We start from the raw sequence: 121896 nt of genomic DNA on the forward strand, positions 1-121896 counted from the left end.
ATGGAGCAGGATGAGGCTGAGGCGGAGACGGAGAAGGAGTAACCTATCTGGGACATTCATTACACAGCAGATTCTTCCAGATTCCGAGCAGATAAATTGCTCATCATTTCACATCGGATTTTGGCTTTCTGACAACAGCCAGCAGCGCAGCCAGATTCCGCCATCAAAAATGCTGCAGAATCTCCCCGGCAGCTTTGCGGCGAAAATTTCTGAGTAAGTGCTTCGCGGAAAATATAAATGAATATGAATGGCATTTCATTGGAGACAAACATGAATTAATAATGAGCCTTATCGAGGCAATAGCTGCGCCAATGTTATTATTAGGAACGATTTTGTTCGATTATGGGGCCAAACAGACCCTTTTTTTTAGGATATTAGGAAATTGAAAATGACACAAAGTGCTTCAACTTTCCAGCTCATTGCTTTTGTTGGCCCAGTAATTTATGTAATTATTTTCCCATTTCAAGCTCCTTGAATCAATACCCTCCTCGGCTCGCTGTGTCATCGAGCACTTAAGTGAGACACGGCGAAAACATAAATTAAATGTCAAAAACATAAATATTTTTGGCCCGGAACAAGCACAGATACAAAGGCACCATCGTACATACCAAGTCGAAACCAAAACCGTCTGCACTGCTTCCCCTTCCTGGGCACAGGCGAGCCGCCATCCTGCGGCGGTGTCCTCTCGCACAGAAATGGCGGTGGCCCAGAACTTCCGCCAGAAGTTGCCAAAAGAAAAGGAACCACCAAACCACTGAACACATCAGTGGCAGCGACACCAAAGAGGTGGGGGGAATGGGCGGCGAGCAAAGTGCCAGCAGTGCGAAAACTTTTAACATGCAAATGCGTCGCTGCGGCTGCCTTTCCTTCATTGTTTTTCTTTTTTTCTCCTCTCCCAGTGTCCCTTTTTATTTTAATTTTATTTCGTTTTTAATTTTCAACAAAAGAGCGGCAAGTTGGGGCGACCAGAAGCGAACGTGATATCGAAGTTGGCTGAGATAAGTGCAGACAGCTATCTGCCACACTGCCACACGGCCACGCCCCCACTCCCATGTACAGCCCATATCCCCGCGGGCATGCCCAGCATGGTCGGTCGTCAAGGAAAAGTTTTAATTTCAGTTTCAGGCACAGAAATTTTTAACGGCCAAACGCGCTCCGCATGCATCTGCATCTGTGAGTTTCGAGCACCCGTATCTGTATCTGCATTTTGCATTTTAATTGCAAATGGAAACAGTTATCTAAATTGGTCGAAATATTAAAACGACGCATCGAGCTGGTTTCCAGATACTTCCTCTTTTTTTTTTTGCGGGGTGTGGCCACCAGATGCGGCCCAACCGACAGGCGGGGACACAAAAAACATTCCGCTGAATGCAAACGCTGGCGAAATGCGTTACACATTTTTGGCACAAGGCCAGCATGGAAATCCGTAAAAAGCGGATCCCATTTAAGCCGCTCTGCAGTGGTTTTCAGTCCGACTACTTGTCCCCATTCCGCTCGAAGTGTTTTCCCAATGTAATTTGTTTAAAAGTAAACAAATGTTTGACATAACTCTTTCTCAAGACACCCAGAAAGCCGCAACAATTTACTAACAACAAGTTTAGATAATAGTTAGTTAAGTTGGCTTACCCCCTCCTGACCTGGGCAACTTAATAAACTTTATCTGAGCAAATCAATATAGAATGCATAATCCCCTACTTGGCTAAATACCGAACTCGTTCCTCCATGAATCATTGAAAGTAGTCTGCCTAATCCCCGAGTTAAGCCCAAGGAAAACTCTTCCAATCCATTTTCCACTCCCGCCTGACATTGACATCGGCCACGCCCCCTGTTCGAAAGTTTTCGGGACAAGAGCAAAACAGAAGTTATCCTGCAGAAGATTAGAGACTGCCGAAGCGATATGCATATCCTTTTGCCAATGAAAATCGCAATTTCTGTCTCTGGTCCTTTTGTTTGCCTGGCCGGGCCAAATGTGCTTGGCCAATCGCTCTGGCAATTAGTTAAATTTATTATTTGAACACGCACCACAACCGCAGCAGCAGCAGGCGGGTGTGGGCGGACTGGGCCACCAGCAGTTTGCATTTGTCTCCACATGAAGGGATTAATGACAGGCAACAAACAAGCGACCGAAATCCCAGCAACCCTATCCGTAGGGACTCGAATGTCATGCAATCTTGTCACTCACACCCACAAGCACTGAGAAAAATGGCACAATTTTCGTACAAAAATTTGTTTAGTTTATAGATTATAAAACTTTAAGGAAGTAATATTAAATAATGAAATAATAAAAGAACAAAACTTGAATAATTATGTCCCTAGAACGTATAAGTTCTCTCTGCCAACAGTATCCTACCAACCACTACCCAACCTCGTAAATATTTGGCTTTAAGGCAACAACGAGGCTAATTCGTTTTTATGCCCGGCCCATGAAAAATTTAAATTATTATTTATTGCAGAGTTTTTCCCCATTTGCATTTGCCGTTTGCCATTTTCCATTTTTCCACTCGTGCATCTCTGTCGGTAGCCGGCAGTCGGCAGTCAGCAGTCGGTCGTCGGACGTCGCCCGTTAACGGATATTGGTAAAATGGTTATGCATTCGTCCATAAATTGCCCGCGAGTCATAAATCAAGCGCGCGAGACTTCAATTAATGCCCCACTATTGCCCGCGATAATTCATTTACTAATTTATCTTTACAAACAGAGAGCGGCGTGCCAGCATTAATTACATTGCAATTACTTATGGCCGTGCAACAGCGTACATGCTCATAATTATCTGATTGTGGGCGTGGCACTCATTCATTTGCATCTGTTCTGGCCGCATCCTCGTCGAAAAGCCCGCCAGCCCACAGAATAATTATAATAAGACGTCAATAATTGACATAATGGAATAAGAAGGAAAATGCGACTCTTAAGCCGTGTCAAGGGAAAGCAGTGCGCGCACTGCTTGACGAGGATCCTCTGAAGGGAATTTTTATGGACATTATTGGTACACAATATTGCAAGATCTTGCTATAAAAAGGATATATTATTATTTTATTTAGACTATTTGGATAAATGAAGATTTTAAGCAGCTTTTGTGCAAATATTTTAAATATCTTGCTTAGAAGTTTTGAAAATGTGTACAGATTAGAAAAAATGGTTGATTGAAGTAAGTAAAAAGATGGTGGGGAATAATTATTATAATTTTTATTGTAATCATGACAGTTTAATAAACTCTAAATAAATAAGGATATTAAAACAAAACTATTTATTATTGAATACCCATAAACTTTTTTATGAATTTACTTTTATGTTTGAATAGTCAACATCATTATTTTAACTCAAGAAAACTTTAAAATTAAAATAATATCAATTTCATATTCTAGTCCTGGATTTATCATGAATCTTGATTATAGATTATTCATGGTTAATCCTTGTGACTTTATATATTTTGTTAAACAGGTATTAAGTTGTTCTAATCAAGTCTAGTTATCGTACTTAATTCTTCGCCTTATTTATTTAATTTTCCCAACTACGTAGCTGGTTCTTGGCAATTTGCCCTTGGAAAAATGCCAACTATTCACTTGCCAAATCTTCGCAAATGGTCTTGGCATTTAGTCAATATTAAAAACACTTTAACACATTTAATTAATTGCTATGATTACCTGGGTAATTAGTCGAAAATCAATGAATATGTCTCACTGCACATTACTGCTGATAACATTTTAATATTGTTAATAGTGCGCCAATCCAAACTACAAGCAAGTACACATCGTCAGCAGGACATTAAAGCCAGCAAATGTTCACTTCACATCAGGACACACTTTGGGGGGGTCGTTCTATCAAATCTTCAGACGAGATACTCACCCAATCAAATTTCACGTCCCGCTGGCCGCGTTTTATTGTGATGACAGTTCTTGGTTCTTCATTGCATCTCCTCCAGCATCCAGCATCCAGCAGTCACAACACAGAGCATCATCATCAGCCATCATCAACTCGTAAAACCAACACCACTGCCTTTGTTTACAACCGATGACCGTTCGTCGGCAAGGCGATGGAAAATAGTGGGAAAACAGGTCCATGAGCCGCCGGCTCCGGGCCCCAGCATCCTGGCCAAAAGGTCCCAGTCGAATGAGCGCTTGCCTGTGGAGGCGGCTCGTTTTGGAAGCCAACAATTGTTGGCGGAATCGTTTTCCAGGTTCCAACGCTCAGCATCCAACAAAAGTGCAAGCCCAAGGCAGTGATGTCGGAAAAGTGTTTCCAAACAAGGGTAGCTTTGGAGTAATGGTTGTATATGAAATTAAGAATAAAACTGTTGATTAAAGAATACAATTTTATGTTTTTAATTAATCTATGTAATGTTTTTGTAGTTTATATTTTTTAAATAAATATGTTACTTTTGAAAAGGTTTTAAAACCGACAGCACTGGTCGAAAGGTAAACAAAAAAACCTTTTGCGCAGGCGCCAAAATGAATGAAGCTCCATCCTCCTGGAAATTGCATACGAAGTAGCAACTCAGTCCACCGTCTGCTCTTGAGTACTGCCCGTGGCTCTTTAGCCAGGTCTTACTGTTGCCATTTTATGAGGCAAGGTGGTGGCAAGGTCCATGTGTGCTGCACGATTTCCACCCTTAAACCTCACGGAGATTTCGGTGCTCGCAGCTTGCGTTCCAATCGACTTTTGCCGCTCTCTCTCTCAGGGGTGTTTCTGGCCGAAAATCAATAAAAGTCACGTCGACGTCCATGTTGGGTCGCAGCAGCCTCATCCTCCGGCTCCGGGGGCAGACAATGAAATGATGTTCTTGCCAAAGGATCCCCAGGATGATGGGACTGGGCTGGGAGAAACGGACGAGGACGCACGTGTTGTCCCTGGACTTCGGGCTCGAATGCGTGCGACCGGCAGCAACAATACCAATTACAATAAAGACAGACATTTAGCCAGGATTTCGTTTAGTTAGAGTATGATGGGCTAGGGACGGGCTGAGGGGGACCAGGGGAGCGGACCAGGACATGTGCAAAAAATAAAGGAGATGAAAAATTTGCCAAATGTATTCTAGCAACGAGTTTCTAATGGAAACAATTAAGTCATTAGCAAGTGTTGATTTTAGTGAGCGATGAGTCGGCCTGGGGTTTAGCTAAACTAATGTGTCCTGGCCATAATGGAGTCCTGCGTCCTTCGGGACATGCCACCCACTCAAAACCGCACCCACACACACACACTTAAATAGTTGTTGTGTCAGTGGCAGACCCAACTCGTTGGGCCGCCTTACAAATGCCTCGCATTTTTCTCAATTACAATGAACAACTTACTTTCGGGTTCACTTTTCGAAAGGGCGCACTCCCCCCTTGGGCCAGCACTGGCACCCATGTCAGCCCAAGGATCAGCCCTGGCATGGAGCCCCCTGACATGTGAGTGTGTGTTTGCGACAAGAGGTGAACTGACTGCCATTTTTTAACCATGATTGAAGAGTTAAATGTTGTGGCAGTTTGAGCGGGCTCAGTTAACTTTTTGGCACATGACTTTAGCCAGTAGAAGTATTAACTGTTTGGATACAAACTTTGGCATAAATGGCAATTTGGGGGTCAAGGTAAGGCATTACAAGATTAGATGGAAGACTTAAAGTTTACCTTTAGCTTGGGTGTTTAAAGTGTTGCTAGACTAGTACTTGTCTAGGATCTATATCTTAATAGACTTTAATATATGTTTGTATAACCTTTACTGTATATAGTTATAAAGCTTTAATGTTGATCCCTTAAACATTGATACATATGTCTTGCCTCAGCTTCAGCAGCTTGTCCAATCTCCTCCTGAAATGTTCAACCCACCATATAGGAAAAGTCCGATTATACTTTATCAGAGAACATTATTTACTTAGGCATATAAAATATAAAATCTGTGTTGTACATTGTCCGACGGATGCAGAGCAAAATTCTTAAGGCACAAGCAGTCGCTCGATCTCGAGTGTCTCCGAAAATAAGAGAGTCTGAATGGGAGCTAATTGAATGAATCATTAATAATATAAACACAGGCCGCATCCGGGCCGGGTAATTGCCGAAAATGCGAAAACGAGATGCTAAAGTAAGAGTTCAAGTCTTGTTGCGTGGGAATGGGAATGGGAATGGGAATGGGAATGGGAATGGGGACTGAATTGGAGAATCTTAACTACGAAAATGACGGCACGGGGATGACGGTCTGGAAGAGATGCAGCCGGGCATCGGCGTGGCCCAATTTATTGGTGGCGTTGCAGTAATAGTCTCCGAAGTCCTCCTCCGACACGCTGGCGATCCGGAGCACCGATGTGGTGGTCTCCGAGGTGGAGGCGGTGTTGGCAACCTCGTGCTGCCGGCTAGATTGGATTTGCGATCCGTTGCGGTGCCACACGACTATCGGAGCCGGATGACCCTGCACGGAGCACTCCAGTTCCACGGAGTGGGACAGCATCTGTGCCACCTTGGGTCTCTGCACGCCGATCTGAGGCCGGAACTCCACCTCCACCCGCACCAGCCTCTTATCCGGCTGGCCCTCTCCGTTCTCGGCGATGCAGTAGTATCCGCCACGGTCCAAACGATGCACCGACTTGATCCGCAGCGTGGGCTCCGACAAGAGATGTCCACCGGCCGGCATCACGCCGTTGTGTTCCCGGGCCCAGGAGATGGTGGGCTTGGGAAAGCCATTGGCATGACAGGTCAGCTCCAGATTCTGTCCCTCCGTGACCAGGGTGCTCTTCGGAGTGGTCTCCGCTATGATGGGCGGCGTCTTGATCTGGAGGTTTAGCTTCTTGGTCACCTTCTCGTTGACCGAAACAATCACCTGGCACTCGTACGGTCCCCCGTCGTTCGCCTCCACCTTTTGGATACGCAACGTGTAGGTGGCACTTCCGGCAGCCGGGCCCTCGGTCACGGTGAGATTGTATCGCTCATCCAAAAGACTCAGTACATTCCGCAAGGAGAGTGCCATGGGCGCTTGGTCTTTTGGTCCGGAAGGGAGCTTGTACCAACTAACCGCGAGCTGACCTACCTGCTCCACGGTGCAGTTGAACTCCACGGTGTCGTTCACGCTGGCCACCACATCTTTGCTGATATGGCTGATGACAGGTGTTCCCAGGGCCGGCTCCAGGCTGATCGCCAGGGCCAGGATGAGGCCGATAATGAGCCGCAGATTCGCCATAGGGGCTTTACTAAAGGAAGAGAGTGAAAAGATTTGTAATTAAATTATCGCTATTATTTGAAAGTAATGCTTGAAATTAACTAAAAATATAAACAAAGTAGTCACTGCTCTTATAATTACAGGATAAGGTGTCGATGGCCCTTGTTCTCTCTTCTGATTATCTTCCCAGGGGGTCTCCTCTGTGTTGCAAGTCTCTGTGGCAGGTTCAATGCGCTTCACTCCGCGTTCCGAGCTCGACTGAGAGCTGGGCTCAGAAGTCCGTCCCTCTGCCGGCACAACGCTGCCGCTGGCTCTGCTGGCGCGCCGACGTCGACCGCTCGTTATCGCTCGAAGACGAAACCCAAGAAGAGCCCCGAAAATTCTACACTTCGAAAAGTGGGAGATAGCGATCGGTATGATCGATCGACCTGTCTAGACCAGTGATGTTTTCTCTCAGGTATACAGAGAAAAAGGATCTACTTCCATGGCAAATCGTGGATATCTTTACTTACCTTGTATATAATAGAACATCCTCGCATTTCTCTCAGTGTAGCTGGCAGGGGCGAAGTCATCGACGTTTTGGATCTTATCGCCCCTCGCTTATTTACTTTGTCGCCTGGGCCTGGGCCTGGGCCCCGGCATCAGTATCATTATGTTTGCATTTAAATCGTTCACTTGTGCGTGAGTCTGACTTCGGCTTCTTCTCACTTATCAATGCACTCGTCTTATCCTCTTTAATTGATTTGTTTTGCTCGCAGTCCCCCATCCCCCGTCCTCTCTGATGACCCCCCCGGATGATCCCTCCCTCCTCCCACACGATAAGCGCTCCGGTACAAAAACAAAGCACTGGCGAATGCGGCCGCCGGACAACTGAAAGTCCGTGCGCGAAATTCAAATTCAAATTTGTGCCGCCATTCGGCCATAAAACGTTTAAGGGTTCGTGGAAGGTCGCCGGGGTGAGGAGGCGAAATTCGAAGCGAATGATTTATGGCATGGCGCGCTGCCAGGAAACAAAAGCAACAACCACGACGGACCTGGTTCCCGGTTTTTTCCCGACTCCGGACTCCGGGCTCTGGACTCTGGACTCTGGAATAACCTATGCTCGCTCTGGAAATCCAGCCTCGATCCAAGGACGAGCTGGCCATCTCCTTTCATCGCACGAACAGGGGCGCGTGCGTGAAAACCACACCGAAAAGGGGGTTGCAAAGCCAGACGGGTGAGAATTCAGCCATGCTGGGATATTTTTATGGGGAGAATGTCAGGGACTTTAAAGGACTTTAAGCTGAAAAGGACACACTTTAAGCTGCAGCGAGAGGTCATAGGGCATCATAATTTAATGGAAGGTCTATTTGGATTTCGAATCTCTCTTCGACAAAAAGAATTATTTGAAATCTTTATACTCCACCCTCGAATATTAGTTTCTACATTTTTAAAACTTGACTTCTGATCTGTCCTGGCCAAGTCTCTCACCCTCGGCCCATTGAGGTTAACCCCAGCTTAGCTGCGGGAAATGATTGATGACAATGGTTACTGTCTGGCAGTGCGATTCCCCTTAAAAGCAACGAAAACTATTCCACAGTTTTTGGGAAAATTAAATCACATCTTAAACCGACTCGGTCTCGGTGACTTCTGCTGAAATGAGGCATTTCCCATGGGAGGCAGCTGCATCTGTCTCCCATCCTGCCGAGTCGCCTCCTCTCCGCCGCCTCTCCATCTGGGTCTCCGAGTGCACATTCGAATCAGATAATTGTAAATTGTGTAAAATAATAAATTTCCAGTTAACTATCTACGGACCTCATAGGGCGCTTCTATTCGGAGTCTCGCTCCTGCTGTCTCTCTTCCGCCGTCAGTGGGTTATCCTTGCGTTAGTTGCATCCCAGCACAATCATCATCATCATCATCATCATCACCATCATTATCCTCGTTGCGTCGAAGCCTTTTTGGGTCTGGGTCTGGGTCCAGTTTTTGGTCCTAGTCCTGGCCCTGGTCCTGGCTGCTTTATGCACTCGAACGCAACGGTCGACTTGGCCCGGCTGGGCCAAACTGGACACACACCGACCGAAAGAGATGGATATAAAGTGTGCGATAGAGAGCGATAGTGTGAGAGCTGCTGCTCACATTCAGGAGCAAGCGGATCCAAAACAGAAAATGTCAAATTTTGTAATTTATTACCCGAATCCTGTTTCTGTCAGTGACTCTTTGGGTGTTTCGCTTCGGCAGCGGCACACAGAGCGCCCGAGGAGTGTGGAGGGGGGGAAGCAGCAGCAGCAGGACCAGGACCGAGGCGAGTGAAACGAAGTCCTTTGTCACACACTGCGTGTGAATTTGTGGCCCAGTATGCTTGTATGTGCCTACTGGGTGTTTGTATGCTTACAGTGGACTCTCAAAAGGATAAGGAATTCAAAAAAAGGATATTTTAAATTTCAGAATTTTAATAAAGTATTATAATAAATATATTTAGGATAGTCCTTAAAGAAAGAATGATTTTTTTATCTTTAAAACTTTAGATCTTCAGAGCGCTCACTGTATCCTTTTGTGTATCCTTTGGCTTTAGATATGTACGAGTATTTTTGTTTGCCTTTTGGCTGGATGCCTGGCCCGATGACTCTGCTCCTTGCCCAGTTCTGGAGTATCTGAATTGACTTTTGTTGCCAGTTGGCAGCAACAGCGGACACCAGATCCCAAGAGTCAACACGACAATTATTCGGTAAATGTCATTAAAATATTTCACTTATGTTAGTTCAAAAAATTAATTGATAGAGGTGGGCTAGGGTGGCATTTTATTACATAAATGGGATGGATATTTTCAACACAACCTATGCAATGGATTCTGAAACGAAAAGATCAACGAGATCTTAGTCTGTTTTTTTTAGAAAATTTACAATCTAGTTGCTTAGGTAGCTCACGCTAGAAAAAATTGTTAAAAATTAGGTCGAATTCTTACAGCTTTTTATTGAATAGATATTTTTGAAGTTTGGGACATACATTTATGGTGTATGGACAAAAGATATATCAAAATAAAACACATTTTAAAAAACAGCGCCTCTTTTATTTTTGCCATTTGATGGGCAGCACTGGAAAACATAACCGGAGCGCCACAAAACAGTTTTGGCCATTTTGTGCCAGAGGGCGCTTTCTCAGTGTGGCGCCACCTGTTATTAGAGTTTATAATAATATTTTCAAAAGACATTTTGTAAATATTAAGGACTGTTGGCTGCTGGAAACGTGTTTTCCGTGAATTTTAGGCAAATAATTTCATTTAACGAGAGTTCACAAGTCTGGCAGCTCCTTTCTTACAGTGTTGAAGGTCGACGTTGAAATTTCAATGTTGGTCAACGAAAATTTTCAAAATACATATCCGTTATATTGAGCCTGGCTTACAAGCAAAATAAGGTAATAATGTGTTCCACAAAATATTTAATTTATAAAATCTTTCAATTATTTTATATCATTTTAATGTTATTTATAAAATTTTAAACATGTCAACTTTAACAATTTTTGTATGGTAATTATTTTCTAGTCATCTTTGGCGCCAATTTAAATGAGCTCTGTAAGTTGTTTTTTAAAACTACAATAAGCATAATTATTTAAATTCTTTAATAAATTGCGGCTAGAATACAATGTCTATCTTGATAACTGGTTTACGCGCATTAGAGCTAAGATAATAACTTCCCAAGTCAAATGAATCCCGTGAAAGTCAATTACGGGCCTATAACCCAAGTTTTACTTAAGCTTGGTTAAAAAACTGCTAATGTACCGTGTATTACAATAATATTAAATGTTATATTAGTAGTTAGTTAAACCTTATCGATCTCCGTCGATCTTTGGGTTTTCGACTCATCTCTACAATTAATTAGTCAGCCCTAAAAATAACGGCACCATGAAGATGCACAGCAAGAGGAACGCAAAATGTTGGCGAAATAGGTTCGCGAGCTCCTCTAACGTAACCGGTTACAAAAATCAAACTAAAAGCAACGTGTTGCCCCTGGCTACTTCCCCGAGCGAGGCTCTGACTGAAAAGTGCTGAGAAAGAGCGGCGGGCGGAGCTTTACGGGGAAAATGGCGCAACCGCCACCTGATCAAAACTTTTACCATCACCCGCTGCCGCACACACATACACACCCGCACTCGCACCCGCATCCTCACTCGCATCCACATCCGCACCCTCATCCGCATCCGCATCCGCATCCACATCCGCACCAGCATCCGCAACTACAGTTGCCGCCCCAATTCCGGAATCCCTTCGATCTGGTGAGTTCATCCTTGGGTTTCAGCGGTGCGAGTGTAACCTATGATCCTCCGAAGCTTTTCGATGAGCGGACGGGTGCCATCAACTACAACTACATACGTCCCTATCTGCCCAACCAGATGGCCAAGCCAGGTGAGATCGTAACGCATCCAGAATCCTATATCCCATTCATCAGACATGTACCCCGCAGAGGAACTGCCCGACTCCCTGGTGATGCGGCGGCCACGACGTACCCGCACCACCTTTACCAGCTCCCAGATCGCTGAGCTGGAGCAGCACTTCCTGCAGGGACGCTATCTCACCGCCCCCCGGCTGGCTGACCTGTCGGCCAAGTTGGCCCTCGGCACGGCCCAAGTGAAGATCTGGTTCAAGAACAGACGGCGCCGTCACAAAATCCAATCGGATCAGCACAAGGACCAGTCCTACGAGGGCATGCCCCTCTCGCCGGGCATGAAGCAGGCGGACGGAGATCCGCCCAGCTTACAGACACTTAGTTTAGGCGGTGGAGCCACGCCCAACGCCTTGACACCCTCACCCACCCCCTCAACGCCCACGGCGAACATGGTGGAGCATTACAGCGAGTCGTTCAACGCCTACTACAACTACAATGGAACGCATGTGCATGGACAGGGCCAGGCCAGTGGGCATCGCCACATGCACGCCCAGTATCAGAACGCTGCGAACGGTGGAGCACCCAATGGGGGCCAGTTCTTTTCGCAGCAGCATCAACATCAAGCACAGCAACAGCAGCACCATCTCCACCAGCAACAGTTGCACCATCACACCAACCATGGACCGCTCCACATGCAACAGCAGCAGCAGCAACAACAACAGCAGCAGCAACAACAGACGGCGGCACAGCAACAACAGTACCAACATTTTGACTTTCCTCAAAAGCCAGCCAGCGCCTGTCGCGTCCTGGTGAAGGACGAACCGGACGCCGATTACAACTTCAACAGCTCGTACTACATGCGCTCGGCTCTGTCTGGCGCCACTGCCGTTGCCGTAGCTCGCGGCGCTGCCTCGCCCGGCTCTGGCTCCGAGGTCTACGAGCCATTAACACCCAAGAATGACGAGAGTCCCAGTCTGTGTGGCATCGGTATCGGCGGACCGTGCGCCACTGCCGTTGGCGAGACGGAGGCGGCCGACGACATGGACGATGGAACGAGCAAAAAGACGACGCTTCAGGTGAGGATATGCATATATTGTGGCTAAAACTTTGAAATGATTTCCATGTTGCTAGATCTTGGAGCCTTTGAAGGGTCTGGACAAGAGCTGCGACGATGGCAGCAGCGACGAACTGAGCCCCGGACTAAGAGCTTTGTCAGGAACCGGAATTCGTGGCACAGCCTTTGCCAAGTTTGGCAAACTTTCGCCCGCGCAAGCGCCACCGCCACCACCGCTGGGTATGGGTATGGGCGTGACCATGTCCGAATCGAATCAATACCAATGCACGATGGATACGATAATGCAAGCGTATAATCCGCATCGTAACGCCGCAGGCAACTCGCAGTTCGCCTACTGCTTCAACTAGGCCTGGACGAGCGGCTGTCCCAGAGAGTTATGCTAGCCCTAAGTTAATCCTGATTGTACAAAGAACCAAGTGATTGTAGATATCTACGCGTAGTAAGTTAGAACTAGCCGTAAGAAAATTGTATATTGTCCTTAGTGATGTTCTATGTGCTAGCATATCAGCCAAGCTGTCTGGGTTTCAAAGCATCCTTTTAGTGATGACTTTTTATATTAAAATTTTCCCTGCAACACGTTCATCGCCTCCACCGCTTCTGGCTGGGTGTTCCATTAAAGCCCAGGAATACTCAGTCAGACATAGTGGAGGCTTAAATGGGCTTGAACGTATTCCAGGGAAAATGATTTTAGAATTTTGAATTTCAAGCCAGCAAGTAAGTCTTGGCTGGAACAACTTGGCATAGCTAAAAACTGTACTAATCGAAATGGAAAATGTTTCTCTTGGCGGTAATCAGACACCCGATTACCTCCTAAAGATCGAACATTTAAAAAACAATATTCGATAAGATATTTTCAATTTCTATGCTATGCCAAGGAGTCTGGCACAATCCAACATTGGCACATTCTTGAATCGAGAATTGTGATCAAATAGTTGATTATTAAAGTGCCGACCACTTGTTTTAGCTTCAGTGACTTATTTGCCTGTGGAAGAAATTAAATTAATTTTATATCTACTTTAGTTGCTTTGAAATCTATTCAAGCTTCATATTTTAAAAGTGCACTATTTAATGTTATAACGAATAAGTTTTATGTAAATCATGAAATACAACACTACTTGAATATATGCTTTCCAAAATAGTCAGCCTCGGTTTTCGTCCTGGTACAGGATGAAAGAAAACTGTAGCTGGTTTTCCCGAAAATCTTATGAATTTAAAAACTCACTTTATGGCACATACTCACACATGCCGGCCATAAAATATGATTCGCCATATTTCCGCGAATTGCCGCGAATCGCCAGCTGCCTGTGTTTGTATAAGTACCTGGTCCTGCCGACCCTATCGCTGTCTCGTCCTGGGCCGCACTACTTAGGTAGGCACTGTACGGGCGGCTAACGCTCCGCGTCCGCAGGCAACTTGTTGCCTCTATTTTCTTTGATATAAATTATGGAAAATCCAGAAAACCAAAACGTACTCTACATGAACGAATGTCGATTGGGTTTCTCCCATATCGGAAACTTTTATTGATCTTGCTCCTTGGCGCGAACAAATGGGCGCGTTTTAAGAGGTGGATTATCGATGGGTTGGGTTTTGGGAAAAACCAAATCAAACCATTCTTACACTTCATATGATTTTTTTTAGCTGAATACCTGTATAATTAAATTTAATATTTTAACTATATTTAATACCTATAATTAATAACTATATCATAATATAATCTTATAAACAATTTCCAATCTCTATACATTTTATATTTATCCTTTTAATTTAAAACAAAAATACATATTTTCCCCTAAATAAATTCCAATGTAATCTACAGAATATTTTAAGTTTATTTAAATTTATCTCCTCACAACTGTACCACAGATATTCGGAAAAATTCCATTAGATTTCCCTTCCCTGACTTTTCCTTTGTTCCAGCTTATTTTTAGCGGATTCCCAGAAGGAGCAAATCCGATAGCGCCAGTAATAAAATTTGCGAACAATTTCGTAGTCCTGGGACTGAGCACAAAAGGACAAAGGGTCTGAGGCACTGAAGGACCGCGACGGTTTTGCATTCGCCGCGACGGAGACTGTAGCTCCTACGAGGTATCCTGGCTGCTGGTGCTGTGCGACAACAAACAAAAGTCATAAACGGTCCAAATCGAGCATAAAACCCAGCAGAAGAGTATCCTTTTTCGCAGCGTTGCTTTCATTGCATTATGAGGATAATTGCGGACGTCGAGCGACCAAAAGCCGCGACAACAGCCTCGCTGGTCGGTTTCACTTTCAGCGCCGCCACCACTGTGTCTCCCGGCAACAGGTGCTACAAGTTGGACAACAATCGGTGCGGATCTCCGATCATCATCCGCCTGTCTACCTGGCGAGACTCTTTCTCCGCCAGGACCCCGGGAACTGTCTCACGTAACGCCAAATCCTGGCAGGGATTGCGATCGAACCAGCCTCTAGATTGCCCATTGCCTTGGCCGGAGTCCTGGCTAGTCGTCGCGGTGCCAGTCGGCTAGTCGCCAGCTACGATGGGATTTATGGCTCGCGGGTTTAGGCAAATTTTTTTCGCAACCGAACCACTGACCTGACCTGCGGGGCTTGGCCTCTACCTAACGGACACGTATATAAAGGTCCGTGTTTGCTTAGGACAGCAGATCATTCCAATTTTGACAGCTCAGTGGACAGCATCAGTAGATCAGGAAGTGAACGATATGTCATCCGTAATGCATTACTATCCAGTGCACCAGCCCAAGGTGGCCCAGTACCCGACAGCTCCATCCATGGCCAAATACAACGATGTAAGTACTAAAAACCTTGGATAAATTGAACAGCCAATTAATTTTATTTTGACCTTTTTTATAGTTGCTCTATGGCCACCATCATCACGCCGCAAATCCCATCACCCTGGCGCCCACCTACAGCCAGATAAACACCAATCCCACCACCATAAACGATCACTCCTCACAGCAGCAGCTCCTTCAGCATCAACAGCAGCAGCAGCAAGTGTCCTCCGACGAGAACTTGCCCTCTCAGCCCAGCCAGGACTCTCAGCGGGTGAAGCTGAAGCGTTCCCGCACTGCCTTCACCAGTGTCCAGTTGGTGGAGCTCGAGAATGAGTTCAAGAGCAACATGTATCTGTACAGGACTAGGAGGATCGAGATTGCCCAGCGACTGTCTCTGTGCGAGCGCCAGGTGAAGATCTGGTTCCAGAACAGGCGCATGAAGTTCAAGAAGGACATCCAGGGACACCGGGAGCCCAAGGCGAGTGCCAAGCTGGCGCAGCCCCAAGCGGAGCAGAGTGCCCATCGTGGAATAGTACAGCGACTGATGTCCTATTCCCAGGACCCCAGGGAGGCAGCCGCAGCTGAGAAGCGCCCGGCAGTGGCTGTTCCTCCAGTGAATTCTCAGCCAGCTTATGTGCCGGCCAAGATCAAGGCTCCAGCTATGCCCACCAGCGTGTCAAACAACAATAACAGCATGTGCTCCAGCTCCGACCTGAGCGAGATTTTGGAGCATCTGGCTCAGACAACAACTGCACCCACCACTAGCCTGGCCAATCCCGGTATCACCGCCAATTCCGGAGCGAGTTCGGGCCATTACTCCTACAACGTGGATCTGGTGCTGCAGAGCATCAAGCAGGACCTGGAAGCAGCCGCCCAGGCTTGGTCCAAGTCCACCACGGCCACCCAATCCTGGCCTGCCAGTGCCCAGAACCAAATCCCCTCAAGCGCTGTTCACACGGCTCCTTCTATGAATCTTTCATGGGGCGAACCAACCGCCAAGTCCAGGAAGCTGAGCATCTCGCATGTGAATCCCTGTGCCACAGGCTACAATTATACAAATTAATTTTTATACTTACCTTTCTATATTTTTTTAAAATTAAGTTTATAAGTTTAATCTCAGTTAGAGCTAAGCGAACGTCTCTGGCATTTGGACGCAAAAATTCCCTTTAATCTCAGTGACTTAAACTCATGAAGATAATCAAATAATTGATAAAAATACGATTTTTTTTTAAATATAACTATGCATGTTATAAACTAATATTATAAAATAAACGAAAAAAAACTAAAAAAATATTTTGAAAAATTCAATAAGAAAAGAAAAATATCTAGTTAAAAGTTTAGCAACAGACTGTAAACTTCTCTGGGAGTCCTTGCTGCCAACTTTCTGCTCTGGCAGACTCAACTTTTGTAACAGTTTCTCCCGTCATCAATCCTTTCCAGATCCTTTTTTCCACTCCCCTGCAAAGTGGACACTTGGCTGGGCAAATAACGAAACCAAAGGGATGGGGTGGAATAGGGAAAATAGCAAGAGAGAGAGTTAATTTTTACCATTTAGCCAGTGTGTCCCAGTTGTCTTCGGTTTCACTTTTGCATTTAATGTCCCATTGCGGGCGACTTGAGGTCAAGTCGAGGAATTTCCATTGCATTGTTGCCCATCTATTAGGGCCCGAGAAAAGTGTCAACCGCATTAACTCGGACAGGTCCAGCCCCATTCTTTTCTGCTCCGGATGCGGATACGTGGCCAGGCCCAGTTTCTCGGTCTGGGTCCAGGTTGGGTTGGTCATCTTGAGCGGTGGAGTGTTAGGATTTGATTTATGGACATTTAACCGCACACATTACTTGCTGCTGGCTGCGGTGGCTGGCTAGCGTCTTGCTGCGCGGAAATGCGACACTCAGCTCCAAGGAATTTCCACCAGCCATCCGAGATCCATCCCCTCGCTCCATGCCGGCCCAGTGGTGTGGTCGGATGGTGTGGATGTGTGGCAAATTGCTTCCCTTGGGAGGAAATTGTCGCTCGCACTTGCCACAGCCAAAGGACTTGCTGAATGTGCACTGCAAGAAATATTATTGTAATTTGGACAATAGATATATTTTATTTTTTAAGCCAAAAATCTCTCAAAACTTGTTTAATTCTTCAATTAATATTTTATATTCACTTTTCCAACTAGATTTACATTATAATAGATTTCTCCAAGTGCAACCATATGAAAGTCTCAGGGCCTAGGGGGAGGTCCTTTCTTAAGGGGTGGATCCTTGGAATTTTCATGCGCATTGTTGACATTTCCGGACATGTGGTCCGGTTCGCTTCGGATCTGGTTTGCTTGGAGCATGTCCTCCACATGTTCCGCGTGTTTCGGCTGCTGCCATAATGAATATAGATGCCCGATTCGGGAAGCGTGGGCGTGGCTAATCGCCGGGCAATCAGAGGCAGCTAATCAAAGTCGCATAAAAAGCAAACAGCAGGGGCAAGTATCGTAAGGAACTCTCCGCAGGCCAGCTTCAATTACGCGAAATGCCAATGTAATAAACATGTCCAACAGCACACAGATTGTTCCCATTGTTCGGCATCCAGTTATCCAGATTCCCATGCTCAATCATTCGCTCGGCGGCAACATTGCGATTTTATTAGCCGCAGTTTCGGATTCCGGAGCTACGGTTGCCGGAGGCGGAAAGCTGGATACTGTTGCCTTGCCTTGATGACACTGACATTGCCGCAGTCTTGGCCTGGTCATAACAATAAATTCCGCAGCCGCAACGGAGGCTGGGCTGCAAAAACATTTCAAATTGTTTCTTGTTAATTAAATTATATATTCACTTGGCTGTCGCCCTTCCAACTACTCCCACACCCCCGGTGCCAACCGCAGCGCTTTGTAATTAGATTGAATCTATAATTTTTATAGCTAATCGCCTTTTGGGCGCTTTTGGCTTACAACCCACAATCCCACAGCCCGTGCCATTTGCAATGAATTTTGAATTCGCGGCCAGGACGCCAGGACACCCAAGTGCTCGGAAATCCTTGCGACAGCCGAGCGAAATGTATTTTGTGTGCAAATGAAATGGCTTGCCAGGACAATCCGCTCGGCGTTTGCCGGGTAACAGTACGAGTTAATTAACAGTTTTTATACCCTTGCAAGAATATTCTGAATTTTGTCAAAGTGGCCATAGGATATGCGTTTTTCGAGCACCCGCTAATATTATATCTTTGTCATTATTTATCATATTCTTTTTACTGATTTATCTATATGGTTTCTACTATCTAAAAATCTGCATCTTTGCCAAAACTTATCCGATTCTCAATCGAAGTATCTTAATCGATTGGTACATGGATTCCCCACCAATCTGCATCAAAATCTAGGAACGAAATATTTTTTAGATTTTTTGGTCCCATTTTCTGTAGGATCCCCTTAAAAACGTCAGTTTACACATGGAACGAACAATGAAACGAACCACTGCGAACGCAATATATCTTTTGGGCTTTGAAATAGCATGACTCGTGAAATAAATTTAGTTTACTTCTTATTTGTTTACCAATTTTAAAGCAGTAAAATTCTCAGTATAAGAACAATATATTTAACATCAGATCATGAAATGTTTTCGGCCAAGCTCCATTTTCCGCTGCTAGTTCACCACCCTCAGCTCTGATTTTGGAGCTCAATTTGGATATTTTTGGCACGTTTAAACGTTATGACATTTCACAGACGTGTTAGTCCCTCAACGCCACCAATATGGCCAACACCTGTCGTATAAACAAATCGTGCAGCGCCAGAAAAACTTTCCGTTCATTCTACATATGCCTGGCTTGGGGTTGTCCTGTTTTTGGTCCGCAAAAAATATGCATATATAGTGAACAGCAGACACAGGAAGCTCTTCTTATTTTGTATTCCATGGAAGATTGTGAATGCGTGAAAAAAATCACTTCAAAATTTGAATGCCAATTGCGAAGAAGAGGGGAGTGGGTGGTGTAACATCCCAGCCCCAAAATAGAATTCTTGGGCGTACAATGAAATTTTTGTTGTACCTTTCGAAGTCAGGGGCTTTTAGAGATTGGGGTCGTGGTCCGTAATGTTTTTCAAGCATCTGTTGCTTGATTTTTGCATTTATTTTACCCCTGTTTAAGGTGGAATAATTTAGAAAGAAAAGGTTTGTAGTTCCGGATTGTTAATATTTATCTGTGGAAAAAATTTACAATTGTATAGTAATGAAATTTGGCGCTTAAATCCTTTTTATCCACATATGAATACGTTTTATTGGCAACTCCCTCACCCCGGAAAGGGTTCGCATTTCATGGGTAATTCGATGAGGTCCTCAACCCTCTCCAACAGCTGATGGGCAGCATATGCAAGTGACCTCCCATCTGTAGGGTTGGGCCGTATATATGGCCCGTTGGCTGGTATATTTTTCATCGGTCTAAAACCCATAATTAAATTACGTGAAATTCATTTATAACAATTACGTCGAAATGGCAATCTATGCTGATGATGCCGCCAGGCGGCAAGGAGCTGCTGCCACAAGGAGCGTTACCGGCTTTAGCCTAACCAACGGAAACCCAAACGAATTTCGTGCGGAATAAAAAATGCGGTGCGTCATGTGAGCAATTTGGTGTCGTTGTCGTTTGTCCATTTGCTGGCAGGAATGGTGCTACAACCAGTTCAGGCTCCTTTTGCCGCACTGCAATTATTTATTCCCGTGCACTTTGTTTCCTCCCCTGACCGCCGATACCCGCTCTTCTTGTGCAACCGAACCTGGCGCTTAAGCATGTCCATGTCCGGTTGGGGATAGTGTGTGTAAAGGAGTGTGTGTGTGTTGGCTCCTAAATGCTTGGCACACACGGCACAGACACATATCCGCCACCCAGCTCTCACCAACCAGCTATCCTGCCTCCCTGTCTCTCTCTCCTTTCCTGTCCTACTCCTGCGAATGCAGGTAATGTGCCAGCGACATGCACTTCCAGGTGAGGCACAGGAGTCAGAGAGATGGAGTAGAAGGTTCCACTTACAAAAAGATTTTTCAAAGAGATTTATATTTTATAAGGTCAAAAAAATATTTAAACATATTATTTTACAATTTCAAGACATCAGAACAACTTAAAATTAATATAAAAAGTAACTTAAAATAAGAGAAACCAAGAAACCTCCATTTTTCCATGTGTTTGGTTAATGTTTTGATGGACAGGGGCTTTGAGGGTAGCGGTTGAGATTGCGACTCTACTATTATTAGATGCCATTATGTTTTATAGTCTATAATTGATCCTTTGAGCCACGCTGAGCTTGGCATGCATTTGTGCATTTCTTTATCTTACAAATTATATGAGATTAAATGAAAAGTAATGTGAACGTGAGTATGAATATGGCTATCAGCGAGTGTTAGTGCCAGTGCCATAGCCAGTGCCAGCCAGCGTGTGTTTGTCTACACCCGTAATCATGTAAACGATTCAACGCAAATGACTGGCAAAAAAAAAAAAGAAAACCTCTATCACGATAAACATTTTTGATGAAAACAAAAAATCCAGCAAAAAATGCCATTATTTTTTCAAATCATAAACCGCCAATCTATCGATATGTTTTAAATGTTTCTTTAAATACACTTGCCGAATCGCTAGGCAACCAGTTGGTTGGAGCCAATAAACAATCCAACCCCAAGTTGCCACGCGAATTGTTTGCCCAGCTGGTAAACATTTTGAATAAACAAACCGAACAAACGGCAAATCGAAAACAAACACTAGCTTGAATCCTTTTTGATCCTTTTGATTTCTAACTGAAATCATGTATTCATTGCAACACCCACAAATTGATGAAAGCTTCTTGAGTTCCGAGTCTGCAGTGGAGGAAGTTGTCAAAATACTTGAAAGTCTTCAAAAGAAGAAAGAGTAAGTATTTAATTAGCTTTTAAAACATTTATATTTAAACTTTAATTTAGAGGTGAAGAAGAGGAGGAAGAACTAGTTGAAAAGAAGTTTATTCCAAAGGTTATAACTGAAGATAACTTCATAATTACCGAGCGTTCCAATGGAACGAATCATTCGGCGCCAAAGGAACCCTTACAGAAGGATAAATCAAAGCGTCCCACCTTCACTCCAGCGGATAGACAAAAGGATAGATATCCTTTCATGCGACAGGTGGAAATGAATCTCGAGGAACGCTCCAAGGCCCGCTTGGAAAGGGAGCGAGTGGCTCAGAACTTTCGCAGGTAAGTAACTTATTCTATTTATTAATCGTATTGATTGATTTTTATTTTAAGATTGGGAAACGCCGAGTATCGTCGCGGAAATTATGAAACTGCTAAGCAGATGTACTCTGAAGCCATTGAAAATATCCGGGATAGTCATATCCTTTATATAAATAGAGCTCTCTGTTATATCAAGTAAGCAAGACACTTTTTAATTAAATATATTTGAAATATATTTAATATTAATATTATGAATCATCAGATTGGGTAAATTCAAGCGAGGCATCGTGGATTGCGATTTCGTTCTAAACAAGCTGGATGAGAAGAATCTAAGAGCTTGGCTGTATCGAGCCATGGCCTACAAAGGCCTAAACGACGAGGCCAACTTTGAGACCTGCGTGAAATATGCCCGAAAATTTAATTCCAAGCAGATGGAGTTTATTGATGAGTTCCTGGAAAAGCTGAATTCAGAAATGTGACTTTGAAATAAAAGTATTGAAGGTGAACACCTCTACAGAACTCTCTTTTTTAATAAAAACAAAAGGATAATTTATATACTCTATATAATATAGGATTATATAAACTACATTTGATATTATAATACTCTCCTTAATCTCAGTGAGCCACACATTTTCAGCTTTAAACAAAAGCTTCGCATTTCTGTTTTAAAATTTAACCCTTCGCCACAATAACTTCAAGTATTGTTTACATATGACAGCCGGAGTATCGTGTTTGGTAGCTCAACTCTTTCGATTCCGTTCCAATGCCATTCAATCGAAGTCAGACACCCAGGGCACATCCTCTGCTCGGCTGTCAGGCTGCTCTCCCCTCCTCCAGCCGGCGCTCTCCGCAACCACCATCGGATGAAGGCAAACAATTCGATGGCGGTAATCAATCTTCCTTCACTCTCTGCCAGCTGACAGCTCCGTGGTGTAGAGTCAAATTGCGATCTTTGTTTGTGCCGGGTCCGGGTTACGGGCCAGGACAGCGGTCCGTAGACGGGAGACCGTATAGGAAAGAGCTGGCACTCAGCATTGGCATGTCCGAACACTCAAAATAATGCCATAGATTAAGTTTTTGGATCTTATTTAAAAACTTAAACAAACACACCTAGTGCAGTACAGACCGCATATTCAGTACATTTAAGATGAAATTATTTTTTCAAGTGCATGAGAGATTGGGTAGATATGGGACGCAGTGGAGTGGAGCGGGTGGGGGCTAGCTGTTCCATTTATGCGTGTCAAAGGTTGCGTGGCACAGGCGGAGGGCGACAGATTGAAGCCGAGGCAGGCGACACAAATGTTGTACTTGTCACGGTTGTTGCGGTAGTTGCATCTTGTACTTGGGCGGGTTGAGGTTGTGGGTGGATGGGCTGGGTGCTGGGTGTTGGGGCGGGAACTCCAAATGAGTCTTTGTCCCTCTGAGTCGGCACAAAATTCTTATCCACTCATTAATCCTTTCCATTTAACACAATTATCTGACAGTTGGGTCTCCATTTTATTGCATCTGAACAATAGGAAAAGGCCAAATATAGTATATAGACATGTATCGCATCAATCAATTGTTTTTCAGCAATTCATGGATGTTTTTACATCCTATTTTGGGTTTTTAGTCGAACCAATCAAGTGAAAATATATCAATTAGAAAAACATTAAGCCAAAGCTGATCAGGATAAGATCAATATAATTGTCCATTTCGGATGGGGGTAATGTTCAAATAAGCGTAAACATGAATAATATTATTTAAAAAAAAAAAGGTCATACTTATGAATTCATTTCTCATTCGTAACCTTATCCATTTGTTGAACAATTTATTTATGAAATATTTCCACTCACACACTTGGGAGGAAAACTTTATCGATAATGAAATTCTACAAGTTTCTATTATTGGCATAATCAAATAACTAATAAAAAGAGACGACTCTGTGACAGCTGACGATGAAATATTGTTCACAAAACATGGAAAATCTAATATGATCCAAGCGTCCTCATCCTGCTCCATTTTCCTGTGTCACACACGACACGCTGGCCGAGATGGAAGAGTCGGAGAAAATTTCAATATGCTGGAAATTACTTTATGATGTGATGACACCAATTTATCTGAGCCAACATTGAGCTGGAGCCTGGCATGTTGTCCACGAAATTGTCCTGGCCAAATGGTGCTCATTTTGGCTTTGTATTTTAACCAGTATAGTAGAGTATAAGTTTATCAATTCACGTGAACCGAATTTTAAAGAGCACTATGCTTAAACTACAAGTATAGCTTATGACCATTTCCCTCAAGGATAGGGGAATCTTCTCGACAGCTTGCTATACTGGATTATTGGGTAGCCTAAAACTCAGATCAGATCATCTCCTCAGCGATTCGTCTCTAAGTTGGACTCCGCATCCCAAGAAAACGCCAGATCCAAGTAGCGTGTTATTTTGAATAAGCCTGTACGCTCATAAATCTATGCCGCGTAGCACGTAGCCCGGGTCCGCGAATATATCCCATTTTATAGCGGGTGATTGGATTAGCATGAAGTAACGGTGACACTCTTTTTATGGCCAGGGATCAGGGTCAGGACAGCCATGATCCCCTTCGGTTGCTAAGCAGGTAGTTCAACCCCTAGATATTCATAACTGGCTTGGAAAACCCCGGGGAAAACCAACAGAATTCCGTTCATACTAGTTATCTACCTGATTATCAGGATTGGGGTTTCGTAAGCCTGCTTTTAAGCTATAACAATCTTGAAAGGTTCAGGAGAGGGAATATGTGATGGAGGGTCTTCTAGGTGATTCTTACGAAGGGGGTGGCAGTCTCACAATCGCAGGTAACTTCCCAATACTTTGTTATTTTGAATATTTTTACTAATTTATATTATAGTTAATAATAAAAGATAATAATAAAAGATCAATAAAAATATTTTAACATTACTAATGTAGTGTACTCATAAAGCAGTTAAGACATAGCTCAAGGACCTCTATTACTGTCTAGATAAATCGGAAAGAGTCTAGAGACTTCATAAGATCATAATTAAATAAACAAAACGCAATCAGGACTCACGCCACCGTGTCGCTATGGAGAAACTTCTGACACATCCTGGACTCTTAGCTCTTAGCCTGGCCTAAGGAGACGCGCCAGCTACCAGGTCAGGCCAGACTAGCCGGCTGCCAGCTCTGAAGTCTCGCCGGCGGGACAGGTAGGAACCAATACGATCCGATTCGGTACCTAAAGCATCGGTATATAAGCATATGATGGGACTTCAGTGACATCTAGTTAAAAAATACACCTCTTAGAGAACAGAAGCCACACAGAGTACTTCCATCAACAACCATGTTCTTTATTGAAAACGAAAACGTTTTTGTTGACAATTCTTTGATCAGTGACTTTGTGGTAGGTTTCTAAGAATTATGCATTTTTAGCTTAAATATTAATAATAAATTAATTTATTACAGATGCAACCTTGTGCTGATTTAAACATGGAAGCTATTCCATTGGCCCCCACCAAGTCCACTGAAAAGTGCAAGAGATCTCGGACCGCCTTTACGAGCCACCAACTTATTGAGCTCGAAAGGGAATTCCATGTCAACAAGTATTTGGCCCGAACTCGTCGCATCGAGATAGCCCAGCGTTTGAAGCTGACGGAGAGACAAGTCAAGATCTGGTTCCAAAATCGTCGCATGAAGTCCAAGAAATTGGCTAATAAGCAGGTGACCAAGGGAATGGTTACCATGTCGCCTGCCCCACCAAGCCTATCAATCGAAGATGTGTTTGATGATGGATTAATTGTGGAACGACTCCTCCAATATGCAAATACAAATACCGAAGCTGTCCCCCTGCCCCAAGATGTCCCTCCGATGCTGGAACAGGGTCAGATCACACCACCATATCAAGAGTATGACTACCTCAACGAGTTCTGTTCCGCTCCCATGGACTTTTCCCAACTGCCCATCAACGGAATGGAAGCTAATTGGACGAGTAATTGGTTTGATATTGAGCCCACCATTCCAGTTCCCCAAAACTCAGCAGAGCTTATTCCCAACGCTTATGAATTGGACCAATACACCAAGCCATTTGTGCCAAACTTGTGTTGGGAAACGAATAGTTCGGCCTCGGTATCCACTACGTCGGAAGAGTACCTTGAAGTAGACTACGATTTTATTCAGAACTTGTTAGATTTCTAAAGCTGCTGAGACACTATTTTCTAAATCTGTAAATAAGAAATTGTATTATAAACTGTAATTATGAAATATAACAATATAAAAATCTAAAATTCCGAAATCAGTTGGTAGAATTGGCCTAGAGGGAAAGCCAGAACTGGACAGGGGCTGCCTGAACCTACATATTGGCGAAACCAATCTCACCTGCGCGCATGTGGCAATATATGTATATGTATAGCAACATTTTTACACCTATAGTGACATTCGGGTGCATTAATATCCGCACATAATTACACGCTTTTGCCGTGGACTGCATCGAGTGGATTCGAGAATGCAAAAAACGGCCAAAAGCAGGGCGAGTGCGAGAGTGAGCTCTGGGGATGTGGGGGCTAAAAAAGTGGCTAAAAAGCAATGCCACCAAGATTGACAACGTGATGGTTAGACAAGAGAAGAGACGCTCAAAACAAAAACTGCGATGAGCAAAGCAAAATGTCAAAAATACCCAAAAGCCAAAAAACACCATCCAGAGAGAGAAGAAACTCTGTGGAGCTTGGACTTTTTATTTTCTTGTTGTTTCGGTTTCTGTTTTTTTTTCTGGTACTGCTGCTTGAGCTGGGGCTGTCGCTGCTGCGGAATGTGTAAATAACAAAAACCAAATAAATTCCGTCACAAGCAACACGTTCGCTTTGGAAATGGAAAAAAAGCGAGTGAGGCAAGAGCAGCACCAGCAGTGGCAAAAGAAACCGCTGCGGAAATGACAGCCAAAGATACAAAAGCCACGCAGCGACACGACCGCAAAGATACAAAACGCTGGCCCGTTTGGCCAATCAGCGGCTCGGAGAGTTGTGCGCCTGTGTGCGTGAACTCCACCCTCCTGAATGGCCAGGAGTAATGGCCATAGTAACCAGTTTCCAGCCGCCTACGGCGCATGTGTCGGCCGGGCGGCAAAAAAAAAAATAACATGTGATGGATGCGGTGGCTGTCGCTTTGGCCACTCCTTGCGAACGGGTCCAAAATCCCAGAGGCAGCGCGTTCAGTGCGTTCGGTGCTATTGGATGGAATGGTTGTTGGTTGGTCTCCAGCTCTCGGGCCCGCACGAAGCTCTCAAGAAGCTCTCCGTCTCGCTCTTCCCAAAAATCGCTACTCGTTGGCAAAACACTAAGAATATTTAACAAAATAATATAAAATTCTATGAAATAATATTTGAATATAAAACTTAAAAATTGTCCAAGCTGGAACTCAAAGTGCAACAACAATAATTGGTGCAATCGAATAAAAACACCTCAAGAAAAACCGGTTCTGCGCACCTCCAGCTAGCAGAGGGCCAGAAAGAGACAGCTGGCGCCTAAGTGACTGTGCGTGTGTGTATGTGTGTGTGTGAGTGGAGAAAACTATCTCGGACAAATTGCAATAGCGGTGTAGGTGTAGGTGTATGCGTGTGTGGCCATTGCAACGATCGCAGCAACTCTACAAACTCTACACATTACGCATACGCACCGTGGTACAGCGCGTACTTGTGACTGGCATTATCGCCACATTGTAGTTGCCGCCTCTGGTGGTTGTAAGTGCAGCGCATTTCTGCCATTCTACCATTCTGCCACTTTGCCGCTCTGACGTTCTGTTTTGGCCTTTCCGCGTCGCCATGGCTGCCAAAAGGTGTGTGTTGAACTGAAAAGAGCAACGCGAACCCCAAACTGTCGTCGCTCGCAGCACTTGATGGTTGAGTAAACACAACGGTGGCCATATTTGTGTTCATATCTGTGCGGAGCTGCCTGGTTGCCGTCGCGGTTGTCGCCTCTTTACGCGGCCCAGAGATAACCCGTGACACACTAAAGTTCTACGCAAAGCCCGCATCGCGAAAGTTGTGCCGGTTAAAAGCCAACAACAAAAAATACAAATACGAAGGGTTAAGCCACCTCATTAATTGTGACCAAGTGCAGACAATAGTGAAAATTGTGACCAAGTGCTGACAATAGTTCTCAATTCTCCACAAAAAAACAAACAAACAAAAACTAAAACTTTGAACGTGTAAACTTCTCGATCAAGAGAAAATGGTAGGCAATGATTTTAGTTTATTAAAAAAATATAACAAATAGTTTCTTCCCAAAATATTATAGTATATTGGTTCCATTTGTTGGTTCCATTTTATGATTATAAATCCGAAATAAAAAATGTTACTTCATAAATTAAACTTAATAGTTTTTCTATACTTTGTAATGTGAATTAAATAAAAGATCTTCAAAGAAAGTTATTGGTTTTAGAAGGTTATATTTAATACCTGTTGTACCTGTTATATTTTCTGTAATCGCACCTGTCAAGATCATTTAAAAATCAAGTTAATATACAATAATTCGAATATCCCGTGCTTTGTTTTAAACTTTTTGATTGACTTATAACCCACAAGTTTTTAAAACTAGTGTTTTTTTCATTAAATATATATTTTGTAGAACATATAATATTACAGTCCAAGTAAAACCGTTCAAGAAATCCTCAGAAAAAGCTTTTTAAATTAAGTTTTTCAAGTCTGCTATTGATAATAGCTTCTTCTTTATTGCAGGTCGCCAAATTCCTTAATATTTAAAATAACTTAAAATCAACAAACCAAAACAAAAAAACCTAAAAAAAAAGTTACAAAAGTAAGAAAGCCATGCAGGAGGTTTGCACCACTCTGGACACAAGCGCGATGGGTACGCAAATTAAGTCGGAGTCGCCCCTCAATCCGCTGCAGGTGCAAACAGGCCAGACCTCGCTGCCGGTGGGTGGTGGTTGCGGTGTTGTCGGTGGCGGTGCTGCCGTCGTGGGTGGTGTGGTGGGTGTGGGCCAGCCCGGGGTCGGCCAGCAGGGGGCACCACCAGTGCCGGCGGTGATGCTGGTCAACAAGATGGCTCCGAACTGTGATAAACGGGCCGCGGACACGGCCTATTGGATGGCCGCCACCGAGGGCGGATTCATCAATTCGCAGCCGTCGATGGCCGAGTTCCTCAATCATTTGAGCCCGGAGAGTCCCAAAATCGGAACACCTGTTGGCTCCGGCGCCATCGGCGGAGTGGGCGTCAATGTTAATGTCAATGTCGGGGTCGGATATCCGGTTGGCGTTGTCCCTCAAACGCCGGACGGCATGGACTCGGTGCCTGAGTATCCTTGGATGAAAGAAAAGAAGACATCCCGCAAGAGCAGCAACAACAACAATCAGAGTAAGTTCATAACGATATAGTACACTAAGAAAAAAATAGTTAAACATGATTATAAGATTAAGAAAAGAAAGATAAGGAATATTTTTTGTGGAAGTATTTTTTATAATTTCTCTAGCATTTGTTTTTAAATCGTAACTCTTAGAATCTAAAATTGATGTAAAATCAAACTTTTTTTTGCTGTGCACACAATGATATACGAAACTGTCATTAATCAAGAAATCAATGCAATTTACCTTGCATCAAATGAGGCGCAGCATGGCGGCGCCTTCGCAACTTCCCGTCCGGAGGAGAACCCAGAACGCTATCCCCGACCGCCCGAACACCCATCCCTTTCCCACTCGATCACGCACTTGGGAAGGTTCGGCTCCTTTGATGGACAGCTCGGTCTGGTGCCGGCAAAGATCTGTTATTTGCGATCATTTGTAACAATTTTCGAGAGCAGAGCGGACCCAGCCAGACCAGACCCACTCTCTGGAAATGTTTCATTTATTTCCCTTCGCTGGCTCGGCTCGAATGTGTCGATTTCATTTGCGCAAGAAATAAGAAATACGAAAAGCCACGAGAAAAGTAAAAAAAAAATAATAATAAATAAAATAAAAGTAAGAAAACTACAGCTGGGCCAGGGATCGAGGCAGCCGCATTTAAAATAAATGAGGTATCAAGGTTGTCCGGCCATACGTTTTCCTGTCCAGGTTGCAGGGCCCGGTATTCCAGTTCCCCTTCGAAAACCAAACCCCTTTCCTTTCGCCCCTCTGAGCGATTGCAACCTGTTATTTGGGTTCATTTGTCAAAATATTTTTTCCTGTCCCCCTTTTTTTCTGTGCCTTCGATTGAGGGGGGAGTGCACGCAGACGAGGGAATGCCGTGTTGCACGTTGCAATTGCAAGCCTGCAGGGCCTAAAGTGATGTTGTGGCACAGCAAATACGTTCATATTTCGTGTCTGTAGCTGGTGCACCATTTTAAAGCAGTGTCCTCCCGTTCGCCATTTCTCCATTCACTCGCCCAGGGATATCATAAAAATTCAGGGGCCTTGAGAGGAGCTAGCCTGCAAGGGGGAGGATGGTTTTCAATTAATCACTTCCTTATCTGACACATGGAGAGCAGTAGTCCTTTCTGCTGAGGCTTAAAAATATTTCAGATATCTCAAAGATTTCTATACCTATTCCAGCTGAAATATCACCTTCTCCAGCACTTCTTAAATGCAAATGCTTGTGGGATTCTCAGCACTGACTTAAACTAATACAATGCCAATTAATATTGACCACACACTCCTCCACCACACATCCTGCTGACAAATGAGCAGCACTAATCCCCTGAAAACAGTGTGTAAGTGTGTGTTTAACCGCCAAATCCCAACACGTGGCCAGTGCTGGCCCAGGAATTCCCCCGAGGGGAGAGAGCAGAAAAGTCCTCCTCCGGGTGTCCGGGTCTGGTCTCCGGTTCGCCGGATCCCTGGTCTCCCAGAGAGAAAGTGAGCCAATAAATAGCGTGAAGCATTCCGAAGTGCCGACACTGTATCCCATTGAAGGGTCAATACATCTTTCTCGCCCATATAGGATATACACACACTGGGTTCCCTGGGATCTGGACTGCGCCGAGCTGAGTGGGTGGGGAAGGGAAAGGGAAAGGCAACGACGGAAGGGACGACGACATGCTGAGCGATATGGATTACAAATGATGTTGTAAACGTCTGTCCAGGCGACCGTTTGTTTATCTCGGTGTGTGCGAAGTGGCTGTGGGTCTGTGTTGGTTTAACAGTTTAATTTGTTAATGTTGTCAAATTAATTCCTTGTCAAGTGGTAGCCGATCTAAATGATTCTCCGGCTGGCTCTTTTCAACGAGCTCCCCAGAGAGAGAAAAAATAAAGATCGCATCGTGGGAGTCAACAAATGCCAGTTGTATCAAAATGAAAATGATTATTTTAATCCTCCGCTATGGAGCTCCATTATTAAATACTTTCTCTATCCAGTAATCATAATCAAAGCCCAGATTTCTTGGAAACACTCGTCCTCTGCCGCAAATTGTTTGCAACGCATTCTGAATTTTAATACGTTGCACGGAGCTTCATGTGGATTGGAGTTAAATGGTCCATGGGAATGGGGGTTTTGCTCCGAAATTGTTTTGTTAGGCTGGTTGTAATAAACACACAGAACGGAGGCAATAAAATTTCCGCTGGGAAACAAGAAGTGATAATTAGGCGTAATGAACTGCAAGAAAAGTTTTTAATTGTCGTGCAACATGTTTGCGGAAAGTATCTGCGAGATACTTGCAAGGATCTCAGCAGGAAGAGTGAAGTGCTTTAAGTGAGTGGAGATTTCCCCCAAAAACCGGCTGGGGGGTAAACCAATAAAAAACAATTTGACTTTGTTGGCCCCGTCTATTGAAAGGCGGCAATCCATTGGCAGCGCCATCTGTATCATCCACTCCAGTCCAATCCAATCCAGTCCCCACCCTCCCCACGCGACCATATGTTGCTCCATTGAGGACCAACGCAGTTCATCCTGCTCCTGGCTGGCGATTGTGGGTCGCGGAGGGGGTGGAAGGGTGGAAAGGCATAAAAAATGCGTGCGGCACGACTCGAAACTTACCCCCCGAGGATTACGATTATAACAAACCATTTATCATAATATTTATGTTGATGCGTTGTACTTTTTCTCAATGAAGGTCCCAGGTCCGCAGTCTGCCGGGGTCAGAGCAACGCGGAGGATGGGGCCAGGTTCGCGGTGCCTTTTATTAATTTTATTTATGATGAGTCATTTGCACATTTATAATTTTAACCTTTACAGTTGAATTCATTCAAAACGAATCCAAAGCGAGTGCCAAAGCCAGGGGAGAGCACAGGATAATCAGAAAGCTAGGACCAGATTCCCAGGCATATCAAATGGATCAAGCATTAGATTATTGATTTATCGTCATGGTGTGCTTGACATTAATAGACTTGTCATATGATCACTTATGGATATAGTTATAAGACCTGAAAAAGTCTTAACCCCAATCAAAAATATATCATTGAAAATAATTACCTTGCAGATAAGAAACCCTTACCCAAATCCTGTTAAAACTTTTTTAAAGCCCACTTAACCAGAAAAACTCCTTCGCCCAAGTGCCTCTGAAAAGGTAAATCGCGAATGCGATGAACTTGAAATCATGTCGCTGAGCATTAAATTAATTGGCGGTCGTCAAATAATTTTTTAGCACTAATTGCGCGTCAAACGATGAAAAATTTCCAGGGCCAGCGTCAAGTCAGGACTTGGCCAAATAGGTAGCCCTTTTTTTGGGGCTTCTCAATTAATTGTTACGACTTTTTTATGGAGATAAGTGCGTCTTGGCGTCTTGGGCCTGGCTAACAAAGGGTTCTAATTGGCAGGCCGCAGCCAGGATAATGCCAAGCAGACGTTTACGCCCCGAAGGGTTTTCCATATTTTTCTTTCATTTTTTTTTGGTGGAACCTTCCTTCTGCCTTTCCAACATGACTGTGAAAAAATCTGTTACGATTAGTTAAGCTTGAGCCAGCGGCTGGGCAAAGTAAATTTTAAGATTATTATTTTCTACCACATTTTTTTGGGTGGCTTTTTTCGGTTTCTTTATCTGCGAACTTATTTGTCATTATATTTAAAGCGAAAAGGGGATTAAATCGTTAATGTTTGAGGTTACTTTCCTACGGTAAATAAAATAGAAATTCTGGGAAAATAAAAAGCTTTAAAATAAGCGAAGACTGTCCATGTATTTTTATTAAAAATCAATGGCGTTTGTTGTAAAGTTTGGTAATTTAATACATTCAAAGAGGAAATAATCATTTAAGCAAATCAAGTCTCTTCATTAGGATATTCCCCCTCTACTTGGTTCTCCTTTGACTTTCCCCAATTGGTCATTTTGGGGTTTCCCTTAAAAAGTTTGAAGTTAACCAATATCGATTTAATTTTATTTCCACTCATTTAGCTAAAAGCGTTTCAGTAAAAATGAAAATATTTGTCCGCGATTAAATTAAAAAAAAAACTGGAATGAAAAAAAGTGGAAACTGGGGAAAAGTGGAAGAGCGAAAAGCATTTTATGAAATGAATGCACTGACACTCTGGCCTCGCCTTGGAAAAATTTGAATACATTACAGGACTTTAGAGGGAGGACTCCCCCTGCAAATAAACTGCCATGGCCACCCACCCCCTTCTGGCGCTTCACCCCCACCCCTTGTGGCCAGGACGACGGCATGACAATGACACAAAAGCCGCGCACTTAATCGCCGCGGATCACATTCCGTAAAAACCGCGACGATAAAAATTTTTTACGCTCCATTCTTGTGTACTTAGTGGAATGGAAGGGACTCCATTCCATTCTCCTCCCACTGACACGACCACCACCCCCCGTTGTGGTTGACCCGCCTGTCCGCAATTTCGACGAAGACATCTCTGTCCAGTTTCTCTCTCATAGTCGTCCTCGTCCTCGTCCTCGTACCAGAATAAAATCAGATCTGAAATTATTTTCAATTTGTACGCGATTTATTTTTATGTCTTTTTTTAAGAGGCCCTCCTTCTCATCAGCCCTGGGAGCCCAGTTTAAGCGATTTGTAAACATTTGAATTGGATTTTCGGTCATAAAAATAGCTTGTTATCTCAAAGACCGGGCTAAGTTGTTGGCATTAGTGCTATCATAAGTAGGGGAAGTACACCTATTTCATCCCGTACCCCAATCGTACTCCTCCTCCAACTGAATAACTCGCCGTTAATCGCATTGCATTCCGTTTCAGTGAAAACGCAGTTGGACCTGAGGGCTTGTGGTGGCGGGGGATGCACCCTAACCACTATAATAAATTAATAAATTACCAAGTTTTTGCATAAAATACAGTTTTACTTATCAATGAGCCAGGCGAACTGCCGTAATTACTGGCCAGGTTCAGACGAGGGTGTTGCCAAAGACAAATGACTGTAAAAATGTAAAAAAATAGGCCCAGACGGTGGAGAATGCCATAAATTATCATCACGCATGCACCGATTGCGGGTTACGGATTCTGGTTCCGGACTACTGGGTTATATCATGGAGTTTCCTTGGTCTAATAGGGCTTTAATAACAGAAGGGTTCTTGAGACTCTTTAAGAAGGAAAGGCTGGAAAAAGGCATATTGGATTAAATATTGGTTTGCATAAAATACAATGTGTTGTAAGTACCTTAACCCTCAACACCCTTAACACTATTAGAACCATTTACATGAATATGTAAAACAACAATGTTTAAATGTGATTAATGTTACCAATAGCTTCAAGAGGTTTCAGCAACAAGCCATAACGTTAAAATATTTAACGGCATTTAAAAGAGCGTGAAAAGTCAACAAGGACATGCAAGGAGGAAGTCACACACACACACTCACTCTCCGAGTCACAGGCTCACATGATAACCCAACCCTCGGTTAACCCCGATAACCCCGGGATGTGTGTGCGTTTGTGTGTGATTTAAATAAAACTAATGTTTGTGTGAAAATGGATTTTCTGTTTGTCATCGACTGTTGACTTCCCTCGGGTTTTTATATTCAAATAGCGAACCGCCGGGGCCAAAGGATTTCTTTGGCCCGTTCGGTCCTTTTATTCAAATTCGGTGGCAGAGGCAAAAAGATTTAAATTCGCATACGCTTAGCACGTGAATCCTTAAGGACGAAGGGCAGGAACACCGGCAACGACACCGCTTTCCGCCGAGTCATGCATCATATCTACAGCTGCGGAAACTCCACCTCGTCCTAGTCCCCGTCCCGGTGCTCGGCAGTCAGGATCTCTTTGGGATGGGTTTGGTTCCATCGCAGAGGGAGAGGTGCGATGAGAGTTGGCTGGGGTTGGATGAAACTGAAACTGAAACTGAAGCCGAGAACGCGCGTGGTTGACACGTGATTCCGGTGCTCGTAAATTTTCAAGAATTTTCCCATCTTGTTTTTTAGTGCTTCTTGTAGTTTTTAATTTGCGGCTTGTTGAGCATTGCCTGGCAGTTATTATTTATGCGATGAGTGGCCAGATAATGAAGCGGTTTGACAAGCGGGAGCGTTATTCTGCAGCGGATATTACGTTAGCTACCTGTGATAAGGACTGCAAGTATCGGAAAGTATTATGGCCTTGCAACCCCAAAAAGGTCCCGACCGGGGCGGAAAGCGAGAGAGATGTCACTTGGGGATGCTGCTGCTGCTTGGGATATGAGAGAGTGAGTGCTAAGACATCATCCATCATTTTGGACTTGACCTTTTTCGGGCTAAGCTTCCGTTTAATAGCAGACAGACCGAGGGAGAATCTTTAATTTTGTATCTGTGCTATCCATCAGACAGAGAGATACAGCCACTAGGTTCACATGTTATATCGGCAGGATACTGGCCCAGGACGAGGGGGAGGTCACAGTCAAATGTCGGACAGACCACATAAGCGCCTCTCTGGGAAAACTGCCATGCAATGTCTCATTGTGAGCTTTTCGATGATTATATACCAGGGACTTCTGTACATAAACATATCTCCCTTCCCCTATTCGGTTTTCACTTTTGTGTCGTGTTAAAAATGAATTTGTCATCTGTAAACGGTGTGACATGTTTGCCAAAAAAGCAAATCTCATTCACTCTCCACCTTTTTGATCATCTCATGCCCGACCAGGTCCACTGGGCAATACATCAATTGTTGTTTGGTGGTTGACTTCACTGCTTAGCGTATCCGAGCCAAAGTCCAAAAGTCCTTGATTGATTTGCATTGAAAATCGTGATTTTAATTGACATGCGATGAGCTGAGCAATCCAAAGAGCAATAATTATGTCAATCTGCTTGGCTTGTTGATCGATTGGTTCTACATCTGATAGATCCCCCATTTAAAGAAGGCTACTCCAGCACTTTACCTATTTATTTAAAAAATATCCACGTTCTATTGAACCAGGTGTTTAATTCCTATATCCCTGAAATACTACGCATCATTTGGCAATTACAACTCTTTTATTCAAGTCACATAAATGGAACAGAACGGGGCTGAACGGGTTTGGTGTAATATGCCACAAAAATAGCAATAAGTGGCACAATTATGAACCAATAGAGCCCCATAACATGAAGAGGTAAAACGGGGCCAGAGCGTATGTGGCAACATGGTTCCCTGCTTCCCGGCTTTATAATAGGCCCAAATCGTATGGCTTTAATTCGAAATTGGTGGCTCAAGGTGAGGGCCAACGGAGAGTGGCAGGCAGGTGGGTGGTGATTATTATAAACGCATCGTTCAGATCATTGGCCAAATGATTTTCCGAACAATTTGTTGCTTCGCTGCTGATTGAAAGGAGGTGTGGAGTGTGGAGCGTTCTGGGTCGTGTTGTGAAGGCAAAAGAGCGTGAAATTGATATGCAATTAAAATAATATTTTTCCAGCCGGGTGAAAGCTCTCATGATTATTGCCCAGCGCATATATAGAATAATTATTGATATCTCTATATCACGTATAGATTTTTATAGCCACCAGCTGTCAGCGAAATGTGCGCAAAATAATAATTTCCTTTGATGGCAAAATATTTCTGAATTTGACTTCCTATTAAAGCTGAGTTCAAGGACTCAGCCGTTAGCTCTATATTCTTTGGTGATTTTTTGAGAATTCTTTAGAAAAAGAATGGGGGATAGCAGGCTGAGTGACTGCTGCGGTTAATGGCTTTCGAATGCAAATTCAATTTTATCGCACTCTGTTCACTTTTTAATAAGATTTCCGCGGCTCCAACCCGCCAACTCCTCTGAGAGGCCGGGCCTTCCAGCCGACAGTCTGCCGGCGAAAGGTGCACTCTGTTGGAAATGAAAATTAGTTGCAAGAGCCGAGAAACAAAAAAACAGAAAAATGTTGAGAGAAATGAAATGAAAGCCCAGAGACACGCGACTTGCGACCTGCGAGAAATGCTTTTTGGCGCCACAAGCAAACCTGTATCCCCTTTAAAAGTGGTGGTTACAGTACACTGACAAAACCGCTCGACAAATCTCTTTTTTTTAGAAATCTAAAAATGTATTGAAAGTTACTAAAACCTTGTTTTCATCCAAGTGTATTCATACCTCTGCTGCTCGAGGGGCACTGCCCACAATCCAACAAATTGCGTTTCGTGTGCGAGAGTGGGTGGGAAAACTGTCAGAATGAATGAGTAGCCCGGTCACACCTACTCCCTGTCAGTCAGGGCCGAGTCTGCCCCTGAGCAGCCCCCAAATGGAAATGGCAATACGGAGTGGTATTGCTCCGAAAACTGTCCAAGGCGTTGCCTTGAATCGAACTTGAGATCGGAGCTCCACCAAAAAGAAACTTTAAACTGAAATACTTTTGGGAGATGGGTGGATAGCACACAACAATCAATCCAATTAGGTGAATGGTTTTAAAATTAAATAGAAAGTGTCTGTCTAGAATGCAAAGACTGCTAGACTTCAATACAAAATATTGAATGAATAAATCCAACAAGGAGCAATCTTTAACCGGATGTAGCATCAACTCCATCGGCTAAAGCCAGTTCCATCTTTAATTGAAAAATATTCGAAATGGCCAGCAAAGTGCTCAGTCATATTCATGAGCTTGGCTACAGCAGCTGCATGTAGAAATGGGAATGTTCGCTGATTATCAAACAAAAATATTTGCTAATCACGCAGATGCTGCTGCTGAACGGAAAGTATCAAATATTGCTTATGAAACTGCATAAACTTGGCTTGCAAGTTGCGAGTGGATCGGGTGGCCGGGGAGCAGTCTGTATCTTAACCCTGTAGGAATTAAGTTCGAGGCTAGACGCTATTATTTCCGACAGCATGATTTTATTTGCCTTTACCCAACATCATCGTCGTAATCCAACCCCTTTGCTTCTCGGGCCCCACCCTTTTTCGCATAATAGACTGCGGAGGGAAGTCCTGCACTTCCTTGAGACATGCCGGGCTGGGTCCTTCCTTATTGTGAGCCATCGAAACTTCTCAATTACGAAGTTGCCGTCCAGGACAAGATTGGGGCCAAACAAAAAGATGGCTGGATGGTCGCCACTTGACCGCTCGTTACGTGCTCCATGTGCTGGCCAAGTCCAAACGCCTGGGAAACTTCCGCTTACCAAACTTTGGGGTTAATTATTTTCCACTCTCGATACAAGCCAACTTCAAGAAAGAAAGTTTCTTGGCCGTACTTGGCAGTGTGCATATACTCTTGGCCATACATTAGGGCTTAAAAGACTTCGTATAAGTTTGTTAACAAAAAATCATAAAGCAACACGATGCTGCAATATTTTGACAGAGTGCATCGACTTGCCGGCAACCAAGTATGTTCCTTCCAGGTGAATGGAGATTATGGGGTGCTCTGTCTTAAATATTTACACACCTCAATAGGCACTTTATGGGTTGACTGTTTAATGTCAGTATTAAAGGGTGTTAAGAGCTTTTAGCTTATATTAAATACATTTAGTATACAATCTCTCTTTAGTTTCCTACAATTTAATGTAAAATTGTCATTTGTTTTCTCATTGCAGGTGATAACTCCATAAGTAAGTAGTGCCAGCCGAATAATTATTCTTCACTCATTGCGCAACCACAACCCATAACATTCTCCAATTGGCCTAAAACTACAATAAATCGAGGCACAGTTTGCATTCGTTATGAGGGATTCTTCGAGGTAATTAATTATTTAAAGCCGAAAACCGCATCGCAGCAGCCTGATTAAATCGTATTATACAAATTTCGGTCCAGCCTACCAAAGAAAAAAAATAATAATTTATTTTGTGCCAAACCGCAAAACGAATGATGGGAATGGGGTTTTTAATAATTATTGTATAACAATTTCCCTTGAAAATTTGCTTAGCCAAATAATTATTGGGCTTCTGCGGAAAAGATCTGCCAGAGATCTGTGACGACCATTTTGTGGATCGAAATCATCTAGAGTAGACCCTGAAATCGAGCATAAAACCCGACAAACAAAATAAAAAACCGAGCCAATCAAGCGGCGACCATTTTGGAGACGGTTTCAGCGGAAACGTCGCTTTTTCGTGTTCGTGACCAAAGTTTAGGTTTGTTTTGTGTTTTTCGGGTTTTGTGGGCAAGGGAAGACATCAGCGAGCAGCGTTGAAAAGAAACACGGCCGCAGAAATACAAAAAAAAAAATACAAATTTTACCTGAATTAAATTGAGTAACAAAACACGAACAGTTTTTTATACCGTCAGGTATGAGGTGTGAGTGTGTGTGTGCGTTTTTGTGTACATATAATTTAAGAAATATATATAGACCAATCTTGCTTGTGTTTTTTGTTTTTTGTTGGTTGTTTACTGAAAAGGGAGAGAGTACGAAACACGCTACCAGTTTAAGTTTGACCCTCACACACACACACACCAGCACACACTCTGGCACACCACCCTCCTCTTTCTCTTTTACTCCCTTTGTGCTTTGTGGGCTGCGGAGGAAATAATTACATGATTGAGGTACTCCACACACACACACACACACTGGCACACTCGGACAACACTTGCACGAATACCCACAATGACAAACACTGGCCACCTTTCCTTCCCCACCTTGTATTTTCATTTTTTTTTCGCTTTTTGGTGGTGGTCGTTGTCTGATCGAAAAGAACATGTCAGGTTCCCGACCTGACCATTGCATGACTTGTTCGTCCTATCGGTGTATCGCTGTATAGGAGTGTGTGTGGGCCTTACTGGTGGGGTATAAGTATGTGTGTGCGTGTGTGTGTGTGTGTGCTTGCAAAGCACCGGCCATATGCACGAGTATGAATGAATGACCGCCATGGCGGCTTTTTTAGAGAGTGCTTCTTGTGGCTCTTGCCTTTTCTTCGTTCTTTTTTTTTTCACATTTTTACACTGAAAAAATACTGGCTAAAAATATTCATGTATCAAGTATTACTTCTTTTTTTAATTCATATCTAATATTATGAGGGATAAGGAATGGTCATATTCATTTTTTCAATAAAAACTAAAGCTTTTATAGAAGGCCTTCCTAACCAAGACCAAAATTAAATGATAAAGGTTTAAGGTTTTAATATATTTTTATTAATAAGCTTTTTATTAACAATTGAATTTGAGGAAAGTTTCAACGTGTTACTCGGAATATTTTGGGAAATATAAGCCATTAGAACTGAGTCTTAAAACTACAGTAGTAAAGCGCCTTCTGAAACAAATTTTCTGCAAAAAAGTTTTAAGAAAACTATTTCTTCAAGTGTACATAATTCCCATAGAGTCGCAACAATGACGGCTGAGGACTGGCGGCGGTCGGCGGTCGGCGGTCGGTGGCCCTGGCCCAGGGCAATTATTGTATCGCTTGCTCAACCCACCCTGCCCCCACCCACCAGCAACCCTCTCAGAGCTCCTGCCGAGCCACAAAACGGTAACCACTATGTTGTGAGTGGTGTGTGTGCCAGTGTGGGTCTTTTTGGAGAAAAGTGGAGGTCAGGGCATTGTCGCTTTGTAATTGGCCAGCCATTGGTGGGCCACAGGACACAACCAACACCCACACGCTGCAAGGACATGTGTCACGCAGGGTCTGTTCTCCTCGGGGCTTATCAGCCAAATCGGTAACTAACTAAACATGCCATAAAATGCATATCCTTCATTTTTAAAAATGCACACTAAAAATTATGATTTATTTGGATAATGGTAGGAGGACTTTGTTCTTTTGTTATTTTTTTGAGGGAGTTAGTTAGGATTTTCAGCTTTGAGTTCAATGATTTTGATAAGACTATCCATTTCCTTTGTTTAATGATTTTTATCCTTCTTGCAATATAATTTGGGACTTCCTCGATTGCTCTTCTCCACCGAATAGATCATCTACGACATGTCTATGCGCTATTACTCCAACTTGTCAGTCATGAGGATTTCCCATTAATTTTGCCTGACCTCTAAAGTTCCGCCTCCAAAAAAAAGTAAGAGAAAAAAAAAACACTCCCCACACAAAGACCTTCGGACACAGACCCCGAAACACCCTCTGCCCTGGGAAGTATCTCCATCTGTGGTGCAGTGGCAGGATTAATTTCTAATTTCGCCTAATGTCCAAGTGTTGCCCAGTTCGATGTTTACATTTTGGGTGTCTCGTCTTCTAATTTACCTTGATAAAATGTTACCATTCCCGGTCTCAGTCCCCATCCCAGTCTCAGTCCCATTCTCATTCTCATTCCAAGTCCCATTCTCGTTCCCAAGCCCTGCCCTATCCCCGGGCTGTTTTTGTCTCTGCCCTCTAAACGCATTCAAGCCGTAGACGTAGCCGGACTCGAGGCCGGATTGGGAATCGTGGTCGGAGTCGGAGACGGGCCCACATGTTTGCATCATTAATCATGACGTTTCAGCTCTGACACATTTGGCCGATCGGCGGCAGCGGCTGCGGCTGCAGCAGAAGCAGCGCCAAGCGGCAAGCGGCGGATTGTAATGAACACGTTTTGTAAGCCAGACATCAGAAGAAAAACGCAGGGACACATAGATACAAAGATACATAGATACAGATACAGACGCAGACAGAGACAGCCAAGATATGGCCAGCAAGCGGATGGCCAGCAAGACGTCGAGCGAAAGACAGACGCATGTCAGCGATGGGCGACGGATGCGTGTGCACTGAACAAAAATACCATCAACTTTATTATAATTATAAGAATAGACTTGTGTTTCTAAACACAACTCTACCTAGATATTTTTCCAAGTGCCCTCCCCGCAGGGCAGGCAAGATGAGCGGCCAGAGACAATGGCCCATTTGAAGACAAATATTTTCACAATGAAACCAAAAGACAAAAGGAACAAAACCAACACGCAGCCGCGTCAGAAGGCAACTCATGTAAATATTGGCCAAAACTATTTACGAAACTATTAGCTGCAGTTACGGCCAAGACTAATTGTGACGCACCGGGGTGGGCGCGTTTATGAGGCGGGATAATCCAGCGATAAAAGGGTCATTATCTGAAGAAGAGTCTCGTAAGGATTGCATTAGGAGTGGGCTTGTACAGAGGGTTAAATGGTGATAACTCCTACAACTACATAGCTCGGGAAATTTAAGAAATATATTCACATTAAAGAGGACTTCTATTTCTATGCTTAACAGCTACACATTTTACATGATCTTCCCACCTTCTTAAATCCAACCTACTTCTAGAAGTTTAAATTATGCACTCCTTAAAGCGTTTACCTCCAGCTTTCGACAAGTTTCTGACTGAAAGGCCATTTGTCCTTGGTATCAGCATAACTGCTACTAAACCAAATCTAGGTTGACTTATATACTTCCGTTTCCGGCAGCGAACATACGCTCCAACTCAGTGTGGAACACTCCCCTGTGTGGTGAGGACTTTTTTTTATGGCCAACTTGGTTGGAGGGTGTGTGGATGGATGCGGAGGGCTGGGCTGGGTGGCTGTGTACTTGGCGCAGAAACAGAATTTTATGCAAATATCCTAATCAAATTCACATTTTGAAGTTCAACTGTTTTATCCAAAAGTTTTACCTTCCAAAAAGCCGAAAGCCAAGCCGACAGCGTCGTCGACGACGCGTGTGGCAGACGCGGTCGAGACTCGGAGCCAGGACGATGCCACCCATTTTTAATTTATTTCCACTTAAAAAAAAGGAGCCACACCCCCACCCAGTTCCGCAGACCCGCCCACACCTTCATCCGCAGCCCGTATCCGGTGCGTGCGTCCGGCGGAGTTCTCCGGGGTTTGGGGTTGGTGCTGTATCGGGCCAAGCTCGCTCTGGATGTTGCACTCAAAAAAGGGTGAATAGTGTTTGAAGTTTCAAAAAATTTTAACATGTTTTTAGTTCTATCTCTGTTAATCATTCTTATGAGATTCAAAAATAAAACTGAAAGAGCAGAAAGGAATAGAAAATATATTTTTTGAGCTCTAAGTTCAGGGTATGTTTTTCTGAGTGTGTCTGCAGGATCATCCGCCCAACCTGGCACGGTGGTTGTCGCCCATATTTTCACTTATCAAAACGCCTATCCTCCCCCTACCCTCCTCCATTTTTCCCATCATCCCATTTTCCAGCCCAGAGAAAACTTAAATCTGCATGTCGAAAGCGATTAAACGGCTACCACAACTTTTGCTCCACCGGTTTGCTACAAATTAAAACAAAGACTCTGGGCTTCTGGCTAAAAAGTAAAGGATAAAAATTAGTCACTGCGGTGACAGTAATTCAGGCATGGAATCCACACTCATCCCCCTGCCCCATGGTGGGCATCCCTCTACTCCCCCACCTCCGGCGGCTGTGGGGAATTCGCTGCGCCACTCGGCAACAACTGTGCAACATTCGTGCCGTCCTCGCCGCCGGGTGATTAATTGCAATTTAAACGGTTTCAATTAAGGAAATGCGCATCCTTCGCATCCAGTGCACTGTGGCATGCCTTCAAATGTTGTATCTTCTCCTTTTTTTCCACCTTTTGTTTCATCTCTCCCAGATTTATCGAATGGCATTGACAGACATATTTTTCAGGAGGACAGATATTTGATGTTGAGATGTTGAGTAATTCGAATAGAATAGAAAATTATTGTAATAGATATTTTGTTTATTGTTTTTTGGCCTGCCAAGGATCTTAGCTCTATAATTGTTCAATTAAACGATCCAGGACACATTGCCAATTAAACTGCACTCGCTGGAATAATTTAATAATCGCTTCCAATCATTCTCATAATCTTGTCATCAATAAGTTGTAACTGGCATGATGTATGCCCCATCTAAATTGACTTGCACCCCCCTGGAATAAAGTCCGGGCTTTGCATAAATAATCCAAACGAATATGTCTGTATGTCATGCATACGTAAATACGTTTATGTTTGCCCCAAGGAACTATGTGACATTTAGCATGTGTCGCCACCTGAATGTAATGCCCCATCCGGAGCTACCCATCCGAGGCTACAGCTACACATGCATTTGACACAACCCACGTAGGGAGAAGACCCCAACCGCTGGCAAACTGGAAAAGTGGAGGGTGCGGGAAAACTTTGACGGGTGGCAAGACAAAATGCAAAACTTTGGCAAAAACGGAGTTGCTTAGGCAAATTCGTATGTGAAACATTTGGCAGCAGGCGATTTATTTAATGTCTTTGCCATAGAACAAGGTCCCGGGGCTTCGGGGCGAGCCAAACTCAGGCAGGCCAGGCAGATGCATGTTCCAGTGATTTAAATGATTTATGTCTCAAGATTTCGGCTCGAGGGTTAATATCGGCCAGGAACATAGCAAAGAGCAGAGCCAACCAAACGGCAGCAGTAACCACTAACTTGTACAACCTGAACAGCAGCAGCCACAACAACATAAACATATTGTAGGGGACAAATTTACACACTGCTGGCGGGGAAAATATGCGTATTTTTACTGCCATTGCGATCCACCGGGTCCAATGGCCATAACTCATTTCGAGAAGGCGGCGCTCGTGGCAAATTGAAGGCTACACCACCACCAGATCCACCAGCTCCACTAGCTCTACCAGCTCCACCAGGAACTCCATCTCCACCATCCTGCTCTCCACCAGCTGCAACTCAACGTTTTCAAGTTGAACGCATGCGAACGCCGATGAAATTCAATTATCGGGCAGCGGCATCACGCATACGCCATGTTGTCGGAACGGCAATTAAAGCGGCCGCTGCGGCTGTCGTTAATTAATTTGCATTTGCGACAGGCCCGGCAGCCTAAACACGGACAGAGTGGAAAACACAGTGGCAGCCACTAACTAAAACTAAATAGAAACTAAAACTTGTTGATTACCCAACAAGCCTGAGCTCCAACTACAAGGAAGTACTAAACAAATACACTTTTCTGATAAATTATACAAAATCTTATATGAAATTATGATATATAAAGTAATACTCCAGATAATTTTTGCATGTTTTTAACTACCAACTACCAAAAATGTTTTGTTCTATTGATCAAAAACGTAGTATACTTTCCTACAGTTAGGGTATAAATTGCTTAGCCATTATCAATTAACCAATTTGTGTTCAGTGGCAACAAAGTTGCCGGCCATTTCATCGACCAAAGATTTATAGCATTTTTAAATAGTTTTCTGGTGTTGTTGTTTGTTTTAAATGAAGTGGTTTGCGTCAAGAGCTATGAAACTTGTAGAATAAAACACACAAGTTAATTGGTGAGAAGCTATTAAAATGGGAATCAGACTACGTAATTATAAAGTAGGAAGTATTTAGAGGAACTTGTACATTTTCTAAGTGCTGTAATCAAGCTGGCTAATGCAATAATCAGGAAAGATTATGTGATCTGCCATATGGATATTATATCATTCCTTATATGCTGACTGAAATATACTACATTTTCTTTTTAAGAATGAATTAAAACTTCTTCAACTTTGGACCAGTAGTGTTTCCCCATTTTATTCCCCAAGTCCCATACTCTTTTTTCAGTGCCAGTAGACTTTTCGCGTTTTTCTTTTGGCATACCGGAAGTGACTTTTGCTTTTTCTCTTTTTCCAATCTTTTTTTTCCACAATGAATATAATTTTTTTCGCCGCCGGTTGTTGTTGCTCTCGGAGTTGGTTGTTGCTGTTCGTGTTTAAAATAAGCAGAACTTGCCAAGCGATAAAAATGCCGCTTCAAGAAGTGAAAAACAAGAAAACGGCGACGATGAAGGAGAGACGAACCTAGAACAGGAAAAATTGCAAAAGGGCCCGAGAAGAAAATAACAACGGCGGAACGCAACTTGAGCTTGGCGTGTAAACGGTTTTTATTTTTATTTTTTTTCTAGATTTTTACTTTTTTTTTCCTTCATAAAACTCCCCATTGCCTGGTGGTGTACCTTCTGATGTGGCCAGCCAACTGGGTGGCCGGCCAGAACAGAACCCCGGACAGCCCCCTTCCACCAAAGTGACGCGGCCACTCTGAAGTTGGCTAAAGGCGATTCACTTGCGAGACAAATGGAAATGAAGCGTTTATTCAGCTTTATTGCGGCGATAAGAAAAAATGAGGCATTATTTCGTTGTTTCAAGCGCAGTTTCATCCCGTGTCGCCCCCTGCCCCACTATAAGTATTATTTATTCGTATTTGTAAGATTTCCATTTGTGCCTGGAGGCGGCGAGAGACGGCCTGACCACAGGTCGGGTTTTCCTGGGTTTTCCTGGGTTTCCCTGGGTCTTGCTGGCCCGGGGAATGCCGCAATTTCCTCGGCCGTCTCCGGTTCTGTTTTCTGGTGGTTGACCAGCCGTGAGTTAGCGGTTTTCTTATCCGCCCCTTCCGGGAATCAGAAGCCCCGTCCGAAGGGGGTGGCATCCCGGAGCCGGAATTACTTGCATTTAAATGCGACTCAAATCGAGCGGAAAGGAATCAAAGAATTTTCCAAGTTTTCTTGGTTGGATACAGGAAATAAAAGGTATTTTTAAGCACCGCAATAATGGCGGTTCTGGCAGTTTTGAATTATATTTTTAAGAAAAACAACCACTGGAAGTAAAATCCTTCTTAGATTATGCTCTCATTAAAATCGTTTCCCATAACCACTCACCACTCATCACTGATTATCCCCCTTTCAGGCTCATCACGCCGCAAATAATCCCAATTATTATCCGACTACTGTGACTTATGTTTTGGTTTCGATTTTCAATAACTCATCAGCAATAAACCGTGAAAACGAACAGTAGCCAGATCAATCAAAGGCCAGAACTCCGCTCGGAACGGCCAAGATCGCAATCGATCCCAGTATATGAGTATTTATAGTATAGGAATCCGAAATGGGCAGAATGGCGTGAAACCAATGCGATCGGACAATGAAACTCCATTGCCAGCGCAAAATTCAAAAGCGCCCAAAGGCGAGCATCATTAATAATGCTCAGGCCCGGTCCCAGTCCCCAGTACCAGTCCCAGGTATTGCCTAACAACAACGGCAGCCAAGGAAGATCATGTACACAAAAGCTGTCAGCACACGTTGATCTGTCAAATGCGGCAACCGAAAAGAAATGCCCGAAATGTCAGTTCGTCAGTTTCTCAGTCAGTCTGATTTTGAGCCGTCGGTATTGCCACTTGGCTGCCAGGCAACGCGACGCTTTTGTTGCAACTCAAACAAAAATATTGATTAATCATAACGAAACCAGAAAGATATTTTTTAAGAAGTCGGCCATTGCTAAAGGTGTTGCTGGTCTAGAATCATTATTAGAGATGTGATCGTGTCATAAAGATAAATATTAATCTTAAAATTAATATATCTTAACCACGGACTTTGAAAAATTTGTATTTGTGGGCTTCCCAGATCTCAGCAGTTTTGAAATTTTACAATTTCATTTAGATATTCTTGTTCCAATTAAAGATATAGGCTTTATAGATACAGTATATGAAAACATTTTTGAAACTCTTCTTCAAATATTATGGAAAAATAAGCTCTATTTCAAGCCCTACAGTATAACTTGTGTTTGAATTATAAACCAACTATACACAATTACAATTCCCTTCATATAAGCCATGTATTTTTAGGTTCATTCATGATTCGTGAGCCCCCAAAAAAAATCCGTAAAAAACGTACAATCACTCAACCATCTCTAACTGGCACCGTTCATTCATGGTGGAGTGAAGCCGGAGTTTTGAAGTTTCTGTTCGCTTCGGGAGGTGTCAAGACTCCAAACGATCGTAAGCTGATTTTTGGCCTTCAGCTTCAGTATTTGTCTTTGTCTGGCCAGCACGAGGGGCCGAGGGGAGTCTCTTGACTCGTTAAATAATTTTTCATGCAACTGAGACTGCGGCGACTAATCATTCTCGTTTCTATGGCTCGATGTCGGCACGCTTTCTTGTCCATTGTTTGCGAAAACCAAGAGAGCTTTCCACGGCTCATTGTCTAGGGTCTGGAGGATTGCAGCTTCTGTCCGGGGATTCCAATGACGACTGGAGATCGGAGATCGGGTGGAACTAAGTATGGTCTGGGGCGAGTATCAAAGTGAGCAGCTGAAAAGGCGATTTCCAACGTAATCGCATTGGAGTCGAGCTTTGGTTTAGTTTTGGTTTTTTGTTTCATTTTTATGAAAATCAATTTCCAATGGGGGAAACTCTTAAATCGACATTAATTTTCCATTGACTGAGATGAGGCTTTAAGCAGTTTTTTTCCACGTTCAGGGGCTCGGTGGTTCTCCCATTTTTAATTCGCTTTCAATCTGGCAGACATGCAAAAACATAATCCACCCCACCGCCCGGGAAATGTAAATTTTCTATATGGGAACGAAAGAGAGGGCGAGTTGGAAAAAAGTTTCCCTCGCTGATTTTGATTGACAGCTCTTAGCATCCCTGATGGATTTCATATTTTGAGCCCCGGCTGAATGGGGACGGGCCGAAGGATGTGCCAGGACAGGAGGCGGAAGACCGAAACGGAGACCGAAGAAACACCACCAGGCCAGAATGACAGCCAGCCAGGACGAGGACATGGCTCTGAAGAGGAGGCAACCTGGCTTAAGCGTTGGCAAAAGTTTCTACCAAACAGCTTTCATTTTTTCCATGGCGGAAAAGAAATATATTTTCAGGCTCTTCTCCCCCTCACTTTTCTGCTCCCGTTTGCCAACACATGGGCCTTTGTATTCAAAGACACTGTGCCTATATATAATACGAATATCGGGTATATATTTACAATCTGCTGGGCTACTGCCATGATGAAAGTTTTTCAATTTATGCCGCTTTAAAGTATTTATCTACCTACCATTTCCCATGGTTTCATCTTCCATCTATGTCATTCAATTCAGAAAACAAAAAGTGAATGAAAATTGCGAGAAAATCTGTTTAAAAACATGAAACATTTTAAAAGAGACTGGAGATTTTCTTCATTGTTTTCCAGTTTGATTTGAACTATTTTCCTCTTCGGACTAATGACATTTTGATAAGGCCACAAAAACTGAGAGAAATGCAGTAATATTAAGCATTGTGCAAGTCAAATTCAAAATATTTCCAAACATTGCTGGACTGAAATATATTCTGTAAAATATTTAAACATTAATCAAAAATTTTCACACCTCCAGCGAAGCGACACTCAGACTGCTCTGCTCCTCCTATCCTGATCACAGTCCTGAGGGCTTAGTTTCGTTGTGCTGTTTGTTTGGGTAAATGTTTCGTATTGTTGACATTTGCTGGTCATGAAAAGTCATTAAATATATTTCTCTAATTTATCTTTCGACTGTGGCAGCCTCGGTCCGATGGTGGTAATGGCATTAAAGTAAAGTTGGGCAAACTGAAAAGAAAGCGGAAATGTTTGTCTGGCCACCAACAGTGTGGCTTGAGGGTCCTGCGGTTTGATCTCCTGCCACTTGCCACCCAATCACCCATCTCTCAACCCATCAACCCTTTTCCTTTTCCTGCTCGCTAATTAAAACTAATTCCTAGCAGAAGAACCCGGCCATTCAGGATGTTGTTATACTTTTCGCATAACTGTCAATCAGGCCCACAATTAAATGATTGAAGACATCCCACTCGGTCTTTGTTTCTCTCCTCTGGTTCTGAGTGTAAGATCTTGGCCAATAAAATAGTATAGTATATCTATAAGTTCTCCCTTTAGTTGGCCTGAGCTGGTTTAGTTTGAATGCATATCAAGTGGATGCAGATACAAAATGTTTTCATGAGAAATTGACTTTTTCCATAGCTGTAGCTCCAACGACATCGTCGTCGTAGTCGTCGTCAGATGTCTGTTGGCTGTTGTCTTCCTTTGGCTGGAATGATTAATGGTTCTGCTCTTTGCGCATTCGTGGCCAACAACAACAACAACAACAAGCTACACACAAGCTTCAGTATTTGTATCTGTAGCTGTTGCTCCGACTGTTGCCGTATCTGTATCTTTTTGTGTTGCTGAATGAGAATTTCTACTGCATCGCGCATCAGTGTTTGGCATTTTCAGCTACCGAGTCAACGTCAACCTCCCTCGCTATTGTCGCCCACTTTTTATTGTCTTTCCCCTTTTTTGATTGAATTTGCCATGGCACTTGCAGATACTTAAGCTTATCGCCCTGGCCTTTAAAGTTCCAGCCAACCGCAAAGCTCGCACATAATTTAAGGCCAAGTCAAGGCAAGTTGGCTCTCCTCCTCCCCCGGGGGCTAGACCCACAAAAAACCTACAAGATAAATTGAGGTCATTTTTTGCCAGTGGCCAGTGGCAAGTGGCCACCTTTGGTCAGGCCATGCCAGTCCGATCCCTGTCCGGGTCCACCTTGTTGACCGCTGTCCTCTGCCCGGCCACAAATGTCCTTAATGTGCATCCTTATGGACTGTGGTCATGTGCAAGTGGTCGAGATGGTCGAGCCCAAAAAAAGCCAGTCCCCCACATCCATCCACCAAAGATATTTGTAGAAAGTGGGAACGAGTAGTTAGGCAAACAGCCACGAGAGTACTATTTATTCTTGGGGCATGCGTGGGGTGTGTGGCAAGTACACATAGCTGAGTTTGACCCTGCTACGAGTAGTACCCTGATTATGAAAGCACATTTTCTAAAAAACAAGGTCTCTCTCTCAGCCATTTATGCAATTGTTGCAAAATTTACGCTTATTTTAATTCCAGCCCAAAAGCGGCAAATGCGTTAAATGTCTCACCTCCGCTCCGGCTGATCCTTTTGTTCCTTGTGTTTTTTAGTTGGTCAGCTCGCCCCAAAATAGAAACATAAATTTTCCACTGCCACCGAAGGGGGAGAGGTGGAATAAGGTCCTGTTAGTGGACAACGAGTGTGTTTAAGTGTTAACATGTAAATGATGCTGTTGAAGCAGTTAATAAGTACATGCCGAGGACTGTAAATCATTGTTGGCGCTTCCGAGCTGTCGGCTCTGCCTTTAAAATAATTTCATTTGCAGGCCACTCTTCCTCCCAAAAACTAAACATTTCCCGGATGAGATTTACGAGCAAATAATAACCAAGTGATGATTTCGAATATTCAACTTGATAGTTTATTTCCCAGGTCTTCCTTTCTTCCCAAAAATCGTTATCCCTGGCATGTCCTTCCCTCTTGGACTAATCCAGAAGCTCCGGCAAAGTATCCTCCTTGGTCGGTAGTTTGCTGATAAGTTTCCATTTTGACTTTTCCGGCATTTCATCCATGCTGATGACATTTCCAATGCCCCGGCTCCACACCCTCGCCCTCGCCCTTGCCCCTCGGGCCATGACAAAACAAAATTCATTTCGTAATTTCGCCAGCCGCCCAGAAAGGCCAGCCACGGCAGCTGTCATTTGCTTTAGGGTTTCTGGTGGGTGGGCTTCGTATTCCATTCTGACCAGGCTGCAGAAATTGCACTCAACTTGGCTTTGGCTGCCTACAATCTTCCACCCACTCGGCCCACTTAACCCACTCCCCCTCGGCACTCTCGGCAGTCTCCGCAGCCTTCCCTGGATGCCTCTGGCACGCCCTTCGGTTCGGGTTTAGAAAATTATCTTTTTGCTCGTCGTCGCCAAAAAGGAAATCATATTTTCTGCTTTTGTGCACTTTACTTTTCAGTTTTCGTTGGCTGCCGTTGGCTGCTGCCTCCAGTTAGCTCGTAAACAGTTTTCGGGTGCAACTTTTGTGCGAAATTTATGCTTTCATTCCGTATCTGTATCTGGGCACTTTTCGCACAAGTACACAAGTACATGGGCCACTTCGGGCTAAGGGAAAATGGGACTTGTATGTGGCACTGTGTGCCATGCCATGCCATACCGTGCCGTGCCGTGCCCCACCAGGTGGTGTTTATGGCATCCGCTTTGCGAGTATTGATGAAGGAACTCTCGGGCCCGCATCTGTAATTCAATCAGTGTCTATGTCTGGCTCCCTTAACCTCCGCCCTCCCACTGGATCCTTTTCCTTTTGCCATTTTTGCCATTTTGCCGCTTGTCGCTATTGAGACTCCGTTTACGCAGCTCGTTCAGCTGGAAATTTGTGTGTTGTTGCCAAAATCGAAGTGAAGCAGCAGGAAAAAAAATAAAAAACACTTTTATATATATTTTGCAATCGCATCAATGCAAATAAGGTGGCAGAAGTTTGCTCGACAGAAGGCGGCGAAATGTTCAGTTTCCTAAAATGATATGCGCATTTCTTTACTACTCAATGCGATTTTTATTTGACGAAATTTATTTTTGTCGAGTTTATGCCCAGGTCGTTGGAGCAGAAACAACTTTTCCTGATCCCCATCATTAGAAGTTGTTTAAGTTTACCAAAGTAGTTCTATTATTTGATGATGAATGAATCTATTTTTGGATTGCCAAGCTAAAGAAGCTCTGAAGATCTTTCACCCTTAAAAATTTGTCTTAAAAACAAAAAATTAATTTCGTGTTTGTTATTTAAATTAAGTTTTCCATTTCCCCCCCTGGGGCAGATTCATTTCTGCTGGCTGTGGCTTCTGTTCGGTAACCGATCTACTTGAGACGACTCTCAGGGCTGTGGGCCCGTCTCTTCACTGATTGATTGATTAGATTTTTGTTAATTACTTAACGCTCTGCGAGCTGCGAGTGTCGCGAAGGAAAACGCTTACGGAGAACTTGCCACGCCGCGACAGTATCAGCTGCACTTTTCGGCTGGCTGGCTCTCTGGCTTGCTGGAAGTACCCGAAAGTTTGCCGGTTTAGTTGGAAGGATTTCTTTGAATTAGTTATGCCCGCTGATAGACGAGCTGATAGATTGATTACGGGTAGAGATAGGGATTCCCAGACCCCTTGAGCCTCACAACGAATGCAATCTGTTGGCGTATGTACCGTGGCCACGCCCACACGGGGACATGTTGCAAGCACAACGACAACCAACAACCGACAACGACCAGGAAGAAAAATACAACAAAAAAAAATTCACATTCACTCCGCAAGTCTCAAACGAACAAAATGCAATTTCTCAATTGCAGCTGAATTCGTTCCAGAAAACGGCCTGCCCCGACGTCTTCGCACCGCGTACACCAACACCCAGCTGCTGGAGCTGGAAAAGGAATTCCATTTCAATAAATATTTATGCCGCCCAAGGAGAATCGAAATAGCAGCCAGCCTGGATCTGACCGAGCGACAGGTGAGTGTGTTCCTCTGCACCTCTGCAAATGCAATTTATTCCTCAGCACACGGCTGAGAAATTCCATTACTCCGCTGACAAATAGCCCGGTGCCAGGGCTGACAGCCGGGTTTCTTCGCTTTCTACCGTTTTTTTTATTTGCCATTCTACCAGTTTTAATTGCGAACACCTCGGCGTTACTAGTCGGAACTAATCGAATCTTGGTGTTGCAGGTAAAGGTTTGGTTCCAGAACCGCCGCATGAAGCACAAGAGGCAGACGCTCTCCAAAACGGACGACGAGGACAACAAGGACAGTCTCAAAGGTGACGATGATCAGTCCGATAGCAGTAAGTGCCATTAAATATTCTATAAAAATTAAGCCAAAAGATAGAAGAACTGTACCAAATATTAAACTCGCTTTTTTGGAGTTTGCCAACAAGTTGTTCCACTTTTACTTTTTCGGTTTTGCATGATTTCGTTTTGAGGCTTTTACTCAGAAGTAAGAGACGGTGTAGCTTATCAATCATTGTCAGTGGATGGGATGGGTCGGAACAACTTTTTGGCAGGGCGGCCCTCGACGCGCTTACCCCTTTCGCGTGAGAGTTTCGTCTTTGGTTCTTCGGTCTACCACCTCCTCCTTCTCCCGGTCCAACTCCTGTCTCGGGGACTCGTCTCAATCCTCCACTGATGAGAACAAATCATCAATATTCCTGGTCATATACCTACTGATTTGTTTTCATCTTACCTTCCCGTGAAATCCCGCAGACTCCAATTCGAAGAAATCGTGTCAAGGCTGCGAGCTGCCCTCCGATGATATTCCGGATTCAACGTCCAATTCCCGGGGACACAACAACAACACCCCGAGCGCCACCAACAACAATCCCAGTGCAGGAAGCCGTAAGATTTGATATTTTATTTAGAAACTGAAGTTACATAACTAATATGAACTCCCATTTCCCGTAGTGACACCCAATTCCTCCTTGGAAACGGGCATTTCGTCCAATCTTCTGGGCAGCACCACCGTATCCGCCTCGAATGTGATCAGTGCCGACTCCAGTGTGGCGTCTAGTGTTAGTCTGGACGAGGACATCGAGGAGAGTCCCATCAAGGTGAAAAAGAAAGAGGAGGGGCAGGTGAGACTTCTAGAGGTTCTATTATGGTATTAGTCTTAAGCTTTTATTTTCTGTGACAGATAATCAAAAAGGAGGCCGTTTCCACCTCGTCCAAAGCCTCGCCTTTTGGCTACGAGAACTCCACACCCAGTCTGGTCAATTTTCGGCGGGATTCGGACTCATCCGCCGCCGGGAATACACCCGCTGCCAAGGTTGGTGGCAAGAAGCGTTTCCAGAGCGTAACGAATGCCATTGCCGCGCCCACGCCACTCGGCGACAGCAATGGTGGCAATGGTGCAGCTGGCGGCTACTTCCCTGGTTACTATCCTAGTCCCAAGCAGCAGCAGCAGCAACATCAGATGCAGCAACAGCAGCAGCAATTGCACCCGCAGCAACAGCAACAACAGCAGCAGCAGCAACCGCAGGACTATTACGGCAAATACGATATTGAATTCGCCAACTCACCACACCACAAGCAGGCGCTGCACGGCGAATATCTAAGTCCCAAACCAAATTCTGCCAGTTTTCACCAAAACAGTCAACAACAGCAGCAACAGCAGCAGCAACATGAGCAGCAGTTCTACTACAACTACAACGACTCCAACGGTAGTGCGTACATGAACCACCAGCAACACCCACACCAGCAGCAACACCATCATGTTAACGACTTCGAGGGGCCTCCGGTGAACGGGCCGAACATCTTTAACAATGGCTCTTACTATGATAACATGAATTTCCAGCACCAGCACCAATCCGTTGTGTTTCAACAGCAACAACAGCAGCAGCAGCAGCAACACCAGCAAGCGGCAATCAATCATCAGCAGTGAGTGGAAACTTTATCTTTAATGCTATTTTCAAAGTTGTTGCATCTTATCGTACATTTTATCGTAAATGGGGTCGCTGTCTCCGCTAAGACAGATGTTTGGTTTTTATCAACACTGTTTCTTAGCGTGTGTTTAAACCTTGATTTCGCACCTGATTTTACATACTTTTATAACTTTTTTTCAAATCATTTAAGGCGTTTTTTCGTTTGGGAGGTAGATGGCGCCATTTAAAATTATCTCGTATTAATTTTATTTAAGAATATATTATATTAAATGTGTACTTTGTATCCTCTGGACCTGATATACTTATTAATTCCTCCATTTCTCAGGCACATGCATCACCTGGGAGCTGGAGAGACCTACAGTGCATTGGGATTGCAAATGGAGAATTGCGAGGGCTACAACAACTTTGGAAGCGGTGGGGGAGGCACAGCCGGCGGCTACTACGAGGCGGGTCAACAACCCCCCGGCCCAGCCGCCCACTCCCATGGCCATCACCCCCACACACATCATCACGCTCACACACACCCGCACCACGTGCAGGTCCAGGCGCAGACGCATGCCCACCTCCATGCCCACCACAATCCGGCAGCAGCCCAGGCGACCGGGGTGGGCGTTGGTCCTCCGCCACCGCCGCCATCGCACATCCATGGCTTCGCATTGAACGGAGGAGGTCCTGCGGCCCAGGGATTCGGGAATGGCGCCAACAACGCGGCAGGAGCTGCCATCGGGGGCCTGGAGAACTCGAACAGCTCCTCGGACTTTAACTTCCTGAGCAACCTGGCCAACGATTTTGCGCCGGAGTACTACCAACTCAGTTAGTTCATGTAGGATGCAGTCGGCAGTCAACCAGAGGCCCCTGTAAATAGCTCTTAGCCCAATTCGAGCCCAGTGTGCGAGAGTCGTGTGTAGTTCCCGTCAGTGTTGTTGTAGGCACATAGCACTTTCCGTAGCACATATCTGTAAATACCTACGCTCTAGCCCCCAATCAAGAGTTCTATTCCATTCGTATTTAGGCTAAAAAGGAATATTCAATGTCTATAAGTTTACTTTTGGCTCCAAGTCAAACGGAAACTCTGCCGCGACGATTCCATTCAGAAATAAAAGATAATTGTACATAGTTAGAGAATTGTAATAACTTTTCCACAAGTCACTTAAAGAGCCTTTAATTAATTGTGTTTTGTAAATATCTAATGTAGCTTAAATCAAAAGATAAAACTGTCATTAAACTTAATGAACTTGAAATCAAAATTTGAATCCCTCCCGATTCGAGTGCAATTTCGAAATGAAAAACTATGATTTAGAATCCTAAGAATCTCTCAATTATTTCAATGTTTGTAATGTTTGTATGTTGCTCTAAATTTTTCCGTAAAACAAAAACTAAACAAATACATAATATAAATATGATAATGAATATTGGCTTAGATATCTTTGTAAGGAGAAATAATAAAAACTAATTAAGATATAAATATGAAGCAACATCTTTGTGAATCTTGTGCAATATCCCAATATCCGATTATTGACATTCGATGATGGATGAGATTCTTTCGCTTTTCTCCAGGAAGGGATGTTCAGGCATATTTTCGCAATCCAAAAGTAAACAAACGCAACATTGTCTTAAATTTAAAACTAAAATGTTTCTGTATTCTTTAAGCGCTTGCTGATTTTTTTTTTAATATTATTTGTTTAGAAAACGTGTCGACATTCATGCTTCATTTACAGAGTTTTTCATATGCAGGCACCCCGAATTTTCACAGCTCGGAGGAAGTTTCCCCAGAGGAAACCCACTGGCCCCGGCCCGGGCCATTCGTCAACCAGCATTTTGGGTTTTGCCTGTCAACGTTTTAAGGTATTCGTCGGGTAAGAGGTTCTGGGCACTGGACCAGGAACTAAGCCACATGATGCCGATGTCGTCCCATGTCGTCGGCTACGCACATTTCTGACAGAAGCGGTGAAAATTTAAGATTGATCACCGGGCCGAGTGTTTGCTGGAAATTGGTTGAGCTGTTTTGCTGTTCGTGTGTCAATGTCGAGTGCCGAGTGCTGGCTAAAACCCAAATAATGTCGGGAAAATGTCTGCCATCCGTATTCCCCAAAGGATAGTGCAAAAAAGGGAGTAGAAGCCAGGTTGAATTAATTTAATTAGCAATGAACGGACAACACCCCTGACCGACCATCTGGGAGGTCAATGCTGCTGCGTGGAATTAAAAAATTCCAACGAAACAAATTCGTATTGAAAATAATAAAAATAATCACTTCAGTAGCCAACAGCCGACCGTCAACAGTAAGACATTTGTTGAAAAAAAAAAACCTTTGTTAATTACAATTTAGTTTGCTTAATTTCTGAAGGAAACACACTCAAAGCACTCGACCACTGACATTTGTTTGGGTTAATCGTCATCGGCGAGCGCAATCTACCAAAAACGGTTAAGCTGAAAATAGTTTATGGGAATTACAATACGAAGTAAACGCTGTCCAGTCGGACAGTCCAGCCAGCCAACTCGAATAATGCCAATTAAACTTGCACACAAAACCAGTTCACTTACCATTTTCTTTATGGCTTATTTTTGGCAGTAGCACCATCGCCATCACCATCACCATCACCGGTACTGCCTGCCACCTGTGAGCACCTTAAACCTTAAAAATATGCTGACTGTACGGTGGATACTCACATACGTTGATATAGTTATAGTTATATAGGCTTTGCTGCCGGGCCTGACCTTGGTACACATAAATTATTGTTCGCATTGCGACCTTTCTTGTAAGTAATCATAACGAAATATTTTTATCATTTCATGCAGCTGTTTCTATGATCACTGCGAAGAAAAGTAAAAGTCACAGGAGGTGGCAGATATTATGGGAGGGTCTAGAGATTGATTACAAATATTTTTAATAGCCTTGTTAAGTAATCCAATAATAATCTCTCGAGGGACCCAGTTAGCTTGGCAATGTTTACGAGAGTAACCCCCAAGAACTATACTCGAAAGTTCATTGAACTAATAGATCACTGGCTTATAAGCTTCTGGAAAGATTTTTAATTCTGTAAATCGGATCAATCGATCCCAACTACTCGATAAGAGTACCCCTGGAAGTTCTAGAAAAATAAACAAACGTTTGGGTGGATTTTTTTTCGCTTTTTACTTTTTTTTGGTAGCCTATTGTTGTTTTTTGTTTATTGTTTACACCTAAACTTAAACTCAAATGTAAATTTTGTCCAAAGGGCCGAGACAACGTTTGGTGGTGATGGATGGATGGTTGGATGGATGGTGGATGGCTGTGGTGCGGTGTTCGGCGGCCTTCCAACGATTCAATGTTCCATGATGAGTGCCAATAGGTGTTCTGGCCAGGTGCTAGCCCTGATTGGGCCCCAGCTGCACAGGTGTTAAGAAGGGTCCGGTTTCGCCAGCCTCATCAAGAAGAGGCCGGAAATATGCTGGGCTGACTGCGGTGGGTGAGTGTGCTTGGACCGAAATAACGATTATTTTTGTTGCATTATTTTGAGAGGGCAGCTGCTGGCGGATACATGGAAGACAGATCTATAAAATAAAATAAAATCGTTATATCCAGACCATTGCAAAATTTTGTCTTTTTGGGTACCTCCACATATCTGCCACTCGGTTGACTGGGCGCAGCTGATATCCAGAGAAACGTTATCCAAAGATGGGCTTTAGCTTTTTTTGTTGGGTCTCAGTGACCCCAAGGCGCGATCGCAAGCTGCTCCTGATCCTGAACCTCTCGGACTCAACACAAAACACTGAATGAGGCTGCCGGGAGAGGCCTCCTCGTATTTATACGCCAGCCAGGGATCGAAAGCCTGTTTACCCCTTCGATAGGGCTTGGGCCAAAGTGAGGTTCGACGATCCTTCAGCTCACTTGATCGGGCTTGTTTTCGCTTTTTTACCCAATTCCCTTTGTTTCTTCCCGGGCTCGGGCTTTCTGTGTTTTTTGTTCGGTTGCATTGTCAGTTTGCATTGTTGTTGGCTGCTCGCTGGATGATAATGATGATGATGAAGTTGAGAAGGGTTTTGGCTCCGTATCGACGAAGAGCACAGCACCCAAAATCAGAAATCTTCCACTTGATTAGTCGGACCTGGGCATCGCAAAAAGGCCAAAAGGGTGAGATCGAGGGAAGCAGTTGGCTAGCTGAAATTACTCACATATAGGTAGACACTCATGTCTGACCTTGGAGAGCCCCTCCAGAAATCTCCAGAGGACAGCATTCGGGCATCTCCAGAACAGAACAGTTCTTTGGCCAATAACAACAGCAGGTGTTCAGAACAATCTAGTCGCACATAAATACATCTAGCCTCAGTGGTCTCGGTGTGGGAAAATAGAATCCCGAACTGCCAGTAAACTGCATTTTAATTATCTGCTCCAGCTCCCCCGATGAGTTGTAAGACTATTTATCACTCTGCAAGTAATGTCATGACCCCATAATTTCCGTTTTATATTACAAACGGCAACAACAATAAAGGACCTTTCTTTGCATTGCGGTAGCCGAGTCCTTCTTATCCTCATTCAAATGGAAATGACCGACACAAAGCCCAGGAATTTGTCTGCCCCTTCAGACAGACACACGGCAAGGGGAACAGGGATCAAAATCAGGATCTGCTTCAAGCAGGCCAATACAGTTCGTTGCCCTCGCCACTAAGGGCATCCTTAAAGGATCGCGGATCATGGATCACGGATCTGGAAACAAAAGTCCAGACTGCACCACCACCGACAGCACCACAGGAATTGCATTGCTCTAAGACTGCAAAACTTCTCTTATTTTCGAGGTCCTATGATGTCTGTGAACTTTTTCGCACAAAAAATAAAATTATAAAAAAAAAACACGTTATGAAAACAGGCACATAAATAATACAAAGCCAAACAGGATAATGTGAACGAACTTTCTGAGTCCTCGGAAAGGACACAGAGAAAAATATTTGATGGCTAGTTTGGTATTAATCTTAGGAGTTATCTTTTCTATAAATTTCAACGGCACTTCTATCTAGTTTAAAAGAGTATTAATATTTAAGCGACTTGAATAATAAAAACTTGTATAAATTTATTTTTGTGCCTATACTTCTGTGTCCAAGTGTACCCCCAAATAAGCATATCAGAAAGCTCTTTGTGTTCATGATATATCTACATACTCGTATGCATTTTTTTATTGGTGCTGTCAATAAATAAATGTACAGTAATAATAAAGCCAACAATTCTATATACAACTCAGAGTCCTCGATTCAGAGTCCTACGAGCCTAGGTATGTCTCCGTGTCCTTCGATCTTAGTGATGGTAGCTGACGGCGGGAGCCGAGTAGGAGGTGTAGGCGGCAGCAGGGGCGGCATAGTGGGCCACGGGGGCAACAGTCTTGACCACGGCAGGGGCGGCGTAGTGGGCAGGAGCAGCATAGGTGGCAACGGGGGCGACAGTCTTCACGACAGCAGGAGCGGCGTAGTGGGCAACTGGAGCGACGGTCTTGACCACAGCAGGGGCGGCGTAATGGGCAGGAGCGGCATAGGTGGCCACGGGAGCGATGGTCTTGACAACGGGGGCAACGGCGACGGCCTTGACGAGGGGTTCACGGTTCACGACGGCGTTGAATCCGTTGATGGGGTCGGCGGTGTACTGGACGGTCCTCTTGTAGCCATCAGCGTCGATCAGGGAGTACTCGCCGCGGACCACATCGCCATCACGCTCCTCCACCTGTCCCTTGTTGTCGCCGGTCAGCTTGTCGTCCACTCCATAGGAGAAACGGTACTGGGGATGAGGATCGTACTCCTCGGCGGCCTTGACGACGACCTTCTGGGCCACGGCCACGGGAGCGGCGTAGGCGGCCACAGCAGGGGCGGCATGGTAGACCTGGGGGGCGGCAATGGGGGCGTATCCGGCGCTGGCAACGGCCACGAAGGCAAGAGCGAAGACAAACTGAAAGGTAAAATTTGGGTTGGCTCCACATCCTTTATCCGTCTATGTCCCGAAAACTCACCTTGAAGGCCATTTTGTTCTGAGAGCTGATTGGGTTCTTTACAGAAGTGAACTTGGTCAGTGAATGATACTTTTCTGGGCCCAGTCGTCAACTTTTATAGTAAATCAAGCTGCCAGCTCTGCCCAGATCAAATCCGCTCTGCTTCCATTCAGTTCACTGGCGGCGAGCGCTATTTTCGCGGTGACAGCGAAATATATTTAATGTTTCTCGACTCTCGATTGTTGGCGGGGCAATAACTCGTACTTCCTGTTCGTGGCGCTAAGCTCTGTGGGTGTGCAAAATGCTAACGCTTTTGGCCAAAGATTCTGAAAGTCGTTAAGACAGCATAAGAGGTGAAAGATCTCCGGCGAAAGGTTTGGCTCCGAAACAAAAGGGTTGGTCAGACTTAATGGCAGCCTAATTATTTCAATAGATTACTGTGCAAAAAATTGAATACGCCAAAGTATTGTCCGGTTTATTATTTCGCATTCTCATTTTTTATTTGTTTTATTTATATCGTTTCCAGATTCTGATCTTAAGCTCTATTAATCTTCTCAAGCTCACGGTGTGCTGTAATTCGTTCTAGATGATTAGATTATTTTTGAAACGGTTTTGGTAATCTTAAGAATGTTATGTAACTTTAAAAAGATATTTGAGGACATTCAACTATTGCTTAGAGATTATAAGAGTGAGAGCTAGGGAACCTATAGATGAAGAATTTTTCCAATTTCTACAATAGTTTTGAAGAGAATTTAAAAAATATATTATATAAAAATATTTCCTTAATAAGCCTTAATGGGTTTGAGAAAAACATCCTTGATAGAATTATATATTGTTAGTATTTTCTGCAACATCACTGCCCAATTTAGATTGCATAAGACACTTATCCCCAATTTTGAACAATCAAAGGAATCAAGGCCACCCAAGGGAATCCCTTCTGGAGATCAGCGATTAATTCGGATTGCTATTAGCAGATGCAATCATTTCACAACGACCAATTTGTACGTGGGCATACGGCAGAAGGGAAATCCCGCCGAATCCTTTCTAAATAATTGGACTGCACTTGGCCGCCTCGCATTCGACAATCTCTTCTCTTGGCCCTCTGCCGGCCTGCTGCTGGCGTCGCCGGCGACGTAAGCGTCAAGCGGTGACTTCGCGCTAATTCGTAGCATGATATGCAGAAGGCCAGGCCAAAAGTAAGCACCTGGCCCACCAGCAACCAGCGCGAACTTGGCCAGCAGGAAAGTGCATGCGAGGGCTATAAAACCAGTGGCCAGGCCAGAAGCGACATCATTCAGCTTCCACAGTTTCTGCAAAGAACAACCCAACAACCAAACTAAACTAAAATGGCATTCAAGGTAGGTTCACAGGGTGCGACATCAGGGACCTAGGACTCACGGTCTAATACAATGTTTTATCCTTGCAGTTCGTGTTCGCTCTTGCTTTCGTGGCCGTCGCCAGCGCTGGTTACGCCCCCATTGCCGCCCCCCAGGTCTACCACGCCGCCCCTGCTGTGGCCGCCTATGCCGCTCCCGTGGCCGTGGCCCAGAAGGTCGTCGTCAAGGCCGCTGAGGAGTACGATCCTCATCCCCAGTACCGTTTCTCCTATGGAGTCGACGACAAGCTGACCGGCGACAACAAGGGACAGGTGGAGGAGCGTGATGGCGATGTGGTCCGCGGAGAGTACTCCCTGATCGATGCCGATGGCTACAAGAGGACCGTCCAGTACACCGCCGACCCCATCAACGGATTCAACGCCGTCGTGAACCGTGAACCCCTCGTCAAGGCTGTCGCCGTTGCCCCCGTTGTCAAGACCATCGCCCCCGTGGCCACCTATGCCGCCCCTGCCCATTACGCCGCTCCTGCCATCGTCAAGACTGTGGCTCCAGTTGCCCACTACGCCGCTCCTGCTGTCGTGAAGACCGTTGCCCCCGTGGCCCACTACGCCGCTCCTGCCGTGGTCAAGACCGTGGCCCCCGTTGCCCACTATGCTGCCCCCGCTGCCTATACCTCGTACGCTGCCCCCGCCGTTGCCTACCACCACTAAGCACAATAAGCCATCCACCAAACCCCTAAAATCCTAATTGTTATAGTTATACGAAAGCCCCCAAGATAAAATAAACAAATATTTTTCATATAACAAAAATGTTTCCTCTGCAACCGCATCCGCCTCAAAAATAAGGATCTACTTTGCCGAGGGCGAACTTAAAATATAAAACTTAATTATATTTGGTTCATTAGGGCCCGATTGGAGCTGCTGTGTGGCCGGCCAATTAATTGAATTGGACTGCGACATTGAAATTCCAGAGTCTCAGAGTTCCAAAGTCAAATTGAGTTTTTTCTTTCAATCATTCCATTCCATTTAGTGCTCCATTTGCTACACCCGCTACGATTCGATACAAGTCTGGAAGTTGACCAATCCTATCAGCGAATAATAAATCATAATCGGATCGGTCTTGAGTGTGTTCGAGTGTGTATGTTTACGTAACTGTGTCACGGATATGAAGTTCTGGCGTTCTGAGAGAGTTCACTGAGATAGCACGTGGTCAGCTGGCTTCCGGTTGGTCTTTTGGCCGTTCCCGCCTTTTATCTAACGGATCTAATTTTGCCGGCTTTTCCCCGGAGCTCCTACAGAGACTCCATTCATGTGTTCCTACGATGACGTGGCGGATTGGAGGTGACCAGGAACTGGTTTGACGCGCCGCCAGACGCACGTCAGACAAGATCTCGGATCTCGAGAGCGTTCTTGCAGTCTCAGCACTCATTGTTCGCTTGGCGGGTAATGAGTTTGGGGAACAAATTTGTTAATTAAAGCGTTTGATTGAAAGTGAATTAGGCATAAACTAACTTAAACTTAATTGAAGTGAAGTGAATTGAAATCGAAAACGAATTGGTCATTAAACTGGCCTTAAACGGTCATTGGTACCTGGATCGATTCTTTTGATTGGATATATTTTTATGGTTTGAGGGAAAAAGTATAAAAACAATTATAGCTGTTGATGGCTAATATAATAAAGCTATACTACCTTATATTGAACCAGAAATAGATTACTTACAACAAGCTATTAGAAACTCCCTCCCACACAAATGACCTTCAAATGAAATTCTTTCGCTTTCGGCTCGTAATGAATATTTTATTACATCACTTGGCGGCGAGTTGAGTCACTTTTCTGGCCATTCCGGCTGCGGCCGTGATTGAGCACTTACCATGCCACAATAATAGCTGTAAATCGGAGAGCAAAAAGCTTCAACCAGAAAGCTCAAACATTGTTTGCCGGTTTATCCATGTGAGGTGATCCGATGCCTTTTTTTTTGGGTCACTTACCATTTGAGAGGGGCTACATGAGTGGGAGGAGAAGGAGGAGGGGTGTGTCTCATACCGTCTTTCTCTACCTTTTTGAGTATTGTGTCAAGTGCAATGCTGTTCATCGATCAAGCTGCGATTTATTGGGTTACTTACATGACTCGAGTGAGCAGCAAAACCACGAAAACCCAAAAGCCCCGCCACCCTCCGAATCGAGTTGCTCGCCTAAGTCTTTTGTTTGTAACGACTTTTGTTACTTTGGCCGTTTTTTGTTTTTGTTGGTTTTTTGTTTCGACCGTCCGTCTCCCATTCATAACAATAGCGAAATGGGTGTGACTCGTGGGTGCAAATCGGTTTGGGTAAATCTATCGCTCCAAGGAGAGGATGGAGGCATGCAAATGAATTACGATCGATGTGATTTCTTCAAGCAACCAAGTCAAAAAAAAAAAAAAAGTGAAAGAAAGGCCACGGCAGCTCCACGAAAATTTTCGTCTATAAATACAAATGCAGCGGCCGTTGAAATTATTATTCAAACCACGCACTCCACAGAAGGAGGACAAAGTCTCGGCTTCTTTTCGCTCCGTAATTTACGCACTAACCTCAAGCATTTGCCAAATGGCTTTCAAGGTAAGCTGATGTAATCCCCGCCACTTGGCAACAGCTAATTGAGTTTATTTCCCCAGCTGATTGCTGTAGTCTCCTGCCTCCTGGCCGCCGCCTCCGCGGGTCTCATCCCCCTGGAGCAGCACGAGCAGTACCAGGCCCACCAGCCGCAGCACGTGATCTACCAGAAGCCCCACGACATCCATGGCCACGCTCATGCCCACGAGGTGTACCCCGATGACCCGCATCCCAAGTACAACTTCGCCTACGATGTCCAGGATGCCCTCTCCGGCGATTCCAAGAGCCAGGTGGAGTCCCGTGATGGGGATGTCGTCCAGGGCGAGTACTCTCTGGATGATGCCGATGGTTTCCGCAGGACTGTGAAGTACACGGCCGATTCCGTCAACGGATTCAACGCCGTCGTCCACCGTGAGCCACTGGCCCATGTGCACCACAAAGTGGTGGCAGCTGCCCCGGTACAGTACCATCATGCTCCTGCTCCCGCTCCCGCTGTGATCAAGACCTACGCCGCTCCCGCTCATGCTCCTGCTTATGTGGCTCCTGCCTATACCGCCGCCACCCCAGCTTACACTGCTCCTGCCTACACCGCCCACCACGAGCACCAGCTGGAGCAGCACCAGCCAGAGCCTGAGCACCAGCAGCACCACTACGCCAGCTACGAGTCTCCCGCCCACTCCCAGGCCGCCCATGAAGGTCACGAGTACTACCACCACCAGTAATTACCATCCAGGGATTCTCCACGCTCCAGATCTTCAGACAAGCGAAAGTATTAGCCGCATCCACTCCATCCTGAAAATTAATTCAGAACATCTTTCTACATTTAAGTTTTGTTAAGTTTTATCTTTAATGTAAATATTTCTAATAAACTTTCTACACGTCTATTATATGAAATTTAGATGTCTTTTAAATAGTTTTAAGTAACTTATAATTGCGAATCTAAAATTCAAATAATTGGACTTCTTATGCAAATAAATGGTACACTTCCAAGGCAATGACATTGGAAAATTATAACTGAATGACTCGTCTAATTCCATATCGGATACTGCAAAGCTAACCTGATTAGGAATATAAAAACACATCGCCTCGTGTTCTTCGAGGATTACAGATGCAAACACCAATATCCATCTTAAGCAAGCTTAACAATTGAAGTTGTTAGTAAAACTAGAAGAGTGATAAGTGCGTAACGCGAGAACAATTGACATTAATTTTATAGAGTGTGAGATTTACATTCAAAGTGCCTGGGCAGTGTTTCCCGATTGGTCATGATTAGCGTAAATGCGAGCTGTGGCCCATGCTCGATTTTTGCACTGAGGAGGCGAAAAACGAGACCGGTTTCGGGCTTGCCAAAATATCCGGCAGCAACAATCACACTTTTTGCAATTTTAATGTCGCACACAAATTGAATGTCAAATAACTTGGGACATACTCGAATCTGTTCGTATCAATTTCGGTGGCGGCCAGGTCCGGCAATGCCAAAGAGGCTCTTGGCTGGGCTGCTGACTCGAACCTGAAATATGTGTGTCCAATTGCCGGGCAAGAAATAATTTGCTCCACATTTCCTACACAAAGGTCTAACGCAACCACATTAGCCACTGCCAAAGCTCTTGGCCTTTCGCTTCTCTATTGTGGGCCGGGTTAGACTCGGCTTTTTGTTCGGCTTGGCCATTTTCGAGGGCTGGCACCTGGGGGTAATAATCAGCAACCTCGACTTTAATAAAGTACAACAAATTGCATACACATCAAGGAAGACAACAAACTGGAGAATCCGGGTATTCATTACCCGTGAAATCAGTGTGTTTTTACGCTAAGGTATTTTAATTAAACTCTTTTCAGCTTTTCAGAGCCCAACTCCATATTCAGGACCTCTCCCCATAAACATAAATTTGCAAATTCTGCTCATATCAATAAATGTTATACCTTCCAGTTCTTGTCTCTTTGAGTACTATCTTTTGGCATTAAAAACTGTTAATGAAATTTTTGACCCGATTTTCTAAAAAATTTCCAAGAGGTAACATCACAAAAAATTCAAAAAAATCGATAAAATTTTTGCCAAGCCATTTTTGTTACCAATAACAGAAGCAAGAAAAAGATCAAATTTTTACTTTCCGTATTTTTATACAGAATGATGCAGATTAAATCTCTGATTCATAAATAGTATTCTGTTTAGAAATTGGTCGCTGAATGGTTTTGGCCATAACTTGGCTAATTCATTTCTTATGCTTACCCACTCCATAAAGTCTTCACGGTTTCAAAATGCAAGCGATAATTGTTTAAGTAAGTTTAAATTTTTATTAGAATTACAATTTGTTTTTATTTTCAATGTAGGGGTTGGAAAAGGTGGCAAGGATGTCGTTCTCCTCCGCCTTCGATCCTGATTTAGTTTACTCCATTCCTGGCGTCTTCGTACTCCTACCTGAAAGCATCCTTTTCAAGAAAAACTTGTTTAATACCTTAACTACGGGAATCAAGTGAAGTCACTATAAACGCTAATGAAATATTAAGAACCCCATGTTATTAATATATCCCTCTAGAAATTAAACAGTAAAGATTATATGAAAAACATTTGTTTATTTTTTAGGGGGATGTTCGTATAACTATAACAAAAGGGGGGGTTTTTTTGGGAAAATATCAGTTCTTAGTGGTGGTAGGCAACAGCGGGGGCGGCGTACGAGGTGTAGGCAGCGGGGGCAGCATAGTGGGCAACGGGGGCCACGGTCTTGACCACAGCAGGAGCGGCGTAGTGGGCCACGGGGGCAACGGTCTTCACGACAGCAGGAGCGGCGTAGTGGGCAACTGGAGCCACAGTCTTGACGATGGCAGGAGCGGCGTAATGGGCAGGGGCGGCATAGGTGGCCACGGGGGCGATGGTCTTGACAACGGGGGCAACGGCGACGGCCTTGACGAGGGGCTCACGGTTCACAACAGCGTTGAATCCGTTGATGGGGTCAGCGGTGTACTGGACAGTGCGCTTGAAGCCATCAGAGTCGATAAGAGAGTACTCGCCGCGGACAACATCGCCATCACGCTCCTCCACCTGGCTCTTGGAGTCTCCGGAGAGGGAGTCCTGGACATCGTAAGCATATTTGTACTGGGGATGGGGATCGTACTCCTCGGTGGCCTTGGTCAGCACCGGGGCGTGGGCCACAGTCTTGACCACAGCAGCGGGAGCGGCGTAGGCGGCCACAGCAGGAGCGGCATAGGTGGCCACGGCGGGGGCGGCGTGGTAGACCTGGGCGGCGGGCAGGACGCCAGCGTTGGCGGCGGCGATCAGGGCGAAGAGGGCGATGAACTGTAAAGGATTAATCCAAGTTAGTATTTGATGTTGTGGCATGGCTGGGCTGATTCTCCGGAGCATACCTTGAAAGCCATTTTTAGTGGTTTGGTAGCTGTGGTTGCTGCTGAGAAGGCGAAGTCAACTGTGATAGCTACTGGTCCGGCAGTCAGCTTATATACAGAAACCGAGCTATTTGCAGCGATGGAGTTGCTGTTGCTTTGCTGTTGCCAGTTGGCCACGCTCTTGGCGTAATTAGTGCAATTCATTTATGCTAAACCTGCGCGGAGAGGGGGCACAGAGCGTAGCATTGAGTCGATCTGTGGTCGATCTTTGTATCTCCAAATAAATTCAATTTATCCAAGAGTTAGCTACGTGAAGCGTGCCCCGTGCGTTTCTTTTCGCCATTAGCCTAAACCAGTTTCGATTCATGAAACAGTTAATGAATAAATGAACTTGTTTAAAATTAAATTAAGTCCAAAAATGTAAAAGTGCAAGCACGATATATCTTAAGATAAGGTCTTAATGCAGTTTTTATTTGTGTTTTAAAAGTCTATTTAATATTTTTAAAACTATTTGTGTATATTAATAATGGTACATTTTATAGCAAACTATTTCAATGATTTAATAATAATTATCCTTGGATAGATAGATGATGACTCCTTCCCGTGATCATAACTTTGTCAATTGAAGTCAGATCAATAAATATTATACCTTCCAGTTCATAGCTCCTCAAGTAGTATCAAGTAGTAGTGCTAGACACTTTAAACTGGCTAAGAAATTTTTGACCCAATTTTCGAAAATTTTCAAAGGGGTAACATCACAAAAATAAAAAAAACCAATTAAATTTTAGTTTTCCCGATTTTAAAGAAGATCAATGTCTATTGAGACCCTGATTCAGAAATGATAATCCCTTTTGAAAACGGTTGCCAAATGCTAAAGTTATTCACTAAATAGTGTTGAAAACTTTTCAGATGGGACAATATGTATTTTCCTAAGGACTTAACTTCCTTTTTTCTTTCCTATTCCTTTTTTAATGCACAGCAAATGATCCTCATAAGCATTACATCGAAAATTATATTAACATTAGGTCCTATACCCTTATCAATGTAAAACCAATTTGTAATCTTTGAGAGCCTCTAAATATATTGTCCAGTATCATTCGTTTTCATCCATTATAACATTAAACTTATTTAGTCTTCAACCCCTAGAATATATATACAAATTAAAATTGAATCAGTGTAACCAATTAAGTGCAGCTGGGGATTTCAATTGAAGACTTCCAAATTGGCAGAACTGAAGAAGGTGCGTGACTATTTTTACAAGCCCCACTGCCGTTCGAGGTGAGGCGCCAAAAGCGAATTCCAATTAGGTGTCATCAATGTCAGCTCATCGCATATAAAATCCCATGGGCCACCACAGGTCAGACATTCAGTGTTTGGCTTTAGACCAAGTCAGCAGCATTAAACCAACTTTAAAACAATGGCGTTTAAGGTAAGTTACAGAACCAGAGGGATCAACAAAAAGGATTATCAGTGAATGGAAAAAATCAAATGGCTTTATTTTGCAACGAAAATACATTTCTTGAAATGTATCTTGCAGATTGTGATCGCTTTGGCTCTGTTCGCCGTGGCTCAAGGAGCCGTTCTTAGAACCGCTGCTCCCGTGGCAGTGGCTCCTGCTCCGGTTCCCGTCCTGGCCAAGACCGTCGAGCTGGAGGAGGTCGATCCCCATCCCCAGTACTCGTATAGCTACGACGTTCAGGACACCCTCTCCGGCGACAACAAGGGACACGTGGAGGAGCGCGACGGAGACCTGGTCCGCGGCGAGTACTCCCTGATCGATGCCGATGGCTTCAAGCGCACTGTCACCTACACCGCCGATCCCGTCAACGGATTCAACGCCGTGGTCCGCCGTGAGCCCATTGCCGCCATTGTGGAAGCCGAACCATTGGTGAAGGTCGCTGCCCCACTTGTCAAGGCCGCCGCCCCCGTTGCCGTGGCTGCCCCCGCCATCGCCGCTCCAATTGTGCGCTCTGCTCCCTTGGCCGTGTCTGCTCCTCTGATCAAGTCCGCTCCTTTGGCTGTAGCTGCTCCAGTCATCAAGTCGGCTCCTCTGATCGCCTCGCCGTTTGTTCGCTCCGCTCCCCTCGCGGTGGCAGCTCCAGCCCCCATTCTGCGCACTGCTGCTTATGCCACGCCCCTGCGGTACACCGCTCCCGCCTACACCGTCGCCAACTTGTAAATTCTGTTACCTTGTTTCTATGAATAAAATGTGATTTGTTATGTTAATTTTTGGTTTGTTTATTTATTGAAACTTTTGTTTTAAGATTCTGTTGAAGATTCCAGATCCAGGATCAGATATATATTGACTAGGATATAGCCTTTAAAGAAGAACATGTGTTCTCCAATTCATTTAAGAAAAAGACGTAGTAGTTAAGACTGCTTATAAAAGTGTTTTTTGCAATCATGCTCGTGTAGGTCAGTTCTACGTTTTGCGATGTCTCCTTTGGCGCTTTAAGCCCTCTGATCTCCCTGTCTGCACCCAAAAGACTGATCATGTAACACAATATCGCACTCAAGGCAGCAGAATAGTGAAAGCGGTGTATTGGCGAGTCGAAATTGGCCCTGGAGGGTGGAGAGGAAAGCACCACTGAGGGTCTCGCCTATGACACTAAGCCGCACCACATTTGCATGCCTCGGGATATTGCATAAATGTGTATCGGGCCCGTGGCGTGGGCAGTTGTAATTGCCTCGTTTCCAGTCGATAAATTAATAAGGTAAATAGCGTACAATAATACCTTAATAAATGTAAAAAAAAAAGTAATGTGAAAAGTGACAAAACTGATTTTGCCCAGCAGCGAATTAATCAATTTCAATTTTATTTCGCTATTCGCATTTCGCAGTTTTTGAGTATAAAAAGCAGAGTTTGTGGGCCAGTAAATCATTCCACAGCTTCACTGTCTTCGCAGCAGTTACCGGATAACCAAACCAGTCCACAACCCAAACTTAGAGCCATGGCCTTCAAGGTGAGTGCTCCTGGAGGATCAATTTTGAAAAGGATTTTCAAAGAAGGAGCTATAATTGCATTCGTTTTTTTCAGTTCTTCGCTGTTCTCGCCCTCGTTGCGGCCGCCAGTGCTGGTGTCCTTCCCGTCCAGCCTGTCTATCACGCCCCAGCTCCCGCGGTGGCCTACGCCCACGCCCCTGTGGCTGTTGCCCATGCCCAGCCGGTTCTGGCCAAGGCCACCGACGAGTACGATCCCCATCCCCAGTACAAGTACGCCTACGATGTCCAGGATGCCATCTCCGGGGACTCCAAGAGCCAGGTGGAGGAGCGTGACGGCGACGTGGTCCATGGCGAGTACTCCCTGATCGATGCCGATGGCTTCAAGCGCATCGTCCAGTACACCTCCGACCCCGTCAACGGATTCAACGCCGTCGTCAACCGTGTGCCCCTCGAGCATGTGAAGACCGTGGTCAAGACCGTGGCTCCAGTGGCTGTGCCCGTGGCTGCTGCCCCCATCCCGGTGGCCTACCACCAACACCACTAAGCCCCTCTTATTGCTGATCTGTGGAATCCGATTTAGATCAATAAATTGTTGAATATTTCTAAGCAAAAAAACACATACTACTTGTCTTTTTGGAAGGAACTAAGATCATGGAGGATCTGTGGACTTTAAATCGGTTGAGCCTTGAAATCAGAAGCAGAAACAAGTCCCCAAGAAACAGTAAAGTGATTGGCAGAAGGGAGTTTCCCTAATCCTATCCAATAAACGTCAATGTAAGTGATTATTTGGCCTTACCTTGGCTCTTCTTTACGGCCTCTTAACCATATGGATTTTGTAATCAATTTTCTGGCAGTAATAACTCATTAAAGGGCCAAATTGAGCAGGCGGTCGCGTCCGACCCATTTTACACCAATCAACGAAAATTGAGGCAGACATCCGATCGGAAAGAAAACGCATCGATCGGAACATTTCAATAAAAACATCTGCGCCGAAGGCTTATTGAATTTAATGCATGTAATGCGGTGCTGTGTGGCGTTGTTTTTGGGAAACCAGTTAAGGTCAGTCGTGTTGCAGCTTTGGCCGGCTTGGCCAGAAACCTTTCCCCCAAGTATCGCGTTTTTGTTTTGTGCACTTCAGAATGATTTACGCGACATTATTGGGCTGGAATCGTTTTCCTTATCTGCCAGATACGTGGTCGCCTTTCCAACTCGGACAAGTGCAAATATGCCAAGGTACTTTATGCCGGACAGTGGCCACGGTGGCGGACATCGAATGGCGAGGGTTAAGGTCAAAGTCGGCTGGCATTGTTAATTACCGTTGGAGCTCTTTGGTAAACGGACTTGGCTACCCGTTCCCATGTTTAGCATGTAAGTACACAGGCCGAGAGCTTTTAATGCCAATGCGCATGCGCAACTCGCGGCGAGGCCCATAAAGTTAACCAGGCGAATTACAACAATGCTCGTGTCGCATTGAAAACCAGACCGGCAGACGATCACCACACCAGTCTGGGGGCATACAGCACTCAGCACTCAGCACCGTTTGCCCCAGCTCCATGAATGAGGTAGCATATTTTGGGGTTTCCCCCATAAGATTTATATGCGCTGGCCACTATTTTATGGACATTACGCTGTCCGGTGTAAACGCTACTGACATTACTCTGCTTTTTTGTCGCGCATTTCGTGCGTTCTTGGACGTGTTGGATTGCGGTTTTGTTGTCCATTTAAGCCAAGATTGTCGTATTGTCTGCTGGTTGTAGCATTAAGTGTTATTTTGTCAGTTACGTGGATTCTTTCTTAGGGAACGGCCTTGAAGAGTGGCGGGCGAGAGTGAAAGTGAAATAAACTTTCTGCCTTGTCATAAATCAAGACACAAAGGCTCGAAAGAGAAGGGCTGTCAGTGAGAAGTCTTCCTGGTCTACATTAAATTATATCAATTAACTTTATGCCTAAACTTTAAAATTAATACTTTTCGAGAAAACAAAGAGGCAAGTCAGCAATGCCAAATAAACTAGTTACTGGACACTTACAAGGAATATAGATTCTCAAAAGATCTTTATTTATTCCGAAAACATAAAGTAAAATATAAAGTTGATTCAATGAACATTAGTCCTTCAATTTATGTAAATCTATTTAGAGCACACTAATGACCTCCATATTTGAGTAGAATTTTAAGAAGCCTAATGATTCTTTTTAAGCATAATTATTTTTAGGAACTATCATTAAAAAACTGAACCAATTTTAAAAAAAGAATACAAATTAATTTTTAAGAATGGCAATTAGTAACATAAAAGTTTTCTAAAATCCTTCTTCAAAAACATATCGAAAGAGCCTTCTCTTCCCGAAAATTCTCTACTCTTAAAGATCCTTTTTTCCTAAAAATTACCTTTTCAAAAAAGATCCTCTATCCCAAATCATATAAAAACATAATGTATTTCATTCATTTAAATCACATCCTTTTATTCAATAACAACTAACGGCAATTATCGGGTCGTGGTCACCTATTTTACGGGATTTTAATAGGCGTACGAGATAAGAGGCGAAGCGAACTGGGTCTTGACGATAGCGGGGCCGGCGGCGACCAGAGGAGCGGCGACGGCGGCTTTGACGACGGGCGCTGGGGCAGCATAAGCCAGGGGAGCGGGGGCAGCGGCGTAGGCAGCAGCCAGGGGAGCTGGGGCAGCGGCGTAAGCAGCGGCCAGAGGAGCGGCACGGACAATGGGAGCGGCCACTGGGGCAGCAACGGCAACGGGGGCAGCAGCACGGACTACTGGAGCGGGGGCAGCAGCAACGGGAGCGGCGGCAACAGCGGCAACGAGGGGTTCACGGCGGACAACAGCGTTGAATCCGTTGATGGGGTCGGCGGTGTAGTCCACAATGCGGCGGTAACCATCGGCGTCGTTCAGCGAGTACTGGCCCTGGACAATGTCGCCGTCACGGCTCTCCACCTGGGTCTTCGAGTCGCCGGAGATGGCGTCCTTGACGTCATAGCCGTAGGTGTACTGGGGATGGGGGTCGTACTCCTCCACCTGGGCGACGGCAGCCAAGGGAGCGGCGGCGGGGATGAGGCCAGCGCTGGCCACAGCGATGCAGGCGGCGAACAGAAGGGTGAACTGCAAATTAAACAGGGTTTAATTATAAGCCAAGGAAGTCGATAGGTCCTCGATAGGTAAGTTGTGAAGACTAGAAATGCTTCCGAATATCCTCTGAATCGTTTCGATTTCGTTTTTATTTTAAACCTTCACTCATCACTTTTTGCACTTGAAGAATTAGTCCTTACTTTGAATGCCATTTTAGATTGGTTGGATTGGGTTGCTCTAGATACCGTAATTGGCGGTGAACTGATTTGAACAGCGTCCAACTGGGGCTTATATACCGCCTTGATGGCAATATGCCCGAATTCGATGTCAGCGGCGTGCACTTGCGTCACAAAACAACGTCGACCATATCAAAATGCGAGACGCTCAAGACTAGAAGCGGCTGTTATTGGAGAGCGTATGGTCAGCAGTGGTGTGGGGGGTGGAGTGGGGGTGGTGGTTGGGTAGGACGGCGGCAGGTAGTGGGCGGTTGGCGGTTGGAACTGCCAAGGCCTGAGCGGTGACAAAGCCGCGGTGAGCATAATGCCTTCTTGATTGAATTGGACTTGAACGGGGCAACCGAATTAATATTGGCCCCAGAAGTCGCATTTTCGAACGTGCACTCTACGGTACCCCATCCCCATCCCCTCGCCATCGCCCTCACCCTTTTAAACAATAATGATGATCGCTGGCATTTGTTTTCGCTTTCGAAAAATACTCGAACACTAATATCGACAATATCGTATGCAGCGCATGCGCAAATGCATAACAACGGTTTTTCAAATTGACTCTGCACTTGCAAGCTCACCCATTCCGATTCCCATTAACCACAACTGTTAGCCACTAGTTGGTGTTGGCCACCAGCCGCACCCCACCCCCAGCAACGACCTTAAGTGTATTTGTCTTTCGGTGTCTGGCCGCCGCTCCAGTTGAACGCTAATTGGATTTCAAGCTTAAGTTATTGTGGCCACCTCACTTCCGAGTGCCCACCCAACAAAGCCATGTTGACGCTTGTTTTGTTAACTTTGAGACATTCTGTCCGATATGCCAAATCGAAATCTAAGCAAAGACCTTAGAGTTCTTGATTGTCTATCCAGGATATTCAACATAAAAGCAGTAAAGCTACTGCTGTATTAAAATATTAATCTCTTTATTTAAAATCATTGTCTTCTTTATACTCTGACTAGAACACATATGAAATGGGCTGGAGGTGATGACTATGATGCAGGGAGGTCTTCAGGAGAGGAACATGATGGGAGATGACGGCATGAGTTGGTGGGGCATGGATCAGATGAGCCACTGGGGCGTGGTGGATGACAGCGGGCGTCTGAGCAAAGGACCTATGCACCACAGCCGAGGCCTGGGGAAGCGGCTTCAGGGCTGGGAGTTTCCTAAGTGGTTGCAACTGGACTTTTGAGACCACTGGCTTGACAATCACCGCTGCACTGGAAAGGGGCTCACGGCGCACCACCGCATTGAAGCCTCGGACGTCATCGGCAGTGTACTCCACAATCCGGCGATAGCCATCGGCGTCGTTGACGGAATATTGACCCTGGACCACATCTCCGTCCCGGGACTCCGACTGTGACTTTACATCTCCGGTTTCTGAGTCCTGAACTTCGTAGCCGAAGGAGTAGCGAGGGTGAGCCTCGAAAGTGTCCTCGCTCCCGGAGGACTTTACAGGCAGCAGGGCAGCTTGGGTCACCGCTACAAGGGCCACCAACAAGGCAATCTGTGAATATCGGTTGAGGTTTTGATCTCCTTTAAGATTCTCTTACATCGAAGCTTACTCTGTTTAACATGATTTCTTGAAGTTGAAGGTTTGTTCCTGTCGGTAGTCGAATTAACACAACTCTGCCTCGTTACGGGCATTGGCTTTTATAGGGAGACTGTCTGCCAATTGACCCAATGCCACAGTGCCCTGCATCTGCCGCAGGGTCTGGATATTGGCAAGGTCACCGAAGGGACCTCCAGTCCAGTCGCTGCCTAATTGGGCCTGAGATGCCCCAACTAGTTTATCAGGCAATCGACAGGTTTTCGGGTCGTTTGCACTCCTTCCATAATTTCTGTCTGTCCTCTTGAGCAAAGATTCGTTAATGCTTGGAGGGAATTCTGATTAACAGCGGTGCTGTCGGTGCACTTTGAAAGTTTTTAATAAATTAAAATTTAAATAAATAAAAAAGCTAAATCAAATAAGACAAAAATTATCAGAAAAATTAATTTATTTTTTATTAATTTTATTGTAATATTTAAAATTAATTTTGTAGTTTTTTTAAATTAATAAAACTTAATGCCCTCCGAAAAGTATGCACCGCACTTTTCATGCAATATGAATAACAGATGGCGCCACTAAATTGCGACGGGTGGATAAAAGAAATGAAGGTTTATTTAACACCTACATTTTCGTATGCAGATTTTTAACAATAACACAAAAAACAAATCATATACATAAGTGATAATAAAAGTATTCATGTTGTTAATTAAATAATAATTTTCTTTTTTACAAAATTAAGGTAGGTAATTCTTACATGTTAGGTAGAAATATACTTTTGATATTTTTATAGATTCTAGGTTTTACTTTTAAATTTATTTAGTTTTTGCTGGACAATTAAACAAATCTTTAGTCATTGTAGTATAATTTAACCAAAACTCCATGCACCATTTATAGCCTCTTTAAAGATATATTTAAATCCGATAATAAATGTTAAAATACAAAAATGGCTACAATTGTTGAAATTTAAAAACAGTTTAAATTAATTTATACTTCAAGTTTGAAAAAGTAAAGACTACAATACTTTATGCTAATTTTTATAGACTCATATTTATGTTATGATTTCACTCACACCTCGAATAATGTCTCAAGTGGAAAGCAGTTTCCTTTTCCCGGTAGCCTGCCAATCAACAATAAAATCCAAAGTCACAAAAAATGTTTCTATATTCTGTGCAGCTGTCTTGTATAGAATTTGTGTTTTGCTAAAAAGAAACAAGGGTTGGGATTGTAATTTTATTTAAACGGGGGCTGAACGGCCAGAGTCTCCTCTGATTGGCTCGTTTCCCCAGTGAACGGATAAAGTGCGCGAAAATATGGTTGTACTGCTCTAACATTATCCGGGAAATGGATGTCCATTGAATTGTGGGATTTAAGTTAATGCCGGTACTTATCTTTGACGAGAAGTTTTTGCATAATTCTACATCTTAAGTAGTCAAGGTCAATGTCTAAGACAACTGCCATGTTTACATTGGTTTAAATTACCAGAAGTTGTAAGGTGATTGAGTGAAATGAAATGTAAGCCATGAAAACAGAGCAGGGATTGCCACAAAATATTAAAACTTTAAAGCAGTTTTTAAAAAGGATAAAACAAGTATCGTTATTTACAACTACATAATTTTTATTCTATCTAACTATCTAACTAACTATCCACAGTTTCTTTTGAATTTGTCCCTATATTTACGCTTTAAGTTTTGATTTTTTACCGACCAAAGGCGAAGAATTTAATTCCCAAAAATGTAGGACGTCGCCAATTACACATATCAATCACAAAAAAAATGGAGATCCCCTAGGGAGGAATTTAGAAGTTGGCCGAAAAATGGGCATGTGATGAATTCGGCAACTAATCGCTCCCGGAGAAGCTTAAAATCATATTAATAAACGTAATGAGCTTGTCTGGCCAAATTATATATTCAGTGGGAGAGGCGACAGTCGACGGACCAGTTAACAAAACTCTTGGCCATCATGCAACAGGCAGAAGTTGGCGTCGCCCTAAGTACATTCAATTAATTAATCATTACAGAATGAGGCAACAAAAGTGTAGAACCAAAAGCTGCACATACCCGAAAACCCAGAAAACCAATACGAAAAAAATGGCACAAATATCGATTTACCCACAAACAAAAAAAATTACAAAGAAAACCCGAAAAATACCGCCAAGTTTTGTTCTTGCAGCGGTGACAGTCGGCGCCGGGCAATCCATCAATTTGTGCAGCGCCAATTACGCCAGTTACTCGTCACGTCACGTCTCGGGGCCCGGCGGACAATGGACACCGGACACTGGACAACAGACACCTAACACCGGACAGATACGAGCTGCCGTGTGGAGACACCGAAGCTTTGTAACAAATTTCGAATCGAATCAACGCGAATCGCCAGTTTTTGGGGCTGTAACAGCGGCGCCCCATCAACTTGGCGTCAGCTTGTGGCTACTTGGTAGTCGACGCCTCCGTATTGGGGCTACTTGGTAGTCGACGCCTACGGGGTGCTCAAGATGTCATCTAGGCCATATATCTTACTTCCGACGTTTTCAAGGCGCTAGGCAGACATTAATGGCGCGACTAACATCAGCAATTGGTGCACTGTCTTCGGACACTTATTTTTAATCAGTTCGTGGGATTATGTTCAAAAAATGCTGTCATTACAAAATATATGAACTTCCTTAAGCCCTCTTGATTTGTAATCCATCATGGGGGAATAGCTGTAGAAACTACTCACTTAATCGTATTACGAGTGCTTTAAAACAAATATAATCAATATAATCTTTGATTTGTTAAATTAATTTTGTCTTTAAAGAACAATAAAGATACATATTTTTTGAATACGAAAATAACAAATCAAATGTTAGTCAATTGTTTAAAGTACTTGTAAGATATCGAAACTGTCTTGTTAAAGTTTTATAAAGTAAAGTAAACAAATCAAATGTTAGTCAATTGTTTAAAGACCTTGTAAGATATCGAAACTGTCTTGTTAAAGTTTTATAAAGTTTGGAAATATTTTTAAAGGATTTTTTAATATTTGGCTTAGCTTGTCAAAAAATAAAAAACACAACTGGGAAGGGAAAATATCTGGTATGTATTCCCAACTGCGCAACTATTTTCAGGCAAGTTAGCCACCCCATTCCATGGCCGAAACAAGGATACCTATGGCTTATATAACTGTCTGCCTAAACCATGTGGGACAGTTTCTGTTTTGGGATTGGGACTGGGATTGGACCGAGGTAAGATGGCTAAATACATTTTCGGGGTGTGTGCGAGTGTGTGCTGAAAAGACACTCGCACACATCCTGTTACTATTAATTGCTGCTGTCCGAAAAATATAACAAATCACCTTGGAGCGTTGGGCACAAAATCCTCCTTCCTCCGAAAGGACGAAACGAATGGCCACTCCACAGCCCCCTACCCCCCGGCAACTCTACGAGTATAGAGACAAAAACTTGTGAAAATGTCAATCAAGTTGTACAAAAAGAGGAAAAAAGTAACCATCACAAAAAAAAGTGTCCAATCCGAAAATCCAAAAAGGAAGGAGCGAACAACGAAGTTTTCCAGACAGACAGCCAAAGATGATGCATTGTGCGTGAAAGGTGCATGAAGATATCTGAGCGTTGTATCTCTATCTGAGGCCAAGTGACAGAGACGGACACCGGATAACTCGTAGGGGGCGCCTACGAATTGCATCCCACTGAGTCAGACTTCGACTCCGAGACCGATTCCGAGACAGAGTCCAAAATGCCTCAGCAGTCGGGGAAGTCGTTCGACGTCGATTTAAATTCCTCGGTTGCTGCCATAGATGAGCTGTCATATGTGCAAATGACGATTGACAGCTGCCACAGTCAGCATCCGTTTGCCACAGCTCCTCATAGTCGCAATTCCCATTCTGACCCCTGTTTACCGGTTACCCCCTCCTAGTTTGAAGCTCCTCAGTGTTACCTGCCCCTCTATTCAGTTGGGAATTTCTGGATAGGTGCTAAAACGTGCCAAAACCACAAAACAAATACAAAACACAGGGTTTCCAGTTAAAACAAGACGTCGACATGAGCATGGGTAGGGGCGTAACTTTTAATACTATCAGCAGGAGGCAGGAGCGGATTAACCAGGAAACCATAAAGGCCCAGACGTAAAATATGGAAAGTGTGGAAAATTATGTGTTGCTATTTTATTATAGATTTTTGATTGATGAATATTTAGATTTTATTTTATAATCGTATGCGGTGTTGAGGGTAACTATAATTACTAAATTAGTAAGGTCATAATTAGTATTTTTACTAGAGAGTTTTCGGGTGGAAGTCTTTCTTGTGCTTTGTGTCAAGACTGTTGAAAATGTTACTCTTGTCTTAAGGAACCAGTGGCAATTAAAACATAAAAAAACTTAATTTTTTGCCCATATTTGAAACTAACTTGAATTAAGTCTACTTCGTATTACGTATGTTTCAGAATTATAAAAGTCTACGAGACATAAGATCTATTAGGCCAAGTCTATGGATTGAACCACTAACTCCCCAATCATAGGTGCCCCATTTGAAGCCCTTGACAATCCGCTCCTGGTATGGCGACTGGCAAAAAGTAAAAACGACATGGACAAACACAAAACTCGAAAATCTAAATGGAAACGGCAACTGCCAAAAACCGGTAGTGAATATATGTATGACTAACCCCCCGGTGGCAGGCCGCCTATAGGGGTAGACAAGTGTGGCCGGAATGGAAACCCGTACGAGCGAGTGGCACGACCCGACTCCGAAGGCGAGACAACAGCATGCCAGGCGAGTGGGTGTGGCCTAAACGGGCGACGAGCGAGTGGATGGCCTGAATTGGCCCGGGTGCGGACCGCCAGTAATCAGTCACGACTTGGTAAGCGGGCAGGCAGCACGTCGTCGTCGCCATCGTATCGTCATCGGTTCGTGTTTGTATTTTGATAAAGATAGAGGGCCACCGACCGTCGCGTACTTTCCGTATTTTCCCCATTAACTGTGTTCAAGTGGCCCAAATACAGAGGAATAGTGAAGTGAATATTCAGAGAGTGCTTGAAGCTTGAGGCAAGTGCGGTTCCGGCTGGACAATATGATGGACGTAAGCAGCATGTACGGCAACCACCCGCACCACCACCACCCACACGCCAATGCCTACGACGGTTACGGAGGCAGCACCACCCCAGGCACCGCTGGCAATGCCGCCAGCTACTTTGGCCAGCAGCAGCTGCAGAACCAGACGCACCATCACCTGCAGCAGCAACACCACCAGTTGGTGCAACAGCAACACCAGCAGCAGCAGCACCAGCAACATCTTACCTACAGTGGCTACGAGAGCAGCTCGCCCGGCAGCTACTATCCCCAGCAGCAGGCGCAGTTGACACCACCGCCGCAAGGCAACCTCCAGGTGGTGCAGCAGCAGCAGCAACAACTCTACCCCCACTCGCACCTCTTCAGCCCCAGTGCAGCGGAGTACGGGATTACCACCAGTACGGGCATGGGCAATCCGGGAACTCCTCTCCATCCCACCAGCCACTCGCCGGCGGACTCCTACTACGAGAGCGACTCCTCTTACTATGCCACCGCGGCAGTGGCGACAGTGCCACCGCCCGCCAACAATTCGCCCGTGACTGCCACAAACGCCAGCAATCCGCAGCAGCAGCAGCAACAGGGAGCAATCATAAGCTCCGAGAACGGGATGATGTACACCAACCTGGACTGCACTTATCCCACGGCTCAGGCCCAGGCTCCGGGCCATGGATACGCCGGGCCGATTGAGGAGAAGTATCCCGCCGTATTGCACGCCAGCTACGCCCCCGGTCTAATCCTAGACGAGCCGGATGCCATGATGCAGCAGGCCACGCAGTCGCAGATGTGGCACCACCAGCAGCATTACACTCTGGACGCCATGGACACGCTAGGCATGCATGCCCACATGCATCATGGCCTGGCCCACGGGCATTTGGCCAATTTGGCCGGCAACCCGCAGCAGCAAAATGCCCAGCTCCAGCAGCAGGCGGCGCACCAGCAGGCACAGCACCCACAGAATCAGTCGCCAGCGGCACACCAGCAGCAGCAGCACCAGAACTCGGTGTCACCAAATGGAGGAATGTCCCGCCAGCAACGCGGCGGAGTGATCTCGCCCGGCAGCTCCACCTCCTCCTCCACTGCCTCCGCCTCGAATGGGGCACATTCTGCGAGCACACAATCAAAATCGCCAAATCACACTAGCAACCTGCCCACCTACAAGTGGATGCAGCTCAAGAGGAACGTTCCCAAGCCACAAGGTGAGTGTTTAACAAATAATTTGTAAGATTTTTAAGAAATCAATTGAATAGATATTGCGGAAGTGATTCTTATTGTATGCTTGCTTGGATTAAGAAACTTTTAAGGATACCTTTAATGCATAAATATGCTGTTATTAGATACATTTGCAAAACAATCCAATTACCGCAACGAGGTATCTGAAACCAATTTATTTTCCCTGATTTCAACCAGTTTAAGGTTGTTAACATTTCTACACGTTGGCACCACCTTCGACTATGCACACGGACCTGTAATGAATGACAACCTCCCATTAGGCAGCCCCAGAGGAAACTATAGAACCTCCTATTAAGCTAATAGCCACATTTCAGCTTTTCAGTCAGCTCGACAGAATTGTCAACTCAAATGGTTCTCCCAATAGATCACAGATTAGCTCAAAGAATAAATTAAGATTTAATCAGATAGTGGATATGCAAAAACACAAATGAAATAAAAGTAAACAAGAGGATTGACGTCAAAATAAAATATTAGAAAGGAATAATAGATTTAGCAACCATATTAACAATTAGCACTTGTTTAAAAAAAAAAATTAAAACATCAGACAAATACAAGTTGATGCGACAGACAGAAAGTCAAGAGAGACGTCCAACCGAGGGCATGTCACCTAAAAATAAGAATGTCTTTTCAAATGCCAAAGATTCTGCACCCCTCTCCGGCTGCCAATCTCAATTCTTCCGATCCCCAAGACCCCCATCCCGATTCCGATCCACCGCTCATAGCTTTCGCCGTTCTCGGGGACTCTCCTTTGGCATATTTCTTGCATATTTCAGATAAGTTTGTCAATGCCTGTGCAGTCAGTCAGGTTGTCACTTGTCACATTGCCGAGTGGAGTTTTGTATCTCAGAATTAGCCAGCTAAGAAAATACATTTTTGGCTGATAAATAAAAGTAAGCGATAAATAAAAAACGTATAAAATATTCATAAATGATAAATGAAATGTTGATTATCCAAAAAATACAAGCGAGCAGGCTATCACAAAAAACAAGTCTTTTCGAATTAATATTTCATGAATTGCACGAAACAAGTTCCTAGCCTAAGCTTATAATTGCCATTTTTAAAAAACTTTGAGGTCAGATGAATAAAATTTACGCAAACTTTTACGACTCACCCTGAAACCTAGTATAATTGTTAGTAGTTGAATGAATATGGAATTCCGAAAGTCGCATTTTCGAATCGTAATTCAGGTTTCATTTATTTCTTAGTCTGTTTTGTTGGACATAATTCGTCATTGTAGACTTGGTCCTAGATTTTGATTTTGGAACAAAAAAATAGTCCTACCTACATGGGAGTACTCTGAGCCACCTTCCAAACCTGTTGACCAATTTTGATTGGTTTCTGGCCCGGTTCATAATGCACTTAACCTGTTCAAGTCGCCAGTTGCACAACTGACGCTGATCGGTGATCGGTGATATCGGAGCATCGAGCGTCCAACCACTTACAGTTCAAACGTTAATCCCTTGGCTACACCAATAATCATACAAATATTTGCTTATTAATGCTGAAAAGTGTCATTTACATGCATCGTTTTCAATTAAACGACGCCACAGAGACCGGCCGAACCGAAATGCAGCCGACCCGATCTGAGATCCCAGATCCCCGATCCAAGATCCGAGATCCCCACGCGCCGCACCCAAAAACGAAACGCTCCGAGACCCAAATACAATCCCAAAAGCCCCTCGAATGACGCGTGCAAGTGGAACCAGGCGCTAAGGAGAGTGGCAGGGTGGGGCCCAAGAGGTGTAATGTGCACGGTTAAAAAAATGATATCAACTTTAATAATAAATAAAAAAGGAAGGCAGTGAATAAAACAATTATTTTTGACATTTATAGACTTTTTCTCAAAATGTTTTTAGTAAACTATGATATGATAAGGCTGATTTTTTAAGTGCGTTTCAAATAGATCCTTAAATATTATTTGTATTGAATATTTCTCACTGTGGAGTGCAGGGGCGACCGCAAGTCAAACAAACAATTAAAGCGTGCAGCCTGCGGCCGGGAGATGCAGCTCGAATCAAGAATGAAACTTGCAGCCAAGGAATGGGTGGCTGTTGGGGGGAATGGGGGACAAAGGCGGCTCCTCGGCATGCCGAACTGGAAGTCAAGTTGGCTGTCAGAAAAAATGATTATTTAAATAAGAGTCTCTCGTTTGAGCCTCACTGCAACCGAACTGTCACTGAGCAATGATCTGGCTGCCTCGTGACTCCGGCGGCTCCCCTGGAATCTTTGGATACTGGATTCCCGATGCCCCAAGCCTGATGCCCGATGCCCGATGCTCGGGCTTCTCGCTGTGAGCGCACATGCTTGGGTCCATCTGTCATGTCATCCATTTTCAGGCAGGGAAACAGCATAATCAGCAATCATGGTTATAAATGGTAGCATTCGACATATTGGCATCCGCGGGCACACCAGCCCATACAGTCCAAATCCCGTACTCCAACCAAACCTGACCAGTCTTCGATTCAAAGAGTTCTCTAATGTGTTAATCAGCATTTTTCAATAACCAGACCAAGCACAGGAGTTGGCAGATGGCAGGAAAGAAAGATTTTTCGAGTCGGGAAGTCGCTCCCATTGCCATAAAGATTAATGCACATTTTTACAGGGATTTGTCACTGACTAGGAATCGGTTTAAGATATTCGAAAAGCACGCACAGAACTTTCTATTTTTTCAGTAACCAATATCAATCAATGTGCGAAATCTCGAAAATGCTTATGACAAGATTATGATGACACCTAGATAAAACTAAAATTAGCTAAAGTTGAAAAAACGAACAGAAAGCAAACAGAAAACCAAGCGTAAACCTCAAAAACGTATCCATCATCCAAATGTCAGGGTTAAAGTATTTAGAACTCTTCCAAGTTTATAAATGAATTAGCAGAGTATCTTTTTTAGAAAGAATGCCGCATAGTTTGGATGTTTGGATCTCTCCTAACTCATTTTGATAAACTAGAGATTTAGGCTGCTAACTCACCTTTTACCATTGAATTAGGCCTATATCTCTGGCAACATCTATCCCCTATTAGCACCCAACTAGGTATGCCCTCGGCTGGTGATAATTTTGTTTACTTTTATTGGCCTTTTGATGGGCCATAACATAATTGAAAAGTTCCCATCGGGGCGGGTCAGTCTTGTTGTGGTAGAACAGTTTAATTAATGCCTGGCAACTGGAGGTGCTCTGCTTCTGTTACTGTTACTGTTCGTGTTTTATTGTTTTTTAAACGATCTACCACTTTGTTTCGAGAGCTTCAGCCCACTCCCCAGTGAGGCGGGGTGGGAGTTTCCACACGCAAAGCCAAAACGGGGAAAATATGAAATATGAAAAAGTCTGACAAAAGTGAAGGAAACCCGAATTAACATAAATGTTAGTCGACATCGAAAAAGAGACTGAAAAAAACCAAATACAGAACTTTTGGCCAAAAGGTTGCAAAAGGTGTTAGTTTTATGGGCCACTGCCGAGGAGGTCGAAGGGGCGGTGCACGGACAATGGATGGGGGGGACATTCGCTTGGGGTATTCAACATTTATTTGATGTGATGTTTTGATATTTCTTGACACCAACACGCGACGCGAACCGAAGAGCGACGAATGTGCCACAATGAAAACGAAATGAATTAATTACGTGCATTTCAAAACAAAAATTGGTAAGAAATATAAGCCAACGGCAGCGAACAAGAACCCAAAAACAAAAAAGGAAACCCTTCGAAAAAAATGAGGCAGACTATTTAAATGAAATGATATTGTGGATAGAAAAGTGACCACCAGGAATGCGAGATAACATCAAACGCTTGCCCAAACCGAGCCGAACCGAGCTCACAGCTCAGAGGTCCGGGGTCTGGAGTTTGGAGTAGAGAGACCCGCCCGCCTGTCTGTCACCGTCATCGTTCCGACCCCGTCAGTGGCTGGGGTCCGTCACCGAGGTTAGTTGGCTTAGAGATGGTCTCGTGAAGTAGTTCTGGAAAGAGTTTTAACCTCTTTGTAGAAGAATCTAACAATTTTCCAACCTTAAGATGAAAAAGGTACAACATCTAGTACATTTTTCAACTAAGTTTTCTAAATTATAATAACCTATTAGGATACTTACTTACCTTGCCACCTCTAGTAACCAAAACTTCTAAGCCACCAACAACCAAAAAGTAAAAAACAAAACAAAAAACACCAAACCGGGACCAAAATATGTATGGCATGTGTCGTGACAAATTTTGTCCGCTGGCGCGCGCTGAGTTAACATTTTTGAAAGCGTATTATTAAATTTCTTTCCCCTCTGGAAGGGGCTGGAGCTCCAATCGCAGAACCTGAAGAAGCCCAGCCTTTGGCCTCTGACCCTTTTGTTTTTGGCCCGATCAACGAATCGATTTGTTAGGCGATAAGCCCTTGGCGGTACTTACAATAATTACCACTTAAGTGGGATAGGGACTGCTTGATGGCGGACCTCCAAACAGAACCCTATCTCATACCAGACTACCTCTCCTGTTAGCCGAACTGGGCCTGCACTGCCTCAGTGACATTTACACACCTAAAATGTCAGTTTTCATAAAGTTTGGCTCTGGAGTCCGGACTCCGGGCGGAGACAACATGAGAAGCACATTAGTCCAGTCTGGCTGACAGCCAGCGAGGGGTGAGGGATATCAGGAGAGGAATGACTGCTCCCAAAAATTAAACAAATGAAGGTGGAATGAATATTCTTAAAGTAAACCATATCAGTGCTTTAAGATATAATTGGAATGTTTCTATGCCTGAACAATAAGCCCATCATTCCCTTCCAACTGCAGGGTATGCTTTAGAAAAACGAAATCCATTTTTGTGAAAATATCTGCCAACTCAACCACGACTGCATTAAAGGATATGCCTGGCAGGGGTGCGCTTGCCCGATGTCCTTCCTTTCTTTCAACTGTGTTATGTAATATTAAGCACAAATATACACACAGCAAGGGAGGCGGGGAGGTGATGTGGGTATCTGCGTGGAGTTGTTTGCCTTGAACGGACATTTGGTGCAAACAGTGCGCCAAAAGCGGAGGATACGGATATCTTATCTGCTGTTTGCATTCGGTTGGCCCAAGGTTCTCTCCATATCCATGGCGCTACGTATTCCGTTTCCTTCGTCGTCGACGTCGCTGCCCGCCTTAATACTTTTCAAGTGTATAATTTACTAAATTATATAAGTATCGCGTTACGTGCCCTGACACAAGCACAAACACACTCGCCCCCTTAGCCCCACCGGCCAAATCGATATCTGCGATAAATGTGGCTCAATATCTTTGGCTTTTCCCTTTGTTCTTCATTTGTGTTAGTTTTCGCAAAATGACCCAAAGTCATGGTAGTCTTTCGATTTTCCAGAGAACTTTATTTTCTTCCTGGTCGCCAATCCGATAGGGCTTATCAAGACGAAGGTAATTGAGTGTGATTTATTTGTGGTGGCTTATGCTACAGAAATTAATTTATTTTTAATTTATTTGTTCTAAAAATACATTTTTGGAGAAGCTAATCGTCAAATATTTGACCCAAGTGGATTATTTTTATTACTAATCCTATAAATAAGAATTTATTTTTGTCAAGTATCTCTATTAATTGGGTCCAAACGCGGAAATTCCTATCAAGTTCCAGTTTTTTGGGAAGGTAACTCCTGGTTGGCTCAAATGGAGTTTCGTTGTAAGCGGCAGCAATAAACAAAATACTTCGATACCTAATGAATCATTTGACGAGACAAACAGTAGTCGGCCAACAATTTAAGCTGTTCCCGAACTGATTTGCTACCAAAAAAACACAAAAACCCAACCAAGACAATGAGACAAATGGCTAAGGCAATGAAAACTTTTGCTCTGCGGTGTGCTTTGAATTGTTGGTAAGAAACTGTAAAAAAGCTCGAGCATTTAGCAATTGATCTGCGAATCAAAGGGGCCGCTGGTCTCCTCTGAGCCCTAGAGCTCTACAATTGTCTCGATTTCGTAGGGGGTTTGTGTGTGAAGGTGATTTCATTCCAAAAATTCTCTCTATGCACTATACACTCTGAGAAAATTATGGTATTTATATGACATTGAATTACTAAACTCAAGGTGTATCTCCTCTATAAAAATTGCTGAGCAAATCTTTGAATTTTAAATTATTTTTAATTAGTGCTTATTAAAACTATTTAGATAGTTATATTTTCTCTGTGTAGCCGACAAAATAGTAGATAAAATGGTAAACGAAAGCTGTCAATTTGAAGTTCCATTGTTGGCTACGAATATTGTTTTCAATTTTAGTGCTCCAGCTATGGGTTTCTTTCTCCGATATGAGGGCATAATATGGAAGGTGTCACCCTATTCCACTCGATCCACCCCGCCCAGATAACGACAATGGGCGGGCAGCTTTAAAGTGGACATTCTAGTGGCCAGCCAGGTATTTGCCATGAACGGTTGAACTTCAACTTGGCTGGCGACACGCGTTGAGTTTGGTTTGATTTATTTTGCTTTTATTTCGGCGGTTTTAGGCTGTTGGCGAGGCGAAGCCCACTGATGGATGTATCCTATCTATCTTTACGCAAAAGGGTGGTATTAAGGCATTTATTGTAGTGCCCCATAGGGGCTTAGTTTAGATTGAAGAGATTTGATTCAAAATTGATTGAGAGTTGATGGGGCGTTGATGTCGTAAAATGTGGGTTTGAATTTGTTCATTCTTCCAATGAATCTCTATTTAAAACATAATTTTAACACTTCCATTTTTAATTGGAGCATTGAACCCTCCTGATTCGTGATTTCACGCCCAAGTAATGCCTAAGCCTCGTAACACTTTTGTGTGACAGTCCAAATCCAAGGACCATCTAAAAAATACCCCAACGACAAACAACAAAATTAAAATCTCAATTTCGTAAGAACAGCAAACTGAAAAAAACACACTGGGAAAGAAAAAATGATTTATTATATTGAAATTATCTCATGTAAACAAGTCAAGTCAGTTGCCAGTTTGGCTAATGCCACTTGTCTCAGCCAAAGTCGAAGCCAAACCAAAAAACACCACCCAGTACCCGGTACCAGCACCAGCACCAGCACCAGCACCAGTCAGTTAATTTTGTTAATTTGTCTAATGAAAATTTTATATATTTTCGATGTTGTGGCTGGGAAAGCCGAAAGCCAAAGCAAACCTGAGGAGGCAGGCCTATGAGCCAAGTTGAAGATATATTATGGAAGGCGACAGTCTGAGGCTCGGGATTGGGCGTCTTGTCTGCACGAATTTCCACGGCAGGCACGAAGATTGATGATGACATTAGCATCATTGTCGAAAAAATATTTCTTTTAAAGCCGTCTAAAGGACCAAAACCGATGTGGAGGAGAAACAGGAACCTTTCGAGAGGCAAAATGTTTTGAAATTTGTTTTGTTGACATTTTAATTTGCAAATACTTGGTTGGTCGTACATACATGGATATATTATATGTGGATACTTGTGTGTGAACGAATGAAGCATTAATTGAATTAAATCGTCAAAAAGTGGAAGACAGCGAAGGGCGGGTCTGGGGGAGTTGTTGGGAAAGGGAATGAGGAAGGGCCATGTCAAGTGGAGCCACTCAAAGTGTTGACTGTCAGCCACACGCCCAACCAACACACCCAACGAGTGGGTATATATTGGAATATATATACAATTGGATGTGTATATATGATGTGTGCCAGCCCACATTCTATACTACATTTTTTTTTTTGTGATTTGGCAGCCATTTTTGTTGGAGTATTTTTTGCCTTCCTTCCTTTTCTTAGACCCTATCGAACACCCTTATTTCAACAGCTCTTCAGCAAATGGACGTATATACAGTGTACTTATGTACGAATAACAAAAAGGGAAACTATGACCATCTACACATCTGCACATGTGTGTGTCTGCATTTTCGTTTGGTGATCCGTCATCTTGTCAGAATGTATTATTCGAATTAAGATTTTACTTTTTTTGCTGCTGCTGCTGCTGCTGCTGCCATTGAATTGAATTAACACAAGCAACGCACACACGCACGGACACCAAAAGAGCAGCTGTAACTCACACAGCGACACGTTCGAAAATCCAACCCCCTTCCATTAACCCACCCCCTGGAAACAGCAGTTTTAGTTTCTTAAACACACCTACTTAGTGGCTCAGTTCTATAAATACTTGCAAATCACAGCACGTCGTGTCTAAAGTTTATAAATAAATATCTAGCAACAAACCATTAGACAAAAGTGAACTGCTATCGGTTAAAAAGTGGGAAAGGTGGGAAAGCACTTTAGCCAATTATCGCCCGAAACCCCAAAAGATAATCGACCATTTGTTCAGTTTGCTTTATTTCATCAGAATAGTTAAGAGGTGACTATGGTAAGGAACTCATTACTTGATCCTGAACCGCATATACCCTGTCCAATTTAATTTCCTCCAAGGCACACACCCATCACGTCGATGCATTGGGCAATTTCTTATCGTCAAAAAAAATAATAAATGTAGAACAAATAGTGTCGACAATTTTGATTTTGAGTTTATCGGAAGGCTACCGGAATTCAGCGTAATCTAAAAAATAGAAATAAAATAAACACAAAAACAGTAGCCAAAACGTTGCTATTAAGATAACACAAATATGTGCATACGAGTATCTGGGTAAATATTTAAATCGAGCTCAATGTGGTGTTGTTTGTGACGGCGACATAATTTTCGAAAAGGCAAACAAACCCAAACACTAACAGACAGACACACGAGCAGCTCAACCAGATCAGAGATGTCTGATAAGGAATTGAAAACTTCTTCCGGGGAGACAGTTAACAAGATTAAGAAACCGCTGCCTAGGCGCCAGTTGAGACATTTTCCAATACCTCATAGCTGGTTAATATCTGACTCAGACAACCAGCAAATTTTGGGTTGATTTTTTTTCTTTCGATTTTGAGTTTGGGGTTTTTTTTAGGGATTTGGGGATTGCTGCGTTACAAGAGGGCTCTCTCGATACCTTTGTCGAACAATTTTCATGTGTGTTAGACATCGTGACTAATTCGCTGCGGGACGTCTGCTATGCCGCCCGTACAAAACTTTCAATTAAGCTGGAAAACTTCGAGACTTTGCCTTTGTACCTTCGATTTGAATATATACACCGATTTTTTTTGTTTTTTGGGATTGATGATATGTAGCTTCAATTATAAGAATTTTGGTTGGTTTTTTGTGCATTTCACGATTCGTGTTTGAAATGTAGAGATACCGAGATACAACTGCATCATCGCATGACATGTGGAAAAAGTCTCGGGTTGACAGGCGGCCAATAAAACTGACAGAATGAATGGACATGGCTCGTGGATTTTCGACGGGATTATGGCAGTTTAGTCAAGTCAGATTCCGATTCAGAGTCTGACTCGGAGTCGGAGTCACAGTCAGTGTCCGAGTTTGAACAAGGCCCCGAACTGCCAAAGAGTGTTGACTGTGCCTAATTAGCTGGGTCAACCCTCCCCCGGAATAAAAGGGTTTCGACTGAGATTGCCAACTCAATTAGTTCGGACTGACCTCTGGCCAGTGAAGTTGAACATCTGTCCCGTTTAGGGTTAATACTTCGCATTGTACTGATTGCAAAATATTATGGACTAGATTGGCATTTTTAGCAGCGGCTAAGTTCATTCCGATTGGGGGCCATAAATTAACCAGAAGGTGATCAATCAAATCGTCACTAAAGCCACCGATCGTCAGCATATTTCGATCAGCATTTTGGCCCTTTTATGGCCCCAGATTAGGGGAAAGCAGTACGGGTTCTAAAAAGTTTCGCCACATGACGTTGATGGTGATGTTGATGTTGCTGTAGTGTTTAATCAACAATTAAAACAATTTACTTTTAATTGAAATATAATTTTCTATTTGCACTCGAATTAAATATTATTATCAATTGAGCCGCCGGCCAGACGGCGTTCCACGCACTCCGGTCCGGACCGGCCGGATTCCGTCGACGTTCTACGGTCTACGGCTGGGGGCTTCGGGCCCCAGGCCCATTTAATCGCCCCAAAACGGACCCAATGTAATGCTACCCGGATTGTCAGCTTGTCGCTGCGCCAGTGTGTGTGCGGGGGATCTCCGTAAAGTGGCAGTGGCGCCTACATAATAGAAATGATAATATCATTATATCATATCAAAATGGCCGTTTGCCAACCGACGATGATGATGACTCACAGCCGCTGGGAACTGTACTTGAAGTGGAAATCAAGGACAAGCTGATACTACGATACCAGTTAGTAGGAAATCGAACGACAATGCATTTTCAGTCTGGGGGAAAATGTTATAGGGATTTCTAAAAGTAAGACAAGCCCCAAAGATCCTATAGAAAGGGTCTTCTAATCCACCCTTTCTTTAACCCCATTAGACAATCAAGGTTTGTTGTGAATTTCCCAGATTTTCCCTAATTTTCCGCTTTTCTCACGAGAACCTTGCGATGTAAGGACGGATATGCAAAAGTCAACAAACGCTTGACGAGCTAAACCTGCGATTGTAATTACCGCTAGTTGAGATGTTATCGAATTACATTGCCTCTGTGTGGCGCCCCTAGCTGTTGCACTCAACTCCTCCGCCCTGCTCATCCCCGCCTAGTTCTGCTGCAGTGGCTCTGGGATGTTTACATTGATTGTCAACAGTGTCATTTAAGCGCCATGGTGCCAGCCCACTGGACACCCACCCCCTGGGTGCCGCCTAGCGAGATGGCCTTCACTGGCAGAGGGTGGGTTTCCCCCCGAAAATAAGCCCCCGGAGTCCCTACTCTTCATACTCTCCTGCCGACTGCCGACTGGCTTCTCCGGCATTCGAAGCATTGAAGTGGAAGCGATCCCCCGATAATACTCTCTAAAACTAATATTACAAAGCAGATATCGTTTGGCGCCGGACAAAAGCGACAGTGCCGCCAACTGGCCGCGACATGTTTGACAACCCGAGCGACACCAGCAGAAGCCGTGCCACAAATAGAGGCCGCACCGTGTCGCGGTGGGACCAAAAGATATGCCTACCACAAAAGGTAGATCTCATAATAGGTACAAAGGTATTCGAGGTGCATATATAGAGAATAATCAATAGGTATTGTGATCTTAAGGGCGCAGTCTATAAAAAAACGTTCAAAAGTCTAGTCAGATCATATAAAATTAAATTATATTATAAATAGTAATGGTATAACCACAGTGCATCAAATGTGAGACAGCCTTGGCTGGCAGCATATTGATAACCCAACCGGAATGCAGCCACTTCGAGCCAAATGTGGTATTGATTGTGAGTGCGACGGACGGTGCAACTGCCACTGGGTTTGTTTGCCTTTGTTTGGCTGTTTGCGGGAAAATTCAAATGCAGTCCAAGCCACTCGGCAACATAATCCTGGGGCTTGTTTTCTTAGACATTCCTGTGTGCATTACGATAGGAGACTTTTCAGCTTGGGCTCAGCCTGCCAGTCGGGCACTTATCGACCGAGCAGCGCAAACAGAGCCCCCAAATCCTCGAAAGGTGCGCTACCAGCTACTGTGCGAACTGGATGCCAATTTGGGTATCAGTAGCACTTAGAGGAGCAGTCATAAATTCATCATTCACTCGGCTCTGTAAACCACATTTATTGTAAGTGGCATGGCGTTTGATTTATTGCACTCGAATCGACCAATTGCCTAAAAACTGTTAAGCCAACTCGATAACTAAACGGACTCCGGGCAATACAAATTAATATGGCCTGCGATCGGCACCTTTCAACTTCGAGAAGGTTAATCATCGAGCACAAATGAAACTCATAAGTTTCGTCGAATAATGCTTATTAATTGATTTATGTTTTAAGAACTTTCATTAAGATTTATGGTTGTGTGAAAAGGTTTTTTATGAGCCTCACGGTCTCAACTCCATAAGGGAAATCTTACTGCAAAGACAGTACTATTCCACACCTCTACTATCTGAAAATATTGTGGTTTTCTAAAAAGTATTTAAGAAAACCTGATCCGTTTTCCTGTCAAAGTCAGCACGTCTTAGACGAACCCACAAATACTATAATTCCCGTTCCTCCCCCAAAATAAAGTGAAAGGTAAAGTCAGAATCAGAGGATCTGAGAGTTAGGGGCACCAAATGCCCGCTGTCAGGATAATCCCAATATTTCCAAACAAACCTATTGAGCGCATTAAATCCTTCCATGAAAAGGCAAAACGGCCAAAAGGAATTATTTTCATCATCGTCGGCTTTAGCCACGGGGCGCATGTCAAATTATGAATAAAATGCAAAATCACGCAAACAAACCAAAAGTCAAATGGCCAGAAAGAGAGAGTGCAGGGCAGAGGGATAGAGGGTCTAAACTCTCACAATGATTAGCTGCGACAGCTAAAGATCAACGTTAAGGGATCTCAAGACTCACCTGAGACCCAGCCCACTCCTCTTTTCTTGCCGTGAAACCACAACAAAAGAATATAAGAAAAGCAAACAATACACACGGAAAAATTCGAAGGGATATTATATATTAAATATTACTTATTAAATCTTGTTTCAACATCATAATTTTTCCTTAGTGTATCCCTGTTAATACCTCGCATTTTCTTCACCTTTCTCCTTAGCTCCGAAACTACCTGCCAGCGGTATTGCCAATATGCACGATTACCAGATGAACGGCCAGCTGGACATGTGCCGGGGCGGCAGCAGCGGAGGCAACGGCGTCGTCAACGGATCGGTGGGAGGGAACGGATCCGTTGGGATTGGCAATGTCCTGGCCGTCCAGAATTCCCTAATGCTGGCCAACAATGCGGCGGGCGTGAGCCTGGGCAGTGGCTCCGGTGGAGGACTCAGCAGCTGCAGCATGTCCAGCAACACCAACAACTCCGGCCGGACCAACTTCACCAACAAGCAGCTGACGGAGCTGGAGAAGGAGTTCCATTTCAATCGCTACTTGACGCGGGCGCGACGTATCGAAATTGCCAACACACTTCAGCTAAATGAGACGCAGGTGGGGACTTCAGTTTAGGCTTCCCTAAATGATCATAATCAAAAAATTATTTAATTTCTAACTGAAACTATAATTATTCATAAATTTCTTCCTTCAGGTCAAAATATGGTTTCAAAATCGCCGCATGAAACAAAAGAAGCGGCAAAAAGAGGGCCTTATTCCGGCGGATATCCCGGCTCCTGTAATGACCTCAAAGCCAGTTCCTCCGCCGCAGCAGCAACAGCATCCACAGGAGTTGCAGATGAAACCACAGACTAGCGATCTGGGCAACAGTGAACTGACCGTCGCAGCAACAGCATCAGTGGCAGCAGCAGCATCTGTAACTGCAGCAACATCCAAGCAAAGTTGAACACTCTAATGAGATGTGATTGTTATTGTTATTGATGTTGTTGTTTTGTTTGCTGCCAAAATGTTGACGCATTTCGTTGTGATAAATTAATAGAAAATGCACAAAAATCAGAGAAAAATAAATTATATTAGAGAAATAAAATAAGTAATAATTACGTCGTATCTGTAGCAAAATGAAACTATAAATCTTTACAACATTTGGTAATCAAACGGGAGGAACTTGTGGAATCGAGGTGCCATCTGGGGGCTGTAAATACTTAAACCTAAACATCGCATTGCCGCTGCAGAAGTTTGTTGGACTACATAGCATAAACTAAACTCAGGGTTATATAAACACTAATCTTAATGGCACGCAGAGCAATTGACAAAATACTTACTTCTAAAAACTGAATCAAAAGAAAAATCCAAAATTTAAATATTACAAATACTTTATACACAAAATAGCTATATTACCCCTAGAGTACACCCCACCCCTCGTACGCCCACAAAACTCGTCTGTAGTATTATTAGCTAAGTTTTAGTCTGCTCCGAGTTATTCGTTTTTGCGCTAGAATGTAATCGGTCAAACAATCTTCATGTACGTCTGTATATTTAATCTAGTCCTAATTGTAATATAAATATAACTGTACAACACAACCGCATTATGAATAAACAATAAAAGATATTGCAAATTGTTAAAAAGTCGTATGGAGAACCTTTTTTCGATAAATGCGTTTTGGGGGAACTTTTATTTCAGCTATGCGGCCAACAGGTCGTATGATTGTTGTGAGAACTGCTTGTTTAGTTGCCCGCTCTAATTTCCATTTTCCAATTACAGTGATAAGAACATTCCACTGCGGAATTCTAGAAAAAGGGCAGTAGAAATAATAACCTTGGTATCCAGAATATCTTGATTAATTGGAAGCAGAGCTCATTGCAAAAATTTCATATGTAAATCTATCATTGCATTGACAGACAAGGCTTGAGGATTATGATTCTATTTATCACATGTTTCAGAACATTATTTTGTTTGTGGATTTTCAAAATGATTCATTTTTGCCACCAATTCATTTTGGAAATTCATCAAATTCCTTTGGTCAAAAGAGTTTTGCATATGGTTGATAGATAGGATTTTAAGACCACAATATAAATTGTGAATTTAAATTAAAAGACAAAACAAAAAAGGAAAAACTGATTGCGGACGAAGCCTGAGATTCTATACTCTTTGTGATCGTTCTAAACCATCTTTAAAATCATTATAGTGTTAAACTAGCAAAAAGAGGGTTTATCTCTTCATTTTTTTGAGGAAGTTAGCCATAACATGGCTAATACTTATCTGATCGACGATTGTTATACCTTCCGGATCTTATCTCTTCTTGCTAATTCATTTTTACTCAAAATCTGGTCAACTAAAATTTGAACCATTTTTCGGCATTTTTCAAAGGGGTAACATCATGATTTTTGCCAAAAATCGAAGAAATTTTATTTTCTTGATGTGAACAATATTTTGATGCAGATCAATGTTAATTAAAACCGTGATTTGTAAATGGTATCGCCTTCTCAAATCCGATGCGAAATATTTGAAATATTACATAAAAAGTATCTCAAAGCTTACCTTTTTGTCCACCCCAGTTTTTAACTTGATAATGTTATGCCTTCCCCATCTTATATTTAGATTTATTTTTATTAAAACACAAAAAAAGATTTATTTTTATATTTTGTCTTTAAATGGAAATTAAGCAACTGCGAAATATTATATTTAATTATTTATTTGAACTGCTTGTTTTTTAAATGATGTTTCCCGCCATAATTCTGAAATCTGGCAGCCCTTTTCAATTTGGACTTATGATTGGCGCCGCTACATAAGGCGAGATGGTCACACTGTTCAGATTTATTTACGAATTGCGCACAAATAAACTTCTTAAAGTTATGTGGTTCCAAGATAAACCAAGAATCCGTCTAATCCCGTTGCCAAATCCGCCGGAGGATGTGCGATTTTCCTTTCTAAACACCAAGTTTGGTCGGATGATAATGGGAACGGTTCAAGCTAAAAAGGAAGTCGCAATTTGTTTCCTGTATTTTGTGGTGAAATCCGATGATGAGACTCAGGATGAAGTACAGAAGCGATGGCCCAAGTCACAACTTCGCAGGGACGATGATGCCAACCAGGAGCTGACCGATAAACTATTTGGAGGAGAAAAGGAGAACGTAAACGAGATTCCAATCGCTGTTCTAGGCACCGATTTCCAGAAAGATGTGTGGACAGCTCTTATTGATTTAAAGAGCGGCCAATCTTGCACTTATTCCCAACTGGCGGAAAGGATGGATCGTCCAAAGGCGGTACGAGCAGTGGCTAGTGCCGTGGCCAAAAATGAAGTAGCTATCCTCATTCCTTGCCACCGAATTGTATCTCAAAACGGATGCAGCAAGTACCATTGGGGTGGTGCTCTCAAACAGCAGCTTCTTGATTACGAAAAGTCCATCAAATAAAAATTGTTTTTCTTTATTGAAATTATATCCGGACAACATTCGGTTTGCAGTAGTTTTGGTTGCGGGGAAGGAAAGGAAATCGTGGCGTTGGAATACTCAAACGAAAATGCAAACAGGCTCGAGATTGTGCACTCCCTACTTATAAATTGAACCTACAAAATAAAGGCATCCCAAACTATTCCCGATGCAGCAGCACGAAAATGGCCAAAATGGAAAGTATAGCCCACTGAAAATGGGAATCAATAAGTAACAGAAAAGTTTCAGACAATTTCGAGTTCCCGACTCACCTTGACTTTTGGATATTCGTTCATGAAGATCGTAATGATGCCTACGTAAGGCAGGAAGCCCCTGGCCCGGCCCACAATATCCTTTTTGGTTAACCAAAGCTGGTTTGGAGCATACAGGCCCCTATCGTCCACATTGTTATTGTCGCCCTTGGTCAGGAATTTGACGGTGCCATCCTCCCTAGAAAATAAAGATGACATATTATTTAAAATCTTTGACAGACTTATTGATTACACTCCTAACACTCTTCAAAAGAATTAAATATATAGATCTCTTGTCATAGAAATACTTACTTTTCGTGCAGCTTGATCACCCGATGCACTATAGGAATGTCTCTGCCCTCCACTTTGAAGACAACAATCTCACCGACGCGCACCGGCTCCTCCTTGTAGTTGGTGAGGAAGAGGAGATCTCCACGGTGGAAAGCCGGCTCCATACTCCCACTTAAAACCACCACAATGGGCGACTCGCTGCCGGTGACCACCATCAGTCCTTTCCAGATCATCAGCGCAGAGGAGACAATCATCGCAAAGCTCAGCACCTGATACAGGGACTGAAAAAGGGAAACAATATGGCTCAGGAAGCTATTTAAACCCCGGGTATGCGGCGCCGCTCACCTGACGCTTGTTCATTCTGTTGAAGTCTCCCAGCATCTCGTCGATCTGCAACATGCTTGCGATGCCCATGATGGCGGCTGTCTTTAGTGGGCTGTTTGGCGAAGATTAACCTAGCTAAATGCAATTAAATGGGGCTTTAACAAAATGCTCGGGCCTCGTCCACGAAGACAGAAAATTACAGACACGTATGTTTCAGAGTGACCGAATAACGGCGCCTCGCAAAATGAGTCGTTCCGTTTGCGGAGGGTGTGGCCACACTGAACTGCTTGATATTGATTTCCCTGGATATTCATTGATTTTATTATTGTGAAAGGTTTTATCTCACATTATTTAAAGTGAATCTTTAATATTTTACTTATATTTTGTAAATTGCACAAAACAATTAATAAAAATCAAAATACAATTGGCGGTTCTTTCTTGTAGGGTTACCAAGCTGGCCAAAATCAACGTTGCCACCCTTCTAGACGAAGTAGCTTTCGGCACTAGCTTGACTGAAATTGGTGTGACCGCACCGAGAAACGTGAAGTGAGCGCCATAGGTTGCTTTTTCCATTGGAATATTCACACATTATTGGTGGCGACATGGGCGACAAGCTACTGGACTCGACGCAGATCATCAATGGCCTGGCTGTGATGCTGTCCTTCTTCGTGGGCTATCGTTATGCCCTGAAGCGTGGTGACGCCAAGGACTCGCCATCCAGTGAAGGAGCTCCTCCATCCGAGGCCACATTCTCCGGCGAGGCTTCGGTTGTGGACAAGGTGAGATCCTGGAGCTTTCCTACATGGACTGGGGAACTGTACTGACTTCTCTATTAAGTTTCCATGTCCGGCTTTGTAGATGCAAGAAATGTCTTAAAAAATGTCCCGTACCCTACAGCTGAGGGCAAAAGAATAGTTCTTGAAAGTCTTAGGTTTTCGAGTCGAAATTTTAACTGAACGATTTAACAAGTTTTTCAATCTATTCAAGAAAACAAAAAAACCCCTTATAAATTACTTAATACACTGATTTTTACCTAAATAAGAGTTAACTTTATTACATAAAAAAAACTTACTGCTTGTATGAAAAAAAAAACAAATATTTAGAAGCAATTTCGAACTCAAAAAAAGAAAATTGCATCACATGAATTTTTTTTTCATCATTTTACAATATTTCTAAATGAGGATTATTTTTTTGCAGGGCTACGGCGGATTCAACGATAACTTCAAAATGGTTCTCGTTGTCCGGAACGACCTGAAAATGGGCAAGGGCAAGATCGCCGCCCAGTGTGGTCATGGAGCCGTGGGTGCCTACCAGAGGGCTGTGAGCAAGACCCCACGGTTAGTTCGCGCCTGGGACAGCTGCGGATGCGCCAAGATAGCGGTGAAGGTGGAGAGCGAGGCAGAGTTAATGGCCATTAAAAAGGCCGCCGAACGTAACCAGTTGAACACATGCCTTATCCGGGACGCCGGTCGCACTCAGATCGAGCCCAATTCCAAGACTGTGCTGGCCATCGGACCGGCGGCCGCAGATGACATCGACAAAGTAACCGGCCACCTAAAACTGCTTTAAGATCTGCACCCCAAGTACACACGCAAGCCATGTAGCTCCATACAATTCACTTAAGTGCAAGCCAATATTTCTCGAAGCAATAGGGCGCGGATAGATGACGGTGGTGGAGGAAGTGGGTGGACAAGGTGGCGTCATGCCAACGGAGATGGAGCGGACGACAACTGTGACATGCTAGTTAAGCTAAGATTTACGTTATCGCGTTTTCTGTGAAACGAGCTATTATGTATTAAATGATTGGCAGTCCGGTAGTGGACTGCGAAGCTCTAATGTAATTGATTTTTATGATGGCTATAAATATTTACACAGAGAATTTACGGAATGTTACAATAGAGTTTTACTTCTGTTAGAAAAAAATGCGTTATAGTCTTAGCAAATTAATTTTCATGTGTTTTTATTCTATTACAAAGTATTTCGACTATAGGGCAGAAAACTGGTCATAATCCACAAAAAATGTATTGCATTTGCACTCCTAGTAATCGAATTGGATATTTTTACAAATTGGAAAATCTCTAAAAATTATATCAAATTGTATCTAATTTAATGCAACAGTACATGATCAAATTGTTTAAACTGTGACAAAAATAGTGATCCCACATTTCACAATATTGCAGAAATAATATCAAATTTAAGCAATAAAAATATTTATCAATCAAATTATATTTTAAAAGAGAATTTAATTCTTAGACAGGTTGGATTGCCTCAAACGACATCAAAATTTGTTTAAATGTTTAATAGCAACTTAAATATATGGTTTTAAGACTTAAAAAATTAAAAGTTCACATCGGTTAGGCAACAAAACTACCAAAAAGGGAGGAAATATTCTTCCTAGTAAGTCCAGGCGTAATCGTTGTCTCCCTGAGGAGTTTGTTGCTGTGGCTGCTGCTGCTCCGTCGGCGGAGGTATCACTTGTTGAAGCTGCTGCAGTTGCTCCATTCCCAGAGAATGCTGCGAGTAATCCAACTGGGGTGGGTGCTGATAATCGAGTGTGGGCGGCTCGTTGGGCGAATCCACATCGTAGATTTGGGACGGTTGGCCAATGGGTGCGCCTATCTGCTGGAAATGGTGCTGGTTCTGTTGCATTCCAAACTCGGCATCGTCGAGGACCTCCTTCTTGATGCGGATCCGCGTTCCATCGTCCTCCTCGTCACTCTCAGATATGTCCAGGTCATCGTCGATGCCCATGCCATTGTTCAGACTCGTGGTAGGCATTTCAGGTGGCATCTGCATAGCAACAGAGTCATCATCTTGGGAAGGAAGGCTCATGCCAACACCAGCAGCAGCAGCGGCCGCAGCAGCACTGGTACTGGCCTCAGGTGCATTGTACGAGCTATTGTCATCCTGAAGGAAGTTGGAGAAGGCACCCTGCAAGTTGGTTGGCTCGCCAAGGTTCTCACGCGGCTTGTGCATGGCCAGAAAGTCGGATGGATCGTAGTTGGGATCCACGTCCATGGACTCATCTGAAAGATATCAAGAAGAACATATCAGTAACCTAGCATTCATGAAAAGGATGTATACGTGTGACAAGCTGGGAAAGGAACATCGACACATCAAGGGCACAACACAGAGATGTAGTAACAATAATAGAGACCTTGCTGCTGTTGAGCATAGTAGCCGGCGCCCACGCTACTCAACTGCACCATTGCTTCGGCCACCTGCTGGCTGTCATCCTCGCCGACTGGCTCCTCTGCTCAAAAGGGTAAAGTGAATGCAAATGGAGCGAAATGGAAGCAGAAACGAATCCAAAGAAATCAACGATTGAAAGAAGTTTGTAAATTAGTAAATAAGGGAAAGTATGGTCCTCGAATAATATAGTTTTTAATTAATATAGCGCTTAAATTAAAGCACCCACCTGCTATTTGCTGGGCCTCGACGTCGACTTCTGTTTTGATGTTCTTCGGATCGATGTAGTCCATTGTGTCGGCGGGAGCATGAATCCTTTCGCCCTGATCCAAAATGCTGGCTGCATTGTTCTCATCCTCGGACACTTCCTGGAAGTCCTCCTCCTCGTCATCGTCCTCGTCGTCAGTGGAACATTGAAGGTCTAGGGTCGAACAAAACAATGTTAGTAAATAAACAAGACAGTTGGTAAATAGTGATTGCATTACCAGAAACTGAAATAAATGCCACATTAAATTGTGTTAAATATGAATAAATAAATCTTAACAAGGCATGCATTACTTTAGCTACGAAACTAATAAGGAAAGTGTTAATTCAATTCTAGTTTTAACGAAAAGTAAATGTGGGCAAGCGTTAAAAATGCAGCCATGCGAAGTTTACAAATTTCGGGTTTAATGAGTGAAATAAAATGCATTTAAAAAGTAATTCGGGCAGGTGGATAGGTAATTTGTATGAGTTTGTGGTTTGTTTGTCGGTGATTAGAGGCTTACCTTCATCCAGGAAGTAAGCTTGCGTCTGACTCATGTTTGAAGCAAGGCTGTCCTTCCTCGGACGCCCCCGACCACGTTTAACCGGATTCTGGGCTTTGACTAGAAAAAGGTAAAAGTATTTGCAATTCTCTGGTGGCAACAGTTTCCGGCGGCTTCAGTGTACTTTTTCGTCTGTTTATGTGCGATGTAATTCCTCAAAACAAGCCCTGCCACTACATTATATTTCAATTTCACAAAACCCCCATATCATTCTTTAAACTATAGTCTGTATAAAGTTGGAGAAACATAGTAGGACCTGTTGATCTCCGAATAAGTCCTGAACCTTATATAATTATTATTTACATTACATATTTTAAATCGATATTCTATCATGCATCTAATCTCTTTCACTACAAAACCAAAGTGTCTAGATGGAGATCCGTATTATGACCTTTATAAGATAGTAGGATAGTGTTTCAGTTGACTCAAGTTCTATTACTCGTTAGTAGAAGCAAGTACATCCACCGTTTCCGTTTCGGCCACAACCACTAGGCTAATAGTTTACAATTTTGATAGATTACTGATTCGAAATGTAGAAGGAAGCGTGATCAAACCAATAGCTTTTGAGATTAAACCAGGAGAGAGTTCAATGTTCAAATGTACATGTATGCTAGTTGGGAGGTATTAGTATTAGGAGGCAGATCCTGTCCCACTTACCCTCCTCAACGGGGTCGCGTTGCTTGCGCGGTCTTCCCCTGCCACGCTTAACCTCACCCGGCCCTGGTGGCGGCGGCTTCCGGGCTGCCTGGGAAGTGTGCGTTTCCGCACCCATGCCGCGATGAATGGTATTGGGTGCGGCATGGCCCACATTGCCCTCCACATCGATGTAGTCGTCTCCTGGGGAACTGGCCCTGCTGCCGCGTCCAAAATCGTAGTCATCATTGCCCCAAGCTTCGTCGAATTCTGGAGCATTTTCCCTGGCTCGCTCCTGGGTCTTGGCTATATTTTCCTCCAGCTGAGTGCAGTGTTCCGTAAACTGGAATTAAGAGTTTACATTTTAAAGATTATAAAGCTCTGGGAGATAGCTATGAGCACTTACCTCCACCAGCTGAGTCTGAGCAAACTCTAAAATCTTTTTCGCGAAATTTGTGTAACGAGAATCGCTGCCATTGTACTGCTCGCAGTTGGTGAGAATCAGTTCTATATCGGCCAGATATTCCGCTCGACTATGATATCGGTGAGCTGTAAGATGAGAAGGTTATAAAAAATGCACATAGATGTATGAAAAAAGTCCTCACCCTCGATATTTTTCCCAATGGTCTCTAGATCCATGGGTCTCTTGATAACAGTATAGTAGTCCTTCACCTGCTTCTTGTTGACTGGCTTGAGGAATGGCCAGCTCTCAGTTAGTTGTTTGATTTGCGTGTGCAGCTTGTCGAAGATGAAGGAGAGCGCCACCTGGTCGTCGTCGTCGAGCAGCGGATTAATGGCCTTTTCAAGGCGCATCAGTTTGTCCTCGCGCTCTGCAAGAAGCTCGAAACAGCTGGTGAACATCCGCTGAGCGGCAACTGTGTAGGCACTCTGCGAGCCATTATAGATGAGGGAGTTGTCCACAATTTGCTTAAGATCTTCCAGAAACATTTCGCGGCTGGTGTAGCGCCTTTGGCGGATGTACTCCCTCATGGTCTGCAGGTCCATAGGCTTCGTGACTACCCGATAATAGTCTGGAACCCGCTTGGCACTCACGGGAAACAGGAAAGGCGACACATCAGGCATCGAGCGCAGCTCGTTGAGGATCAACTCCAGAATAGAAGAGAGCACGACAACGGGGTCAGTACGGCGACGGTTTGCTGTCTTGTTGTGACGCTGAAGATAATCACAATGGATATCAGCCCCCACACGCCGCTTCTTCTTGCCCATGGCGTCCCGCTGAACCTTCAAAGTCAGTCCCGAAGAGCCACTGCGACGCTTGTCGTCATTGTGGCGTTTCAGCACCTTGCTGCTGACCGTCACCTTGGTGCCATCGACATTCACCAAATCATCATCGTCCATGGCCATCTCCTTCTCGCTCTGATCGTCCATGTCGTCGGCCAGCGAGGGATTCGATTGGGATAGGCTGCTCTGCATGCCCGTGTACAGCGGACAGGCCTTATTGGTTCGCATGTGACCCACCTGGCCGCATGCACCACATTTGAGCTTAAGATCTGGTTTTAGCTTGAACTTCTTGCGCGAGGGACTAACCTCCTTGTAGCCACTGTCACGCTCCTTATGCGAGTGTCCACCCGAGCTCTTTGGATCGCCCAAAGAAGTGGGCATACCTCCGGGTTGGAGTTTCTGGTTTTGAGCCAGTTGCGCCAAGCGTTCGCGTTCCTGGTTGCGCTTAATTCGTCGCAACTGCTCCTGAATGCGACGCTTTTCTCGCTTCATCTCCTCCTTTTGTTGCTCATCCAACGTGGCGAACTGTTTGATGAACTGCTCGTCCTTGGTGGTTCGGATCTTGATGTAAGCATCGATCACTGGCTGCCGGCGTACAGTCTCTACTCGCGTGTACTCCTTGCCGTCGTTGCCCTTGAAGGTTCTTGTGATTCGCAAAATTCTGCCTTGGTTACTGGGGGCTCCCGGCTGCTGTTGGGCCGCCTCCTCCTTAGCCTTAGCCTTGGCAGCCGCTCCTCCGCCAGCGCCATCTCCGTGCTCCTCATCCAGCTGCCTCAAAAGCTCCTGGCGTTCCTGCTCTTCGCGTTCCAGAGAAAGTTGCGTAGAGGTCTTCTTATTGGACAGCATGTTCTCAAGATTCTTTCCCAGTTCCTCGAGATCGGATTCCTCTGAAGCGGAAGACTCCGCCTCATCGGTAGAAAGAACCTCAGAACTGGCTAGCACCCGGTTCTGCAAGTCGAAGATACGCTGGCACTCCTCCTTGTAGCGCTCCTGATGCTCGGCAATGGAGAACCGATTGCCACGAGAGAACTTATCCATACCCTCCTCACCGGCCTTAGCTTTTTCGGTAGAGAGAGTTCGGACCACGTCAATGACTTCCCAACGGGATAGCTTTTTGATTTCCTCCTCAGGCACTTTGAATTTGCGCAGCAGCTCCTTCGCCCTTTGCAGTGGAAGACGCCGCAGATCCGCATCTGTTCCCGTTACAGAGCGTTTTGGCTGCGACTCCTGCTCCTCCTTGCTTTGCTGTGGGCGTAAAATCGACTTGATTAATTTAATTATTATTATAATTTTGATATAGATTGTGTACCGTTGGTTTGTTGGGCACCCTGACGTATGAGAAACCTTCACCACAGCCTGTAGGATCTGCTGGACCACTCAGTTGAAGCAGGCATTTTCCACGCATGGCCTGGATATAGGCACGGGTGGTGTTCCAAGGTGCCACTTTAACTTCATCGTCCAGTTTGAGTTGGGCTTCCTCATCGTCATCTTCTTGGGGAGCAAATAAGAACTTCTCTCCATATCCAGCGTCCTATAAAGTATAGAATGTTATATAGTAGAAAGTTTGATTAAGATTGAGCTCCATCCCTCACCTTTAAACGCTGTTCGGCTGCAATCATGCTGAAGTAAGCGCAGCATTGCTCTGGCGAGACCATGGCACGGATTTCCTCTTCGGAGGGAAGCCGGAACTCCGGCTTGATCACCCACCAATTGGAATCCATGCCAGTACGCTTGAAGTCGGCGCACTGTTTCAAGCGCTTTCGGATGCTGCTCTCGGAGTGGGCGGGAAAGGCTTTTTTAATGTCGTCCATGCGGATGCGACGCGGGTTGTCCCTACTCTTCCAGAACAGCCGATAAATAAAGACCTGAAATGAAGCAATAATATTTGATAAACCATTTTAAAAAGTAAATATCAAAGTAGTCACCTGAAGGAAGTCGCGTGTAAAATTGTTGGCGCGTTTGGAGTTCGGACCAGGAACCTCATAGATGGGACATTCCTGGCCTACAGTAAAGATAGCATTAACAGCTCGGATCCAATAACCGGTCCGTGTACGTATCACCAGGAAATCATTGTGAGACATCTTGTGGGGATAGATGGGTGCGCGGTACATGTTGTTCTCCAGTGCCTGAATACACTGTCCGGGGTGCAGGATGCCCAAGAAGGGACTGGTGTGGGCGAAGGCCACCTCACCGTATACATAATCTTGTGGACCACTGTCTTTCTCGGCCTTGCGCTTGTAGTAGTTCTTGATTTTGGAGCACATGCCCACCTGGTTCATCAATGGCGGATGCTCCTCGCAGAACTCGGCCAGCACGATGTCGCCGTCCTTTCCGCTCAAATCCTCTGGATTGCGCATAAAGAAGACATCTCCGCCTCCCGAAGCAATACGTTCCACCTCACGTTGTTTGGCTTTTTTGGCGATGTGCTTCAGAAGTGGCATGACGGCGTGGTGGGAGATCATAGCGAGCGGACCATGAGAGTACTTCTTCAAAGGCGGACGGTGGAAGGAGCGCAGTTTCATCGGACCCATATGCGTGGGGACGAACGGAGCTCGTAGTTCCACCACTGGTGTTGAGTGCTGGATGAGATTACCGCCGCCCACTTTAAGCCGCAGGGTGGGTTCCGTCTTGGGAGTGTAGTACCTAAAATAAGATCGAAATAATACATCTTTCATAGAGAGCCAACAATAACTACTCACGTGTCATTAGAAATATTAAAGGGATCGCGGTCGGGACTCTTTGGTGGCGGCGGAGGAGTGTCTTCTGCTAGCACGTTTATCACTCCAGCCTTGCCCAACAGAATCTTTGACTTTTTAACATGAGGATGTGGAATTTTGATCTTGGGTGGTGGACCAATGTTTTTGTTGATCTTCGAAGGATCAATATCATCAGGAATACCTAGGATGATATTCTCATCGTTGGGATCAAGGGTAAGAACCTTGGGCTTTGGCACTTTGGTCATCTGCTGTGCATCCCAAATCACTTCGTCCTCCCACTTGTGATAGATCAACTCCTCATTCTCCACCGGGAACAAACTGTACCAGGTATCATCGGGAGCTTCCGCTGGTTTAGCCTGGGCACTAAAATAAAAAAATTATTCTTTCATTTCCATTACAAACTAAACCGATTTTATCTTACTTTTGTTGTGCCTTTTTACTGGCAGCAGATCCCTTGTTGGAATTGCCACTGTTCCCTCCGACTGGGATCGCCGTTTTTCCCGGCTGACTGAATGCGCCAGCTGTTCGCGACCCGCTGGACGGTAGCCAACCTGCAGCATTTGTCTTGGAGTTTAGCTTTTGCATTACTTTCGACTTGATGTCATTGCCATCCCAGACGACGTCGTCCTCCCAGTGCAATTGCGAGACCATCAAGAAAGCGTCGTCTGCTATGTATTGCTCCGGGGATTCCAGTTCTGGACTATTCGCCCGTCGGTCTTCTTTGTTTTGGGATGTTTTAAAACCGTAGTTGAAACCCTCGCCGGAGTCGCTTACTTCCAACATATCGTACCAGATCTGAGCCGGTCCGTAGCGCCAGTCGGCCACCTTTGGCTTTTGGTCGCTGTTCTCTCCATTTTCCGGGCCCTCCTGGCGTAAATCCTCGCTATTAAGATCGCCCAGCAGTTTGTCCTCGTCGTCAGACATGCACTCGGCTGGTGTTGGCTCTGGGCCGAAGTGAAGGCTAAAGCCGCGTTTTCTCGGCTCTTCCGAATCGCTTGGAGAGTCCGAACCAGCGTTGTTAATGGGCTAAATATGAGAATGGCACATTTTAATACAAAAATTTATGAAACTTAGAGATGTTAAAGAAACCTTTTGATCACGAGACTGATTTCGCTTGCGACGTCTTTTCCGCACATGGCGCCAGATCTGTGGAAGACTTGTTGGCTTTCCAGGTCCAAAGAGGCGTGAAAATCGCAACACTTTTTGGGGTCTGAAGTCCGGAAACAGCTCCCGCACATCCACATTTTGGTACTTGGAGGGCAGTATGTCAGCCAGCGGTGTGTCCAATTTGCGATCGGCATCTTAAAAATAAAATGGTTCGTAAAGTGAACGAAAAATTGTCATGGAAGAGTTACCTTTGGGATCGATGGCCTTGCTATCGCTTGTGGTAGTGGATGTTTCAGTCGTTTTTGTGGTTTCTTCTGTTCCACTGCCAGTACCCGAGCGAACGGGGGCACTTGGGGGAGGCATCAGCTCCTTGTCATCCTTGGCTGCAAAGTTTTGACAATGAGTACTTAAGTTTCCCACTACAATATTTACTTACTTAGTTTTGTTTCCACCTTAGATGCGGGTATAGCATCCTCCAAATCATCGTACGACGATGATGCGGTTTCTTTTTGCTCGGGTGGTGTACGGGGGCAGTCTTCTGAAAGCTCCGTGATGTCCGAGTAGTCAATGGCATCGTCTTGGGCCTTTACAGCCCCATCCTCGCCTTCATTGTTTTTGACACCCGCCTTGAGGGCATCGAAAGCACTCATTCCCCCACTGTCAGCGGCTTCGGGTTTATCAGAATCCTCTTCGTCGGATGAAGGCTCGGCCTCCCTGCGATCAATGACCTCGTGAAGCATGGAATCCAGACCCAATCTAAAATAATGGGAGTAATTCAATACGTTCTCCATAGTCGGATGATGTGGAAAATACACCAACATATATCCTGAAATGCGTACTTACTTGGATAATGAGCCAATGTTTTCCCGGAGCTCCGTATCAAAGCCGCTGCCTCCACGACCCTCTCCATCTTCGTCGTCCAGAAGCCTGCCCTCGGAATCGATGTTGCCGAACAGAATGCCGGTCAGATCCATGCCCAGATCACCGCCCCCATTGCCAATAGAGCCCTCGTCATCGCTGTTGTCCGACCCCGTGTCCATATCTTCCCTATTTTATTGTTTACGCTAAACAATTAATCCGTGATTTTTTCATGCAGCAGCTTTGGGCTAGGGATGGAAGTAAATTAGAAATCAAACTATCGATAAATTTCCCCAGAACTTTTTGGGAGTTGGCAGCTCCCAAACGACAACAAACTGTTGCAAATGTTTTGGTTTGTGTTTCTGCTTATAATTCTTCATTATTGTATAAAACTGAAATGAACTGCTGCCTCATCGTATAAAAGAGGTATTACTGAACACATTGTGGAACAACATTATATCGAAAAATGGATAAAATTACATTGTTTTGATTTTATTGCACCAGCTGCAGTTCTTTGAATGTAAACATAAAATATCGATAAATTTCCTTCGCGAGTTAGCAGCACTGTATTTGCGGCAAACTGTTGCAACTATTTTGGTTTGATTCTTCTTCGATCGTATTTATATATAGAACAGCGCAGCAGACGGTTGAATTTTCCCACCCAACGTGCTTGATTTTCCCGCTTGCAGACGTTGTGTTCGAGTGTATCTTTGTGTGAGTGCGCCAGTGATCGAGAAGTTTCGGCAGTCCAAAATTTAGGCCAAAACGTGAGTCATTTCTGGTCAATGAGAAGTTTTTCCTACAGCTTGCTTCCTTTTGCAGAGCCAATTGTGTAACAATGACCAACGCTATCACCAGCGATGAATCCGATGCCGGGACCTTCAAGGACAGAGGAAACGAGGCCTTTAAGGCTTCTCGTTGGGAGGAGGCAGTGCAGCACTACAGTAACGCCATAAAGTTGGGCGAAAAGCACAAGGAGCTACCAGTCTTCTACAAGAATCGCGCTGCTGCTTACTTAAAATTGGAAAAGTATGAGAAAGCGGTTGAGGATTGCACGGAATCTCTTAAAACTTGCCCCGGAGACCCCAAGGCTCTGTTCCGCCGGGCACAAGCTTATGAGGCATTGGAAAGGTTTGAGGAGGCCTACAAAGATGGAACTGCCCTGTTCAAGGCTGATCCTAGCAACAAGACTGTGCAGCCTATGCTGCAGAGGTTGCACGTAATTGTGGAGGAACGAGCGGCTCGCAACTCCAAGACCTCCACGAAGGTCAAACAGATGATGGATATCACCTTCGACTTTACCTCTCCCATCGAGAAACGCCGCTCTGCTGCCAATAACCTGGTCGTTTTGGCTAAAGAACAGACAGGTGCCGAGCTGATGTACAAAGATAACTGCATCGCCAAAGTGGCCACCTTGGCAAAGCTGGAAAAGGACTCAGATATTTACGTTAATATGATCCGCGTGGTCGCCGCTCTCTGTCAAGATAGCGTAGAGCGCACCAAGGGTGTGCTTACAGAGCTGGGAGTACCGTGGTTCATGAGGGTTCTCGACCAGAAACACGAGGACTGTGTCTCCACTGCCCAATATTGTTTGCAAACCATCATCAACGCCTTGTCGGGATTGAAAAACAAGGCAGATTCAAAGCCAGACAAGGAGCTTTGTTCTAAAAACAACCGCGAAATAGATACTCTTCTCACCTGCCTGGTCTACAGCATCACAGATCGTACTATTTCCGGAGCGGCTAGGGATGCTGTTATGGAGCTGATCACTCGAAATGTTCACTACTCCGCCCTCGAGTGGGCTGAGCGTTTGGTAGAAATAAGGGGCTTGTGCCGCCTGCTAGAGGTGTGCTCCGAGCTGCCGGACTACAAGTACGAGAGCGCAATGGAGATCACTGGTTCTTCGTCAACCATTGCATCGGTTTGCTTGGCCCGTGTCTATGAGAACATGTACTACGATGAGGCCAAGCTCAAGTTTACAGATCAAATCGACGAGTTCATAAAGGATAAGCTGTTGGCGCCTGATATGGAGTCAAAGGTGCGGGTCACTGTGGCAATAACAGCTTTGTTAAGCGGACCTTTGGATGTCGGCAACCAGGTTATCGCCAGAGAAGGTAGGCTTGTTGGATTATTAAAGAAACAACCCTTCAATATACTTCTTATTTACAGGAATTCTTCAAATGATTCTGGCCATGGCAACAACCGATGATCAACTTCAACAACGTGTAGCCTGCGAGTGTTTAATAGCAGCATCATCTAAGAAGGATAAGGCTAAAGCTCTCTGCGAACAAGGCGTGGATATACTTAAGCGCCTGTATCACTCCAAGGATGATTCTATTCGAGTTCGGGCTCTGGTTGGTCTTTGCAAGCTGGGCAGTTATGGTGGCCAGGATGCGGCCATTCGTCCGTTCGGCGATGGAGCAGCTCTCAAGTTGGCGGAGGCATGTCGCCGATTCTTAATCAAGCCTGGAAAGGACAGAGATATCCGTAAATGGGCTGCCGATGGCCTTGCCTACTTAACCCTCGACGCCGAGTGCAAAGAAAAATTGATTGAGGACAAGGCTTCCATTCACGCCCTGATGGATTTGGCCCGCAATGGAGACCAGTCCTGTCTGTATGGTGTGGTCACCACCTTCGTAAATCTTTGCAATGCTTATGAGAAACAGGAAATGCTTCCCGAGATGATAGAGCTGGCGAAGTTTGCGAAACATCACATACCCGAGGAGCACGAGCTAGACGATGTTGATTTCATAAACAAGCGTATTACGGTTCTGGCTAATGAAGGTATTACCACTGCTTTGTGCGCCTTGGCCAAGACAGAGAGTCACAATTCCCAGGAGTTGATTGCCCGAGTTTTGAACGCCGTATGTGGCCTTGCGGAGTTGCGAGGAAAAGTGGTTCAGGATGGAGGCGTCAAGGCTCTCCTTCGCATGGCTCTCGAAGGTACCGAAAAGGGCAAGCGTCATGCTTGCCAGGCGCTGGCTAGGATTGGCATCACCATTAATCCCGAAGTGGCATTTAGCGGTCAAAGATCTTTGGACGTGATTCGTCCTCTGTTGAACTTGCTGCTTCAGGACTGTTCGGCTCTGGAGAATTTTGAATCCCTGATGGCACTCACCAATCTGGCCAGCATGAACGAGAGCGTGCGTCAGAGGATCATCAAGGAGCAGGGTGTGTCCAAGATAGAGTTTTATCTAATGGAAGACCATCTATATCTGACTCGTGCCGCCGCCCAATGCTTGTGCAATTTAGTTATGTCTGAAGACGTGGTGAAGATGTTCGAGGGCGATAATGACCGCGTCAAGTTTTTGGCTCTACTCTGTGAGGATGAGGACGAGGAGACGGCCATGGCCTGTGCTGGAGCTTTGGCAATGTTGACTTCTGTGTCGGTAAAGTGCTGCGAGAAAATCCTGGCCATTGCCAGCTGCCTGGACATCCTGCACACCCTTATCGCCAACCCTAGTCCTGCGGTCCAGCATCGTGGCATTGTGGTAATCTTGAACATGATCAACGCCGGCGAGGAAATCGCCAAGAAGCTCTTCGAGACTGACATCATGGAGCTACTGAGTGGATTGGGACAGTTGCCGGATGAGTCGCGTGCCAAAGCCAGGGAGGTGGCCATCCAGTGTTTGGCGGCGGCGGAGAGGTATCAGATTATCGAGCGCTCCGATGAAGCCGAGGTTCCGGATGTTTTTGCCGAAAGTGCCAAAATAACCGAGATTATTGATGAATAATTTGCCGTCTAATCCCTGTCTATCCCTAATGTGCCTTTTGTTCCCATTCATACATGATTTCATCCTCTCCGCTACTCACAAAGTCATCTTGATACTTAACTTATTATTTAAAATATTTTAAATTGTTTTATAAACATTGTACGAATTTATTATTAAATTCACTTAGAGGTGTTTTGTTTTTGAAGTTTTTAATCTTGTTTTTATTTGGCAAAGTAACCCAATTTTTGGCAATACTCACTGATATGGGTCAACAGGACGACTTCAATGGATTAAACACTATGTTTAAATGTGATTTTCATGACGTCTTACCAAAATAGTTCTCAATGCATTTATGGTCACGGCAGCCCAATGGCTTTCATTGAGCAACGTGCAATCTGCAACATGCAATGCACTACTTGCAACAACTGCGTGGGCTACCATTTTTGGGGCATTCAACTGCATTAATTTGATTTGGCTGCCATTGCGAATTGTATAGCGGATGCATTTAAGGACTTGGCGCACATTTCAGGCATTCTTAATGCGAATATTATTAGAGGCCCAGCAACCGGGTTGCAAGTTGCTAGTTGCCAGATGCAACCGCCACACTTTTTTTTCCCACCATCTCGCTTTTCCCCTCGACTCTGGCTGCATAGGTTTGTGTGGCAGTGCACTTCCTTGGTATGTTTTCTATTCATTGCAACACTTAAACTGACATTAGCCGACAGCTCGAGGTAGCAGGCTTCCTCTAATGCACAAATAATTGCAGAAGATGCTTCTGCCGCTGTTGTTCTGCGGCCGTGGCAGTTGTAACCGTGGCTTCTGATGTTGCACCAGTGTCAGGTAGCCAAGAATTCTGAGCTTCTCTTCCAGCTGATTGCTCAATCTCAATGAAATATGATTAAATAAATAATTGTTGCTTTAATTCAGTTTTGCGCACAGAGGGTTTCAGTTGCTAATGGAGCCGCCGAGCCGTTAACGGCATTTCTTTTGGCCATTTGTCGTGCGGCTTAAATTTCCTTATATGGGATTCTGCAAAGTTTGACCCCAATTTTAGACTTGTCATAAATTAATCACCATCTAGTCTAATTTTTATTAGATTATGAATATAATTGTTACATATCGTTTCTTAAAAGGGAGACTAGAAAATCAAACTCATCTAATCCACAAATTTAATCCTCAAACAGAAGCCAAAACTTTCAGTTTCAGATTCATTTTTTTAGTTCAAGTGAAATTGAATTTCCCCAAAAAAACACAGAGGAAATAAAAGAGAGTCTCCCAACCCAACTTGGCTTGAATTCCAATGATCGGAAGACGACATCTTTGGTCAGATTGATGAAAGAACTTTCCCAGTTGAGCAGGGAAAAGCTGAGCCGGCCGAGTGATCGGCTTAAAACGGCTCCAACTAAATGGTCGACAAACACTGGGGCCACTGAAGAGATAAATGATCATTAAAGTGCGTAAAACGAAACCAAACTGGACCGAGTGGTATTTACTTTTTCGGCGTTCGGCATTGGTAAACATTAGACATTTTGTCCTAATTACACAGACGACAAACCGAGCTGAAACTTCGGACTTAAAGCTTCATCGGCTTGATTGGCGACGCATGTGCAACTTCACTTTCCATTTAATCCCGTTTTGGCGGTGCGAGTCGCGGGGCGGCCGGCAAAGTCTTGCAGATCTGTGTGGTGCAACTGCCGCACAATTTGTCGCAGTGCCGCCGCCGCGTTGCATGAAAATCGAAAGCCGATTTTCATGTCAATATTTTTGTTTAATAAACTGGCCGGCCTGAGTCGTCTGCGCATGCGGAAAATATGCAAATTACCATCGACATCGACGGCGGGCATCATAAGGTGCCCCCAAGGCAATGGAACGCAACGCAACACACAGATACTCCCGTACTCTCAGATACGTGAGCACACAGATACACAAATACCCAGCCAAGTTGCGTTGACCGATTGAACGAAAGTGCAGCAGCGAAAGATACCAGATACAAGATGAAAGATGAAAGTTGTCCGCGAGTAGAATGACGATGCTGAAAGTGCAAGTGGCTCTGCGGATCGATGGATCGATGTAACACGGTAACGGTTATGGAGACTCTAGATCGTGTGCAGGTGTCACCTCAGGTTGCGCCAATGGTTTCACTTTTCTAAGCTCAAAGAACTTGCCGGGGAAATTCAATAGGTGTGAGAGATGAGTTAATTAAGAAACATATCTGTGAATTTTAGAGGAAATAGTAAACTTAAAAGTAGAGTAAGTTTTATCGGATAAATAGCAAATCCTGAAAAATTGGTAAACTAAACTACGATAACTTTCCCAATTTAGAGTTTGGGATAATACCAGACAGAAAATCGGCGGAGGCCTTTCCCTAGTCCCCATCCTCCAGCTAGTCATTTGTCAACGTTTTTTTTTGTATTTTCATTTGGCCGGAACTTGTGGACAATTTGGTAAAGCCACGGCGTCGGACAAAACTCGTAAAGCGATTTTCCTTCGCATTGGCCATGGTAATTAATCAAACAACTGCCATCCGCCGAAAAACGTTTGGCAACGTTTTGGAGTAAAAGAAAAAAGTTTACTGAAAGCCAAAAATTTGCAAATGCCGTCACCTGAAACCGGCCTCGAAAAAGAGGAGGATGTCTGTAACAACCGACAAAGTTATAAAGTCGGCGGGAAATTTTAGCGATAGGAAAAAATTTCGCTCAAAATTTATATCAATTGATTGTCGTTGCTTAGGACAGTTAAGATACTCGTTCGCTGCGATCGACGTCCTGAAAAGGCCAAATATGCTAAGCATCTTTCCAAAGAAGAACAATAAAAAACTGAACCAACAAAATCAAGAGATGCCATTAGCAAGTTGGCCAGAACATTGCAACATTGTTGCTGCAATCGAGCATTGAAGGTACAGGGAAAAAATGGTATTAATAAAGAAATTCATTAAAGCCTTTGCGTGAAAATGGATATGAATTAGTTATAGAATAATTTGGATTTTAAACTGTTTTAACTATTTTTTAACGTATTTCTAAACGTAAAGAGTTCTAATCTGCTAGATTTCTCTTAGTGTAATAGCACCATCCTCGGTCCCCTAGGTGATAAGAAATAATTGAAAAGATTGTCGGGCATTTGAATCGATTGAATGGGCCAGGCCAGCAGAGCGCGCAGAAGAAGTAGAATCGCAAAGGGCCATAATTAGGCGATTGTTCCGATGTGTGTGAGTTTGTGTGTGTTTGGAAATGTTTATGTAATGTCAAAAGCCGACCACACAAGAAAAAATGGGCTGGAATCCTCCGCCAGTGATCCCGGAAAGAGGAGAGGGCCGTCCAGTGCTTCTCAAACTGTGTAGTGGGCACCATTGTCATTAAAGTTGCAAGATCGTCTCTCCCTCCCAGCATTGCTTTCTTTTCGCTGAGCTTGCAGTTTTGCCTCAGTTTTTCCCCAGTTTTCCCACCGCCCTTCTCGCCCCCAGCTCACTCACTTTGCCTTAATTGTTTTATTGCATTTGGCGGGTGAGAGACGCAAACTTTCTATTTGCGCATTTTCACAGGGAAAAAATATTTTATTTTCCTATTTTTTTGTGGACTGGAAAATGGCATGGAAAAATGCTTGGGCGATAAATGTTTGGTTTTTATGAAGATGCGACTGGAGACAGAAACTGGCATCCACAAATATTTTTCTTCCGCCTGATTACAAATGCAAGTTTTCCAAATTGTGTTGAGTCACAGTTACAGATATGTCACAAGATACATATATAATAGATTTTAATTTCACATCAATCAAACAAACTACCGGATGGTGATAAAAAAAACATAAAGCTCTTTGTTAAGCCCTATTAAAAGATAAAATTCTAGGTATAATAAGGATTCTGTATTATTATAGCATATATCTAATAGATATAGTTACAATTGGAAAATATAGTATAAAACCTCATTCGATTCAAAGATATTCCCAAGCATGGCAATAAGACTGATTCTTTGTTAATAATTAGCCTATTAAAAACGCATTTTTAACAATCGTTAGAGGGAGATCTTAATAGCTAAATACATATGTATATGCTATGAAGCCAGATTCCCTGCCAGCAGTTGCCTGGTCCTCATTTCATCACAGGGAGTTCCGATCTCCGGGACCGATCCATTCGGGCTTAATTATGCGTTTCATATGGAAGCCCGACAATGGTCAACCCTTTTTATGTGCAAACTTTAGCGCGTTTTATGAGTCGCTCATTAGAACTCGAACAGGGCCAGTCAAGCAACATGAACAAATGCGTAAAGTTAAGAACTGGTGGCCATAAGGGGGAGCCGGGCACTGTTGGCCGCTCCTTTATGACGTTGAGATGTCGACAACGAGGACCAGACCAAGGCATGTTGCCAAGGCAAGAAAAATCACTAAAATAAAAATTATGTTTAAGGGGTATAAACCAAATTTCATATAATTATAAACAAACTTAAAATTGTATTAATTTTAATGTTTATGGAAAGGAATGTTACAATGAACTATTTCCTATAGATATTTTAATATCTTCGGAATACCTTTTAAAATCTTTTATATTTTTTCAGTGTAATTGAAGGCGTAGAAGGAGATATAGAAACAGAGTCGGCTCATTATAATGGGCGGCACTTTATTTAAATGCGCGCACGGCACATCATTAACAAGGCAAATGCTATGCGATTCCCGGGCCCAGTTCTTAGTTCTTGGCTCTGTTCAGATCAGTTGGCTCTTTCGGCTGGAGTCCAAAGGGATGCGATTGTTGATGTGGCTGCGTCTCTATTAGCGAATGCAGACCGCACGCACTTCTGTCCTGGAAAGGAGCCGAGGGGAACGGTGTGAGGACCGATTTCATAATATCTCAATTGATGAGCGGGGTTTCCATCAAGTTCTATGGCACAGTGGTCAGTTGTAGAGGTTATCTGATTAAAATTCCCAAGAAAATGGATCATCAATATTCCTCAATTTACTTATGTTACTATTTGATTATATATTTTATGAATTTGCAATAAAGTTTTGAAAAACAGCGTTTATTTAGTTTTTATTATGAAATTAATCTTATCAGTCGATCGATTAATTTTAAAATTTAAATTAAGATTTCTTGGAATAATTTATCTATATAAATTATAGTTTCTATTAGTTAGTTAGTTAGTTTCTATAAACTCAGAATGTCTCAGAATACATTTTTTTTTTCAAGGAGTGATTGCTGATAAGAACATTTCTATAAATCACACAAGCTGCCCATTTCTAATTCAGCTCAAAATGGCAAGTGCATTGAAGTTATTTGTGAGTCAAACTTGTTGGTTTCCTAATCATTTATTTACTTTTAATTTTGTTAAAAGGTATTTTTGGCTATTGTTCTTTTGGCTGTTCAGGAGTCCTCTCAGCAGCCGTGCATTATTTTTCCTGCTATTTTAAACAAGACGCGTGAAGTGCTAATCGGAATACTAGATTATAAAAAAAGGGTCGTACAAGCTATTTTTGGTAAGGGGGGACATGTGACTCAAAATAGCGGAGGAACTCAGAATGTTGCAAACTCTCAAAACGTATTTATATATCCTCAACAATCAACTGTTAGGCCGTTTCCATTCAACTTTAGAGAAGGCTGATGGTTTTTCAACCCCACATGGGCCCAATCGAAGGTATCTTAAGGGATATAATCTTGCAACTATGATTATGATGATCAATAATAAATATATACAATAAATAAAGAAAGCAAAACATAAAACTTTGTTTTATTAAAAAATGCAATATGGAATCGAATATTTCATCCGGTATCATCCGGTAGGATATCAGACAGCAGGCTATCAACCAGAAAGTTACCAACAAGACGAATATCAGACAGCACGGAATCAACCAGAAGAACAAAGGCCAATTTTAATCTTATGACTGATATATTTCTGAGTTTTAAAATTGTATTTTTAGTACTCTTGGTTATATATTTAATACTTCTCATATTTTTTGTAGAGTTCTTCAACCAGTGTACCTTTGAGTGGCGCCTTAATTGGTTTCTTAGAAATCGCGGTGCGCCCTTTTACTCGATGAGCGCTTCACTTACCTCTTCTTACAGCCCCATCCTTTCCAGAACCCCTCTTTGGCCAATACATATCCCAGTTTCCCCCCTACCCAGACCCTATTTCCCCACCATTTCACGAGCGCTTTGCCTATTACTTGGTCCGCTGCTCTTGGCTTTGATACCTCTTCCGACCGCTTCTGCCCGCTAATTAAGGTCGTCAATGCTGACCAGGGGCTTGGGCTTGGATCGAGTCTTTGGTGCGTTTGCAAATTACCCCGCAATTCCACCAACAAATGTTAGAGGGAGGGGGCAAGCGAAGGGTTCTAGTGGTAATTGCCTGACTGACTGCGTTGCCTCAATTTCCAGTGCGTTTCAAACTGCGCGAGAATAGAATTAGAATTTCAAATATTTCGAAATCAAAGTTAATTTTCAATCAACAGAATATTAGTTCCTCTTTCTCAAAATTATAAAGAAATAAACGATTCCTATAATGTATGCATTTGAAGGTTTCTAATAAAAAACCCTAAGGAAACGAATTTTCATTATTAAACTATGCATTCACGTTTTGAATCGAGAGATCGTGTTTATTTCAACTTCCTTATTAGTAAGAATTTAGTTAAAATACAACTTTAACATTTTAACAGATACTTAAATTTTAGTCAGTGGACTTATCACAACATTAAAATAAGCTGGATACTATTTAAAGACAAATTAACCGCCCATTAAGACATAATGAGGTTTTTTCATAGCTTTTGTTTTGGCCCCGCAGTCGGATCAATCAATCAATCAAAGCGCATCCACCTAAAGTCCATTGATGTATGTCAGTAGTTCCGCTTATCCTTGACACAAAATGTATACCAAGAAATCACATATAAAATATTTATGCGTAATTATCAAAGGCAGCTAAATGGATACATCCCCCCCTCGACCAAATCAAACAGCCCACTAAAATTTACAAATCATAAATAAAAAATATGATTTCGCTTGAGATTAATTGCTGTTCGGTCTTGTTGGCTGATTTATTTTGGCCAACCTTCGTCCCACGAAACGATTGTGGCAGGGTGGGAGGCAATTTGGCAGCAGACTCTTGATTTGTTTCTGTTTTCAAACTTAATTACGCGCGTGTATCTGTCAGATGGCCAAACCAATCTCTTTACAATGGAAAGAGCTTTAAGCCACGAAAATTATGAAATAAAAGCAATAAAAGATATAACCAAAGTATCAAAGTATAGTGAGCAATTTGTATTGGGCAGGAAAAGTTAAATGCAAATTTTTGCGATTATTTTTTTTGAAATGACTCTTATTATGTAAAAGAAATTTCTTTATATTATATTGGCCTAATCATTTATTATTTTTATTAATCAATCTGAGGGAGCGACATATTAGTTTTTTAACCTCTAAAACATTTAATACAAAGATTATGGAAGAGTACAAGGCAGTTTCAACCATGCAGAGATCGGGTTTTCTTTCTTGTTTGTTTATGGTTTGGCTTTCAGCGTACCGGCTAGCCAATCTTGGCTTTGCCTAGGGGAACGTTTATTTGCAGTCGCGCCAACATAATTTTGCACAGAAATTATTAGCACTTTATTATTTTTTCGGTAGTTACGCCCCTTTCTTGTACGCATTAGCACTAAATTCCAAAAACCACAAATTCGCACAAAAAACCCAGTCAAACTATCCACTCCCAAGTTTGAGGTTGAAATTTTATTAAACGTTTAACAATATGTTGCCAGGAATTTTGTATAATTAATTGCTAAGCATAAATATATTAAAAGGAAATCGATGGAACTTCAATCTTTCAGCCGAATGCTATATATTTGCCAAATCACATACGATTCACGTCGGAAATAAACGAATTGTAGATTGATTCCCTTTCAATCTGCCTCAAAATCTGGGAAAAAATTATTTTTTATCTTTTTCATCAAAATTTCTGGAGGATCCCCTTCAAGATGTACAAAAACTCATGGAGCCCCAATATGGCCCACATCGATAGCTATATCTTAGCCAATAATTATCAGATTCTTGTGCGGAATACCTTAAACGAATTGTACATCGATTCCCTTTCAATCTGCATCAAAATCTGAGAACAAATTATTTTTTAGATTTTTCATCAAAATTTTTGGAGGATCCCCTTTAAGATGTACAAAAACGCATGGAGCCCCAATATGGCCCACAGCGATAGCTATATCTTTGCCAATAATTATCAGATTCTTGAGCGGAATACCTTAATCGATTTGTACATCGATTCCCTTTCGATCTGCATCAAAATCTGAGAACAAATTATTTTTTAGATTTTTCATCAAAATTTTTGGAGGATCCCCTTTAATATGTACAAAAACGCACGGAGCCCTAATATGGCCCACATCGATAGCTATATCTTAGCCAATAATTATCAGATTCTTGTGCGGAATACCTTAAACGAATTGTACATCGATTCCCTTTCAATCTGCATCAAAATCTGAGAACAAATTATTTTTTAGCTTTTTCATCAAAATTTCTGGAGGATCCCCTTCAAGATGTCCAAAAACGCATGGAGCCCTAATATGGCCCACATCGATAGCTATATCTTAGCCAATAATTATCAGATTCTTGTGCGGAATACCTTAAACGAATTGTACATCGATTCCCTTTCAATCTGCATCAAAATCTGAGAACAAATTATTTTTTAGATTTTTCATCAACATTTTTGGAGGATCCCCTTTAAGATGTACAAAAACGCACGGAGCCCCAATACTGCCCACAGCGATAGCTATATCTTAGCCAATAATTATCAGATTCTTGTGCGGAATACCTTAAACGATTTATACATCGATTCCCTTTCAATCTGCATCAAAATCTCGGAACAAATTATTTTTTATATTTTTCATTAAAATTTTTAGAGGATCCTCTTTAGGATATACAACAGCTTGGAGCCACAATATGGCCCACAGCGATAGCTATATCTTCGCCAGTAATTATCAGATTCTTGAGCGGAATACCTTAATCGATTTGTACATCGATTCCCTTCCAATCTGCATCAAAATCTGGGAACAAATTATTTTTTAGATTTTTCATCAAAATTTTTGGAGGATCCCCTTTAAGATATACAACAGCTTGGAGCCACAAAATGGCCCACAGCGATAGCTATATCTTAGCCAATAAT

General features: G+C 43.8%; 21 protein-coding genes and 1 long non-coding RNA gene across 28 annotated transcripts; 14 read left to right on the forward strand and 8 right to left on the reverse strand.

Annotated features, from left to right (window-relative positions):
- Positions 1-5822: 5822 nt before the first annotated feature.
- Positions 5823-7421, reverse strand: LOC6499975 (protein amalgam). Its single transcript, XM_001953472.4, has 2 exons — positions 7264-7421; positions 5823-7153 (listed from the first exon to the last, which is right to left on the reverse strand). The coding sequence occupies exon 2, from the start codon at positions 7141-7143 to the stop codon at positions 6139-6141; it is 1005 nt and encodes a 334-aa protein (XP_001953508.1). The 5' UTR covers positions 7144-7153; positions 7264-7421; the 3' UTR covers positions 5823-6138.
- A 3525-nt stretch (positions 7422-10946) lies between these two features.
- On the forward strand, positions 10947-13696 carry LOC6500576 (homeotic protein bicoid). Of its 4 annotated transcripts, none has more exons than XM_001953473.4 (4): positions 10947-11373; positions 11428-11503; positions 11547-12559; positions 12615-13696. In XM_001953473.4, exons 1-4 carry the CDS (start codon positions 11182-11184, stop codon positions 12903-12905), a joined length of 1572 nt encoding a protein of 523 aa, XP_001953509.1. In that variant the 5' UTR covers positions 10947-11181; the 3' UTR covers positions 12906-13696. The 4 variants fall into 4 exon arrangements, with proteins under 4 accessions (XP_001953509.1, XP_014766635.1, XP_014766634.1 ...); XM_014911149.3 differs by having other exon boundaries at positions 11562-12559; XM_014911148.3 differs by having other exon boundaries at positions 10947-11503.
- Positions 13697-15152: 1456 nt separating this feature from the next.
- Positions 15153-16547, forward strand: LOC6500578 (protein zerknuellt 1). The gene is made up of 2 exons (XM_001953475.4): positions 15153-15341; positions 15406-16547. Exons 1-2 carry the CDS (start codon positions 15255-15257, stop codon positions 16387-16389), a joined length of 1071 nt encoding a protein of 356 aa, XP_001953511.1. The 5' UTR covers positions 15153-15254; the 3' UTR covers positions 16390-16547.
- Positions 16548-20720: 4173 nt separating this feature from the next.
- Positions 20721-21995, forward strand: LOC6500579 (tetratricopeptide repeat protein 12). The gene is made up of 4 exons (XM_001953476.3): positions 20721-21192; positions 21243-21512; positions 21564-21686; positions 21754-21995. Exons 1-4 carry the CDS (start codon positions 21089-21091, stop codon positions 21968-21970), a joined length of 714 nt encoding a protein of 237 aa, XP_001953512.1. The 5' UTR covers positions 20721-21088; the 3' UTR covers positions 21971-21995.
- A 2740-nt stretch (positions 21996-24735) lies between these two features.
- LOC6500580 (protein zerknuellt 2) lies at positions 24736-25707 on the forward strand. Its single transcript, XM_001953477.3, has 2 exons — positions 24736-24866; positions 24929-25707. Exons 1-2 carry the CDS (start codon positions 24807-24809, stop codon positions 25655-25657), a joined length of 789 nt encoding a protein of 262 aa, XP_001953513.1. The 5' UTR covers positions 24736-24806; the 3' UTR covers positions 25658-25707.
- A 927-nt stretch (positions 25708-26634) lies between these two features.
- On the forward strand, positions 26635-38537 carry LOC123257725 (homeotic protein proboscipedia-like). The gene is made up of 3 exons (XM_044717652.1): positions 26635-27687; positions 28191-28827; positions 38283-38537. The coding sequence occupies exons 2-3, from the start codon at positions 28281-28283 to the stop codon at positions 38303-38305; spliced, it is 570 nt and encodes a 189-aa protein (XP_044573587.1). The 5' UTR covers positions 26635-27687; positions 28191-28280; the 3' UTR covers positions 38306-38537.
- Positions 38538-52369: 13832 nt separating this feature from the next.
- Positions 52370-56111, forward strand: LOC6500581 (homeotic protein proboscipedia). Its single transcript, XM_032449604.2, has 6 exons — positions 52370-52693; positions 52906-53020; positions 53439-53570; positions 53637-53806; positions 53866-54608; positions 54939-56111. The coding sequence occupies exons 1-6, from the start codon at positions 52370-52372 to the stop codon at positions 55429-55431; spliced, it is 1977 nt and encodes a 658-aa protein (XP_032305495.1). The 3' UTR covers positions 55432-56111.
- Positions 56112-57722: 1611 nt separating this feature from the next.
- LOC116654508 lies at positions 57723-58551 on the reverse strand. The gene is made up of 2 exons (XR_004309728.2): positions 58207-58551; positions 57723-58145 (listed from the first exon to the last, which is right to left on the reverse strand). It is a non-coding gene; the product is annotated as an uncharacterized LOC116654508 (long non-coding RNA).
- Positions 58552-59721: 1170 nt separating this feature from the next.
- Positions 59722-60687, reverse strand: LOC6499974 (larval cuticle protein A3A). The gene is made up of 2 exons (XM_001953479.4): positions 60584-60687; positions 59722-60522 (listed from the first exon to the last, which is right to left on the reverse strand). The coding sequence occupies exons 1-2, from the start codon at positions 60593-60595 to the stop codon at positions 59881-59883; spliced, it is 654 nt and encodes a 217-aa protein (XP_001953515.1). The 5' UTR covers positions 60596-60687; the 3' UTR covers positions 59722-59880.
- Positions 60688-61811: 1124 nt separating this feature from the next.
- On the forward strand, positions 61812-62702 carry LOC6500582 (larval cuticle protein A2B-like). The gene is made up of 2 exons (XM_044717649.1): positions 61812-61920; positions 61989-62702. Exons 1-2 carry the CDS (start codon positions 61909-61911, stop codon positions 62607-62609), a joined length of 633 nt encoding a protein of 210 aa, XP_044573584.1. The 5' UTR covers positions 61812-61908; the 3' UTR covers positions 62610-62702.
- A 1694-nt stretch (positions 62703-64396) lies between these two features.
- Positions 64397-65381, forward strand: LOC123256974 (pupal cuticle protein Edg-84A). The gene is made up of 2 exons (XM_044717641.1): positions 64397-64493; positions 64550-65381. The coding sequence occupies exons 1-2, from the start codon at positions 64482-64484 to the stop codon at positions 65207-65209; spliced, it is 672 nt and encodes a 223-aa protein (XP_044573576.1). The 5' UTR covers positions 64397-64481; the 3' UTR covers positions 65210-65381.
- Positions 65382-67045: 1664 nt separating this feature from the next.
- LOC6499973 (cuticle protein 21) lies at positions 67046-67958 on the reverse strand. The gene is made up of 2 exons (XM_001953482.3): positions 67848-67958; positions 67046-67779 (listed from the first exon to the last, which is right to left on the reverse strand). Exons 1-2 carry the CDS (start codon positions 67857-67859, stop codon positions 67126-67128), a joined length of 666 nt encoding a protein of 221 aa, XP_001953518.1. The 5' UTR covers positions 67860-67958; the 3' UTR covers positions 67046-67125.
- Positions 67959-69119: 1161 nt separating this feature from the next.
- LOC6500584 (larval cuticle protein A2B) lies at positions 69120-70052 on the forward strand. The gene is made up of 2 exons (XM_001953483.3): positions 69120-69255; positions 69364-70052. Exons 1-2 carry the CDS (start codon positions 69244-69246, stop codon positions 70003-70005), a joined length of 654 nt encoding a protein of 217 aa, XP_001953519.1. The 5' UTR covers positions 69120-69243; the 3' UTR covers positions 70006-70052.
- A 654-nt stretch (positions 70053-70706) lies between these two features.
- On the forward strand, positions 70707-71376 carry LOC6500585 (larval cuticle protein A2B). Its single transcript, XM_001953484.3, has 2 exons — positions 70707-70789; positions 70864-71376. Exons 1-2 carry the CDS (start codon positions 70778-70780, stop codon positions 71311-71313), a joined length of 462 nt encoding a protein of 153 aa, XP_001953520.1. The 5' UTR covers positions 70707-70777; the 3' UTR covers positions 71314-71376.
- Positions 71377-73200: 1824 nt separating this feature from the next.
- Positions 73201-74148, reverse strand: LOC6499972 (larval cuticle protein A2B). The gene is made up of 2 exons (XM_001953485.4): positions 74047-74148; positions 73201-73879 (listed from the first exon to the last, which is right to left on the reverse strand). Exons 1-2 carry the CDS (start codon positions 74056-74058, stop codon positions 73283-73285), a joined length of 609 nt encoding a protein of 202 aa, XP_001953521.2. The 5' UTR covers positions 74059-74148; the 3' UTR covers positions 73201-73282.
- Positions 74149-74976: 828 nt separating this feature from the next.
- LOC6499971 (pupal cuticle protein Edg-84A) lies at positions 74977-75886 on the reverse strand. Its single transcript, XM_001953486.3, has 2 exons — positions 75634-75886; positions 74977-75575 (listed from the first exon to the last, which is right to left on the reverse strand). The coding sequence occupies exons 1-2, from the start codon at positions 75643-75645 to the stop codon at positions 75027-75029; spliced, it is 561 nt and encodes a 186-aa protein (XP_001953522.1). The 5' UTR covers positions 75646-75886; the 3' UTR covers positions 74977-75026.
- Positions 75887-80407: 4521 nt separating this feature from the next.
- Positions 80408-95728, forward strand: LOC6500586 (homeotic protein labial). Its single transcript, XM_001953487.4, has 3 exons — positions 80408-81863; positions 94414-94799; positions 94897-95728. The coding sequence occupies exons 1-3, from the start codon at positions 80669-80671 to the stop codon at positions 95146-95148; spliced, it is 1833 nt and encodes a 610-aa protein (XP_001953523.1). The 5' UTR covers positions 80408-80668; the 3' UTR covers positions 95149-95728.
- A 1244-nt stretch (positions 95729-96972) lies between these two features.
- Positions 96973-97638, forward strand: LOC6500587 (methylated-DNA--protein-cysteine methyltransferase, inducible). The gene has a single exon (XM_001953488.4). The coding sequence runs from the start codon at positions 96999-97001 to the stop codon at positions 97614-97616; it is 618 nt and encodes a 205-aa protein (XP_001953524.2). The 5' UTR covers positions 96973-96998; the 3' UTR covers positions 97617-97638.
- On the reverse strand, positions 97614-98756 carry LOC6499970 (signal peptidase complex catalytic subunit SEC11A). Its single transcript, XM_001953489.4, has 4 exons — positions 98519-98756; positions 98195-98454; positions 97904-98081; positions 97614-97842 (listed from the first exon to the last, which is right to left on the reverse strand). The coding sequence occupies exons 1-4, from the start codon at positions 98585-98587 to the stop codon at positions 97792-97794; spliced, it is 558 nt and encodes a 185-aa protein (XP_001953525.1). The 5' UTR covers positions 98588-98756; the 3' UTR covers positions 97614-97791.
- Positions 98757-98995: 239 nt separating this feature from the next.
- Positions 98996-100333, forward strand: LOC6500588 (probable peptidyl-tRNA hydrolase 2). The gene is made up of 2 exons (XM_001953490.4): positions 98996-99276; positions 99695-100333. Exons 1-2 carry the CDS (start codon positions 99100-99102, stop codon positions 100064-100066), a joined length of 549 nt encoding a protein of 182 aa, XP_001953526.1. The 5' UTR covers positions 98996-99099; the 3' UTR covers positions 100067-100333.
- Positions 100334-100440: 107 nt separating this feature from the next.
- Positions 100441-109327, reverse strand: LOC6499969 (transcription initiation factor TFIID subunit 1). Of its 4 annotated transcripts, XM_001953491.4 has the most exons (16): positions 109035-109327; positions 108628-108947; positions 108440-108574; positions 108174-108385; positions 107506-108110; positions 107067-107447; positions 106293-107010; positions 105960-106232; positions 105677-105898; positions 103731-105612; positions 103532-103674; positions 103150-103468; positions 102454-102552; positions 101916-102107; positions 101655-101750; positions 100441-101523 (listed from the first exon to the last, which is right to left on the reverse strand). In XM_001953491.4, the coding sequence occupies exons 1-16, from the start codon at positions 109229-109231 to the stop codon at positions 100892-100894; spliced, it is 6426 nt and encodes a 2141-aa protein (XP_001953527.1). In that variant the 5' UTR covers positions 109232-109327; the 3' UTR covers positions 100441-100891. The 4 variants fall into 4 exon arrangements, with proteins under 4 accessions (XP_001953527.1, XP_014766300.1, XP_014766301.1 ...); XM_014910814.3 differs by lacking the exon at positions 102454-102552; XM_014910815.3 differs by lacking the exon at positions 101655-101750.
- Positions 109328-109596: 269 nt separating this feature from the next.
- On the forward strand, positions 109597-112967 carry LOC6500589 (protein unc-45 homolog B). Its single transcript, XM_001953492.4, has 3 exons — positions 109597-109816; positions 109872-111163; positions 111219-112967. The coding sequence occupies exons 2-3, from the start codon at positions 109888-109890 to the stop codon at positions 112781-112783; spliced, it is 2841 nt and encodes a 946-aa protein (XP_001953528.1). The 5' UTR covers positions 109597-109816; positions 109872-109887; the 3' UTR covers positions 112784-112967.
- The last annotated feature ends 8929 nt before the right edge of the window (positions 112968-121896 follow it).

The sequence above is a fragment of the Drosophila ananassae genome, chromosome 2L (assembly GCF_017639315.1).
Source record: "Drosophila ananassae strain 14024-0371.13 chromosome 2L, ASM1763931v2, whole genome shotgun sequence".
Taxonomy (NCBI): domain Eukaryota; kingdom Metazoa; phylum Arthropoda; class Insecta; order Diptera; family Drosophilidae; genus Drosophila; species Drosophila ananassae.

Bases quoted from the DNA above. Each gene is read 5' to 3' on its own strand.
- LOC6499975 (XM_001953472.4), bottom strand. From the start codon at position 7,143: ATGGCGAATCTGCGGCTCATTATCGGCCTCATCCTGGCCCTGGCGATC.
- LOC6500576 (XM_014911148.3), top strand. From the start codon at position 11,182: ATGGCGCAACCGCCACCTGATCAAAACTTTTACCATCACCCGCTGCCG. The intron at 11,504-11,546 runs GTGAGATCGTAA...CCCATTCATCAG, and splicing joins CAACCAGATGGCCAAGCCAG to ACATGTACCCCGCAGAGGAA. The intron at 12,560-12,614 runs GTGAGGATATGC...CCATGTTGCTAG, and splicing joins GCAAAAAGACGACGCTTCAG to ATCTTGGAGCCTTTGAAGGG.
- LOC6500578 (XM_001953475.4), top strand. From the start codon at position 15,255: ATGTCATCCGTAATGCATTACTATCCAGTGCACCAGCCCAAGGTGGCC. The intron at 15,342-15,405 runs GTAAGTACTAAA...CCTTTTTTATAG, and splicing joins CCATGGCCAAATACAACGAT to TTGCTCTATGGCCACCATCA.
- LOC6500579 (XM_001953476.3), top strand. From the start codon at position 21,089: ATGTATTCATTGCAACACCCACAAATTGATGAAAGCTTCTTGAGTTCC. The intron at 21,193-21,242 runs GTAAGTATTTAA...ACTTTAATTTAG, and splicing joins AGTCTTCAAAAGAAGAAAGA to AGGTGAAGAAGAGGAGGAAG. The intron at 21,513-21,563 runs GTAAGTAACTTA...TTTTATTTTAAG, and splicing joins GTGGCTCAGAACTTTCGCAG to ATTGGGAAACGCCGAGTATC.
- LOC6500580 (XM_001953477.3), top strand. From the start codon at position 24,807: ATGTTCTTTATTGAAAACGAAAACGTTTTTGTTGACAATTCTTTGATC. The intron at 24,867-24,928 runs GTAGGTTTCTAA...AATTTATTACAG, and splicing joins CTTTGATCAGTGACTTTGTG to ATGCAACCTTGTGCTGATTT.
- LOC123257725 (XM_044717652.1), top strand. From the start codon at position 28,281: ATGCAGGAGGTTTGCACCACTCTGGACACAAGCGCGATGGGTACGCAA. The intron at 28,828-38,282 runs GTAAGTTCATAA...TTCTCATTGCAG, and splicing joins CAGCAACAACAACAATCAGA to GTGATAACTCCATAAGTAAG.
- LOC6500581 (XM_032449604.2), top strand. From the start codon at position 52,370: ATGCAATCTGTTGGCGTATGTACCGTGGCCACGCCCACACGGGGACAT. The intron at 52,694-52,905 runs GTGAGTGTGTTC...TTGGTGTTGCAG, and splicing joins TGGATCTGACCGAGCGACAG to GTAAAGGTTTGGTTCCAGAA. The intron at 53,807-53,865 runs GTGAGACTTCTA...TTTCTGTGACAG, and splicing joins AAAAGAAAGAGGAGGGGCAG to ATAATCAAAAAGGAGGCCGT.
- LOC6500586 (XM_001953487.4), top strand. From the start codon at position 80,669: ATGATGGACGTAAGCAGCATGTACGGCAACCACCCGCACCACCACCAC. The intron at 81,864-94,413 runs GTGAGTGTTTAA...CTTTCTCCTTAG, and splicing joins GAACGTTCCCAAGCCACAAG to CTCCGAAACTACCTGCCAGC. The intron at 94,800-94,896 runs GTGGGGACTTCA...TTCTTCCTTCAG, and splicing joins TTCAGCTAAATGAGACGCAG to GTCAAAATATGGTTTCAAAA.
- LOC6500587 (XM_001953488.4), top strand. From the start codon at position 96,999: ATGGTCACACTGTTCAGATTTATTTACGAATTGCGCACAAATAAACTT.
- LOC6499970 (XM_001953489.4), bottom strand. From the start codon at position 98,587: ATGGGCATCGCAAGCATGTTGCAGATCGACGAGATGCTGGGAGACTTC. The intron at 98,455-98,518 runs GTGAGCGGCGCC...TCCCTTTTTCAG, and splicing joins ACAGAATGAACAAGCGTCAG to TCCCTGTATCAGGTGCTGAG. The intron at 98,082-98,194 runs GTAAGTATTTCT...TTTATTTTCTAG, and splicing joins GTGATCAAGCTGCACGAAAA to GGAGGATGGCACCGTCAAAT.
- LOC6500588 (XM_001953490.4), top strand. From the start codon at position 99,100: ATGGGCGACAAGCTACTGGACTCGACGCAGATCATCAATGGCCTGGCT. The intron at 99,277-99,694 runs GTGAGATCCTGG...ATTTTTTTGCAG, and splicing joins AGGCTTCGGTTGTGGACAAG to GGCTACGGCGGATTCAACGA.
- LOC6499969 (XM_001953491.4), bottom strand. From the start codon at position 109,231: ATGGACACGGGGTCGGACAACAGCGATGACGAGGGCTCTATTGGCAAT. The intron at 108,575-108,627 runs GTAAGTAAATAT...AAAACTTTGCAG, and splicing joins TAAGGTGGAAACAAAACTAA to CCAAGGATGACAAGGAGCTG. The intron at 101,751-101,915 runs GTGGGTGCTTTA...CCTTTTGAGCAG, and splicing joins CGAGGCCCAGCAAATAGCAG to AGGAGCCAGTCGGCGAGGAT.
- LOC6500589 (XM_001953492.4), top strand. From the start codon at position 109,888: ATGACCAACGCTATCACCAGCGATGAATCCGATGCCGGGACCTTCAAG. The intron at 111,164-111,218 runs GTAGGCTTGTTG...TCTTATTTACAG, and splicing joins CCAGGTTATCGCCAGAGAAG to GAATTCTTCAAATGATTCTG.